We start from the raw sequence: 144,179 nt of genomic DNA on the forward strand, positions 1-144,179 counted from the left end.
TATCTTATTCTTCATTTTGCTGTCTGTAAATGATTAAAAAAAATGAAGAAAATTAGTGCTTTTTACTTCCTCGTTTGCTATCTGTGAAAATTATTCCGTGTGATTGGCTGCTCTGCCTGCTGGATGGCGTTGCTGTTGCTGGATGCTGGAGATTCCTATAGATGGCATCAGGACTGAAATAATATTTAGTCATTTGAAATTTATGCCAAAGAGTTTGATAGATTACTGTGGAACGTTCACTTTCAAGATCTACAGCTTTCGCTTCATTGCTGATCAAAAAAATGCAGGAAATAAATAACAATAACAGGAAAATGTTCGCAGTTTGTTTTTTTCCCCCTCTGTATCTAAGCATTTACTCAAAGATTAATTTCTCTTTCATTTTTGTTTAACAGGTAATTTAAAGTTATTCAATGACAGTGACGATTTTCAGTTGTATATTGTTTCCTTTTTTTTGACAAGAGATGTTTCGGGTAGTTAGTTAGGAAACAGCAATTTTTATTCTACTTTGTTCTTTTTCCCTAAATCATTAAAATACGAACCACTTCATAACCCATCTTGTCAAGTGTTGCGATGCCTCATTAAAACTGCATGTATACAAACAAATACAGAAAACCTGACCTTTTTGTCTTTTTAAATAGTCATCAACCCTCAAAAAAGCTGGTGAGGATAGGTCAACTGAAAATTTCAAAACTAGGATTGATACATCTTATAGACTACTCTTCTTCTTATGTTCCTTGGGCGCTATGGTATATATGGGTGGCATGGCGGCACAATGGTTAGTGCTGCTGCCTCACAGTGCTGGGTTCAATTCCTGGCTTGGGCCACTGCCTGTTTGCATGTTCTCCCTGTGTCTGTGTGGGGTTTCTCTGGGTGCTGCCAATTCCCTCCCACCGTCCAAAGGATGTGCCAGTTAGGTTGATTGGCCATAAATTGCCCCTTAGTTCGGGGGATTATCACGGGAATAGGACCTGAGTGGGATTGTTGTCAGTGCAGGCAGATGGGCCAAATGGCCTCCTTCTGCATTGTAGGCATTCTATGATTCTATACATACTTTCATCTGTGGCTTTAGAGCTGGCATTGTAGATTCAATGTGGGTTTTCTGCAAATGTCCAAAATGCAAACCAGACAGTGAAAATAATTTCCCCCACATTCTTCTTCATTTAATGGTTGGAACTATTACTTGCTGTAATAGTTTTTAAAAGTAAACATCAGAGTCATGCTCATATGGCACACAATCCATTACACTGCTCAATTCCTAATACATTGCAATAAATATGAGAGGGTTCAGTGGGTGCCAAATATCTGAAAATAGAAAGAAAATGCAGTTGTTGATTACTGTAAACTACAACGGTTCCTTGACAAATGGAAGCTTTATAAGTTACATTTACTTCATAATTATTCCACAGCACTACCACAGAAATACCTGAAATTCAGTTAATCAATCAATGCGAGTTAAATTTGTCTTGTGTGTTTCATTATTAAAAAATGACAAATAAACAATTTTTGCTTCACCATGCTCCTTACTATTGTATTGACTCAGTGTACTACTTCTATTTGATGATGAGTTCTCATGGCTCAATTAGAAATCATCACCCTCATATTCCTTCCTCGTGGCTGTAGACTGTAACGATTAATGTGGTACAGTCTCAAGGGGGTGATTGGGGTCTGTACTATAGCGCAAATGTAATGTTTTGTTTTCTTGCTTTCACCTGCTCTTTGTTTATCTCCTGATCTTCCCTTGAAACCCAAGTACAATGTGCAGTCGAAGAGTACGTTTGTTTTATGTGGCATAGTGCAGTGGCTAGTGATGAATTTGCAAAGGCATGTGGCTAGAGAAAAGATGAGCACATATTCTGCTGACTCAAACGGATATTATGACATGACGTTTAATGCAGTGTTACATTCAGTAATTTCTGATGGCAGAGGTCTGCCAGAATTATGTAAAATGTTTTAAAATTTGTAGACAGCTGATGGCCCTGCAACCTTTTGATGATGATGAAGAAATTGATGGGCACGTACCAAAGTACAGGGGTTGCATATATTTCTATTGAATTGTGTCAAGAAGCTTTCGAAGAAATTGTGATGAACAGCAGTAGTAGTTAACCTACTTGTATAAAAATCTTGCATGATATTGATGTGACCCAAGAGTTCTTACATACCTACTTTTCTTTTCAAATTGACCCTAAATATTAAGACTTTTCTTGAGATGGAGAAGAGGCAGAGGGGTGGCATGGTGGCACAGGGGGTGACATGGTGGCACAGTGGTTAGCACTGCTATCTCACAGCATGAGAGACCTGGGTTCAATTCCCAGCTTGGGTCACTGTGTGAAGTTTGCATGTTCTCCCCATGTCTGTGTGGGTTTCCTCCGGGTGCTCCAGTTTCCTCCCACAGTCCAAAGATGTGCAGGCTAGGTGAATTGGCCATGCCAAATTCTCCCTCAGTGTACCTAAACAGGCACAGGAGTGTGGCAACTAGAGGATTTTCACAGTAAATTCATTGCAGTGTGAATGTAAGACTAATTGTGACTAATAAATAAAGTTTACTCTTCACTTTTACGGTAAATGTGTTGTTGTTGCTTTAATTAACAGTAATTCTCACTTCTGAATGATACCAGCATCTCCAGCTGAAATTGTGGCCGGTATTCTTCTCGCCACAGGCAAGGAGGAGCTGAGGTTGGCCACTAAAATGCCAGAGAACTGCATCTGAATAATTCCACAACAAAGTGAGGGTGACGCAGTGGGGTGGCATGATGGCAGAGTAGTTAGCACTGCTGCCTCACAGCACCAGTGTCCCAGGTTCAATTCTTGGCATGGGTTACTGTCTGGGCAGAGTCTGCATGTTCTCGCCATGTTTGCGTGGGTTTCCTCAGGATGCTCTGGTTTCCTCCCACAGTTGAAAGCATGCTGGTTAGGTGCATTGGCCATGCAAAATTGCCCCTTGGTGTACCCAAATAGGTGCCAGAGTGTCGCGACTCGGGGATTTTCACAGTAACTTATTGCAGTGTGAATGTAAGCCTACTTGTGACAATAAATAAACTTTAACTTCAATTAAAGGCCTAATTAAGGGCCATTTATGCCAGGGCCACTAGAATTCTGCTTGTGGCAGAACTCCCCCTGCCTTGTGAGGAAGTTGCTAGATGCAGGAAGTAAGCCTCCCAGCTGCTTCCCCAGGAAGGTGGTGGTGGGGGGTCGGGGCGGGGTGGGGTGGTGGTGGGGGGGGGGGGGGGGGGGCGGTGAGGTGGTGGAATTTGGGCAGGGGTTGCAGCGTTGGAGCGTGAGGTTCCATGTTCTGAAATGTGAGGTGTGGCAGAAAGAGGCTACACCTCTTTCACCAAAGATGCATCTGAAAGGATCTCATTCCAATCAATAGGGTGTACCATTCTTGTTCATTTAGTGTTTTAGAACACAAATTACCTTCTCGAGGGTGCCCCCTTGTTGCTGTGCCCTCCTATTCTCTGACCTGTCTCAATATTGTCCATCTCTCCTCATGGCACTCCAAATTATATGGTTATCTTACTTGGGGCTGGTAGCCTCAGCTGCGCATTTGCTATCCGAATTGCCTGGAGGGGCTGGCGGTGGCCATTTAAGAAGTTGCCTCCACAAAAATTGCCAATGCAATCCCGTTGCCTGCCCTTGTAGCCCAGTGACGTGCATATGGTCCTGATGTTGGCATGTCCCCTCTTTCAATGAAATTCCTCCCTGTGTACCTGCAAGAACATCAAATCAATTCAGAATTTGGCTCAGCCTGTGGGGCCCTACAGTAGAATGACTCACTGGCAGTTATTTATCCCCTGAAGACCTCATTGACAAGGTGCCAGAGGGTTACTCAAATTCAGAAATCTAGCAAGGCATCACTGCCTTCAGGGTAGAAGAGAACAGGAGAAATAGTGGCATAGAAAATTGTAAAGTAGTGAAAAAATAGAGGTGGAAGGTTATTGTTCTATCTGTCAGAATAAAAATTAAGTAGTGCATAACATGGAGTGTTACAAGCCTCTAATCCAATCAAATGGTTCAGATCTGACATCGAGAGAGATATTTGGGTTGCCTGTGAAGGTTGGAACCTAAGAATAGTTAACCTCACGGAAAAAATTGCATTCCAGGTTATTTGTCTTCTTTCAATTTGTGTATTGTTGGGTTTGTCAAAGTTCTCAAATTTAATCAAAACCTTATCACAGGAAGCGGTACATATGTTCTGGTCAATAATCAGCAGCCTTTCTCTTTTAAATATGTTGTTGTTTTCCGAATCATGAACAAAAATCTGCTTCTCTTTCACAGTGATGCTGATAAATTGTTTAACAAAGCTGATGGTTGTTTTTCCAGCGCTATAGTTTTGAGGTACCATAATTTTTGCTCCTTGTGGATTTCTATGGTGAACTGACAGCTGAGAGCAATGAAGAATGAAGTTCACAGAAGGGTATTAAAGACACTTGGGACATCATTACTGCAGGTTTACACAGAAATAATCTGCAGATGATTACAGGAAATTGTATATCCATTATAAGGGCAGCACACAGAACCATGCAGTTATTGTTAGCTCGCATACGGCTGAAGAAAACATGATATTTGGAAATCATGAAATAAATATTTGCCTAACAGAGAATTGCAACTGGCAATGTCACTCCTCACTTATCTAATAATCTGTTATAGTCAAATTAAACAATTAAACAAGAATCAGTGCTCGATTTTAAGAGAATCGGCACCTCTCTGAGGTTATTTTTGGAACATTGTTTCACCACAAGTGATCCCCAAGGAGCATCTGGCTTAAAGAAATGCTTCCACGGGTTGGGGGTGCGTGACATACATCTGCATGAATGTGGCTTTTCTTCCCATTGGGCTAACAGTGGTGAGTGTGCCATTATCTTTCAGGCGGAGGGTGAGCCTCTCAGTTTTAGAGTATTTGGAGGTGGATTATCAATGTGACTTTTACAGGTTGCTGAATGTGATTTTACGTGGGGCTGCAGCAGTACTGGTCAAATGGCGGTGTTTGCATTTTCCCAGGGTTTCCTTGGCTCATCCAGGGAGCTCCACAGCAATTTCATCCTCATTATTCCTCCATTTTATGTCTATAAGCTTGCAGGGGGGCCTGCAAATCACAATGCATCAGTTATTACCCTCAACGTGCTTGGCTAAAAGGCAGCTCAATGCTCAATATGTTCATGTTCCTGAATTCTAGTAATTCGGACACACCAGAAAGCAAAATGTTTATACATGGGAGTTGGGTGGGGGATGGTGCTGAGGGAGAAGGGGTAGGCCATTAATATCACTTCCATGTCAGGGGTCACCTCTGCAAAACTTGTGGTCATTATGAAGACTTCTTCGTTCTTCTGGTTGTGTGTCCAAATTAATCCAAAGGCATGGGAAAGAAGACAAAATTAATTTTAAAGCAGGAAGCTGTATTTCCACAGCTCAAGATCTTGCTGTATTTTTCCTACACAAGCAGTGTTTTTGTAGGAAAGAATATGAAACATGACCCTGTGTTATCTGGTGGACTAGTGTTCTCTTGGGGAATAATGTGGTTTAAAAAAATACGCCTTTTTCTTTGAGGCTGACAAGTTGTGAATTTTGTAACTTGTGGACAAGTATCAAATCCCCTGGAGCAGTGTTAACAAGTTGCATTCACAACACTCCTGGTAGGTATATATGAACACCTTTTTTCAGATTTATTTCTTAGCTCAATTTAAGTTACACTCTGCTTTGCTGTGTGCACCATTTCCTAGTTCAGAATGTAAGCGAATGAGCATCCCTCTGCAACCTTTAAGCGAACTAGTTCAAGTGATTGGATCGACTGCTGTTCAATTTTCTTGCTGTACTGCTTAGTGCTCCAACAATCTTGTCAAGACATGGGACTCAGAGGCACAAACTACACTAGTACACACTAGTATCCATGAACATGTTGTATAATTGGGCTACAGTATAATAACATGAAAGAACGTATCATAGAATCACAGAATCTCACGGCACAGAAGGAGGCCATTCAGCCCATTGTGCCTGAGTCAACTCTTTGAACAAACTGTCCAATTAGCCCAACTCCCTTCTACTCATGTAGCCCTGCAAGTTTTTTTTTGTTGCTTTTCAAGTACATAACCAATTTTCTTTTGAAAGTTACTGGCGAATCTGCTTCCGCCAACTTTTCAGAAAACACATTCCAGATCATAACTCACTGCATAAAAAGGAATTCTCCTCATGTCCCTCTGGATTTTTTGAAAGGATCAACCCAATGGCACTGTAAAATACAATCATTTGACCTCCCTGAAAAATAGACTCGAGCATTGAAGAAAAACGTTAAAAGATAGATCCTAATTAACTGCAAAGGATTATACCATAACCCGAGGTAGATTCAGGGCGGATTTAAAACCAAACAGCATGCACACACAGATAAAACAAATTGCTCTTCTCGTGGTGCATCAATGGTTTGTGCTATGCTTTGTGGGAAAGACCATTTAATTCACTCATCGGCCTGCTGCAGATAAGTTATGTGTCTTTCAAACTAACAAAGATTCCTGCATACATTGTCACTGTTATAATATTCAATGACAAAACTTGACAAATCCTCATTTGATTTTGAATTAAATTTGTAGATGTAAAACCAGCAAGGGACGAAACATAGAGAAGTATGATTTGAGCCACTCTACCAGTGACAGTGAGGGTGTACTATATATTACTATCAACCGCAGTGGGGTCCAGCTGATTTTCTCTTCCTGATATCTCTATGGAAGGTTGATTTCCTTTTCTCTGATTTATGGAAAGTAACATTGTTAATTTTATTTCCCTTGTTTTGCAAGTGATGCCCTATTTCCAGAGGTGGTAACTCTTACTGGAATGTCTTTCCTTGCTTGCCCACTGCCTTACACAGTGTTTGAAGGCAGGCTCTTTGACTCTAAGGGGAATTGCTCCCAAATCCCATCTTTTTTTCAGCTGATGTTCCTAAATGGGGGATTTCCAGCTGAGGGCCTTCAAATAACCATAAAGAATTAAAAGTGTTCCTTCATTATTTGTTTCAACGTGGATGCCGCTAGAACTTGACGAATAGGGGCCATGATCAAGAAGTTTGCAGATGACACAAAAATTGGCCATGCAGTTTGTAATGAAGAGGGTAGCCGTAGACTGCAGGAAGATATAGGTAGACTGGCTTGGTGGGCTATTAAGTGGCAAATTCGACCCAAAGAGTGATGCATTTGGGAAGATCAAATTAAGCAAAGGAATGTGCGTTAGATGTGAGAATACTAAGAGATGTAGAGCGAGTGAGGAAATGCATGAGCACAGATCTCTGAAGGCAGAGAGACAAGTCAATAATAATGTATAACGCTTGAACCTATCAGAGCTGTGTGTGTGTGTGCGCGCTTTGCTCATAGCAACACTGAAAATAAGACTGGATCACATGACACATTTCCCTTTTGGTGCTGTCATGCTGATGTCACTTAACGGCATTTTACAACAATAATTACTTCTGGAATCACTTAAGCAAGTTTCAGTGAGGTAAATAATTACATAAACACAAGTATTATTTCGAATTATTCACATTTATGAGAGGAATCAGAAGACTAGAAAGACTCATTTGAACCTCTCCTCTGCTGACAAGAAAAATTGAAATGTCATGAACAACGAAGAACAGTATAGCACAGGAACAGGCCCTTCGGCCCTCTAAGCCTGCGCTGCTCAATCACCCAACTAGACCATTCATTTGTATCCCTCTATTCCCAGACTGTTCATGTGGCTATCTAGTTGAACTCAGTTTGCAATCTACTCACCCTTTCCTCCCTTTTCATGGGAGCTAAGTTTCTGATATTAATTGTTATGCTGCCTTTAATTTATAAATTCAAATTGTATTTTTTTAAACTGCAGTCACATCGATAGTTGTCAGAGCCTTTGACTGGCCTACCCAGATTGCTGCATTCCAACAATATTTCCCTGGAGATGTGCCATTACCAACAATTCAAACTGTAAAAAATTATAATGATTGTATAATCATATCAAGATAACATGTGTCTTCTAAGTAGAATCCTAAGATCACAACAGTTGGTTACATCTAGTAACTCAGCTCTTGGTGTCTCTCTGTGAGTCATCATTTCTCCCTGTACAATGCTTTCGTTTCCATGGTTGTTCTCGTACTAAATAATGTAGGGTGGGTGCTGTAACGATGAAACTGTGAATCTGTCTCAGTTATAAAAAATAACAACGTGTGGCGGTTGTTAGTGAATGCAAAGTGGTCAATAGTTGCCATGGAAGATACTTTAATGTAATTTGTCTATAGGGAGGCTGAAATAAACTAATGACTGACATGTACAATGCTTTGCTGGGAGATAAAGGTAAAACTTAATTTATCACAGTAAAGCAAAAATGCAAATGGTTACATTTCCTGGCTGCAGCAGTGGCAGGAATTATTTGATGGAGCCTGATTTCTCCTTATCCTTTGACCATGTCACCGACCTTAGCTCATGTCCTACGATTGGGAACACTTACCATGTTTTGGGCAGGTGCATGTGTCCACATCAATTGTGATGGAGAAAAACCATCATGGCACTTTGCCATAGAGTAAGTGCTGTAAGAATTTTGGCATGACCAGTATATGATAGTACCAGAAGCACCAATGCAATTTAACATTCCATCTTGCACAATATGGTCAATTACACTGGTGAAACTCCTTTTAAAATCCAATTTTGACCCCCATCCTAAGACCGTGAACAACACTGGATGTTGGGACATCTATGACTTGTCCTCAGTGTTTCCCTTGCACGAAGATCTGGTGTGTGACATTTTCTCATCATTTGCCTCTCTTTGTAATATGCTGATTCATATTCAGATGAACACATTATTTAATTATCTTTGTGGGTGAGATTTGCTACTGTGGTTAGGGAGCTAGCAGAACACCTCCCCCTCATCTCACTTCTCCCTTATGTTACACAGCTTAACAGTTGAGGAAATTTGATCTAAATATCTTGTTGTCGTGCTCATAGAGAGTAAGTCTGAGAAGAATATTTGCTGTGAAATAATTTATAACTGATTATCAATGAAATAGCAGTTTGTATGAAAGGCCCGTAACAATGTTTTCAGGTGGAAGTCTGGTGTCCGTATGAAATACCTCAGCTTTGACGTTGTGTCGATTTCCTACAAGCAACAAGTTTTGACATGTTCTGGGATTGGCTGGGCCTACTGTAGATCAGAAACATTTTTGAAAGTTATTAGCTCAGGCATGTGACTGGTCTGCTGTCTTGTTGGTTCCTTCAGCAATTGACATGAAGGCAGAGCTTAGGGCTTTTCATATCAAAAATCTAACAGGCACTTCAAACACAAAGTTACATTTGACAAATAATTTTGCAGTAAATTTTCTATTCTTGCTTATATAACAAGAATGATTACGCTTTTAAAAAAACTCTAAAGCTCTTTGGGATGTTTTGGGGAGCTGAAAGGTACTATAAACTTAATAGCTCTTTGTAAATATTCTACTTTGGCTAGAAACTGAGGCGGTATTTGAAGGGTTTTTGAAATATATTTGGTAAAATTATATTAACTTGTCTCCTTGCTTGCACTGATATATTTTGCAGATCGTTCATGGTTGATTTGTTGCTTTTATGTATCTTCAGTACTTCTTTATTGTTATTATTGTCTTTGCTTCGCATGCTCCTTATCAGTTCTGATTTGTTTCCGATTCATGAAGACAAATACTGAGCCAGGCTGCTGGAAGAGATTTGCATATAATCAGGCAAGATGCCAGAAGTGTGGTGCATTAAATGTGACATGACAGACTAAATAGGCACTAGAGGCAATGTGTTTATATACATTAAGAGATCTCCTGTGGTGTTGCTCATGGTGAGTTCAATGCTGCTCTGTGTTTGGAATTTGAAAGTCAGGGGTGTGGCAGCACATTTCTGGTGATAAAATTCCAAAAAGGTTTCCCACTGCAATAAACACCACAGTAAGTATTGGACTTGAGAGACTGAAATTGAGGGTCATGTCAAGGGATTAATTAGATGACAGAGTAAAATGTTCCACAGCAAAACAAGGAGCCCTGGAGCTCAGCAGAGTCAAGTGCTTTGGGAACGGGATAGGCTGACATGACTGCAAATTTCTTGCATCCTCCTTTGATGATGCTGTGCCTTTAAGAAATATATTAATATCATGTCTTTTGTAAGGGCTTGTTTAAAATTCAGCTCTGTTTTGCAAGGTGTCGATTTGTCCTTTAAATTGGTAGCTGGGAGCACAAGGTAAGAACTCATTTTAGACCCGGAGTGTTTGTTTTATGATGAAGGAACAGCGTTCCGAAAGCTTGTGGCGTTTACTATCAAATAAACCTGTTGGACTTTAACCTGGTGTTGTGAGACTTCTGACTGTGTTTGTTTTAAGCAAGGTTAATGCATTTACTGAGGCTTGTCCTGGGGGGGTTTCAGTTCAGAGATTGGTTAGGTTGATTGACAGGGGCAGAGTCATGTGCTTAATGGGAAGAGCTAAGCTTGCAGGAAAGAAATACGGTTTTCAGTTTCATTTTAAAATACAAGAGGTTGCTGCTTCGGGTACCTGAAAAAGACAGTGTCTTCTGTTTCTCTCTCCAAATGCTTTCTGAAAGAACCAAAGCTTGGTAACCTAAGTTATAGCAACTTTATTTCCTTTTCCCTGGATCTTTGCCATCTCCCAACAGCATGTCTCCCTGAAATGCATGACTACCATCGAAACCGCAAACTGCCGGCTCCAAGTGGAGAGGATCTCCAAGAAGGAGTCAAACACCGGCACCTCCACATCATCCCTGAAATGCAACAGAGCACAGTGATGTGTAACACTCTATCCAGGTCAAATTGCAAGGATCAGGCATCTAAACCTATGCTGGAGCATCGCTAGAATGTGCTCAATGAGGACCTTGGTTATGTCCTGCCGTCAATGAGTTCTGTGCTGCACTGTGGTTATTTGTTATGGCTCAGAAGTAACACACCTCACTCTGAGTTGCAGATTCAGGTTTCAATCAGGAGATTTGGCATTGACCCAAAATGCAAAGTTTGATTCGCCCTCCATAGATGCTGCCAAAACTGATAAGTATTTTCAACATGTCCTGTTTTATTTCATTTTCCCAGCATCCAAAGTATTTTGCTTTTGTATTTGACACAAATCTAGATCTGGCTTCCAGAACAGCACTTTGACCTTTTAGTAGGGATCCTGCTTGCCTGTGACAGCTGTCTAACCCATATCCAAAAGTTAAAGAGGTGAAATGGAGCGATAGGAGTGGTATAGGAAAGATACTCCTCGATGTGGTTTTTAACCTCCTGCTATACCTCTGCCTATCCAGCAGTGAATAAACTAGTTTGAATACCTGCTGAACACAGGAAATGTATGCAGATCCGTTGGCTTTGTATACACGAGCCTCTACAGTAAAAATTTAAGGTAGAAATTTGAATATAGAGCCCGATTAACCATATCTACTCAGTTATTTGGTTTATCTCCACAGGTTTAAGTGAGACTTAAACTTACAGGGTAATGCAAGACTCTAGCTGGCAAACTGAAGGAAATGTAGTTAAAGAGAAATATACATCCATACAGGGTTATAGTATCGAATTAGTTATGCCCATATAATATAAAACGTATGCATCCACACAACGACACCCTCTAAGTTTGATACACAGAGTATGTGCCTGTAATTAAAATCTTTCACTACCCTCTTTCTGGACTAAGCTGATTTCTAAGTAAAAATTGATGGAGTTCAAAAACAGCAAGGTTATGTTGCAGTTGTATAAGGTGCTGGTGAGGCCACACCTGGAGTACTGTGTACAATTTTGGTCTCCTTTGGACTAAGTTGAGGAGAAACTTCTTCAACCAAAGGATTGTGAATCTGTGGAGTTCTCTGCCCAGTGAAGCAGTTGAGGCTACCTCATCGAATGTTTTTAAGGCAAGGATAGATTAATTTTTGAACAATAAAGGAATTAAGGGCTCTGGTGAGCAGATGGGTAAGTGGAGCTGAGTTCATGAAAAGGTCAGCCAAAATCTTACTGAATGGTGGAGGGCGCTTGAGGGGCCAGATGGCCTACTCCTGCTCCTAGTTCTTATGTTCTTATGTAATCTGACATATGATGTGTACTTAACAATCCAACAGACATTACAACTTCCAGTAGGTGATCAGTCCCCAAAAGCGCAATCCTTTTTTTATTCTTCAAAAAAGTATTCTTCCATTAGAACATGGATAGCAAAGAGCTTACATAAAACCTTATAAGTGTAAGTTCAGGGTCCACATGACTTCAAATCATTCATTAGCTCAGGCTATTTACTTATTCTTTCATGGGATTTGGATGTTGCTGGCCAGGACATCATTTGTTGTGCATTCTTAATTCCTCTTTGAACTGAGTAGCTTGTTGAGCCATTTCAGAGGGCAGTTAAGAGTCAACCACATTGCAGGCCAGACCAGGTAAGGGTGGCAGGGTTCCTTCCCTAAAGAACATTAGCGAACCAGATGGTTTTTTTCAACAATCGATGATAATTTCATGGTCACCATCGCTGAGACCAACTTTCAATTCTGGATTTATTAGGTGCATTTAGATTCCATCAGCTGACATGGTGGGAATTGAACCCATATCCCCAAAACATAAACCTAGGCCTTTGAACTACTAGTCCAGTAACATTGCCACTATGCTACCATTGCCCCCAAATTGGGCACTAATTGCATGAATTAAAAATAACACAATGGTCCAAGGAGACAACCAGCTAGGAGACAATGGTTTCTTATTCACCAATGTTTGATTAGATTATAAATTTATTCTCAAGGTAGAATTTTGGTATCCTGAATGTTTCCAATACTGATCAATTTTCATCTTAGCTGCAGCATTTCATGTATCAACATATCCTTCCATAGTTGCCTTAGGCTGTTAAATGTTAACTTAAAGTAAACATTCCAATCAATATATAATAATAATGTTAATTTATCTTACAAGTCAACCAAGTTGCATTATGTAAAGACCATTTGTTTCTTTTGATCTGAGATTTGTGCTGGAGGTTTGGTATTAGCTTTTGTTCAAGATATTCTTTCATATGACTGTTCAAGGCCACAGAAAGCTTGGTTACCGTCTGATGTCATTATCTTATTTGGTCATCTTTTAATCATTTATAGTGTCAGTTATTTCAAAACATGTGAAAGAATCGTCAACTTTCTTTTTTATAGAATATAATTGAGCCTTTTGAAATATCTACTGACTATTCACACGCTCTAATCAACTGAGGCTTATACTTGTAAATCATCTGTTGCTGGCTGGCCTAACTTATTCTCAATATAACAATGTATGGGATGGTTGCTATCTGGAAATAGAATGTTATATTTAGGTTGGCTTCATAGAATCCGTACAGTGCAGAAGAGGTCATTCGGCCCTACGGGTCGGCATCGACTCTCTGACGGCATGTCTTACCCATGTCCTCTCCCCCACCCCATACATTTCCTATGGCTAATCCATCTAATCTGCACATCCTGGTACACTAAGGGAAATTTAGTGTGGCCAATCCACCCAACTTGTACATTTTTGGACTGTGGGAGGAAACTGAAGCACCTGGAGGAAACCCATGCAGACACGGTCAGAGTCCTTTATCTCTGTTAGATTATTCGGTAAATTTAGTCTGGGGGTGGTCAAGCTTTTCCTGAAAATCACCATTGAAGCTTAATTATGCAAAGTAATTGTGTGATATGATCGTAACCGCAGACATTTTCTATGTAATTGCACGGTCTTGTGATAGTATCTTGCTTAATTGGTCAGTAAGCAAAAATCAAACTATAGAATATATATTTGATTATTCCAATGGATGTGTGGCTGCCGCAGAGGCACCTATAGATTTTTTTGAATATGTATTTTGAAATATGTGCGAGTGAGTGCCATTTTACAATCTACTGAGATCTCTTCATTGTGAAATGGAACTAATAGTGTACATTCAAAGGTGATCAAAAAGCAACTCGTATTTTCAGCAAAATACCTTGCTATGGTAACATTTTGAATCACACTGTTAGATCATGCTCTGTCACTTATTTATATGCAATTATGTTCAACCAAAATAGAGCCAAAGCATAGTTAAAAGCTAAAATCTGTGCAAGAGAATTTATACATCTCACTATGAAATTTAACAGTCGTGACAACATTTTTAAAATCTTTTCTTTGCTTTTCAACTTTCTTAGATCTTGTTTTATTTATAAAATACATTAAGCAGTTCCTGTGATATTAGGGATGCATTTTTTTGCTTTCACTGTGCGTTCATTTAATCAGTATTCTTACCAAGAAGCCACTGCCTGAGTATATCAGAGATTAGCAGGCTAATCTTTCCCCTTAAATAATTGTGCCTGGCTATGTGGGCGACAATGGAGAATATGAAACAGGAAATCAGCAGCCTTAGATTGGTTTTCTCTGATAGTTCAGTGTCTAATTGCATCAGATGGGTGGGAGAATTTTCAAGGCTGATCTGGGAGACTCCTGACCTCGTCCAACCTCTGATGCATGTTGGGTTAACCCCTTTGGCAGAATCTTCCAAATTTCCTCCTGCAGTCCAAAGATGTGCGGGTGGTATGATTGGCCATGCTATATTGCCCTTATCTAAGGTCAGTGGGGACTAGCTAGGTGCAAAGCTTGGGGTTGAGTATAGGTGGAATTGTGGTCGGTGCAGACTCAATGGGTTGAATGGCCTCCTGGTGCACTGTACGATTCTGTGAAATCTTAGAGTTAATTTTTGGAACCTCCCAAATCCACAACCGCTACCACCTAGAAGGACAAGGGCATCAAATACATGGGAACACCATCACCTGGAAGTTTCCCTTCAGGTCACTCGCCACCCTGACTTCAAAATATATCATCGTTCCTTTCCAGCACTGGGTCAAAATCCTGGAACTCCCTCTCTACCTCCACCACATGGACTGCAACGGTTCAAGGCAAGGCTAACTACCACCTTCTCGAGGATAACTAGGGATTGGCAATAAATGCTGATTGAGCGAGCAATGCCCATATCCCATAAATGAATTGTAAATAAGATCTTAGTTGAGATGGCAATGGGGATTTGAGCCTCAGTGTCATCATGCTAAGCTGGAGTAAAATCAGCTTGGCCATCATTTACTGACCCCTGTGGAAGGGTCTGCATGTGCATATTGCAGCAGAGAATGGGATTAATCATATTGCCTCAGTTCCTCTCACTACTGTGACTTGGTACTTGAAAGCTCAGCACTTCAGGTGATGCTGATGCATGTGGACTCATGCCAGCTGTGGGCCATGTCTTCCAGATGCATAAATTGAGTGCTAGACATGAAGCTGTTTGTGTAACAAGAAGCTACGCCATATAAATGTCTCCCTCACAGGTAAAACCTGGCTGGATTGCAGTGTTTTTTGGTGAAAGAGGATATTCCACAAGACATAGCAACTTCTGTCCGTATTTCTGCAAGTTACACCTTTACTGCTCAATGTGAAATGCACCAGTCTGCTTAGGTTAGAAAGATGTGGCTCATTTAAATAATTTCAGTGGTGGGGGGAGGGGGCATGGAATGAAATGGGATGTGTTAGTGCTAAGCAAGGTATAGGATGGTGAATAGATACATTTCCCTCCAATCGCAGCTGGGAGTTCTGAAAGTTTAGCTGCCTTTGCTGTGCCAGGGTTAAAGATGTCTCCTCTGATCTCGAGTCAAAGGTGCACCAAGATTCAGTGGTCCATATAAAATTAATGACATTGATAAAACTAGGAACATTGATATGGAAGGATAAGGAACAACCCAGAGTTAGGGAAACCAACTTTAATGGGGTAAGAAAGGTACTGGGCTGAATATATTAGAGTCAAAGGTTGGCAGAAGAAAAAGTAACTAACAGTGGGCTACCTTTAAAGAAGAAATAGTTTGGGCACAATCAAGTATACGCTCATGAAGGTAGGGCAAGCATATCCAGAACGCGTTGGATGACCAAAGAGATAGAGATTATGGTGAAACAGAAAAAGTGTTCTTATAACAGATAATACAACTGAGAACCAGCCTGAATATAAAGGATTTGAGGGAAAGTGAAAAAAACAAATGCCAGAAGAAAAGAAAGCATGAGAAGAAACTGGCAGCTAACATACAAGCGAACCTATAAGTCTTCTCTTGGCGCATAAAGTAAAGAACAGCAAGAGGAGGAATAGGCCTGGTTAGGAACCAGAAAGACGGTTTATGCATGGAGTTGAGAGGCATGATTGAGGAAGTAGATTAATGCTTTACATTTGTCCTTGCAAAGGAAGAAGATACTATCCACATCATAGTGAACTAAGAGGTCATTCAGATATTTGAAGGATTTAAAATTAATTTAAAGTTTATTAGCATCACAAGTAGGCTTATATTAACACTGCAATTAAATTACTATGAAAATCCCCTAGTTGCCACACTCTGGCGCCAGTTCAGTTGCACTGAAGGAGAATTTAGCATGGCCAATGCACCTAACCAGCACATGTTTCAGACTGTGGGAAGAAACTAGAGCACCTGGAGGAAACCCATGTAATCATGAGGAGAACATGCAGACACCATACAGACAGTGACCCAAACCGGGAATCAAACCTGGCTCCCTGGTGCTGTCAGGCAGTATTGCTAACAACTGTGTTACCATGCAACCTGTTTAAGGAGGAGGTGATGGATAGCCTGTCTGTACTTAAAGTTAATAAGGTACCAGGACCAGTTGTGATGCATCCAAGGATACTGAGGGAAGGAAGAGTGGAAATTACAGAGTCACTGGCCCTAATTTTCCAGTCTACCTTAGATTCAGTAGCAGTGTCAGAGGACTGGAGAATTGCAAGTTTTACAGCCTTGTTCGAAAAGGGTGTAAAGATGAATCAAGCAACTACATGTGTCAGCCTAATTTCAGTGGACGGGAAACTTCAGGAAACAATAATTCAGGACAAATTTAATAGTAACTTGGGCAAATGTGGATTGTTTATGGAAAATAGCATATATTTCTTAAGGGCAAATCATATTGAACTAACTTGTATGAGTTTTCTGAGTTGGCAGCAGAGAAGGTTGATGATGATAATGCTGTTGATGTGGTGTATGTGAATTTCCAAAAAGCAATCAAAACAGTGCCACACAACAGACTTGTGAGCAAAGTTAAAGCTCAGGGAATGAAAGAGGAAGTAGTAGCATAGATAGGTAATGGATGGTTTTGGGCAGGAGGCTAGTTTGTAGTGGGATTCCCTGGGGACTAGTGTTGGGACCCTTGCTCTTCCTGATTTATATGTTAGTGACCTATTCCTTGGCAGACAGTGAGCAATTTCAAAGTTTACAGATGATACAAAACTTGGAAGCATTGTGAACTATGTGGAGCATAGTGTAGAACTTCAAAAGATTTGGTGGAAAAGGGTAGAAATGTGGCTGATGAAGTTCAACGGAAAGCAGTGTGAGGTGATACGTTTTTGTCAGAAGAACACAAAGACAACATAAAGTATCAGTTATAAATCTACAGGGAGTTTGGGAGCAGGGAGACCTGGATGTATATGTACATAAATCATTGAAGGTGGCAGGATAGGTTGAGAGTGTGGTTAATAAAGCATAAGATACCATAAGATTTATCAATAAGGCATAGAGGACACGAGCAAGGAAGTTACATTAAACTTGTACAAAACATTGGTCAGGCCTCAGCTGGAGTATTGCATCCAGTTCTGAGTTTTTTGGGAAAGATATGAAGGCATTGGAAAGAATGCAGGTAAAATATATGAGAATGGTTCCAGTGATGAGGGAGTTAGATAAATAGACTGGAGAAGCTGGGACTCTTTCTCTTGGAGGAGAGATGTTTGAGAAGAGATTTGTCAGAGATATTCAAAATAATGAGATGTCTGGACAGGGTAAAAAGGGAACAATTGTTCCCACTGGCAGAAGGATCAGGAATGAGAGTGAACAGATTTAAAGTAATTCACAAAGGAAGTAATGGAAATATGAGGAGATACTTTTGCACACAGTGAGCAGTTAACATATGGAATGTATTGGAAGTAGTTTCACTTGAGATATTCAAGATTATTATTTGAAAAGGAAAAATGGGCAGATTTACAGTGAGAAGGAAGGGGAAATAGTATTAGGTGATTGTTCAGAGAGCCATCACAGACATGATAGGCTGAATGGCTTCCTTTGGTGCTGTAATCACTCACTAATGTCAACGCCAAGGGTAAATATCTGAAATTATGAAACAGTCACAGTAAATTAGATGAATTAATAACACAGATAGAAATTAATAGTTTTGATCTAAATGCCATTATGAAAACATATGGTGACTAAATATTTAGAGATTCTTAATCTTTAGAAAATATGAAAAAAAGGGACATGGAGCAAGCTAGTCCTCATAATAAATGATGGAATAATGTCATTAAATCGAAAATTTCTTTGCTCGGATGAAATGGAATTAGCTTGGGTAAAGCTAAGAAACTGTAAGGAACAGAAAACATTGGTGGGAGTTTCTTAAATACTTCTAACAGCAGTTGTAATATAGGCAAGAAAATAGATGCGAAAATTAGAGACATGTGTCTTTAGCATAATACAATTATCATGAGGGTCTTAAATTCTGATATAGACTGGGCAAACCAAATTTGCAGTGCTAGTTAGAGGATAAGTTATTGACATTAATACAAGAATCCACATCATTTGCTGATGAACCAACTAGGGACTAGATTATTTTGGGCTTGGTATTGTGCAATGAGAAAAAGGTTAATAACAACCTTGCAGTAAAGGGGCCTCTGGGGAAGAGAGGCAATAATACTTTAGAATTTTATATTCTGTCTGAAAGTGATTTAGTTAAATCCAAAACTTAGATCTTAAATCTATGCAAAGCAAAGTGTGCAAGTATGAAGGGTGAATTGGGTAAGGTAGATTGGGAAAGTACATTAAAAGTTTTCACAGAAGCTCAGCAATGGAAAGCACTTGAAGCAGGCATTAATTTGCAATAATTTGGGGTGGCACGGTGGCACAGTGGCACCATTGTCTCACAGCGCCAGGGACTCAAGTTCGATTCCTGGCTTGGATCACTGTCTGTGCGGAGTTTGCACATTCTCCCTGTGTGCGCGTGGGTTTCCTTCAGGTGCTCCAGTTTCCTCTCTCAATCCAAAGACGTGTGCTTAGGTGGATTGGCGATGCTAAATTTCCCCCTTCATGTCGGGGGGATTAGTATGGGGCTATGGAGATAGGCCCTGAGTGGGATTGTGATCATTGCAGACTCAATGGTCTGAATGGCAACCTTCTGCACTGTAGGATTCTACAACAAACATACATTTTATTAATGCACAAACACCCACAAACAAAGACATCTAACTATGGCAAGTAAGAGGAAATTAAGATAGCATTAGATCAAAGGAAAAGGCTTATGAAGTTGCCAAAAAGAGTAGTATGCTTGCCAATTGGGAAAGTTATAGAATTCCTCAAAGAAGGATTAAGAAATTGTTAAGCATAGGAAAAACAGAATATGAGAGGCATAAAAAGCAATTATACACTTCTATAGGCATGCAAACAGGAAGGAAATAGTGAAAGCAAATGTGAGATGCAGAGGCTGGCTGATTATAATGAGGGGGATTGAATATAAAAGTAGGGAGGTCTTGCTGCAGCTGTATAGGGCATTGGTGAGGCCGCAGCTGGAGTACTGTGTGCAGTTTTGGGCGCCGCACCTGCGCAAGGATATTTTGGCCCTGGAGGGAGTGCAGAGGAGGTTTACTAGGCTGATACCGGAGTTGAGGGGATTGAGCTATGAGGAGAGGCTGAATAAACTAGGCTTGTACTCGTTAGAGTTTAGAAGAATGAGGGGAGATCTCATTGAGACGTATAAGATGATGAATGGGATGGATAGGATAGAGGTGGAGAGACTCTTCCCGCTCAAAAAAGACAGTAGGACTAGGGGGCACAGCCTCAAGATAAAGGGGAGGCGGTTTAGAACGGAGTTGAGGAGGAACTTCTTCACTCAAAGGGTGGTGAATCTCTGGAATTCTCTGCCCGTTGAAGTGGTGGAGGCTGCCTCGCTAAATATTTTTAAGAAGCGGGTTGATGGGTTCTTGATAAGAGAGGGGATTAAGGGTTATGGGGAGAGGGCGGGAAAGTGGAACTGAGCCACGACAGATCAGCCATGATCTTATTGAATGGCGGGGCAGGCTCGAAGGGCTAGATGGCCTACTCCTGCTCCTATTTCTTATGTTCTTATGTTCTTAGAACAACAAAATGGCAGAGACTAAGGGACAATCTTACCTTCTCGCCCCACTGGTCCATGAGCAATAGCAAGGGGGATGCTAGCAACTGCAGGGAGAGACCAATGAAAGTGGGGGATGGGGAGGCCAGCGATAGTGGGGTTGGGTGACTGACAGATCTTGTTGCGCAGAATAGAGAGAGATTTGTGCATATGCAATGGTGCCCTCCGGTGTAATCAGCTGGCTTTCTGGCAAGTTTAAGCTCTGCCTCTCCGCCTACTGGTGGGAAACAAATTGAGCAAATTTTTTTTTTGCAAAAGTGGCATCAGATTGAATTTTTAAACTCACCCAAAAAATTGATCTGAAATTTTCCCATTTTCCTGCTCGCTTAGCACTATTTTTGGTAGGATCCTCATTTTTGTATTTGCCTTAATGGTGGAAGACACAAAAAACACTCCAGAAATAATGGGGGACCAAAAGTCTAACAAAAATAAAGAATTTAGAGAAACCAGTACAAGTGAAGTAATAGTAATGGTGAAATTAATGAATTTAAGTGCTGACAATCTCCCGGGGCCTAACAAACATTGTGGGCCTGATTTTACCATTGTGCCGCGCTTGTTTTCGGGTGCAAAAACATGGTAAAGTTGGGTGTGAGGCCGCTAATGCGATCTGCGCCTGCACCCATGTCCACACAGATTGCCACTTTACCGAAACCCGGGAATGGCGGGTGATCCGCTTCGCGCCCAAAACAGACACAACAGCGATTTAAATGTATTTGCATGCATTTAAATTGAATTAATGAACTGCCCGCTCAACTTTATCAACATTTTCCCCTTTACCACCGCATTTGCCAATCCAGAAGTGTGCCGTAATGGACTGCTGAACAAAAGTCTGAATCGGGTGCTCCAGCTGCTAAAAAGGTGAGTTCAGCACTTTTAAAGCTCTTTGACTCAGATTAGTGGTGGGGAATGGGAGGAGGGAGGCGGGTCAGATCATTCTTTGGTTGGGGGGGAGGGGAGTGAGGCCAGATCATTGTCTGGTGGGGGGGGGGTAGGAGGGAAGCGGGTAAGATGTACCTCTGGTAGGGTGGGAGGGGAGGCCTGATCGCTCATGGGTAGCGAGGGGTGGGGGGGAGTGATGTGTATGGGTAGTGAGGTAGATAAGGGGGACAGTGATGTGTGTGGGTAGGGGGGGTGGATAAGGGGGACAGTGATGTGTATGGGTAGTAAGGGGGGTGGATAAGGGGGACAGTGATGTGTATGGGTAGTGCAATGGGTGGATAAGGGAGACAGTGATGTGTATGGGTAGTGAGGGGTAGATAAGGGGGACAGTGATGTGTGTGGGTAGTGAGGGGTAGATAAGGGGGACAGTGATGTGTATGGATAGTGGGGGGTTGGATAAGGGAGACAGTGATGTGTATGGATAGTGGGGGGTTGGATAAGGGGAACAGTGATGTGTATGGATAGTGGGGGGTTGGATAAGGGAGACAGTGATGTGTATGGGCAGTGAGGGGTAGATAAGGGAGACAGTGATGTGTATGGGTAGTGAGGGGTAGATAAGGGGGACAGTGATGTGTATGGGTAGTGAGGGGTAGATAAGGGGGACAGTGATGTGTATGGATAGTGGGGGGTTGGATAAGGGAGACAGTGATGTGTATGGATAGTGGGGGGTTGGATAAGGGAGACAGTGATGTGTATGGGCAGTGAGGGGTAGATAAGGGAGACAGTGATGTGTATGAGTAGTGAGGGGTGGATAAGGGGAACAGTGATGTGTATGGGCAGTGAGGGGTGGATAAGGGGAACAGTGATGTGTGTGGGTAGTGAGGGGTGGATAAGGGGAACAGTGATGTGTGTGGGTAGTGAGGGGTGGATAAGGGGAACAGTGATGTGTATGGGTAGTGAGGGGTGGATAAGGGGAACAGTGATGTGTATGGGCAGTGAGGGGTGGATAAGGGGAACAGTGATGTGTGTGGGTAGTGAGGGGTGGATAAGGGGAACAGTGATGTGTGTGGGTAGTGAGGGGTGGATAAGGGGAACAGTGATGTGTGTGGGTAGTGAGGGGTGGATAAGGGGGACAGTGATGTGTATGGATAGTGGGGGGTTGGATAAGGGAGACAGTGATGTGTATGGATAGTGGGGGGTTGGATAAGGGAGACAGTGATGTGTATGGGCAGTGAGGGGTAGATAAGGGAGACAGTGATGTGTATGAGTAGTGAGGGGTGGATAAGGGGAACAGTGATGTGTATGGGCAGTGAGGGGTGGATAAGGGGAACAGTGATGTGTGTGGGTAGTGAGGGGTGGATAAGGGGAACAGTGATGTGTGTGGGTAGTGAGGGGTGGATAAGGGGAACAGTGATGTGTGTGGGTAGTGAGGGGTGGATAAGGGGAACAGTGATGTGTATGGGCAGTGAGGGGTGGATAAGGGGAACAGTGATGTGTGTGGGTAGTGAGGGGTGGATAAGGGGAACAGTGATGTGTATGGGTAGTGAGGGGTAGATAAGGGAGACAGTGATGTGTATGAGTAGTGAGGGGTGGATAAGGGAGACAGTGATGTGCAGGAGTAGTGGGGTGGGTGGATAAAGGGGACAGTGATGTGTGTGGGTAGTGGGGGTGGATAAGGGGAACAGTGATGTGTAGGGGTAGTGGGGGTGGATAAGGGGGACAGTGATGTGTAGGGGTAGTGGGGGTGGATAAGGGAGACAGTGATGTGTAGGGGTAGTAGGGGTGGATAAGGGTGACAGTGATGTCTGTGGGGGCCATCGCTGCCGCTTGTGGCTCCGAGGCTGCTTTCTCTGCTCTCTGCAGCCCGGGAGCGATATGACATGGGTGCGCTTTTTCAATTGCATGCGCAGTTCAGAGCTCTGATTGTTTTGGGTGTGCTAAGCCCCGCCCACAATGCAAATGGGACTGGCGATTTTTTTTCCAGGCTGAGTGTGGATGGGGGCGCCTGAAAGCAGATTCCTAAGTCGGATCTGCATTACGCCCAGATTCAGCACTTCGAATGAAAATGTTAAAATCGGGCCCAATAGGTTTTGAAAAGTGGTAGCTATAGAGATAGTGAATGCTATGTTTTTCGTCTTCCAGTATTCCTTGGATTCATGGTGATTGTGCGAGGGAGGGGTGACCCAAGGTTAGAAGCTAGCAATATAACTCTGCTATTTAAGAAAGGAGAAAGAGAAAATGGACAACTATAGACCAGTTACTCTAATATGAGAAGGCAACACGTTAGAATCTATTATTAGAAACATGGTAATAGGTCATTCAGAAAGTCATAATATGATTAAACAAATTGAACATGGATTAATGAAATGGAACCCATGTTTCACAAATTTTTTTGAATCTTTTGGGGATGTTGAGAAGGTTAAATAAGAGTGAAGCAATGGACTTAATGCATTTTGTGATGACCGGGTGAGGAGTGAGTTATCTCTCCTTATACTCAACTCTGCCAGTTGTTCGCAACCAAGGTTTTCAAATTTATTTTCCCCATAAATGCCGATTCCAACCCAAAATATATTTATTTGTTAATAATGAGCCAATCAAACCAGGTTTATCTGGAGTCAAGGAAAGAGAAAGTTTATTCATTACCAAACCTGAGAAAAATAAGCTTGTGATAACACACTACAGATATCAAAAGTAAGCAAGTTAGGGGGCAGTTTTGAACCTGCACACTCTGTCTGCAGAATAGTGGTACATGCTAAAAATCTGGAAAGCGTGATTCGTGCTGGCCTGGGTGGGAGCTGGAGTGAGAGGAGCATAGCAGATACTGGGGAACATGGTGATTGGCAAATGCCAAAGTGGCTGAGTGAGAGAAAGGGTTGAGGGTGTGAGGGGTAAGTGAGAGGGTCCATTGGGAGACGAAGGCTGATTCACTTACTCTGGTTGAGCAAGTTCGAGTTTGTTTAATCTTGTAGCCTTTTATCTTCAGAGAGAAAGAGAGGTATCTTTGCTGCTCTCTCCCAGCAGTGTTTTCAGGTGACTGTGATACTTATTTTCCCTCCTTCTTATAATTCTGCTTTATGTAACTAGTTTTTAAAATTCCTGTCTATATATTCCCAGAAAGGCACTCAATTAGCATATCTTGCAGTCATTGTTGCAGACCAAATAATCCCATTGTTTGCTCTTTTCATCTTCAAAACCTTTGACACATTTCAAGATAGAAATGAACAGGGATGGGGTTATTTTATTCTCCACAGAGGGTTTTTGACTGTCTGATAAATACGTGCTGGTGTGTAGTTCCCATTGTCTCGATTGGAGTCCGGTTGATCAAAGTCCAGCATTTCAATGTCTTCCTTTCAGGAGAGTACCTGATGAAATGGATCTTGTGAAATTCCATGTAACATTTCTGCAGTGTCATTCAGATAGAAACTTTCCAGTGAAGTGGTTAACTTACAGTGTCAAACATCAGGTGATCAGCAGTAGCCATTTTTGATCATCTTGTACATAAGATAAACAGGTTTTCTTTAAACAGTTCAGTATTTCTGTGCTTAGAGCAAAGAAGAACAAAGAACAAAAAAATTACAGCACAAGAACAGGTCCTTCAGCCCCCCAGTCACGCTGCCCGACTGAACTAAAACCCCCTACCCTTCCGGGGTCCATATCCCCCTATTCACACCTTTTCAGGTATTTGTCCAGATGCCCCTTAAAAGTCACTGTTGTATCTGCTTCCATTACCTCCCCCGGCAGCGAGTTCCAGGCACCCACCACCCTCTATGTGAAAAACTTGCCTCGTATATCTCTTTTAAACCTTGCACCTTAAACCTGTGACCGCTAATAATTAACTCTTCCACCCTAGGGAAAAAACTTTTAACTCTCCACTCTGCTCATGCCCCTCATAATCTTGTAGCCTTCTATCAGGTCGCCCCTCAACCTCCATTGTTCCAGTGAGAACAAACCAAGTTTCTCCAATCTTTCCTCATAGCTAATGCCCTCCATACCAGTCAACATCCTGGTAAATCTTTTCTGCATCCTCTCCAAAGCCTCCATATCCTTCTGGTGGTGTGGCAGTCAGAATTAAGCATTATATGCCAAATGCAACCCAACTAAGTTCTATAAAGCTGCGACATGACTTGCCAATTTTTAAACTCAGTGTTGCAGTCGATGAAGGCAAGCATGCCTTCATGACTACCTTTTCCACTTGTGTGTTGCCACTTTCAGTTGCCTGTGTACCTGTACACCCAGATCCCTCTGTCTAGCAACACTCTTAAGTGGTCTGCCAATTACTGTCTATCTCCTATCTGTATTAGATGTTCCAAAATGCATTACCTCACATTTGTCCAGATTAAACTCCATCTGCCATTTCTCCACCCAAGTTTCTAACTGATCTAACTCCTGCTGTATCACCTGATGGTCCTCATCGCTATCTGCAAATCCACCAACCTTTCTGTCGATCGCAAACTTACTAATCCAACCAGTTACATTTTCCTCCAATCATTTATATATATTACAAACAGCAAAGGTCCCAGCACTGATCCCTGAGGAACGCCACTTGTCACAACCTTCCATTCAGAAATGCATCCTTCCACTGCCAGCCTCTGTCTTCTATGACTGAGCTAGTTCTGTATTCACCTTGCTAGCTCACTTCTGATCCTGTGCAACTTCACCTTCTGCACCACTTTGTCATGAAGGACCTTGTCAAAGACCTTACAGAAGTCCATGAGCACAACATCCACTGCCTGACCCTCATCAATCATCTTGGGCACTTCTTCGAAAAACACGATCAAGTTCGTGAGACACAACATCCCCTTCACAAAACCATGTTGCCTCTCACTAATACGTCCACTTATTCCCAAGTAGGAATGAATCCTGGATCAAAGGATCCTCTCCAATAATTTCCCTACCTCTGATGTATGGCTCACTGTCCTGTAATTACCTGGATTTTCCTTACTACCTTTCTTAAACAAAGGAACAACACTGGCTATTCTCCAATCCTCTGGACTTCCCCTGTAGCCTTTGAGGATACAAAGATTTCTCTCAAGGCCCCAGCAATTTCCTCCCTTGCCTTCCCCAGTATTCTCGGGTATATTGCATCAGGCCCTGGGGACTTGTCTACATTAATGTTTCACAAGAACCCCAATATCTCCTCCCTTTTGATCTCAACATAATTTAAACTATCTACACACCCTTCCCCAGACTCATCATACACCAAGTCCTTCTCTTTGGTGAATACTGAAGCAAAGTACCATTTAATACCTTGCCCATTTCCTCTAGCTCCACACATAGGTTTCCTCCCCTGTCCTTGAGTGGGCCAACCCTCTCACTGGCAACCACCTTGCTCTTTATATATAGAAAAAAAGCCTTGGGATTTTCCTTAATCCTGCTGGCCAATGATTTTTCGTGACTCCTTACGGCCCTCCTTGCTTAAGTTTTTCTCTACTTTCCTGGTATTCCACACTTGCTTCATGTGTTCCCAGCCTCCTAACCTTAACAAATGCTTCCTTTTCCTCTTTGTCTAGGCTCACAATATCTCTCATTATCCATGGTTCGCAAAACTTGTCATGCTTATAAGAACATAAGAACATAAGAAATAGGAGCAGGCAGTTTTTCGCCACGTAAGTAATAGTCCTTCCTACCATTCTTCCCACCAAAGTGGACCACCTCACACTTGCCAACATTAAATTCCATTTGCCATTTCCTGGCCCATTTGCCCAGCCTATCTAGATCCTTCTGCAGACTCTCAACACCCTCCGCACAATTTGCCGTTCCCCCAATCTTGGTGTCATCAGCAAATTTCGACACTCTACACTCGGTTCCCCCCTCCAGATCATCTATATAAATGGTAAAAAGCTGAGGCCCCAGCACCGACCCCTGGGGCACTCCACTAGTCATCATCCGCCAATCCGAATAGCACCCGTTGACCCCCACTCTCTGCCTCCTATTTGACAACCAATCCTCTATCCACGCTAACACCCTACCCCCAACTCCATGTCCCTCGACCTTCTGCAATAACCTCTTGTGAGGCACTTTGTCAAACGCCTTCTGAAAATCTAGAAAGACCACATCCACCGGCTCTCCTCTATCGACCGCCCTAGACACATCCTCATAGAACTCCAGTAAATTTGTCAGACACGACTTCCCTTTAATGAAACCGTGCTGCGTCTGCTCTATCAAGCAATTCCCTTCAAGATGTCTCGCAATTTCCTCCTTAATGACAGATTCTAACATTTTACCTACCACAGACGTTAAACTAACCGGCCTATAATTCCCCGCCTTTTGCCTGGCACCCTTCTTAAACAACGGCGTAACATTAGCCGTTTTCCAATCATCCGGCACTTCCCCGGAATCCAGCGACGTTTGGAAAATAACCACCAAGGCATCCACTATCACCTTCATCCTTATAGGAATGTGCCAGTCCTGAATTCCTATCAACTTACCTCCCACATATCAGATGTTGATTTTCTGTCAAACATCAGCCCCCATTCTACATTCTTCAGTTCCTGCCTAATATTGTTGTAATTAGCCTTCCCCCAAGTTAGCACCTTCATTTGAGGACTACACTTATCTTTATCCATCGTTACCTTAAACCTTGCTGAATTGTGGTCACTGTTCCCAAACTGCTCCCCCAATTGAAACATCGACCACCTGGCTAGGCTCATTCCCCAATACCAGGTCCGGTACAGCTCCTTTCCTAGTTGGACTATCTATATATTGTTTCAAGAACTCCTCCTGGATGCTCCTTACAAACTGCCCCATCCACGCCCCGAGCACTAAGTAAGTCCCAGTCAATATAGGGGAAGTTAAAATCTCCCCCCCACAACAATCTTGATACTTTTACACCTTGCCAAAATCTGCCTACTTACCTGTTTCTTTATCTCCTGCTGGCAGTTGGGTGGCCTATAGTAAACCCCCAACATTGTGACTTCATCCTTCCTATTCCTGAGCTCTACCCATATTGCCTTGCTGTATGAGCCCTCCAAGGTGTCCTCCTGAGTACACATGTGATATTCTCCTTAACCAGTCGTGCAACTCCCCACCCCTTTTACATCCCCCCCATCCCACCTGAAACACCTGAATCCTAGAATGTTAAGCTGCCAATCCTGTCCTTCCCTTAAACAAGTCTCTGTAATGGCATCAACATCATAGTTCCAAGTACTAATCCAAGCTCTAAATTAACCTGCCTCACCTGTTACATTTCTTGCATTGAAACAAATGTATTTCAGTCCATCAGATCCTCTTAGATTAGCAACCACACCCTGTCTGTTCTTTCTCTGAGTCTTACTGGCCCTACTCTCTGGTTCCGCTTCAGTAATTCACTTTTGCTTTGGTTCCTACCCCCTTGCCAAACTAATTTAAATCCTCCCGAATGACACTTGAAAACCTCCCAGCCAGAATATTTATGCCCTTCCAGTTTAGATGCAAGTTTTCTTGTATAGGTCCCATCTGCCCCAAAAGAGATCCCAATGGTCCAGATATTTGAAACCCTCCCTCCTATACCAGCTGTTTAGCCACATGTTAAGCTGTACTATCTTCCTATTTCTAGCCTCACTGGCACATGGCATAGGGAGTAATCCTGATATTACAGCCATAGAAATCCTGCTTTTTAACTTGCTACCTAACTCCCTAAACTGCTGCTGCAGGACCTCATCACTCTTCCTACCTATGTCGTTAATATCAATACTGTGAACACTGGCTGTTCACCCTCTCCCTTCAGAGTGCTCTCTGCTCGTTCAGAGACATCCTGAACCTTGCCACCAAGGGGGCACCATGCCATCCTGGAGTCTCTTTCACGTCCACAGAAGCGCCTATCTGGATCCCTACCTATACTGTCCCTTATAACTATTGCTCTAGTCCTCTTTGTCTCTCTCTGCTTAATAACAGAGCCAGCCATCGTGCCACATGGCTGCTCCTGCTGTTATCCCCTGGTAGGCCAAGTCTCCCAACTGTATCCAAAACGGCATACTTGTTAGAGAGGGGGATGACCACAGGGAATTACTGAAATGACTGCCTGCCCCTTCAAGTGGTCACTCATCTATCTGCTGGCATCTTGGGTGTGACCACGTCTCTAAAGCTCCTATCTGTTATGCTTTCCAGCACCTTCATGCTCCTAAGTGCATCCAACTGCTGCTCCAACCTGTCCGTGCGGTCTGTAAGGAGCTCCAAATGCGTGCACTTCCTGCAGATGTAGTCATCTGAGATCCTGTGGGGTGACCTTAATGGGGATTCTCAATGACAGCAGTGGGACCAGAAAATCCTGCTGCTAACAAACAGTGCCTCACTTCCTGATGGCAGGAAACATGCAGCTTGGAGGTCACAGAATCTTGCTCTCAGAGTGAAGGAATCCTAGTTACAATTGTTGGTGAGACCACAGCTGGAGTAGTGTTCAGTTTTAGTGTTTTTTTTAAACATTGCAGCGCAGTACTTCAGCCCTCAATGATGTGCCAACCAGTGGAACCAATCTAATGACCCTCTAACCTAAACTATTCCAATATTATCCAAATGTCTATCCAATCACCATTTGAATGCCCTTAATGTTGTCACCGTTTGAATGCCCTTAAAGTTGACACCATTTGAATGCCCTTAAAGTTGGCCTAAAGTTGTTCTTACCTAAGGAGGGATATGTTGCGATAATAGGACTGCAACAAATGTTCACTATGCTGGTTCTAGGAATGAAGGAATTGTCCTCTGAAGAAAGATTAAATAGGCCAGGCCAATATACCCTGCAGTGTGAAAGGTGATTGACACATACAAAATTCTTCAGAGAGTTGACAGAGCAGACGTTGAGCAAATCTTTCCAGATCTGAGGGAATCAGAAGCGACAATTCAGGTTTGAGGTGAAGAGAAATTTCTTCACTGAAAAGATTTTGAATCTTTGAAATTCTCTAACTCAGAGATCTGTGGTTGTTCAATCATTGCGTACATACAGCGCAGAGGATGATAGATTTTGAGATACTAGGAGAATTAAGGCACATGAGGATAGTACTGGAAGGTTGAGATAGAAGGTCAACCCTAATCTTGTTGAATGTTGGAGTGCTCAAAGGGCTGAATGGCTTACTCCATCCTATCTTGGAATTCTATTTCCCTCTGATTCTCTGTAAGATCCCCCCTAAATCCAGTCTGATCATGGCTTTATTCACATCCCTAATCGTAACCTTGAAATCCTTCAACCGTTCTCCCACTCCCCCTCCCTCACCCTCTTCCCACAAACTCTTCCTCTCCTTCCCACAAACCCTTCCTCAATGAACTGGCAGGAATCATCTTCCCCATTAATATCAGGTAATTATTTGGATATCAGATATTTTGTTTGCATTTGTGCACAATAAGCCCTCACTTCCCTGTGCTATTTGCTCCCAGGCAATTTATGTCCTCAAGAATTGATTAATTTGGAACTGAAGTGTCCGAGCTCTTGTTGTCATGAGTGACATGGGACCATGTCTCAGAGTGTTGAGGGTTGTGTCCAAGCATTCATTGATATCTCCAATTGCAGGCGCTAACACTTTATGCACATATTTCAAATTGAGCCATCAATATGATAACTAGAAACAGTTATTTTCCAAACTTCCACCATCACACTAACAAACAGGATAAATCAGCAAATAGAGTGCAATAGATCCGGATTCTCATGGATAATTCATCGCTGAGACATGAAGCCATGTGCTTTTAACTAGAACTGCAAGATTGGACAACACCTTCGGGTGGCCATCTGTCCTGTTTAGTACCAGCCAGACAAGTTTATAGCCAGTTTTTATGTACAAAAGTCTTTGTATTTTGTGCCTTAGTAGCAGCGCAGATTAAACCTCTGTAAGGGCCTGTGCTCATTCCTTCCTCTGTCTGCAGCAGGGTGAAACTGACTGGGACACAGAAAACAGAACCACCACCACGCACCCCCCCACCCCTGCCACCAACCCCCCCAACCATATTTATCACAATTGGTTTGGTGTCCAATATTCTTGGCTTGCAATCGAGGTCACATTATGTCTATGCCCCTCATTATTTTATAGACCTCTATAAGGTCATCCCTCAGCCTCCTGCGCTCCAAAGAAAACGGTCCCAGTCTATCCAGACTCTCCTTATAACTCAATCCATCAAGTCCCAGTAGCATCCTAGTAAATCTTTTCTGCGCTCTTTCTAGTTTAATAATATCTTTTCCATAATAGAGTGACCAGAATTGTACACAATATTCCAAGAGTGGCTTTACCAATGTCTTGTACAACTTTAACAAGACATCCCAACTCCTGTATTCAATGTTCTGACCGATGAAACCAAGCATGCCGATGTCTTCTTCACCATTCTGTCCATCTATGACTCCACTTTCAAGGAGCTATGAACGTGTACCCCTTGATCTCTTTGTTCTGTAGCTGTCCCCAATGCCCTACCATTGACTGAGTAAGTCCTGCCCTGATTCAATCTACCAAAATGCATCACCTCGCATTTGTCTAAATTAAACTCCATTTGCCAGTCGTTAGCCCACTGGCCCAATTGATCAAGATCCCGTTGCAATTGGAGATAACCTTCTTCACTGCCCACTATGTCACCAATCTTGGTGTCATCTGCAAACTTACTATCCATGTCCCCTATTTTCTCATCCAAATCATTAATATAAATGACAAGTAATAGTGGGCCCAGCACTGATCCCTGAGGCACACCGCTGGTCACAGGCCTCCAGTTTGAAAAACAACCCTCTACAACCACCCTCTGGCTTCCAAGAAGCCAAGAAGCCAATTTTGTATCCTATGTATAAATGATCTTGTCAGCTGTATAATTCAGCTGAATCTTACTCTCCTGCTCAAGTTACTGTCATTTGACTTGAGCTACATGCAAATAAAAGAGCGAAATTTAATCATGTTAAGACAAAGCTCAGGATGAATGCAAATATGTACATATTTTAACTCTGCCCAGAAATAAAGAATTTGCATTTAAATAGTACATTTTATATGCTCAAGACATCTCCAACTGCTTTATAGCTGAAGAATTACATTTGAAGTGTGGTTTGAGGTAGTGATGTAGGCAGGCATGGCACCCAGTTTGTGTGTGAAAGGCCTCATAAAACAGAAGTGAGATAAATGGGGCAAATCTTACATTGGGATGTATAAACATGAAGTATTAGGGCGGCAAGTTGGCACAGTGGTTAGCACTGCTGCCTCACAGCATCAGGGACCCGGGTTTGATTCCCAGCATGGGTCACTGTCTGTGTAGAATCTGCATGTTCTCCTTGTGTCTGCGTGGGTTTCCGCTATGTGCTTTGGTTTCCTCCCACAGTCTGAAATTCATGTTGGTTCGCTGCATTGACCATGCTAAATTCTTCATCAGAGTACCTGAACAGGCACCAGAGTGTGGTGATTAGGGGATTTTCACAGTAGCTTCATTGCAGAGTTTGTGTAAGCCTACTTGTGACACTAATAAATAATAAATATTAGACATAGGATGCCAGAACTGGACTCTTTTGTAGCATTTGTGGAATATTGGTAACATGGTTAAACCGAGAATCAGAAATGAAATAACTTTATTTGTGTTTGGAAAAGATAAAGTGAATAGAAAAAGAGGTGATGTCGACCTATATGTCCAGAGATAACCTTTTTTCATTCACTTTTTGAATTGTGGATGCCACTGGCTAGATTCTTGAGAAGATGGTGGTGTGTTGCCTTCTTGAACCACTGCAGTTCTTGAGGTGGAGACAAACTCACAGTGCTGTCCAGGAGGGAGTTCCACTGTTCTGATCAAGCAACAGCGAATGAACAGTGATATATTTCCAAGTCAGGATGGTGAATGACTTGAAAAGAAACTTCCAGATCATGGTGCTCCCAGACTACTCTTGTCCTTCATTGATTTGATTTGTTATTGACGCATACATTAGTACACAGTGAAAAGTATTGCTTCTTGCACGCTATACAGACAAAGCATACTGTTCATAGAGAAGGAAACAAGAGAGTGCAGAATATACTGTTACAGTCATAGCTAGGGTGTAGAGAAAGATCAACTTAATGTAAGGTAGATTTAGGTCTAGGTCTACTTGTTCTAGTTTTTCCAACTAGTGGAAACATCCTCCTCATGTCCACTCTGTCCAGGCCTCGCAATATCCCATAAGTTTCAATAATACGCCCCATTATTCTTCTAAACTCCACCAAGTACAAACCCAGAGTCCTCAACTGTTCCTCATACGATGACTCTTCATTCCAGGGATCATTCTTGTCGACCTCCCCTGGACCCTTTCCGAGGCCAGCTCATACTTTCTTAGATACAGGCCCAAACTGCTCACAATATTCCAAATGGGATCTTAAACAGCCTCAGAAGTACATCCCTGCACTTGTATTGTAGCTGTCTCATCATGAATGCTAACACTGGGATTCAAAAATATGCAACACTCAGCGTTGGATTCATAAGTTTAAAGAGGGAAGATTTAATGAAATTTTGGAACAAGTTAAACCAATAAATTAGAAAGGTTTGTTATCACTTCTTTTGAAGACAAGTTCAACAACTTTTGGTCTATTTAGTTTATTTTCATTAGTGTCACGAGTGGGTTTACATTAACAATGCAATCAAGTTACTGTGAAAATCTCCTAGTTGCCACACTCCAACGCCTGTTTGGGTACACCGAAGGAGAATTTAGCACGGTCAATGCGCCTAACCAGCATGTCTTTCGGACTGTGCGAGGAAAAGGGAGTACTCAGAAGAAACCCATACAGAGACGGGGGAATGTGCAGTGGAGATACATTTTCTCCTTCAGACTTTTTTTTTCGATAGTTGCTCTGCCACAGACATGAGACTCATTCGTCAGTAGTTTTGGCTTATCTCTGCAATCCTTCTTAAATATCAGAGCCAGGTTAGCTGTTCTCCAGTCCTCTAGCACCTCCCCTGTGGCCAGAGAAGAATTAATAATTTGAGTTAGAGCCTCTGCAATCTCCTCCCTTGCCTCCCATATCATCTTGGGACACAATTCATCTGGACTGAGAGATTTGCCCATTTTTAAGTCTGCCTACACCTCCAATACCTTGTGCTGGCTAACTTTAACTGCTGCTCACCTCGTACAAAGTTGGGGCTTTTTGCTGAGGTGTGCAGCCATGTTTCATGTGATAATCATTTAAATGAGCTAGCAGGACAAAGTTTGCTTACTGCCCGTCTTGGGAGAAATTGGATCAAAGTATTCAGTTTTGTCTCATTAGAATTCTGAGCCTAAATATGTGATACTTGAGAGATGACCTTACCGAGTAATGTTAGATTGTCTATTTGCTCAAGAACCTCACAGTCTCTCTCCCTGAATTAAATACCTTCATCTTCATTCTTTGAGGTGAGGACAGATGTGAAGTATTTGTTCCACACTCTATCAGTGTCCCCTGGCTCCGGCCATAGATTATCCTCTTGGTCCCCATTGGGTCCTACTCTTTTCATGGTTATCCTCTTCCCATTGATATACTTATAGAGAATATCTTGAGATTTTCCCAACTTTTACCAGCCAAAGCTTTCTCATATCCCATCTTTGCTTTCCTAATTACTTTCTTAACCTCCATCCTGTACGTTTTGTATTCCATTAATGTCTCCGCTGATTTTCTCCCCATGTATCTGCTAAAAGCTGATCTTTTCCTTCTCGTAATATCCGGAACATCTCTGGTCATCCCTGGTTCTCTGGGCTTTTTACTCCTTCCTATCACCCTAGAGGGAACATGTTGAGCCTCTACCCTCCCCATTTTCTTTGTGAAACCCCCCCCACTCACCCTGCCACTGCTCCTCTGCAGATTTTCCTGCAAATAGTTGCTGGCAGTCCACCTTGGTCAAATCCTGCCTTATTTTACAAATATCTGTTCTCCCCCAATCTAAAACTTTTTTTTGTAACTTGTCTATTTCCTTGTCGAGAACAAACTTAAATTGTACCATGCTGTGATCGCTGTCACTAAAATAGTCCACCACCATACCTTACCCACCAGTCCAGCTTCATTCTCCAGAATTTGGTCCAGCACTGCGCCGTCCCTTGATGGACCCGCCTACATGTTGACCGAAAGTGTTATCTTAATGCAGCCATCGGGCACCTCCCCTTTAAAGGTAGAGGTTGTGGTTAAATTGTGCTGGCTAGTTTTTAACTGCTGCTACCCTCATACAAAGTTGGGGCTTTTTGCTGAGATGTGCAGCCATATTTCATGCAATAATCATTTAAATGAGCTCACAGGATAAAGTTTGCTAACTGCCTGCATGAGCAGAAATGGGCGCAAGATATTCAATTTTGCCTTGTTAGGCTCTTCAGATGAGAAAGGAGGTATTTGAGAGATGATCTTACCCAGCAATGTAAGATTGTTGAGGGTATGGCATAAGTTAACCTGGAATATGACTTTAAAGTGCAGCAGAACTTATAGGTTACAGGTTCAAACCAGCAACAGCTAATCGTAAAACTGATTTCAGGAGACTGTTGTGGACATATAGAACAAACTTTAAGATTCAGTAGCTGAGGGAAAACTCTGGAATAATTTTAGAAATAATTGCATGTAACAGGGAGTTGTGAAGATGTTTGCTCACTGTTTGGCTTGGGAGTGACTGAATGGCCTTCCTCATTTGTAATAACCTGATAATCTACCTTTATAGTTGCTTAGACAGAAATGTTAAGTCAGAACATTGAGAAAGTTCCCCTGTTCCTTTAATTCTTTTTCAAATAGTAACATTGATTTTTTTTAAACGTTCACTTGACCAATTTAGTGTTGCATCCAAAGGATAACTCTACCACCAAAAAAGATGCACCGTCATGATGCTGTACTAAAGTTTCAGCCTAGATAATGTGCTCAAGCTATAAAGGTCAAGCATTGAGTTAACTGAATCCTGCTCTCATCCACTTTTTCGGGCCTGGGACAGGCGCTATGAACTTACAAATGTAACAAAAAGTGTCAGACTTTTGAAAGGTAGGAGTTCAGGCTACAAAAGAAACATAACCTTTGATTTAGATTGGTATTCACAAAAACACAATTGTGGCATATTTCCAAATCTTTCACAAGCACCACAGCATCGGACCTCTTGCCATTTTTCAGTTGGTTTCAAAGACAAAGTCTGCATCATCACCTCAGTTGCTCTATATGTGTGAGGAGAAGATTTTCTTTTGTCTTTACCTTTGGTACAACTCAAAGGCAAGGGCTTTTGGGCCACTGTACCGAACTTTGTAAGGTGAACTTTGAGTGTATTTTCCCTTTAATTCTCTCCTTTGTATCATCTTCTCTATCAGCCTAATTAGAAATGTTGCCCAAAAGCTCAAATAGAGGCTCTTAGATCTATGTGTGGACTTCTGAAACTATCTCTATGCAGATAAATAAGTGGATAGGATGCACAACATGATTGGGGGTGTTTAAATAAATTACTTAAAAAATATAGAATGGCAGAAACATATTCAAAATTATTTCCGCCTTTGTCTGTTAGAGCTCCTTCTGCATCTTTTAGCTGACCTAATTGGCTTGTAATTGGGCCTTTCCTCAGCCACTTGTTTATAGTGCTCCAGTGGAGCTTGTTTTCTACTTTGTTGAACTTGGCTCTTTCTTTTTTCAGTTCCTTCTCCTACTTTTGAAACCTCTGACTCTTCATGGTTCCATTGTTCTGGCCACTTTCCAACATCTCAACCTGTTGGCTTGGCATTTGACGACTGAGCCAGGATAGTGGATGCCAGCAGGTTTTACATCATGAAAGTCATTACAACCCAGCCTGATCTTGTCTTCACTCCATGGGGCAGCCATTGACTTTGTGTGATAGTGTAAAATGGATGTCAGCCAATTGGCTGTACATTTTGCTTTCCCTTCTGATTGTTATTTTCATTGAAGTCAAGGTGTAACCCCATGTTGACATGTATCCACAATGCAGCATGTGTGAGTCAAGAGCAGAAAGTCTGTGCAATCTATTTGTTTGCCCCTTCTGCAGCTCAGGAGCACCGGGGTAACTTGCCTCACCTTCACTTCTGCCCAACTGAGATCAGTCAAGTCTGCACAGACTGCGAAATGAAGCTGGAACTTTCAAATCTGTACGGCAAAGTCCAACATTGACAGTCCATTTTTCTCCACTGAACCCTTATTTATTGTATTATACAATACATATAAGGTAGTGTAATTCTTACACTTATATTATGCACTAACAGAAATTGCAATGATATAAACCCTATGTTTTAATCTAAAAAAGAATTTAGCAAATTTGAAATTACAAAAAAAACTAGTATGATAGATGCCGAATACATGCCATCGCAACGTAGAGTGTAAATATTTATTTATATATTAAACAGCACAAGCCTCTGTAATCATTTAATTACATTGGTTATGCATGTTTACATTTTCATGTCTATTTGAATGAAATAACTCGCCCCCTGGTATTGTGAGACATCTCATCAGATCTTCAGGGAAAGATGCACGACTCCTTTTAGGGTGCGCCTGTGACAGTTGCCAACTAAATATGACAATCAAAATCCTGTCCTTACTCATCATTAATCAAAATTACAACCACTTAAGCTCCTTGAGATTTTCTATGAAAAATGGGGTTACAAAACCATTCTAATCAATCATTTTTAGAATTTGGACTTCCTTACTATTTATAACCCACTGTTCTATTTCTCAGATATTTATCACAAACTTTTTAAGCTTTGTTATACATTTATTTCTCGTGATTTTTTTTACACAGTTCTTCCTGCAAAAGATTGTTTATTCATTATGGATAGAGAGGGATAACCCACTAAATCTTTAATGTATCCATCACATTGCAGGGATTGCACTGTGTGTGAAATAATGGCAAATTATAATAATCTTAAAAAAAGGGAAGAAGTTGCTGTTTTTCAGGTAATCGGATGAGGTTGTTGAGCTAATGAGGAGAAGAGCAAAGCAGCCGTTAACCTAGATAATCATTCAAAAATGATAAATAACTCACAAACTTGAACTAAAAAACCCCAGAAAATGTTAGAAAAACTCAGCTGGGCAGCGTCCTTGGAGAGTGAAACAGAGATCATGGGCAGGATTTTCCAGCCATGCTTGCTCCAAAAGAGGAAAATCCCTCCCCCTTCTCCCCCCCATCCCCAGCCGAGGTGAATGGACCTTTGCATGATCCATACCCTGCCCTCTATGATTACTGTGTCAGGCAGGATGGAAATGTTCCACCCAATGTTTTGAATCCACCTTATCAAAAATAGGGGGAGAGTCGGCAGTGCAAAAGGGAAGGTCAGCAATAAGTTAGAGGGTGAGAGAGATTAAAGAACAAAGATTTCAGGGAACAAAAGGCAAAGAGAGTGGTAAAGATCAAATACTGCGGATGCCGGAATCTGAAACAAAAGCAGAAAGTTAAAAGGGGCAAAGTGGTTAGCACTGCTGCCTCACAGCGCCAGTGCCAGGGACCCAGTTTTGATACCCAGCTTGGGTTACTGTCTGTATGGAGTTTGCATGTTCTTCTCGTGTCTACGTGAGTTTCCTTTGGGTGCTGCAGTTTCCTAACACAGTCCGAAAGACGTGCTGGTTAGATGCATCGGTTTCACTAAATTTTCCCCGATTTTCACAGTAACTTCATTGCCTACTTGTGACATGGATAAATTAACTTTAAATTTGAAATGCTGGAAAATCTTAGCAGGTCTGACAGCATCTGGGAGGGAAGATAGAGCTGGCGTTTCAAGTCAGGTTGATTCTTTGTCAGAGCTGAAGGCAAGGAAAATAGGACAAACTTTATTCCATAAGGATGGCAGAGATGGGGTGGGGATGGGAGCGGGGTGCAGCTGTAATTAGTAAGGATGGCAGAAACAAGAAGATAAAAGGAATGTAAATGATGATATGGTTGTGGTAAATGTAAGTGTCAATGGCAGAATAATAGACAAATCTGTCTGAAGTCAGAAACGTGAAAGCAATATGCAGACTGGCACTTGGCAAAAAAAACTAATCAAAATGAGGTCTAAAGTTGTTGAACTCCCAGTGAGTTGAAAAAGCTGTAAAGTGCCTAATCAGAAGATGAAGTGCTGTTCTTCAAACTTGTATTGAGATTCACTGGAACATTGTAGCAAATTTGAGCTTTGCCTCAGGTATCCTTGGGTACAGTGTTGGCAATTACCCCATAAATGATCTGCATATTTTAATCTTAGGAGTATCATTGGACTGCTTAATACCCAATGGTGCCCAATCATTTTTTGTTTGTTAGAAAAATGGGCTGAAAAATGACAGGTGGAGCTTAATGCAGACAAGTGTGAGGTATGGCGGTTTGGAAGGACAAACCAAGGTAGAACATGCAAGGTAAATGGTAGGACACTGAAGAGTGCAATAGAACAGAGGGATCTTGGGATACAGAACAAAGAACAAAGAACAACCCAGCACGGGAAACAGGCCCTTCGGCCCAACGAGCCCGCGCCGCCGCATCACCCTACACCTATTCTACCCTGCATGTCTACGAATGGAACCCCTAACTTAGCCAGATTCAGGGGAGAATAGTGTCAATTTGGTAAAACCAATCAGCCTAAGAGCACATCTTTGGGGTGTGGGAGGAAACCGGAGCGCCCGGAGGAAACCCACGCAACCACAGAGAGAATGCGCAAACTCCCACAGACACAGGCCCAAATCCATGTATCTGCACAGCTAGCAGTGCTAGTCACCGAGCTGTTGCGGCGCCCGTCTACCGGTCCAGGATCAAGCACACACACCGACACGAAGTACTAGGCCACTCCCGGAAACTCCGAGAGCAGCCCACGCACGACCCACCGTGTGCATGCCCCTCGTTTGACAACGAGGTGGACCTCCACCTGCGGAATAAAAAGACAAAAACGTTAATCTTACAAGCCTGCTTTTCCGGTGTCTCCCGAGGTTCTAACCTTATTTAATAGCCCCTACCATAACCCTCCATCCTCGTTTCACTCATGTATCTATCTAACTGAACCTTAAACGAGTCCAACGTTCCTGCCTCCACCACCCTACTCGGTAGCGCATTCCATACCCCCACAACCCTCTGCGTAAAGAACCTTCCTCTCACTTCCAAATTATACCTCTCCCCCCTCACCCTTAAATCATGACCTCATGTACAGATACATAATTCTCTAAAAGGGAATATTAGCAGGGGCTTCTTCACACAGAGAGTGGTGAGAGTGTGGAATAAGCTGCCAGATGAAGTGGTGAAAGTGGGCTCACTTTTAACATTTAAGAAAAACTTGGACAGGGGTCCCTCACAGGAGGCCCCTTCCTGGCACTGTCCCCTGTCATTACCCATTGGTGATGCCCTGGCGGGGGAAATGGCAGGGCGACTTGTGCCCAGGCAGTGCTGGGGTACTGCCTGGGCATGATCCCCCCCAACCGCTCCCCCGTGCCCCCCTCCCTCTACTATACTTACCAGTGTCCCTCTGGTGGGTTCTTATCACTGGGTTTATCGTCCAAGACCTGTTGTGATTCACATAAGTTTGCCCTCTCGGTGACCTTCATGGATAGTATAACATAGGGCACTATTGGGCGCAAAATCCTGATATTCATTGTTAAATAGGTGAAATGGGGTTCCTGACTTTTAAAGTGGGGATTCCCATTACATCATTCGTGGAAGGGGGGGGGAGGGTGTGGTGGTAAGGACAATTGACTGGGGTAATCCCATTGGTGTAAAAACCGTTTTGGGACTGCTGCTTGATTGTCTGAGACTTTGGTGTTCCTGCTTCCTGGAAACAGAGTTGGAAAATCCACACCCTCTACAACCCTATTCTGTTTAGTTGGGTTTGTTTGTGTACTTTTTAAAGAAATGTCTGAGACCTGCACTATGTTTCTGAAGTGTTTGAGCGCATTTTTATGGCATCATAATGTGCCACCAATGGAAAAGAAAACCTTCCACTCTTATACTTTCCTAAACCTACTGTGCTCAATGCGCATCAATGCTTGATGGCTCCAGATTTTAACTTGCGTGTCATCAACGTGATAAAGAGAGACTTCAAGAAGAAAGATGGCAGATGTTTCGTGCTTTCTCGAGCCCTGATTGTATCTGCTGAGCTCTGTGAGTCTTATGTCAGTTTGTGCATAAATTCAGGTGCACAAAGATGAGATTCTCCTGAAATGTTGGTGCAAGTTGCAGTTGGCAAGGTCAGCTGAGAGCCTGACATAAATTTTGATGTGATTTCCAGGTAAATCTGACAGAGGAGATTCCAAGCCATGGCCCCCTGCTGCTCATTATTTAATTCAATCCCTAGAATAGCTGAATGGGATCTTTTTTGCCATAGCAAGCAGGCTCGAGGCTAATTGTGAAAAAGTAGATGCTAGAAATAAAAAAGGAGATAATGATTCATAGGGCAGTAAATGGGATTCCTGATTGCATCAACTACCTCACAATTCATGTCGAAAGCTGAAATCAATCTGAACCCAAAGGTTAGATAACAACACTCAAATTTTTTTTTCGCTTTTATCATGACTATCATGCATGACAACAAGCTGGCAAACTTTTATTTTTATCTATTAGATTTTTGTCACGTCTGTAATTTACATTCAAAGCCATGTTTTGTCATTTGTGATTCATTCATGCGAAAGGGAAAAAAAACAAGGAAATGTTGTTTGACTCATCAAGCTGGAGATCCACCCTACTTATTTAAGCAAATATTTTGAAGTGTGACTCAAAGAAAGCTTCAGGTCTATTTTACGCCTCCATTATGTAAAGCTAGAAAACTCCATTCTGTGCATTTCAATGTGCTAGCTACACAGAGATCAACATGTATCAAAGGACCCCCAGCATAGGAAGAAGCCATTGAACTGATTTTGATCATGCTTGCTTCACTTCTAATCCCATTTTCCTGATCTTTGCCCCAGCCTGTTCGTATTTTCATTTTCAAATGTTTGTCTTGCTTCGATAATGTGATTGGTTTGGCTTCAACAGTTATTTCTCATTTCATCACACCCCCGTGGATTTAAAAAAATGCTATCTGTATCCTTAAGCTTCTAGACTGATCCTCAATTTATATGCTATTGTTACTGACCAGTAGAAAGAACTTTCTGTCATCTGTTTTGTCAGTCATTTTAATAATTTTGAAAACTTTTAATAACGCCCATGTATTTACATTTCTCTGTGCAGTGAATACAGTACAATGTTATCCAGGTCTCTTATCACATCAGTAACCTGGTCATCTGGCCTGTCTTATCTTGCATAACTTGAATTATCTCAGGTGAATAATTCATGCTGCTTTATTAATATGATATACAAGATAGGTTACAGTTCAAGTATCTCTTTCTTGAGTACAGACTGTTCTTTCTGCTCTACAGTGTCTAGTGTACTATTAACCCTTTATACTACCTAACTAATCCTGAAGATTTACATTTAATGACCTCCATATCCTTTTTATAACTGACTGCTCAAAATGGTACATACTATTTCACTTTTATCTAATGAATATCTTCTACAGATTCAAACTGACTCTGCTTCATACTGACAGCTCCTACTTATAAAATGCAAAATTGTATTTGTCCTTTAACTACATTATTAACTGGCTTTTTCCACCACCGATCTTGCTTTAAGAAGTTTGTACATCTGCAGTTCTGGGTCGCGGTGTTATTCCATTGTGAACTGTATTTAACGCATATCAGCTACTCCACTGACATGTCTCTGTGATACTACAGCCCATCCTGTTCTACGCCATAGTTTGTTCTCTGACTTGGTGCAGTTCATCATTTTGATGCTATTCCCCATATGTGTATGTTCAAATCACTTATGTACTTATCGAACAGAGATCCCAATTCAAGTCCTCAGGGCCACCCCTAAATACATCTTGTCAAGTTCAAAAACATCAATTTATTCTTTGTTTCCTATACTTCAGCTGTCCCTCTATCCATGCTCTATTTTTTTGTGCACTACCATAGGGATTCATGCTTGTAACAATTCTCTTATGTGGCACCTTGTCATATATTTTTGAAAGCACCAACACATCACACCTTTTCTCTGTACTTAACATACTCCTCAAAGAATTTGATTAAGTTGGACAAGCATGACCTGCCTTTTACAAACTTGATTGACTGGTTCTGAGTGTTGATGTTAATAACTATTGTTCTTTAATGTTGTAAGTGAAATGAGGTCCAGTGGTCTGTAATTGTTTGGTTGATGCCTTTCTACATCCTCGAATACAACATGATACAACATTTATGAGCTGATAATCTTTGGTATTGTCATATTTTGAAAAAACTTTGGAAATGTTTGATTGCTGCCCTTTCTTACTTTGATATCAGCTTCTTTGTCCAATGGAATATTTCACCATCATTTGATATTTATACTCCCATGATCATCCTCAATGGAGTATTTAACCAATTCTATTTATTTTTGTTGGGAGTCAGATTTGCATCCTTACTGTGTGTGTGTGTGTGTGTGTCTGTGTGTGTGTGTGTGTGTGTGTGTGTGCGCGCACATGTGTATGAAAAAATATTATCTCATTCTTTACATTTGTTCATTCCATGCTCACATCATCCACTTCTATAGTCTATTCTGGAAAAATAATGACAAGTTCAAAGCACTCTACATTATTAGCGCTAGCAATTTATGACTAAGAAGAGATAGTCCATGAGCTGTGAAATGCTCCAAAATGTTGAACAATTTGCATTACTGTTAACCTTGCAGAAATTAGATCGCTCTGTCGAAGGGCTAGTATTTCAGGTCAAGTTAATTATGTGCGCTGTGATCCCAATGTGATATGTGGACTTGGAAGCCCAGAAAGGGAACAATTTAAACCATGAGACTGCCATTCCTGCAGATTGGAACATTTTGTTGTGACTTTTTTTTCTCTCTTCTCTCAATCCTAACTTTTCTTTCCTTTTTATTTATCTTTCCGTATCTAATTTGACTCTAATTCACTCTTTGCTGCTGTTCACTCTGTCTCTCACTCTATTGTTAAAAACTAATTTGTTAAGTATATTGACTGTTGGTTCCAGCATCCCCGGGGTTCCAGATGTCTTGTTATTAATTTTCACTTCCAGCAACTTGCAGTGTGAAATAATTGGAGCGGAAAGTTGAGGAGAAAATTCAAATTCATGGTGCACACCATAAGGTGCATCCCTCCAGTAAATTCTGCTTTGGATGTTTTACACTGTTATTTGTGTCCTTCATTACTCTTAGAATCTTTGCTATGAAATGTCTCAATTATTCTCCCAGTTAGTTCTGTTACTTTGGCAAAGGAATGACAGAATAGATGCATGAATGGGTTTCCTGTGATTCACCAGTGAAGATACAGTAGCAAATCGGGGGAAGAGTCTTTTACTACCCTGTCCACTAGTCCTTCAGGAGATTCTGAGTCCAGGGATCTGGTGGATTTTATGACAAAAAATTCTCTAACATTGACCCTATTCCTGCAATCTTTAAGCCATTTGTTGTGGACACGTTTTAAGGTGTTATCTTTCATTGCTCATCATCAAATGTATGTGTATTTTCTGAAGGGTTGAATTAATTTAAATAACTTAGCAGCAAGTTTTTATATTTAAAAATAAAGAAGGTTGGTTTACTTCTCACATACTTGCCCTGAAAGTTAATGAAAATGTGAGGGGGAGGGGGGCTGCAATCTTATCGACTCGTTATGCCAGTTGATGGGTGGGGTGAGCTCGTAAGTTCGCACGAGAGGCGAAAAATTGGGTTCGCACCTGGTTTCTTGCCTTTCACAATCTTACCATGCCCAGATTAATGGCTGATTATATAATTTAAATCTACTTAAATAGTGATTTAAATATTACAAGTGAGCCCAGCATGCTATCTTCCGGGTTCACTTGCCTGAGTGGCCTTGCTGGTGAGGACCCTCACCAGTAAGCGTCATATATGGTTCCCATCGACAGGAACTTTACGTGATGGCCTCACCAGTAAGACTGGAGGCCCTAGGAGATTGGGAGCAGGGTGGTAGTGTTTCTTGGGCACTGTCTACCTGGCACTGCTCACCAGGCACCCTGGCAGTGCCCATTGGGCACAAGGCAATTCCATTGAGATGGGGCCTCATGAGAGGGGTGGGGCCAGAGTGGGGCTGGGTTGAAGAGGAAGAGAGTGGGGGGAGCTGTGCACCCCACAATGGGGGATCAGTTGGCAGGGGTAGCTGCACACTTTGCAATGAGAATCAGTTTGAGGGGGAGCTGAGCAGTCTGCAACTGGTGATTGGCTGGTGCAGCAGTAAGCGATTGAGGTGGGGGCGGGGCTGTTATTGGCTTGTTAGGGGGGGTGTCCAATTGGCCTGGGGTGGGTGGAGGGGGGCAATATCCAGAGGTGGGGGGGAGCTGATCAGATGGGGAGGCCAGCAATCGTGGGAGAGGGAGGGGAAAGGTGACTGACAGATCTTTCTGTTCTATTGCACAGAGCAGAGAGTTCTCTGCGTGTGCAATTGCACCTTCTACTATGAGCAGCCAGCTTTCCGGCGAGCTTACACTCCCATCCCCTCTGTCTACTGGCGGGTGATTGGTGATGGTAGGAGGGTCCTGCTGTCACTCTGCATTGGCATTGATCAGGGCTGGAGGGAGGCCAGCGATGAGGTGTGCTGGAGGAGATGGTCTGCTGGGGGAGGGGGAGGGGGGGGGTGGTGTCTGCCTCTCTTGGGGAGGGGGTCTGCTGGGTGGTGGGGCTACCTGCCGTGGGATGGTGTCTGGCTCCTATGCGGGGGCAGGGAGGGGGGTGGGGGTGGGGGGGGGCGTGTGGTGAGATTTGTTGGGGGAAAATCAACACTGCTGGGGAGAGGGGACTGGAGGTCAGAGTGCTGCTGGACAGAATGGAGTTGGGACTGGGGCGGGAATTCATGTAGGCCATGTGGGGAATTGCAGGGGGCAGCACTGTGGGGTGGCCAGGGCTGGCCAGCGATCGAGCTGCTCAGCAAAGTGCAGGCTGACAGTTTGGGGCCATTGTGAACGTGCAGAGTTCCAGAACCATCAGACTCTGGTGTGAATAGGCACCCCCCACCCCCCCCCCCGAGCTTTTAATGATATTCATGATTGTGATCTCGGCATTGCACAGAGTGGGGAGATTTGACTCTGGAGTTGGACTAAAAAAAATTCATAACTTACAGCAGTTTTCCTGCGGGTTCAGCACTCAGAATTTTTTTTGGGAGAATCGCCTCCAGTGATTATAGAAATGGAACTGAACTTGGTCTGTATTGCAATCCAGGCCTGTGTTTCATAGTTGGGTTGTTACTTTAGCTGAAGTGAAGGTCTCAGAGATTTCTTAATAGTTGTGATGGTTCCCAGAGTTGATCAGCTGGAAGTGGTATTCACAAGTGGGCTTGAAGATGAAACTGGTTGGAGGAGAGAGAGAGGCTTATTTTCTCTCTCAGGCTACAGTAGGAGTTACTTTGCCACTTGACTGGCTACAGCAGTTAATGACTTTGCTTGTCAAAATCTCTCTCCTTTCTGATAGAAATTTGGCTAGGTCTTTGAAGATGTCTCTGAAAAGCAGTTTAAATTTTCTGCTATAACTTAGCAGGGAGCCAAGATGGCTGCTGTAACATATGCCTTCACATCAGTGTCAAGTCAAAGTCTGAAATAAGGGATTATGGTAATTTAATTAACAGTTTGAAGATGTCTTCTCCCACCTGTAGCTTTTTTAGAAGATGGCCAAAACATTTAGATTTGACAAGGCAGATTTACATTTTACAATGAAGGTGTAGATGGGATGTCATATATCTCCTGGCCAACACCACAGTGAGTCAATATCAGAAAATGTATCTTTGTCTTCTTGAAATATAGACAGGTTTAGTCCACAAAACTGTTGGGTCGCTCAGGGGAATCATTCAAATTTCAGTCTGATTTATTTTTAAAAAGTAATCTCTAAAAATGTATTTAAAACTTTATAATACCATCTTACAGGTACTGACATACCTCCCTCCCACAGAGAAAACATAATCATGTTCCTTTTTTTTACATGGTTTTCCCGTGAAGCAAAAGATGAAATGCACTCATTCACTCTCCATACTCACTTTAACTTTCATGCACTTGCTTATTTGGATAAACTACAGTTTCCTGTTGCATTTCTTCCCTTTTCAAATTCCAGTTACATTTTATCGGGCAGATGTTTATTAATGTTAGTACACAAAATTTTGAGATTGGTGACTTCATTAGGCTGAGATGGTTCATTGCAGTTAATGTTTGAATACAGTTCCAGGTGTACACTGACTGTTAAAGAATTTCACCAGGTTATTTTCCGTGTAATAATCTTTAGCATGCAGCTTCAACTGACCAACTGGGAAATGTTCTTAACTCTTCCATGACCAATCCAGAAACTTGTCATTTTAGTTCACTCATGTTTCAGATTTCTAGGAAATGATTTGATTTGATTTGATTTATTATTGTATACATTGAAAACGCATGCTATACAGACAAAGCATCCCCTTCATAGGGAAGGGAAGGAGAGGGTGCAGAATGTAGTGTTACAGTCATAGCTAGGGCGTTGAGAAAAATCAACTTAATATGAGGTATGTCCATTCAAAAGTCTGATGGCAGCGGGGAAGAAAGCTGTTCTTGGGTCGTTTGGTGTGTGACCTCAGACTTTTGTGTCTTTTTCCCAACAGAGGGAGGTGGAAGAGAGTACAACTGGGGTGCATGGGGTCCTTGATTAGTTGTAGGGATCCATCTTCTGTACCTCAACTTCCATGGCCTTGCCCATTAAACTGATGGTTTTGCTGTCCCCCTAGACTGACCGGAACTCTCTGGGTTTACTACCTTTCAACTAGTCAAGCCATTTTCAAATACAAGGTCTACCCCACGTGCAGGCAAGCTTAGGATCAGATCCACCATTACTAGCCCTATAATGTGCTTGCTCTAAAAATGTATTTTCACTGGTGGCACATCTACACACTCTGCTTTGACTAGCACACCACCATTCATCCTGCTCTTGGGCAGAAACCCCCTAATCCCTGCCACTAGTAGAGTCCACAATAACCCCGTACTTTGTGCACGATTCCATTTTTTCTCAGTCAAGGGGCTGATGAGCAAATTTCAGAAAGATGAACCACGAGTCCAGATGCGCAGGAATGGCAGTGTGGGCCCAAAATCTGGAGAGTTTAAAAAAAAGTCTGAATCTGGCCAGTGAGATTGCATTTTCCACTTTATGACCAACCTCCCTGTCTGAGTGAAGTGCAACATGTCACGGAAGGCAGGAAGCCTCACTTGACCGCACCAGCATTTCAATAGTGAGTGCTGACACTTGACGTTTAGCCCACTCCCAAAATTTATTACACAAAATAAATTTCTGATATTTATTTAACTTTAATGACAATAAACATCAAAAATTGTGGTGTGAACTTGCTGAACAAGAATAAAGCAATGTCAAAGCAATAAATGAATGATTTAAATAGAGTAATTAATAAAGATATTGATGAAAAGAATTGTCTGAAAGGGTCAGTATATGTGTGCCCCAAATCAGTTTTGGGGGGGTGTGGCGCGGGGGGGAGTGAGTATGTGGGGTTGTGTGGGAGTCGGAGTGAGTGAGAATCCTGACACTGGGAGTGAACGAGACACATTCTCTCACATTGCCTCTCTCTCTTACGACTTCTGTCACACATTCACCAGCAGCGACTGTCTTCAACCCCTTCTCACCCCATCCCACCCCATAACCTATGCTGGAATGAGCAACCTCTTACTATAACCTTTTGTGAACCACGCACAACTCAGAGTTCTGCAATCTCTCAACATTTAGATAATAACTTCACTTTTATTCTTTCTGCCAAAATGGACAATTTCCACATTATACTCCATTTGCCAAATTTTTGCCTACTCATTGAACCTGTTTATGTCCTTTCGTAGCCTCCTTATATCCACTCCATAATTTACTTTCCTATCTATTTTTGTATTGTCGGCAAAATTAGCAGTCCCTTCGGCCAATTATTTATATAAATTGTTAAAAATTGAGGCCCAGCACTGATCCTTGTGGCAGACTATTCATCACTACTGCCAGCCAGAAAAAGACACATTTTGTCCACTCTCTATTTCCTGTTAGCTAACCAATCTTCAATCCATGCCAATATGTTACTCTCTACGCCATGAGCTTTTATTTTCTGCAATAACCTTAGATTTCCGGAAAGCATTTGGTAGGGTGCCACCCCAAAGCACAGTGCATCCACCCGTTTCCCTTTATCCACAGCACACTTGACACCTTCAAAGAACCCCAATAAATTGGTTAAACATGGTTTCCCTTTCATAAAACCATGTTGACTCTGCCTGATGGCCTTGAATTTTTCCAAGTACTAGCCGATGGACACTGAGAATAGAAGCCTTTGCCTGTTTGTAACAGAGAAATATTTCAGCGGACTGTGTAAAGTAAATCTCACGAGCTTTCCCTGCCAGCTGACCCTGTATTAGAAGTGTGCAAAGATTTTGGTGGCCAATGCAATTGAGTTGCCAGTTTCCCAAAGGTTGGAAAAAAGTCTCCACTTCTTCCTCTTGAAATGATGGGACAAACTGATAAATCTTCAGGACATCAGAATGAATCTCTGGGCTAAGTAAACTTAAACTAGTAAATTTATATTCTCCCTACCTGCTACAATCTGTCTCACTTTCTATATTTCTGGGTCTATATCTCCATCTCAAGCCATTGTAGTTGGAAAGCTCTCCCTTTCTCTCTGGTTTCTTTCCCTCCCCCTCTCTTATCTCTTTCTCTCCCTTTCTCCTCCCTTTCTCTCTTTCTGTTGAAGTGCTAGCCCCCATTCCTCCAGATAAACTTTGGCTTGGCCAACCTGGACTATTTCAGATTCTACTCCTTATACCTGTTTCGACTCCGGAGTAAGCCCCAATTGCTTGTGCCATATCTTTAGCACCTCAGACCTTCTTGCTTATGCTTCACCTACCTAGCTTTTGGCTATTCTTTGCTTAGGGATATTAATTAGAGCATAGAACACTACAGCACAAACAGGCCCTTCGGCCCACAAGTTGCGCCGATCACATCTATACCTACCAATCCATAGACCTATCTATAACCCCCAATCCCATTAAATCCCATATACTCATCCTCTTGGATGAGTATATACTCATATACTCATACTCTTTTAAAAGACCCCAGCGAGTTCGCCTCCACCACCACTGACGGCAGCCGATTCCATTCACTCACCACCCTCTGAGTGAAAAACTTACCCCTAACATCACCTCTGTACTTGCTTCCCTGCACCTTAAATCTGTGCACCCTCGTAGCGACCATTTCAACCCGGGGAAATAGCCTCTGAGAATCCACCCTATCTATTCCCCTCAACATTTTATAAACCTCTATCAGGTCGCCTCTCAACCTACGCCTCTCCAGGGAGAAGAGTCCCAGTTCCCTCAACCTATTTTCATAAGGCATGCCTCCCAATCCAGGCAACATCCTTGTAAATCTTCTCTGCACCCTTTCAATAGCTTCCACGTCCTTCCTATAGTGAGTTTAGAAGAATGAGGGGAGATCTCATTGAGACGTATAAGATGATGAATGGGATGGATAGGATAGAGGTGGAGAGACTCTTCCCGCTCAAAAAAGACAGTAGGACTAGGGGGCACAGCCTCAAGATAAAGGGGAGGCGGTTTAGAACGGAGTTGAGGAGGAACTTCTTCACTCAAAGGGTGGTGAATCTCTGGAATTCTCTGCCCGTTGAAGTGGTGGAGGCTGCCTCGCTAAATATTTTTAAGAAGCGGGTTGATGGGTTCTTGATAAGAGAGGGGAGTAAGGGTTATGGGGAGAGGGCGGGAAAGTGGAACTGAGCCACGACAGATCAGCCATGATCTTATTGAATGGCGGGGCAGGCTCGAAGGGCTAGATGGCCTACTCCTGCTCCTATTTCTTATGTTCTTATGTTCTTATGAGGCGACCAGAACTGCGCACAGTACTCCAAGTGGGGCCTGACAAGGGACTAATAAAGTTGCAGCATTACCTCCCGACTCCTAAACTCAATCCCTCGATTAATGAAGGCCAGTACACCATACGCCTTCTTGACCACATCCTCCACCTGCGAGGCCGACTTAAGAGTCCTGTGGACCTGGACCCCAAGATCCTTCTGCTCTTCAACACTGCTAAGACTCCTGCCCTTGATAGTGTACTCGTTCATCCCATTGGTCCTGCCAAAATGGACCACTACACATTTATCCACGTTGAATTCTTGCCAAGTTAAGACCTCCTCTTGCAGAAATGTGTTTGCATCAAAAGTAACCATCTTACTTAATACTAACTGTTAACATTTTGTATTTTATTTTCAATAGTTTTGGTTTCATGTGCTTTTCCCCTGACTTCCAATTCCTTTAAAGTTCAGATTTGGCTTGGTTGCAATATATATTATCCTGGGTGATAGCCCCCAATTGTCGCAGACAATTTTATGGCCTTACCTTTTATTGCCTGTGGTCAGATATATTTGTACTTGGATCTATGTATTTTGCTACCCACTGAGTGATTGAGTCAATTTCAATAACCCAGCAGTGAGCTTCTGTGTTTTAAGACGAAGAAGGTTAGTTTGTTTCACACACATGCCCTGGAGGTTAACAAAAATGTGACTCACCCACACTACCGCATGCACAAAAACTAGATACAGTTGAAGGTTAAAACAGTGATTATGAAAGTTGAATTTAACTTGGTCTCTATTTTGGTGCAGGCCTGATATTTCATAATCAAGTTGTTACTTTAGCTGAAGTGAAGGTCTCGGAAATGCAGAGATTTCTCAGTAGTTCTGATTATTTTTCTAGAATTGATATTCTCAGAGGTTGTTTACACGGTTAGGCTTGAAGATGAAACAGGTTAGAGAGAAAATGGGTTCGCTTCTCTTTCAAGATGTAGTAGGTAGTTACTTTGCTGCTTAAATGACTGCAGTTGTCGATGGCCTTGTCTGCCAGACCCTTTCCCTCCCTTGACGGAATTCTTTCTGTGTCTCTGAAAAGTGGTGTGTATTTTCTGCTATATCTGTGGCAGGGAGCCAGATGCCCGCTGTATCATGTAACCTCACATCGGTATTGTGTTGTGTTCACAAATTAGGGATCTGAAGTCCTCTGCCACGTGTGTGTTTTTAAAATGGTCAAAGCATTGAGATTTGACAAGGAAAATTTGCACTTTTACAATGAAGGTGTTTCTTTTATCTCTTGGCCAAAACCACAGTGAGTCAATATCAGAAAAGATATGTTTGTCCTCATTGTCCTCTTCAGAGACAAGATGGTTTAGCACACAGAGAGAAATGTCTGGTAACTCTGGGGAGCCATCTGAAGTTCCAGTTCTATTTAATCTTTGAAAACATATTTTTAAAGGTTTATAACATCATCATACAGGTACTGTGGCATGACGCATGTCATGTAATCATCAGGAGTGTCACCTCACAAATGTTTTGGGCAATATGGCTTTATGGAGCTTTAATAATATTTGATTGTAGATGAATTTCATAAGTAATAGGTCACATTCACATAAAATAAGATCAACTATTGAAACAATTGCTTCATATGAACCTAGTGTTTCGTTTTGGTATTGATGAGATATAAAATCAAAAATACTGACATGTGTTCCAATATTTAGCAACCACAAGAGCATCTGATGATTGCAGGATTATTATTGCACATAAATCAGTGCATCTCTGTATCGATAGATTACTTGATATTTAATGGAGGTAAAATCAACATTATTATTTCAGAGAAAAGGAGAATTAGACAAACAGTAGTATATATATATCAAAACTGACAATTAAACCATGATTAGGAGTTCAGAGAAATAATGCATCTTTATTAATTTCTTATCTTATTTTTAAAAACTACCAAAAGAGTAGAACTGCCATGGTGCCACAAGCTAGAAGAGTAACAATAGCTAGCAAAACCCATTGATGCAGCTGAAAAACCCAAAAATAGCCCTGAAAACAAGTACTTAGACTGAAAATCCTTGTCACTTCTGCTTTGGGTATACATAAAATCCTTTCACTCATTTAGAAATTTGGAGTAAAATCCCGCAAGGACCCAAAAGACTAAAGGACAATGCAAGCGTTGAAACGACAGGATTTATCATGTAGAGTAGAAGAGTGCTACATGTAGTTCAGCACTAAAGCAAGGATACTCACTAAGCAGTGCTTTGGAGTATTACAGATAATCCTATTGCATGGTTCACTGGGGAAGTGCATGATAGAACTCCCAAGGAAAGGTACTAGTGAACAGAAGGTTTTCTGCTGCCAATCAAGCATGCTATCTGCATTGTAATCTAAGAACCATCCTTTCCTGCAATGTTTATTTACTTTTGCATTTCCAAAAATCAGCTCCCTACTTAACTGTAGTGCATGTTCTAAGTTAATGATTTATACCAAGTGGCAAACAATGTGCCAAGAGTATCATTATCGGCAGTACAAAGGGACCACCTTTAAAAATGAACCAATTATGTAGATAATGTTGCTGTTGCAACTTTTTAGAATGATATGTACAACTGAAATATGATTCTGCAATTCAGACCAACATTTCACAAATAAGAAACAAGCCAAAAGTGAACAGTGATGAGCCCATTTCTTTGGAGCTGCAATAATTTCATCAGGAGTACAGAGGAAACCATGGCTATGTGGTTAAGTTCGGACTTCCAGCAAAGTTGTGCTGATGAAGCAGAAACAACTCAGAGAAATCCCCGGCCAATGTTTCTGAAGAAGCTACATCTGATTGGAGAACAACCCATTAAAGCCAAGATGTTACTGCCTGGTAAACAAGCCAGGCATGGTGGCACAGTGGGTAGCACTGCTGCTTCACAGCGCCAGGGACCCAGGTTTGATTCCTGACTTGGATCAATGTCTGCGTAGAGTTTGCACGTTCTCCCTTTGTCTATGCGGATTTCCTCTGGTTTCCCCCCACAATCTGAAAGACGTGCTATTTAGGCGCGTTGATCCAAACTGGCTATGCTAGTCTGAATTGCAGAATTATATTTCAGTTGTATGTATCATTCTAAAAAGTTGCAACAGCAACATGATTATGTCTTGTTCTACATAATTGGTTAGTTTTTGAAGGTGCTCCCTTTGTACTGCCAATAATGATACACTTGGCACATTGTTTGCCACTTGGTATAAATCATTAATTTAGAACATGCACTGCAGTTAAGTAGGGAGCCGTTCTTGGAAATGCAAAAATAAATAAGCATTGTAGGAAAGGATGGTTCTTAGGCTACAATGCAGATAGCATGCTTGATTGCCGGAGTCTGGCGACAAGAGAATTTCACAGTAACTTCATTGTGATGTTAATGTAAGGCTTACTCATGACTAATAAATAAACTTTAAACTTTAGGTGAATTCCACCAATACCTTGAAACATCGAAAGAATGCAATGCATCCACATACTATGTGAGATTCCTTTGTCAATACTGACGTTTTGCAGCTGCCTTTGGTAGGCAATGAAAATCATAATACAGATATAGACAAAGATAGATAACAACAATAACCATATCTTAACAGAGGAAATTTTCATAAAGGTAAGATATTCCTTCTCATTCTTCTTGACTTCCCTGCAATCTTTGAGACAATTGCCTGCACCATCCTCCTCCAACACTTGACCTCTGTAATTGAGCTGGCTGGGAACTTACCTATCGAATCACAGATAGAGAATCAGCTACAATGACTTCTCTTCTCATCCCTGCACCTCTGGTACTCTCCACAAAACATCCACCTTTGCCCAGATCCTTTTCTTCATCTACAGTTTAAAGTTTAAGTTTATTTATTAGCGCCACAAGTAGTCTTACATTAACGCTACAATGAAGTCACTGTGAAAATCCCCTAGTCACACTCTCCGGCACCTCTTCGGGTGCACTGAGGAAGAACTTAGCATGGCCAATGCACTTAACCTACAGTCTTTTGGACTGTAGAGGAACCTGGAACACCCGGAGGAAACACACGCAGACATGGGGCGGGCCTACAGATTCTGCATTGACAGTGACCCAAACCAGGAATCGAATCCTGGGTCCCTGGTGCTGTGTGACAGCAGTGCTAACCACTGTGCCACCATGCCGTCCCATGCTGTCTCTTGGTGATAATTTAATTGGTTTGATTGTGTGTGGATCAACAGAAAGTGCTGAAAATCTGAACAAACAAGAAAGTATTATTGCACAGGACTCATTTCCAGCTTGATTAAAGATTCCAGAGCAAACAAAATGGTGGGGTTGGATTGAGGCCGCAGAATATCCTGTGCCAAATGTGAAGAAATTCCGTGTGAGACATGCAAATGTTTGCCAACAAAAAAAAATTAGAACTTTCAACAGCAAGTCCACTTTATCAATAAGGCTTTTATTGAATTGAAGTAGCTTCGGTCATTAATTTGCACAACAATATCTTGCAAAATAGAAGAGAACGCTGGCAAAAATGAGCTAAAAATGCGAGCAGAAGAAATTCTGGGCATCCTAGGCACATAAAATTCCTGATTGGATATTGGGTGAAACTAATACTTCAAAGAGAAAAAAAAACAAAAATGCAAACACAGCACGCACCGCTGTGTAACAAGCAATGCTGCTGGTAACTCTTAATGATTCGATCAAATTATCAAAAAGAAGCTCTTTGATAGTCATCTGGCTACACTTCAAACAGTGTTCACATGTGAAAGTAGGAGGATTTGGAAAATTGTAAACTTATTGGGCGGAAAGAAACATGAAACAGCCAAATTAAGTAACATCACAGTAACAAGACTACCATCTTAAACAATTGCCAAGATTGACAAACGGAATTCTTATTTCTCAAAATAACTGAATGCTTTTCTAATCCCAACTCAGCCTTTAACTCCCTATCAACCATGCTCTTAAGAACATAAGAACATAAGAACATAAGAAATAGGAGCAGGAGTAGGCCATCTAGCCCTTCGAGCCTGCCCCGTCATTCAATAAGATCATGGCTGATCTGTCGCTGCTCAGTTCCACTTTCCCGCCCTCTCCCCATAACCCTTAATCCCCTCTCTTATCAAAAACCCATCAACCCGCGTCTTAAAAATATTTAGCGAGGCAGCCTCCACCACTTCAACGGGCAGAGAATTCCAGAGATTCACCACCCTTTGAGTGAAGAAGTTCCTCCTCAACTCCGTTCTAAGCCGCCCCCCTTTTATCTTGAGGCTGTGCCCCCTAGTCCTACTGTCTTTTTTGAGCGGGAAGAGTTTGGTTGGAATTTTCCGATATTTTGGTAAAAGGACCAAGTCAGGTTGGAAAGCTGGCGTGTTGCCCACCGGTGATGGCAGGGTTGGTTTTTCCCACCGTATCTTTAGCCATTTAGATAGAACCATTTTTTTCCTGGGTTTCACACTATGTCAGGAGAAGATGCAATGATTGGCCCGGCCCATCTTCAGGCTGAGTGTTTCAGTTGCTGGGGGCGCGCCACCTGAACACTGCCTCAGCATCAGTCCCAAGTTCAAAGCAGAGGAAGGCTGTGCCAAAGCTTTAGACCCAACCAGAATGCTGGACACTTGAGTGGACGCTTGAGTGCCAATCCTTTACCCTTGGGTGGGGTGGTGTTCCTCCAGCAATGTCACCATCCCAGTGTGAGGGGTGGTGGTGACAGCACTGGGAAGCACCAGATAAAATTTTATTGCGCATTCCTATTTTCCCTTGAGACGTTGGGTGCAGGCTAATGCTTTGAGCATGGTGCTCGTTTTGGAATAGAAACTATGGAATAGATTTTCTCATAAACATATCTCAAGATTGTGAATGACATGAAATAGACTGCAGGCCCCCCTGAGTTCAGCACCGTTATTCATGTTCCAATTTTAATTTTTGAGTTCAATTATATATTCAGGGCAAGCTCCCAATGTTTGATCCTTCAGTTATCGGGAGCTTACATTTAACTGGTGCAGGGAAAGGACAGCAACAGGCAAGGTGGAAGTCCCACAATCACTGATACAAACTTGGAGCTGCTGCTCCAGGATGTAAGTAGAGTTGCCTTACTTTGCACTTCAAAGCACTGTCCCCATCAGAGAGCAGTCTGAAATGTTGGGCATGAGCTGGTGTAATGGATAAGTGCAGCTTCAAACTCAGAGATTACCAAATTAGAAGGATGTTTTCAGGCTTGAAGAAGCCAGCCATGAGAAGCCAATCCACCAAATAGACGGACAAAGTGTGCTTGTCACAGAGTATTTCCTTGCGCCCTGTTAAACAATGTCTGCTATCCTATGCAAGAGTACTCAGAAAACCCACAGCCATTTGAATACTTCCCGTGCAGTAGAGAACAATTTCTACCTGTGGTTTATAACTAAGTCTGTTGATACACTGGCTTTGAAAAGGAATTCACACTGTGTCCTGAAGAAGAATCAGATTCGACTCAAAATCACACACGTTTTCAAATTTGTGGAGATTCTCCACACTTTGTGTTTTAATTTCTTATTCTAAGGTTATGCCCCTTTGCACTCTGCTCACCCACTAGAGCAAATCATTTCTCTCAACTTATTCAAACAACTTCTTCAACTATATTAAACACCGTAATTAAACCACCTTGGATTAACCTTAAATATTCCATAGCCAAGAGGATGGCAGCCTAACCTAAGCAACTCAACTTATAGAACCAAAAATCTTTAAGCACAGCTGGCAGCAGCTCTTTGAAAGAGCTATCGAATTTAGTTCCCACACATCCAACTTTATCTCCTTAACTCTGCAACATGTTCCTCGTCAAGGACATACCCAACTGTCTCTTGAAAGTTCCCAGGGAATCTGATTCTACCACCCTTTCAGGGAGTGCATTCCATTTTGCAATACAATAACCATCCATGCAAAGAAATTTCTCCTCTTGCTCTTTTGTCAATTATTTTAAATCTGCTACTTCTGGTCACCAACCCACTTGTCAAAGAAAACAGTTTCTTCCTCCTTGCTCCATCAAGACACCTCTATTAAATCTTCCTTACGAGCATACAAATTAGGAGCAGGAGTAGGCCATTTGGTCCCTTGAGTCTGCTCCATCAGTAAAACAATCATGGCTGACCTGATTGTTGCCTCCTTGTCACGTCCTGCCTACCTCAATAACATTTGATTTTGTCATTAGTCAAGAATGTATCTAACTCTGCTTTAAATATATTCAACGACCCTGCCACGAGGAAAGAGAGTTTCACAGACACAAAACCCCCCTGACAGAAAAGTATTTTCCTCAACAATGGGCCCAATTTTACCATTGCGTTACGCCGTTTTTGGGCACAAAAACTTGGTAAAGTCAGGCATGAGGCAAATAGCACGATCCGTTCCCCACTCCACTTCACCAAGACCTGAAAATGGTCATGATTGGCACAGCCCCCAAAATGGGCATGACATCATTGACTTAATGACCTAGCCACCCAAATTTACCGGCATTTCTCCTTTACCATCACGTTCACCCATCCAGATTCAGCGCAAAACAGGCAAAAGTTTGTTTCAGGCACTCCAGCTTTTGAAGAAGTAAGTTCAGAGCTTCCGGTGGCTCTCTAACTCACATTGGTGGTGGGGGAAGGGAGTGAGAGGTGGGATGAGGGGGGGGAGGAGGGAGGGGGGGGGGTGGTCAGGTCATTTTCTGGTGGGGGTGGGGGAGGAAGAGGGCCAGATGTATCTCTAGTGGTGGGGGATGGGGAGGGCCAGATCATTCTCTGATGGTGGAGGGGAGGAAGAGAGAGGCCAGATTGTTCTGTGGTCAGGGTGGGGGCTGGGGGGAGGAGGGAGGCCAAATCATTCTCTGATGGGAGGGGCAGGGGGTCAGCTGCCACTCTGCAGGCAATCAGTGGGGAGGAAGTGGGGGAGGGAGTCATGATTGGTCTGGGTAGCTGGGGTGTGGATAAGGGAGATAATTATGTTGTGGGGGTGGGGCAATGTCTGTGGGGCCTTCGCTCCCAGGCCGCTTTATCCGCTTTTTCTCTGTTCATGCACAATTCAAAGCTCCAATCGAAGCAGCAGCTTTTCGTGCACAATAAGCGCTGCCCACAATGTGATTCAGATTTGTGATTTTTTTTTCAGGCTGAGTGCATACGGGGGTGCCTGAGAACAGGTTTACAAGTTGGAGCTGAGTTATGCCCAGTTTCAGCACTTAGAGTCATAATGATAAAATCACCCCCTATGTCTGAAATGGGAGTCCCATTATTTTTAAACAGTGTTCCCTGGTTCTGGTCTCTCCCACAAGGGGAAACATTCTTTCAGCATCCAATCTGTAGAGTCCCTTCAGGATCTTATATCTTTCTATTAGATCAAGTTTCATTCTGCTAAATTCAATGGATATAGTCCTAACCTGATCAACCTTTCTTCTTCAGATAACTCCCTCATCCCAGGAATCAGCCAGCTGAGGCTCTGTGATTGAGGGAGGACACTTTCAGTTTCTTAAATCTCTTGACAGAACTGAAGTCCCTCTTCCCTGATATTATTCTGGCAAAACCTCCTCTCTACTATCTGTTAAATATGGATATTTTTCCTGAAATATGTTGCCTCAGAATTGAATGCTTTGCTGTGTTTGCCCATATGATTACTTCTTGCTCTGGGTCTGGAGTTACATGTAGTCCAGACCAGAGAAGGGCTGCAAACTTCCTCCCTAAAGAGCATTTGTGAACCAGCTACATTTTTACAACAATCGAATCATGCACCATTATTAGCTTAATATTCCAGATGTATTCTCATAGCTGCCATGGTGAGACCTGAACCCATGTCCCCAGGCCTCAGTCCCTGGATTACTAGTCCAACGATATTGCTACGATGTCACCATCTCTCTGTTATAATGATGTTGTAACATCACATGATCGAGTAACAGAGATCTGACATGGCAAAACACTAAAATTATAAATAATTAACAGAAGTAGAAAATGCTGCAACTATGCATCAGGTCAGGCAGCATGTGAGAAGGGAGAAACAAAAGCTTTCGGGTCAATAACTTGTCATCAGCGCAACTTTTGTACTGAACAGAATCCCTACAGTGCAGAAGGAGGCCATTCGGCCCATCTAGCCTGCACTGACCACAATCCCACTGGTCCTGTAACCCCACATATTTACCCTACTAATCTTTCCAACACTAGGGTCAATTTAGCATGGCTAATCCACCTAACCTGCACATCTTTGGACTGTGGGAGGAAACAGGAGCACCTGGAGGAAATAGTTATGTTGTGGGGAAAACGTGCAAACTCCACACAGACAGTGACCCGATTCCAGAATCGAACGCTGATCCCTGGTGCTGGGAGGCAGCATTGGTAACCACTGTACCACCCATGTTATTTCTTGCAAATTTCATCACTTCATACCTATCCATATTGATCTACCATGTGTCTGTCAGTTTCACCAGTCCATGCCTTCCTATTGTCTGCTCACTTTTTTTGCAACAGTGAATCAAGCCATCATTGACACTACAATTAAGGGCAATCTATTTAATATTCAAAAAATAAAATCTCGATATAATTGGCCCCTTTGGACAATCTTAACTACAAGTGGTGGTGGAGAGGTTGTGTGGGTTTGTGGTGGTCATTTGGGGGGAATAATCCCACACAGTCTGCAGCTCGGCAACAGAGCCATGTTGGAAGTTGCCCATTGGGCAGGAGAGTACATGGGTATGCTTCAAAGATGTTTTTTCTCAGAGCGCCTTTGTGGCTGAGGAAGAGCAGGATTTCAGTGACAGGCTCTGGATCATTGTTAGAACCCTCTTTCTACCTTAGCTTGTTTTGGCCCTTTTCCTTCATGATTGCATCTCATTTGCTTGCAATTCACCCAGCCTGTGGAATACAGATAAAGCCTTGTCAGATTTGATGAGGTTATTCTGATTGGAAACCTGAGTCATCTGGGCAGAAATTTTGGGACTTCCGGAAAGTTGAATGTTAGATTCCGAGTAATTCTGCCATCTACGACAATGTTCTATGTTGAAAGGCCATCTGGAAAATACTCCAATTGTTGAATTCAGCAGGTGTCTGAGAAACTGAAATGTGAGACATTTTTTGGATCCTGTATGCCTATACTACATGATTGGGATAGCCATGATGTGGAGATGCCTGTGTTGAACTGGGGTGAGCACAATAAGAAGTCATACAGCACCAGTTTATAATCCAACAGGTTTATCTGGAATCATGAGCTTTTGGAGCACTGTTCCTTCATCAGATGAGTGGATGGGAATCTCCTGATGAAGGAGCAGCAATCCAAAAGCTCTTGATTCCAAATAAACCTGTTGGACTTTAACTTGGCATTGTGAGACTTCTTACTACGATTGGAATAGCCCCAATATCTTCAGGCACATTGAAACATCTAGGCAGTGGAAGCAGACCATCATTTTTACAGCTCCTGAAGAAGTATCATATAGTAATGAACTTCAGTGATGCCCACAATGTTTTGTCAGTGTGAAAGTCTGCAAAAGGACTCCCTCAACAGAAGATTTATTATCGTTAAACTTTAAAGGAACAAGTAGGAAGAAAGTGTTTTGACCAAGTTCACACCTATGCAGACTAACAAAATGGGTTACTAAGCAACAACTCTCCTTACATATCCTGATTTCAGTTTGTGGCTGGCTATGATTCAGGTGGCATAAATTCTGTTTTCTCTTAGGAGATTTTGTAATGCTTCCTGGAAAGTAGCTGGGGGCAATTGAAGCACTGTCTGACCTCTTTTCACAGCTGTTAGTTCGTAGGAAATAATTTCTTGGTCCTCACATGAGACAGTCATCACTAGAAATGCATTGGCAAAAAAAAATTCTGAGAATTTAAATTTCCTGAGTTTCGTGAGCTTATTGATCATGGTGACCCTCTGGACTCTCAAACTTTGCAATCCGCTAATATAACTTCAAATCCAGGCAGCCAGGCGAATGAGGTAGTGGGAATTATCTCAGATTGCATCTCCATTATTAAAGGAGTATTAAAGCAAAATACTGCAGATGCTGGAAATCGGAAATAAAGTCAGAAGATCCAGGAGCCAAAAAAATGTTTAAACAAATGCAGCTCCATGGAAAAGCAGAATGAGGCAGAGCAGAGGTGGAAGATTTGTGATAAACTGGAGGAAGGGGAGCTATTTCATGCTAGAAGGAATGGTGATGCAGGGCAAAAATAGGGTGGGAATGGGACGAAAAAATCAACAAAACTAATGCAAAGCAAAGTTTATTTATTAGTCTCAAGTAGACTTACATTCGCATTGTAATGAAGTTACTGTGAAAATCCAGTAGTCGCCACACTCTGGCACGTGTTTGGGTACACTGAGGGAAAATTTAGCATTGCCAAAGCACCTAACCTGCACATTTTTGGCCTGTGGAAGGAAACTGGTGCACCTGGAGGAAACCCTCGCAGACACGGGGAGAATGTGCAAACTCTGCACAAACAGTGACCCAAGCCAGGAATCGAATCTGGGTCCCTGGTGCTGTTAGGCAGCAGTGCTGACCACTGTGCCGCTCCAATGGGGGAGTAATTGCTTCCTTAAGTTGAGGGTAATGCATGGTAACTGTAAAGATCCAACACATCGAACGACCTTGAATAAACTTACAATACTTAGTGTTCATAGAGTTGTCTCACTTCAACTACACCTTATTTCTGTTACTTATAGATTAGAATTAGGCTACAGTTCTAACTCCCAGTTAATATATCGCAGGGAAGTTAGAACTGGGGTGCATCGAGTTCTGACTTTTATTCTGATTCTCATGGTAAAATTATTCTTACAATGAGCTTTCAACAGATGAAACTCTTTTACATCCTTTTTCTCTCCTTCGTTTCTCCACAACCTTCAAAAGTTTCAAAGCTTTGCTGCTTGTAATCTATTCTCACTTTGATTCATCCATCACCTTTGCCACACTGACCAACCCCAAAAGGTTCAGGTTTCAAGTTAATAGGGATGATTCTCCCAGCCCGCAGTGAGGCTTAAGTGGAGGCTGTGTAGTGGGCTTCCCGCTGGGCATCATGGCCTTCGCATATCTCTGACCTCTGGATTTCCCGCATTGTCAGCTCAGTGCCAGAAGTTGGCACAGAGCTGAATAAATTGTTCTAATCCTCATTTGAATCTGATTAGTGGGTCTAGGATTGAAGTCTCTGGGCCCGCTAGCCTCTCTCCCTGCCCTCCCCCCAACAGGAGTGTTTCATTCCAATGGGGTTTACAACAGCTCCCCACTTGTGGAGAGCTGGCGGCCCGACCTCGCCAGAGTGAAGGGAAACCATGGAGGCCCCTGAGAGAGTTGGCAGTAAAGGAGGGTGCCCCCTGAGTATTCCAACCTGGCAGTCCCAAACTGGCCCCCTAGCACTGCCCAAGTGACAAAGTGGTAATGCACGGGGGCTCATTGGCACTGCGTTACTGGGCACCAGGCAGTGCCAAGGAGGCAGGGCCAGAGGGGATGGAGCCTAGTAGGGGAAGAGCCTATGGGGGGAAGATTGGTGGGGGTGAAGAGTCCCACTGGCACTCTGCACCCAGTGATGACAGAAGGAGAGAAGTCTGCAATTGATGCTTGCCATCAGGACAGGGCGGGGCGGGGGGGGGCGGTGCTGGTGGGTATGGTGGTGGTGGTAGTGGCGGTGGCGGGAGGACAGTGGAGGAGTGTTGGGACTGTGGGACTGTGCTGAGGGTGGGCCAGGTCTGGTGTTGAGGGACGGGGAAAATTGGGAGATGCCGTGGGTTTGGGAGTGGAGCTAGTGATTGTTGGGTGGGGGGGTTCACATAGCCAGCGATGCGGGTCACGGGGTTGTCCAGTGATCAGGCTGGCCAGCCATCGGGAGGCTAAAAGTACAGGGCCACTGTGCATGTGCCAATCTTGGCCCCTGACAGTTCGACACATATGCAGTGGCCCACTCATTGCTATGCTGCCGGCCTCTCCAGCGGGAATAGGCTCCGGCCCTGGATTTTCAGCCAGTCTGTAGTGCACAAGAGTGTAGGGGATTAATTTTTGAAGTCCTAGTGAAAACGAAAGCCGGATTTACTCCAGTTTTCATGCACATTTGACACTTAGTATTTTGTTGGGAGAATCCCACCCAATATCTTTTGGTTAAACACCTTTATGCCTCAACACTCTCAATTTTTGTAACCCCCTCCAATATCCTCCTGCCTTTTATACACCTCCTTGGAGGCTGTACCTTATGACAGATGGCTCTCGTTCTCTTGAAAACACTCATTAAATGTTTCATAGATTCAGGGCAATTTACAGAACAAAAGGAGGCCCTTCAGACCATTGTGTTCACACTGGTTAACAAAGATTTGACTACACTAATCTCATTTTCCAGTGCTTGGCTCATAATTCGGAGATTATGGCAGCACAAGTGATGGGAAAAGTGATTTTCTATTCACCCTATCAATGCCCCTCATAATCTTATACACCTCTATCAATTCCCCTCTGAACCTCCACTGCTCCAAGGAAAACAGCCCCCTATCTAATCTCTCCTTGTAGCTCAGATCCTCCAGCCCAGGAGCATCTTGCTAAATCTCCTACGCACTCTCTCCAGTGCAATCACATTCTTCCTATAATGTGGTGATGAAAACTGTATTCAGTACTCCAGCTGTGACTGAGCCAGCATTTTATACAGTTTCAGTACGACCTCCCTCCTCTTGTAGTTTATACTTCAGCTAATAAAGGCAAATAACACTGATGCCTTGATATCCTTCTGTGCTTTATGGCTACCCTCCTCACTACTTACCACTTTAACAATTTTCATGTCATCTGCAAATTTCATCCTTTACGTTTAAGTCCAAATCTCCAGCCTTTATATTTAAGCCCAAATCTCCAGCAGAAGTCCAGCCTTCAACACCATTATTCCCACAAGTTCATCTCCAAACTCCATGGCCTGGGCCTCGGTTCCTCCCTCTTCGACTGGTTCCTGAAAACTTCCTAACTCACGAACCATAGTCAATAAGGAGAGTCAATAACACATCCTTCATGATCATCCTCAAAACCAGTGCCCCACAAGGCTGTGTTCTCAGCCCCCTACTATACTCCTTATACACCTATGACTGCGTGGCCAAATTCTCCTCCAATTCGATTTTCAAGTTTGTTGACGACACCAATGTAGTGGATTAGATCTCAAACAATGATGAGACAAAGTAGAGGAATGAGATAGAGAATCTGGTGAACTGGTGCGGTGACAATAATCTCTTCCTCAATCTCAACAAAATGAAGGAGATTGTCATTGACTTCAAGAAGCGTAAAGGAAAATGTGCCCCTGTCGACATCAATGGGAACGAGGTAGAAAGGATTGAGAGCTTCAGTAACCTGTCCTGGTTCCCCCATGCCAACACTATAGTTAAGAAAGACCACGAACACCTCAACTTTCTCAGAAACTAAGGAAATTTGACATGTCAGCTATGACTCTCACCAACCTTTACAGATGCACCATAGAAAGCATTCTTTCTGGTTGTCTCATGGCTTGGTATGTTTCCTGCTCTATCAAAGACCGCAAGAAACTACAAAAAATCGTGAATGTAGCCCAATCTATCACACAAACCAGCCTCCTATCCATTGACTCTGTCTACACTTCTCGTTGCCTCGGCAAAGCAGCCAGCATAATCAAGGACCCTACATACCCCAGATATTCTCTCTTCCACCTTCTTCTGTCAGGAAAAAGATACAAATGTCTGAGGTTACCTACCAACTAACTCAAGAACAGCTTCTTCCCTGCTGCTGTCAAACTTTTGAATGGACCTATCTTGCATTAAGTTGATCTTTCTCTACACCCTAGCTATGACTGTAACACTACATTCTGCACTCTCTTGTTTCCTTCTCTATGAACGGTATGCTTTATCTGTATAGTGTGTGAGAAACAAAACTTTTCACTGTATGCAAATACATGGGACAATAATAAATCAAATCATATCATTAATAAAATCAAAAGTCCAGCACCAAGCCCTGTGGAAACCCACTGGAAACAGACTTGCAGTCTCAGAAACATCCCCCTACCATCACCCTCTGTTTCCTACCTGTCAGCCAATTTTGGATCTAATGTGGCACTTTGCTTTGGTCTGCCATGAGGTACCTTACCAAAAGCCTTGCTAAATTCCATATCGATCACATCAGATACATTACCCTCATTAGCACTCCGAGTCACCTCCTCAAAAAATTTGATTAAATTTGTCAAACATGATCTTCCCTTAACTAATCTGTCTCTATCCAAGTCCAGATATATTCTGTCCCTCAGAACTCTTTCTAGTAACCTCCCCACCAGCGAGGTTAGATGACTGCCCTGTAATTTCCTGGTCAATCCCTACGTTACTTTTTTGTAATGACACAATCTTAGGAGTCCTCCAGTCCTTCATGGCACCTCACCTGTGGACAGGGACAATTTGAGATCACTGCCAGTGCCCCTAATATCTTCTCCCTTGCCTTGCTCAACAGACTGAGCTACATCTCATCCGGGCTCTTAAGGCCGCTTTTCAATAACCTCAATAAAATGCACCCCTTTAACTGAGTGCCTTCCTTAAAATCTCCTTCTTCAGATCACATTTTCTGTTGAAGTACCTTAACACATTTTTCTGTGTTAAACATACAATGGAGTACTTTATTCCAAATTAATATATGGCTTTTAGTTGTAGAAGATCTGCCACCTTAACACCTTTCCTACATAAATCTGATCAAGTGAATTGATTTTTGTAGAACTTTCTAATTGAAGTTTATTTATTGGTCACAAGTAAAGCTTACATTAATACTGCAATGAAGTTACTGTGAAATTCCCCTAGCTACCACGCTTGGGCACCTGTTCAGGTCAATGCACCCAACCAGTATGTCTTTCAGATAATGGGAGGAAACTGGAGCACTCAGAGGAAACTCACGCAGTCAAGGGCAGAATGTGCAAACTCCTTGCAGAGTGACCCAAACCGACTTGAGAGAACCAACTATTTTATGTTCCTGTGATAATAAACACAAAATGAGATGCAGATATTTAGGATGCTGTTCTTTTACTATTGGGACTTGGTTTCAAATGCAGCCCAAAATGATGGGATGAAAGCATCATTTGAATATTAAAAATCCAGATAGCTATCCTATGAGTAACATTACCTTTGTCAATGATATTGCTTTCTTGGAAAATAGCCTGCATAAAACATAGTAATAGCTTATAAAACTCTCTTATTGCTTCCAATAGATTGGTATGGCAGTAAATGTAGAATGTTCATGATAGCCAGCCATCCATTAAAGACAAGGCACTTAGTAATGGGAGCATGAAAGAAAGTTGATGACTTTGCATCTTTTGGGCTCATAAACTTAGCCACCAATGACATAGCAAGTACAAGGCTCTTGCTCGAAGCTTATAGTTATTACTTTTGCTCACTAGCTCTCAAACTCTTCAAGCCACCAGACTTCACTGTCTCATTCTATAGTTGAGCAAGCTTTGAATTTGGGATGATTACCTTTGCTGCTGGTGCTATCAGAGCTTTTGTTGGAATTGATCATCATATCACATAACTGGTCAGACTGTGAAGCAATGCTATTTGCTGGAACCATCCAGCAGCACCAGTTCTATGAGGTTGTGATACATAAAAGTCTAAAAGAGCTAATATGACCCGTGGGAAGCCACATGAAGAAAGGTCGAATGTAAAAGCGAATTACTGTGGATCTGCAATAAAAAAAATACAGAAAAGAAACTCAGCAGGTCCGACAGTATCTGTCAAGAGAGAAACAGAGTTAATGTTTCACCTCCAGTTCAGAACTGGGCTTTTCCAGCATTTTTGTTCTTTTTTTCATTAAAGGTCAAAAGTTCTGAGGCAGAATTTGCCCGTCATGGGAATCACAGAGGGCAGCACACAGACCATGCAAAGGTTAACCTCAGGTGGGTTTTTGAGTCTTGGAGCATGTGTAACCAAAAATCCCACCCCTGTATCCCATGCCAAGCTGATATTGAATTTGACATTCAAAGTACTTCCCGTAACAAGCACAAAAAATTGCTGCCAATATCCTGTTGTCCAGCTGACTGACAGATGATGATTTAGCAGCGATTGGAGAAGCTGTAACATTTGATTGAATTTTGACCCTTTTTCAATGGCAATAGTATTAACAGAAGTCCCATTGATTCCTACATAATCCCTCAATATAATATATGAATCAGAAATTCTTGAAGCACGGGGTCAAATTTGCTTCAGTATTTCTGGTACAATTTTGATGTGCAATCACCCATGTCTTGTTTCTTTCGACTAAACAATGTTTTATTATTCTTTTCATCTCTTCCAAACTGATTGAAGAGTTACGGAAAAATATCATTCTTTTCTTTTGCACTGCAATATTGTTGGATGTAAGCCAGTCCTTGCAAAATCTTATTGATTTTCATTGTATCAGTGGGACCTACAGTGCTCATCCCTTTATGAAATGAAAACAGAACATAGTGTAAAAATCTCAGCAGCTCCAGCAGCATCTATAGAGAGAGAAGCAGAGTTAACGTTTCAAGTCTCATATGACTCTTCATTGGAGTCACAACCTGAAGATAACAGGAAGCATTTTAAATGACCAGAGAAAAAAGATTGACTCTGGCAGACCCAAATGTGCCCATAAATTCGTAGGTTTATAACTGAGTGTGGCCAACATTTTCACCTGGTGGTAGAAGAATGTAATATACACATTTCTGGCATTATTCTTTGGCATGCATCCATTTGCCTCATGTTTAAAAGAGTACTTCGAAAGAACAAGATTGTTTCTTGGATCTTGGGCAGTATCTAAGGATTTACAAACACCCAGTAATCCACAGAGAAATTTCCTACTGTACAAAATATATCCTCTAATTGATCTCAGGCTTGGCATAAGAGCAAGTAAACTGTTAATAATTTGAAGTGGCTAAATAGCAAGTAGGTTCTATAGACTGAAAAGGACACAGAGTGGGAAGTATTTAATGGAGATGATGGGATTCTTGTCCACCGACTGGAGAGCCAAGTGAGAATCTAACCATTGTCCCTTGACATTCAATGGCATTAACATCATTGTATCCCCTATTATCAACATCCTGGGGGCTTCCCATTGACCAGAAACTAAACTGGACTAGCCGCATAAATATTGTTGCTGCAAGAGCAGATCAGAGGCTAGGAATCCTGTGATGAGTAACTCACCTTCCCACTTCCCAAAGCCTGTCCACCATCTACAAGGCACAATTCAAGAGTACTAACCACCTGCCTGGATGAGTGCAGCTTCTGCAATACTCAAGAAGCTCAACATCATTTAGGACAAAGCTTCATTGACACACCATCCACAAACATTCTCTCCCTCCACCATTGATACACACTGGCAGTCATGTGTACCTTCTGCAAGGAGCACTGCAGGAACATAGCATGGCTCCTTAGATGGTACCTTCTAAACCCATGATGGCTATGATCTAAAAGGACAAGGGTGACAATCACTTGGGAACACATCATCTGAAAATTCCCCTCCAAGTCATTCACCATCCCAACTTGGAAATATGCCACCATTCCTTCACTGAGTAAAAATCCTGGAACTCCCTACCTCACAACACAGAGGGTGTACTACACACATGGACTGCAAGAGGTTCAAGAAGGCAATTCAACACTACCTTCTCAAGGACAATTAAGGATGGGCAGATGGCCTAGCCAGCGGCGTCCACATCAAGTTTATCAATAAAGAATAACTGCACACTCCCTTTAAAAGGGGCAGGCATTGTCTAACAAATTCAGGCTGACTAGAACATGTGCCAACTACAGACACGCACACATACACATACCCTGCTGAGCACACAGCCAGTCAACTTCATTTCATGCTGGGCTGAATTCTACGATCATGCTAATGAACAGGCTGTATGAACATTGCATTCTGCCTGCTTCTATCCAACCTGGCACAGGGTAATCGTTACATCATGATCCCCATGTCTGCTAGTAAACCAAATTGAATTTTTAACCCCAGGAACACACTGGGAGGAAAATTAAACAGAAAAGAAAGAATTTCGGAAAACAAAATCCCTTCATGTATTCATTGGGGGGTCGGAGGGTGAACGATATGATGAGGGGAGAAGGGCACAAATAACCAAAGAGATATAGCAACATCTGCAAAAAACAATAATAAAATATAGATTGATTGTGCAGGCTGGGAACACAAGTCTGTTTTTATTCCCTCCACCTGATTGGAGCAGAGTTAAGATGGGTCTGGTAGATTTAACATTCTGTTCCCCCCTCTATCATTTACCCCGAGTCCTTCCGCTGGGGAGCCAAGGCCCCTCCACCATCTGGTTCCAAACTCAATAATCGTAACAACTTGGTGACCTATGATGTACATAAGATACTGGTGTAAAAAGCTTCTGGTCAAATGGTGGAGTTAGGGGTGGTCCACGATGTAAAACAAAGGAGGAAGTGCAAAAAGATGAGTATTTAGATTTGTTTAGTTGTGGTAGGAATGTCGCTTTAGACTCCATCAGAAGAACCGTTGCTGCCCTGGTACTTCTCAATACCTCACTTGGCAATGAGATCAGCCTAGAAGCCACAGCAGACTGCTGTGCATCTTAAGTGTCATCTTAAGCATTGAAGAGTTTAAGATTTTAGCCTGACCAACTGAGCAGTCATTCCATGAAGTCAAAAGGTATAAGGTGTAACTCTCCCAAGACATTTTGAAGTTTTGAAAACTGGTGTGATTTCTGCTGCATGGATCAGCACAATCCAAATCACAGTCCTTCTATACTTAATCGTTTTTTTGGAGCTTAAGGTGATTCCTGTCGGTAAAGAAATGTTGAAGTTTACTTAATAGTCACAAGTGAGGCTTACATTAACACTACAACAAAGTTACTGTGAAATTCCCGTGGTTGCCATACTCTCGCGTTCGGGTCAATGCACCTAATCAGCATTCCTTTCAAACTGTGGGAGGAAACCAGAGCACCTGGAGGAAACGCATACACAGACGTAAGGAGAATGTGCAAACTTCACACAGACAGTGACCCAAGTTGGGAATTGAACCTGAGTCCCTGGTGCTGTGAAGCAGCAATGCTAACCACTGTGCCACCATGCTGCCCCATGTGCAAGACCTAAAGGCACCAGCATGGCCACCATGTCTGGTTTCCATTTGCAGAGACTAGTAGTGATTCTCACCGGCTTCCCATTGCGCCAGTGGGTCGGTGTATGCTGGGAGCTGGATGAATCCAGCTAAAACCAGAAATTCATATTTAAATATACTGATCTGTCTCAAACCATCGATGAGTGTGAACCAGATTACTTTATCATTGAGGACAGAAGAACTTCAAAATGGGTTCTCCCTGGTGCAAATTGTGTAATAGCCCTTTACGTGAGATTTCCCAGCCATAACATGATTTATGCCTGGGCATATGGGACCAAGGATCGGACTCATAATTTTTTTAGAAAACCATGAAAAACAAAAACCTTCAAACTGAAACCACAGGCATCTGAGAAATAAGTTGAGCTTCAAAAGGGAAATGCTTTCAAACGTACAAACAGCACAGATAAGTTTCTGTTGCCAATAATTACAATTCTTTCTGAGTTTATGATGTTTGAAATCTTGGAGTTAATTTTCAGACATGGGTTCAGACTGAGCATGATATCTCCATATAGAGGACTGGCTAACTAATGGGAAATAGAGGTTGAAATTTTCAAGCTCCCAGCAGCAGGTTCCTTTGTGGTAGGATTGGTGAGCCATTGCAATCTCTGTTCACAAAAGATCCCAAGGCGTGATGGGCTGGAAAATTGCAGCCAGAGAGACAGGATGAATAAGTCATTTTCAGGATAACAAATGCTAATTATTGGGGTGATCAGGGATCAGAGCTGGGGCTTCATCTATTTAGGATCTCTCTCAGTGACTTGACTGAAGGGACGAATTGTACTGCAGCCAGATTTACTGAGAGAACAAAAAGATGTGGGATGGCAAGCTGTGAGAGGGATACAAAGATCTGAATTTTACATTCCCTGGGAGGGTTTTGAGGCAGGTAGAAGGATTGTGAAATTTCTTGGATGGGATTCCCTCTGGGATACTGCTCACCACAACCCGGACGTGATTCTATGGTGGGGTGGGTGGGACAAGAAGCCTGCGCTTACCCTGAAGGACCATTTAACAGCCTTTTCCCATCCAGCCTCAATTTTCAGGCTGGTGGGCACTAGATAACTTAAGATGGGAAAGAGGAAATGTTAATATTCTCATTCTCGGGTGGGAAGGTGGGGGTGGTGCTGGTGGCGGTGGGGTGCGGAGGGGGTGGGATGGGGAAGGGACACAAATGCTTCTGACTGGGGTCCATGCTCTGCTCATGCACCAAATACCTCCACACTTTCTTCCCCACACCATCCTCCCCTGTCCTCTACCCCACCACCCCTCTGGCTGTAGCCCGACAACCCAATCACCTCACTACTGCCCAGAGCATTAGATAGTTAGAAGCTCTTTCCCAGGGTGGAAGAGTTAATTAGTAGGGGGCATAATTTTAAGGTGCGAGGGGCAAGATTTAAAGGAGATGTACGAGGCAAGTTTTTTTACACAGAGGGTGGTGGGTGTCTGGAACTCGCTGCTGGGGGAGGTAGTGGAAGCGGATACGATAGTGACTTTTAAAGGGCATCTTGATAAATACATGAATAGGATGTGAATAGAAGGATTTGGTCCCTGGAAGTCTAGGGGCCTTTAGTTCAGTTGGGCTGCATGGTCAGTGTAGGCCTGGAGGGCCAAAGAGCCTGTTCCTGTGCTGTAATTTTCTTTGTTCTTTGTTCTTGTTCATTCTATGCCCTCCCATCTTCAGAACACCTGCCTTCACATCAGCTCCCTGCATTTAATCCAGATAGAGTGCTATATTGCCTCTTCAGGCCACTCCAGCACTGTGGTTAGATGGGCTGGAGAGCTATCAGCCAAAGTGATTGGCTGACAACTCTCCAAGGTGAAACTTTTTTCCAGGTGAGGATGAAGGTTTCTGTTGTCAATCAATGCTCAATTGAGTATAAAATGACACCGGGTCTGCCAGAGTCAGTCTTTTTATTACAGCACTAGCTGCAGTAAGCCAGAGAAGTTAAAGATCCAGCCAAGTTTAAATGGTCCCTTGCAGGCCAGGATTAATGTTGGTGAGTAGGAATTTGGGCATGTGGGATTTGGTGGTGCTGGGGGTGGGGTGTGGTTTTCTTCAGACAACCTTGGAGGGAGGGGGTTATTTGGACCTGGGGGTGGTGTTGCATTGGGTCCAGCTTCTAGGGGAAGATTTGGTTCAGTTCAGGCCTCAAAGTGGAGGTGGGGTTGGGTTGGGCCAAGCATTGTGGGGAGGGGGGTTGGGTCATGTTGAGCCTTGAAGGGATATATCAGTCAGGCCATGGCAAGTCCATCATTGTGGGTCTGTGCAATAGTTATCTAGAAATTAGGAGAAGTTTTAATTCTTTTAACTTTCCCTGGAAACTACTGAAGCACATCTCTTTAACCTATGCTTAATGCTACATCCACTCACATTATCTGCACCTTTAAGACTTGATTAAAGACTTGCATTCTAATCAGTATTCTGTAAACTGTGTGTGCCTTTATGTGTTCTGTTTGTGATCAGAACTCCCCACTCACCTGACGAAGGGGCAAAGCCCTGAAAGCTAGTGGCATTTGCTACCAAATAAACCTGTTGGACTTTAATCTGGTGTTGTGAGACTTCTTACTGTGTTCACCCCAGTCCAACGCTGGCATCTCCACATCAAAAGCACTGATGTAACAGAATTGGAACCTTCCGAAGTTTGTGATTTAAATCATATTTTCAGATGGTTCCCAGCATCTGGCAATTGCAATTCTGGGCAATCAAACCACAACCAAACCCAAACTTGTACCTCCCACTACACCCACCTTCCCCACAGCCCTGGAATTTGGGAGTTGCAGCCCAATATAAAGAGTAAAACAAGTTTCTTGTAAACATGGTTAAAATACCTTGCCTTGTGATCGCTACATTTTATTTTAAATGCAAGTTATTTATAATGGTTATTTAACTTGCCTTGCTTGTAGTATAATCTTTCTTAATGACCTACTACTGCCAGCACATTAATAGAGTAGATTCATACTGACTAGACACAGTGAACTTATCCACCTTTTTGTTGTTGAGTATTCAGGTATCTTAAGGGAAGACCGCTTAAGATCTCTACGGCAGCTTTATTAGCTGCATGTTTAAGTTTTAAAAATCCGAGGTTTATGAATTATTCAGTACATGTATTCACAAAGTTTCAGGAGAACAGTCTCTGGAGCTTCTTCCTTAAAGTTATCTCGACCATTCTGTGAGTTATGAACTAATCTAGTACTCCCCTGACAGCTACTTTAAGAAAAGGCAGGTATAATGAGTTCTCTTGCACTCACACCTCACAGCGATGGCGTTTTAGAATTTAAAATGTGAATGTTGCCTCCTAGTTCCCTTGAGTAGCTATGGAACAGAATAAGTTTTCTTTATGTGTTGCCAATAGTAAGTTTCTTTCTCTCCTGTACTGCAGCAACTATGGAATTCTTAACTTTAAATCAATGCTGTGTGAATATTAATGTTTCTGGGGTGTCTCTTGTGGATTGTTTTCGTTGGTGACCCACCTGACTTCTCTGGTTTATTTTTCAGATGCCTAGCCCAGAAAATCAAGCAGTTTAAAGAAACCCAATTAACTTGCCGTGTTGTAAACTTTGTGGAAGATCAAGAGTGTTATTTCTCTTAGACATGCCTTTGAACAAAATTTGAGGACAAATTCACCCTGTATTTTTGTCCTTGAATTATGGATTAACAGTGGGCAGGTAACCTGATTCCAAGCCTCTGCCAATGCCCTGTGCGCTGGTCACTAGAAAAGGCACGTGAGATGCTCAGATGTCAATCTCCTATCAATTTTCCATTCCTCTTTGTGGAAGTTCTCAGTCCCCACTTGTCTGCACCCTGTGGATGTGCAACTTAAATCAGGAAGTCTGCATTGTGAGAAATCAAAACAATGTCCATCTTCATTGTTGACCAGGGCCAATGCGCAGTACCACCGCTGATGTCCCATTTCTAAGATCTATTTAATTCAATTTCTCTTTTGATTCTTTAACTTTGTCATATTCAGTTTCTTGTTTCCCCCTTCTGCTCATTGTTTATTCATCTATACTTTTTCAATCTATGTGATTTTTTTTGGTTGTCTGCAAACCCATCTATAGAGAGTTACGAACAATCACAGTTCTTAGCTGCCAGTTCCTTCAAGAATCAGCTTTGGATTAAACTTGCAGATAAAGCTTGACGTATTGTTTTGATTCAGCTTGTTAGAGAATGATCGGGTCCCTGGATGCAAACTAAAAATTAATAGTGAGGGAGAAGTTCGAGTGATGGAGAACCATACATTGAAGGGACATACATTTTCCCTTTGTGCTCTCCTTGTCATTCTAGTTAGCTTATGCAGACTTGAGAATTCCATGGAAGTGTTTTCATCATTCCCCAACTGTGGTTACCTGTAGGCCTTGTGGCACTTCTAACAAGAAAAGATAGGCCCAATATAGAGAAAATTATTTTGCAATTTGTTCAGTTATAAATTACCCCATGCAACTAGACTGTAGTGCTCAGAGTAAAGATTAAATTGTGATCTTAATAGTCAGTAAAAGTTCAATGTATGGTTCTCCATCACTCGAACTTCTCCCTCACTATTAATTTTTAGTTTGCATCCAGGGACCCGATCATTCTCTAACAAGCTGAATCAAAACAATACGTCAAGCTTTATCTGCAAGTTTAATCCGAAGCTGATTCTTGAAGGAACTGGCAGCTACGAACTGTGATTGTTCGTAACTCTCTATAGATGGGTTTGCGGACAACCCATAACCACGTTGACTGTTACAGATAATGGAAGAAATATTTGTGCATCTGTGCACGCAAGTACAGTGTCTGACTCAAGCAAAGGAAAAAAAAATGTCAGCTGCTGTAGCTCATGGTTTCCAAAAAGGTCATGTACTTCAAAACATTTCAGAGCACTTACAGGCCTTTAAAAAGTCCTTTTAATCAGAATGCTCTTTACTCTGAAAGTCTGTATCAAAGATTTCAACAGCTATCAAAATATGTTCGTGTGGGTGGTGTCCAACTACTGGGGGATCTGTAATTACCTCTCATTGTAGAGTCTTTCCAGATCTAACTGATAAAATAAAGAACAAAAGAAAACCAACTGTTCATTAATAGTTCTTTCCTGATTGGTGCCCTCCCCTTCTTTCTCGGTTACCCTGTCCTTCTCTACTGCTTACCGCTCTCTTGTTGCCTCCCCGCCAATTGCTGATCTGCCATCCCTCCCACGTATTGCATCCTTCTTGATTGATTATCTCCCTCTCTTATATCCATCATTCATGATTGATTGCTTATGTGGCAGTGCCTCTTCCAGCAGGCGGTGATAGTGAGGGAGAGTGTTGAGCGGAGGAACTGGTCGACTCCTTTGGGACCCTCCATTCAGGGAGCAGTGTCTTTGGCAGGTAAGGGGTGTGGGTGGGGGAGTTGGCAAAGTCATTGGCCACAAAGAGAGGGTGAGGTCTGCTGCAAAGAGCAGGAGTCCAGGACTGGTGAATTGCAGTAGAGTGGAGCCAAGGCCATGTATAGGGCAGCTTGAAGCCTTTTGACAGTGGCGAGAGAACCAGGAAGGGGAATCGGGACAGGCATATAGTGCTGGAGATCGAGGTGGATTGACATGGCTGCCCGCTCAGCTCATGCCCCCATGGATCCCGATAATGTGGGTACCCCATCCCTCCATCCTTTGAACATGCTGATCTCACTGCTGTCCTGCAGAGATCTTGCATTGTGCAGACACGCTCAACCCCAGCTTGCGAACATTCCCTCTCTTGAATGGGAGCTTGAGCATTGCATCCCACCCTGGACACAGCAGCCTTTTGAATGGCAGCCAATCAGCACCCCTAGGATGTATGACACTGAACTGAATGCAGCCTTCAAAATTTCTCACACGTATTTGTTGCCAACGGGCCCCTGACTGGCCATACTCACGGCATCTGAACTCCCAAATAAGCCAAACTGTCTAAAAACTGCAGGAATGGACACACAGCCAGTCACGCCACAGAAATGTCTGTGCACAAACCTGCACCCAGATTCACAGAGGCTGATCAGGAGCATCTGCTTGATGCCATGGAGAGAGGCGTGAGTGGATCTTCCCTGGCCAGGGCCCTCACCCAAGGGGTGCATCCGCCATGGCATTGTGGGAGGAGGTGGCAGAAGCAGTGAATCCAGGAGCCTGACACCACGCTGCGGACAGCAGTGTCAGAAGAAAATGTACAACCTTCAGCAAGCAGCAAGGGTGAGTGAGCATCCCACTTGGAACCCCGTACATGCTTGGCATGGATCTCAAATCCTGCTTAGACACCTGAAGGGAATGCAACAAGTGACCTTTTCCCCCAGGAACAGAAACTAACCCCTTCCCCTCACTCCTCACCGAGCCGCCTTCAGTGATAACCCTTTTCCCTGAAACTGCCAGCACAACGCCCGAGACACAGGCACGCATTGCGCTCCATCCACTACTATATAATAATGCTTGCTATCCTCCTTTTGTTCCCACAGGAGAAAAACATTCACAACTTATGTGAGACTGGCGGTGGTGTGCCTGACCTGTGGCAGCTGACCAGCATGGAGGAGCGTGCCATGGAGCTGGCAGGAGGTGATGGACCTTCCCCATTGGTCACTGACAGCCAGGTTGGCGTCCAGCAAGCAAGTGAGCAGGAGCTCTCAACCTAGGTCCTCCTCGAAGTAAGTGTGATGCTGCACAGAATGTTTTACCTCCCTCCCCTGAATGTGTTCTTTATTGCTCCTCTGGACCCGGGTGTTGATGCCGCCCCTGCTGCTCAGGAGCAAACTGCCCACGACCCCCCTGGATGATACCTCGGAGGGAGGCACTGAGGAATCCTCTGAGGGCAGCACCACTAAAGTGTCGCCAGCACGTGCCACACAACCCATCAACACAGAGACGATCACCATGGTGGATATCTTTAGTGTTGAGGCTTCTGGGTCACGAACTGGTGAGCAGATCACAGACACTGATGCACATCGGGGGGGGAGGTGGGCACATCCAAGGGCTTGAGCACACGGAGATCTGTTGGAGGTCAGGATTCAGCTTTCCCCAAGACAGATACTGGGCCTCGGGTGCGTTCCTCCCAAGGCTGGTGGAGATTCATCAGCAAATCCAGGGAGTTGTGGAAGGGCTGTCAGAACCATGCTGCAACTTCAAGGCTGATTAAGGGAGTCCAACAGAGCGCTGTTGCAGGAGGTGGTGCCGACACAGTGTGTGATCCAGGCCAACACTGCAAGGATGGCAACTGCAGTGGAAAGTCTGGCTCAGGGGCCTGGCCTCATGGGTGATAGTGTCCAGACCATCCTGGAGTCACAATGGGCCTCAGGTAAGTCTGTTTCCAGCATCCAGGAGGCAGAGCGTTCAATGGCCATGGGTATCAGGGATGTGTGGGAGACACTGCTGGCCATGGCCGGGACTCTCGGTGACATTCTGGAGACTCAGCAGGCTGTGGCTGTGAGCCTCAACAATCTAGCTCAGGTTCAGAGAGCTACTGCTGAGGGCCTCCAGAGCCTGGTTCACACACACAATGCTGTAGTGGAAGGGCTCCAGTGCTTGGCCCAGTCTCAGAGGGCCAGGGCTGGGGGATCATATATCATGGAGCAGATGCCATTTGATGCCGGAGCTCCTAGAGCTCAGTCCAACTACCCTGATATTCCATGGAGTCTCTCAGGGGCCTCCGGGTACCCCAAGAGAGGAGAAAGGGCTTCCACCCAGGAGATCCCGGACATCTCAAAACCCGCTGACTTCTCCCCCCGACCCCCACCCTCACACCGGAACGTCTCAGGGCCAGTGAGGTGAACGGGGTAGCAGCAAAGCAGTGCCATCTGCAAGTCAGACGGGGCCCTGTGGCACAGAATTAGAAAGTTGGAGTTCACTAAGAGGGCATGGGTGAAGGTCACCAGTAGACAGGGTTTATTCATCAATAACATTAAGAACACAAACTTTTAACTGCACCTCACAGCTGTGACTAATGTGTCTCTAATTCCCCCTCCGCTTTCCTACCCCACCCCCAACCTCACCCACCATCTCCACAGAGCTGAGTGGTACCGATTCCCAAGCATAGTTGTCTGTTGAATCTTGGAGACAGAGCCACATGTTTCAGAGTGCCTGTCCTGCCTTCCCCAACACCCACCAGATCCTTGGTGCAAGTGCCCTCCGCCCCCCCACCATAGCCAAAAAACATGTGTCCCCAACCCTTACAACTCTGTGGGTCAGGGTGGCAGCGTGCATTCAGAGTACAGGTAGGAGTCAGAGTTGGGTGATATCAGGAGCAGGATCCCAGTGTTAACAACAGTGGGTTATCATCATCCTTCAGTCTTCAACCAAGACTGGCAGCCATCGCCAGCCTAGACGCATTAACAATTTGGGTGTTTCTGGGGGATAGGGTGGTGGGACGACAGAAGCTGGGGAAGGTGATGTGGTGGTTTGAGGGGGAATAGCGGCTGTACTTGCTCCAGATGTGTGGTGGTTGCAGCCCCCTCACTGCACTGCACCAGCTGGGTGAAGCAGGCTGCAATTGAGGTGCCCCTCGCTGCCCTTCCCTGCTGGACACCTGCTTTCCTCCGACTCTTCATATGGCAGCACTGTCTACTTAAAGCCAACTTTAAGGGTGTTCAAATGGTCAGTGGATAGGCATATGGATAACATTGGAATAGTTTAGGTTAGAGGGTCATTAGATTGGCTCCACTGGTCGGCGCAACATCGAGGGCCGAAGGGCCTGTACTGCGCTGTAATGTTCTATGTTCTATGTCTACTTCGCCCCCTCGCTGCTCCTCCTCTTCCTCTTCTTCCTCCTGCTCCAGCTGATCTCCCCGCTGCTGGGCAATGTTATGAAGAGCACAGCAAACGATGATGATGCATGAAGCACGCACAGGGTCAGACTGGAGATCCCCCCCACCCCCAGAGCGGTCCGAGCAGCAGAACCGCATCTTCAGCAGGCAGACGCATCGCTCTATGATGGGCTGGGTTGCTGCATGGGTCTCGTTATAGTGGGTCTTGTATTCAGTCTGGGGTCTCTGCACAGGCGTCATCAGCCATGACTTTAGCCGGCAACCCTTGTCACCCAGTAACCATCCTGGGAATCTGGGCTGGTCTTCAAAGACCCAAGGGATGTCCGACTGCCTGAGCACAAAGCTGTCATGGACATTCCCAGGATGGCGTTCATTAACCTGAATGATCCTTATTAGATGGTCGCAGACAATTTGGACATTCAGGGAGTGGAACCCCTTCCTGTTCACAAATTGTTCCAGCTCTGCATGTAGAGCCCGCAAGGAGATGTGCGTGCCATCCACTGCTCCCTGGACATTGGGAATCCCAGCAATGGAAGCGAAGCCAAGAGCCCAGCCTCCTGCAATGCACGACCCACTTTGAAATTTATGTACTTCCCTGCCCGGGAAAACAGGGCACCTGTTACCTGCCGAACAATCTGTGCATGGAGGCCTGGGAGATCCCAACTACGTCGCCACTGGCTGCCTGAAATGAACCGGAGGTGCAAAAATTCAGGGCAGCCGTAACCTTCATGCCAACAGGGAGCAAGCGGGTGGTCACCCCTCCCCTGAGGTACCAGGTGTGTGAACACCTCACAAAGGTGTCACACCGTGGTCTTGGAGATCTGCGGCTGGTGATGGCACATCTCCTCCGAGAGGGCCTCAAATGAATTATGGGGCCTGTACCTCCTTGGCCTTGGCACCCTCCGCCGTCTGTGCACCCTCTTGGGAGCCTGCTCACCCACCTCCTGCCCCTCAGCGGCAGCCCCCTGCCCTCCTCCCTGAGGGTCGAGTGGTGGCTGCTTTGTGGTGGTCGCCACCTCCTAAACCACTACCTCCTCCTCTTCCCCCTCCTCTGCCGCCACCATAATGGCCAGCTCCAAATCCATCAGTCTGAGACCCACCTGCACAGTGGGATTTGGAAAGAGCTAGAATGGTGGATCATTATCATTGGCTGCATAGACCCAGCACCACCCCAATCCCTCACTTGGGCAGTACCCAAACCTGTGGGTGCTGGCGACACCACACAATCCATAGTGCCATGTATGACCCGATTAAAGTTGTGTGAGATTCTCATCATGACAAATGCTGGCACAGATTATGCAGGTTGGTGTGCAGCGTGGGTAATGTTCACCCTTGAGCTATTGCTGTGTGTACAACTGCAGCATCTGTTACAGGCATGTGTAGCTGGTCTGTGTCACAGGGCAGGGACAGACTGCAGATCAGTACCAGATGTGTGCCCAGTGACAGCAGATTCCATGCAGTCCGTGTCTGAACCTCTGCACCCCGGCCTGGAGCAGCAGCTGCTTCATCTGGTTAGGCCTCAGTCAGCACATAGTGCACTCCTCTCCCAACCTAGAACACCAGCACTCAGCCAAATCCCTAACCACGCTCCGCAACAAGATAATGCCACTGCAAAGTGCTCTGGAGGGAAAGGCTGAACAGGATTCCTTGAGGGCACCCCCCACACTGAGCTACAGGCTGCCCTCAAGCTAAAGGCTGAGCAGGACTCCTTCATGGAACCTCACCCAGAGAGCTCTGAGAAAATAGAAGCCCCCCACCCCCACCCCAGATATCACTTTTTAAAAAATATTTTATTCTAATTCAACCCAATCAAATCAAATCCAATTCAGAGTTCCAACAGGTTGGGACATTCCCGACCTAAGCTGACAAGACAGGGCTCTCACCTCCTGTCTTGGGCTTGATCTACATGATCCAAACTGATTGGAGTAGGTATAGCTCTTCTTCCAAGGCTTGATCTCATTTGCATCTTAGCCAAAAGGCTCAGATGCCGCTTTAAAAAATTGCTTCAACTGAAGCTAAAATGCAACCTAATGACTTCAATCAAGTACAGCATGTCGATACTACACTTGATCTTAGCCACCCCAGATATCACTTGGTCCACGGGCTAGCACCTGAAGACAGCAGGAGGAAGTCCACCAGGCACCTCCAGGGCCTGCCTGCAACATACTTCACACTCTGCTAGTAGCACTTACCTCCTCATACCAGTTCAAGGCTGCCATGCCAGGTTGAGACTTTTATACCCCTACTCTCATTTGCGCCAAAGAAGTGGGAGATACAAACGTGGGTGGAAATTGCTGCGTCAATCCTGATAATAGCATGCTCGACTATGGTAATTAATGCAAATCAGTGATTCGCTGGTTTTAGCATGGTCCCGGTGGCGCCACTTTTTTCCACGTGGGAAATGTGCGTGGATCCTCAACACTCAAAGGGAACCCGCAAAATGGCCGACATGTGTATCTCCCAACCTGACCCACCAGAAAATTTGTGGGTTGCGATGGGAGAATCGCCCCCATAGTTACTGTTGCTATGCAGCCAATTTGACAACAACAATTTTCCACAAATGGCAATGAGATAAATTATCCATTAATCTCTTTAGGATGTCAAGAAACCACTCTTTCTTTTCTTTCAATAATTCTGTGCGATCTCTTACAGACAGATGGGACCTTGGTTTAACACCTCATCAGAAAACTGACACCTGTGACAATGCAGCACTCCCTCAGTACTATACAGAAATGTCAACCTAGATTATGTACTCAAGTCTGATTTTGTGGCTTAAATCCACAAGCTACTGCCCTGAAAAAAGCTGACATTTAAAAATGAACGTGTAGATGAACAAAGTGCTTCACATGGGGAATTACTTTTGGAGTGTTGGTAACGAGGTAAATAGCACCTGGAAGACATTAATTTGAATCATAAATAAATCTCATTAAACAACTTGGGGAACCTGTAAAGAGGTGACTTCAAAGTAATTGGAACTTTGTACCATACATCAACCCATCTGGATGGTGAAGAGGTTAAGTCTGTTGTGATATTGCTTAAAATCTTATGCCTTTCACCTTCAGAGTACACTTGAAATTATTGTTTTGATGTTTTGAATAGAATAAATGGCTTAAAGTGCTGTTATTAAAGCTCCTGTCTCTTAGGATGTGATGCCCCACTTTATAGTGAAATATGGGCCTTTTATTTAACAGGGCAAAGTACAAGAACAGGAGGAGGAATGAAATAGCATTAATGATGTAAGTATATCCACGCTTTCATTAATAATTGCCTTTCCACAATTAAATGATGTCTTCATTATAAAGGTATAACACTAATAAATTGTGCCAATTTGACCTTATTTGGATGTGCAAATTGGACCAAGCATTATGCTGAAAAAATACCACAGTGATCATAATTAAACTTTAATTGCATATACAAATTAGGTTAATTAAGAAACAGACATTCTTCTATAAATCATACAAACTATAAATCCAAATCGTTCTGAAACTTTGAAGGTGTATTAAGCAGGAAAATATATTAACAAATGATATTAATTGAACCTAAAATATGAATGCAAAATAATTCCCATGCTGATTGTTTCAAAATATTTTCCATCTTCTCTGGGCATTAATCCATCTTTTTGTGGCCTTAAATAGTGAGTGGTGGCAAACTATTTAAATACTCAGGAGTTTTATTCCATCCTCAATAACCTTTCACATAAACAGAGGGACAAGGTCATTGGATTGTAATCATGACTAAAATTCTGTCTAGTTTTCTTCTTCCTTATCCAAGGACACAAAGCCCTTTTGTATTGACAGGGCTGTGGCCCCAGCTGATACCAGCCATCGTTCTTCTGTCAGTCAGATATCTGGAATACCCATTTTGCAGCCAATGAGTGGCCTTATTTTTATTTCGCCTGAAACCATTCTTTAATTGAATGTCTACAGCTTTTTTTTGCACACCAACTCATTCAAAACACAGTTCAATGAGTAGCACATGCAGTTCACACAGACTGGAACTCCACACACTAAAGGCACCAGCCATTGTTTTTTCTGTCAATGCTATACATTTTCATGCAATGGTTCTGTCACATTTTGCCTGTCTCGACTTGCACACACAGACAAACAAACATTTTGTAATATGCATCATATATATATTTTAAGATAGAATGCAACTTTTTTTAAAGAATTGTGTCACATGTTATTTGGCAAATGGATGGTAGCAAGTGATCCTTTGATTTCACCCACTGCTCAATGTTCTTTTCCATATCTTAGAATAGAAGGCCTCTTGCTATCTGTTTCCCACATGACCAGTACTGTTAAAATTGACTCTTATGTTCGTCTTCTGCAGTGTGTAGGATTGGGCCTTTCAGTTCTGAGTACTGTTTTCAAATGCAGTTCCTTTCTACCATCTGTTGTATGTTGTATGTTCAGCTGATGTCACAAAGAGGTCTGAGTCCTGTATGGTTGAACATTAACTGTTTATTGATAGCACATAACTATGTACATTTATGCATGGTACGTTTATACCCAAGCTCTGAACTAACTCCATGCTTGCTTCGTCCTAGGTCTCAATCCAGTCCACACAGACCCATGTCACAAGTCATGTTTTTCTTCTTATCACGTTGTGGGCAGTACTATTTCCTCGTCCCACATTAATCTTTGCTATCCCCAATCGCCTCATCCTACAGCCACACCCCAAGTCTTTACTTAACATTTTTACATTTCAGTCATGCTACCTTCTCACCCACTACCTAAACATTTAAAAATTCTTTAGTCTGATAGCTTGATGATTCTTCCACATCTCATTCTCGTCACTTTTGGAGGAGTGGTCAGCTCTGGTTGGGCAACTTGTGTTAATTCAGAGGTTGAACATTAATCTGTGTTTCTGGTACTTGGTTGTGTACTTCTACAATGCGCAAGTGTACATAGCAGGAAGTTCGGCTTGAGGGATGAGGAGAAGATACTCCTCCTATTCCTCCTGATTGTAACTTCCAGTGCATGGATGAGGTATGACCTTGGCTGGTCATCATTTCTCCAGAATATTACTCCCTCTCTTTCGAGGTCCCTCACCCACACCCTATCCCCTCTGTGTAATGATTTCTAGTGCAGTACCTTCTATTGTTGGTGGAAACTGGCTACTGCTGTTGTACTGTTCTTAGTCCCTAACGTGGGACTGCTAACCCTGGGATTAGTTTCTTTGGAAGCACTGGGAGTTTTCTACCCATCAGAAGCTCTGATGTGGTAAATTAATATTACAGCAGGGTAGATCTATAAGTTAAAAGTGCTGTATGGTCATCTTCATTCTTTCTCAGAGCAGCACTAATGGTGCAGACATGCCTTCCTGCCTCACCTTTGATTGTTGTCACCTTAATGAGCCAGTGTTGAAAATTATAACAAATGGTAAATTGAATGAAGTGTTAATTTGTAAATTGTGGGCTGTTATTGGACACCACTTGGTCCAAGTTGCCATGGTTCACAAACATTTCCTTCAAGGATCTCTTGACTGTCTCGGTAGATGCTTCATCTTGAACGCCTGGGAAAAGTAGTCAACCATGATGAGGAAGGACTTACCACTAAAGTGAAAAAATCAATTCCTAACCATTCCCATGGCCCAGTCGGGAACTGTGTTGGGATGAGGGCCTCTGTCTGGTCCAGCTTGTGTTGTGCATATACCTGACAGGTTGTGATCATTTCTTCAAAAGCCTTGATATGCCTGACCACCATACTGCAGATTGGGAATGTGCTGTGCACTTTGTAATGGCCAGGTAAGCTTCATAACTTTTCTGAGAATGACCGGGGTATGTGGGGTCCTTAATTATGCTGGCTGCTTTGCTGAGACAGTGGGAAATGTAGACAGAATCAATGGATGGGAGGCTGGTTTGCGTGATGGATTGGACTACATTCACAATCTTTTGTAGTTTCTTGCAGTCTAGGGCAGAGCAAGAACCATACCAGGCTGTGATACAACCAGAAAGAATGCTTTCTATGGTGCATCTGTAAGAGTTGGTGAGAGTTGCAGCCGACATGCCAAATTTCCTTAGTCTTCTGAACGATAGTGTCGGCATGAGGGTGGACCAGGACAGATTGTTGGTGATCTGGACCCCTAAAACCTGAAGCTCTCAACCCTTTCTACATTATGACAATGTCGCTTTGATGGGTGCCAGGAAATTAGTTGGGTGCTATGTTGTGATGCTGCCCAGCACATTTGGGCTACTGGGTAGATGGTCAGTTGAAGTGATTAGAGCACCAATTAGGGGCATATTTCATACTAGCCAGTGTTGGAGCAGCACTATCTGATTGTCAGTGAAGGCCACTAGCTTAAATGGAGTCTGCCTTCCTGTGACAGTCTGGAGCATGCCATTGGAAAATGAGTTTGGCCACTAGCAGTAAAGTCAGTCCCTCTGGACCCAATTGCAGTTGCTGAAGGGTTTCTCCTCCAGTTCAAGGAGCCCTCCTGGTTGAACCTTCTAAAATACATAATTATTTGTATGCCTGAGGGGGCCTTCATTTTGAAACACCCTCTATTTATTCTTTTTGCCTCATCCCTAGCGCCTATCTCTCCCAGCAGAGCTGCTGAGACGCCAGACTTTTGGGAACTCTGATTGCGATTGTAGCCCATCCAATGTCACTAATTGGATGGCAAACTCAGAGGCAATGGGAAAATCTCTGCACCGATCTCTCTCCTGGCACGTATGGACTTGAGACACACACTTAGGTTCAATGCTGGGATCCGAAACCGATGGGAAAATTCTAATTGCTACAAGAAAGCTGGTACAAAAAAGATCTTTGAGTGAAGTGGTGAACACTTTCTGTATTGGAGGCTGGGACCCAAGAATGGAGACTCAGGTTACACCCAAATGCTGTACCTGACCTAAACTGACAGCAATGACAATGAGCTCCTGAAATTGTTCCTTTCTTGCCAGCAGAAGCACACTTCACCTTGATGCACGTAAACATAATGTTTTGAAAATGAATTCAAGCTTTTTTTGAATTTTTGAAAAATATCCCAGAATCTTCCCCACTGACCTGACCTATCTAAGAAGGGAGAGTGCTATTTCTGGTGGATTAGAATCCAATTAGAGCAGGCTGTAGCCAGTCAGGACGTTGACAACCATTTTCCTTCATCAGCCACTGGACCTATCAGCAGATAAAAACAGAAAATCAATTGGAAACTTCAAACAGGAAAAATTGAACATTGAAATCTGACAATGCAGGGATCTAACCCAAAACTAAAGAGATTTGACTTTGCAACACTTGTAGTTTGTGTATTTGTCACAAAACATGACATTTGCCAACATCTTGTCAGCAAAAATATCGAACAAATATTGGTTTTAAAATGCTTCATTCAGGTGTTTTTCTTAGAAGACAGGGTGATCCTTCAAGAATTCTAGCTTTTAAGCTAATGTGCTAGCTTTGTACATTGGTTGGTTAAAAATAAGATTGTTTACTTCATCATTAGCTACTTCCAGCAACCTTCCCATCAGAATAGATCCTTTCCTCATTAATGCTGTTTGGCTGTATGATCTCATCTGTAATAATGTGGTTGATCTCCGTGTAACTAATTAAACCCAAGAGGTCAATGGCGTACTGGAAACCTGCTCTTTACAGTAATTCCTGATTGCTAAGGTGACATGGAGTTCAGATCTATGAAAACAACATTTTTTCAGCTACAGAATGAAAGACTCCTCCACTTACAGAGTTAAAGTATTTCCACTCGCAGATTTTTATACTTGCACAAATTCCGTGCAATTTCATTGTCTTTCAGGCCTCCCAGAGACTTCTGTTTTGTGTGGTAGTGAGCAGGATTTTTTAATTGAGTTCTGTTGTACGTGACCAGGTGTACCAGCCAGATTACATTGCAGTGATGGATTTGGAGGCCTAATGTGTCATTTTGATTGATTAGTAAAGCACACACCTACAAATTGAAGTAATGTCTAAATATATAAAGCCTCGGGTTCAATTCACCTTCCCACTACCCATTTACAAATAATCTTTCACTTAAGATGTATGGAGTGATTTTAAACCCACCTACCTGGTTAAAACCCATGGGATGGTTGGTTAATATCTGACTTGGCAGTGGCCTGTTCCTTGTCCACAGTCTTCTTTTTTAATCTGCTCTTTTCAGCATGCAGTAAGGGTATGCCGCACAAACTGGTGCCATACTTCTTTTAATTACACAGATGAGCCTCCAGTAAGGAGGTCCAGCTGCCATTTTAACCCAGGGTCTGAGTAGGGGAACAGTTGTGGCAGGATAGAAGAGTCGGGAGCAGAGAAGCTCGAACATGTGCCCCAGTGGAGAACCCAAGAAAGGTTTAGGCTTCCATACTCAGCAACCAAACCCCCACCCCCAATTCACAATCTAAAGTGTTGCAGGCTATTCCCTGGTACTTCTGTTCCCTGACCCAGTGGTGTTTTAACTGAGCGGGGTTGGTTGGGGGGGGCATGCAATGTTAGCAAGACCTCGAAACTGCCTTGGTTCTGGGGAAGGGTTCAATATCAGAAAGCTTTCACCCATCCAGCTTTTGAATTCCAAACAAAAAAAAGGTCTGTTTCGAAAAGGCTTTTCCAATCTGTTGTTTTAAATGTGAGAAAATAAGTGGCAATCACAAGGCCTGAGGGTAAATCTGCACTGTTGTTGTTCTTTCTCTACACCCACTTCCTGTTCTTTAAAAGTGGATGCACAAAAAAAAGATGTGGGGAGGGGCCATTTTCCCCCCAAAATTCTAAGTGTCGAATTTGCATAAAAGCTGGAGTAAATCACGCTGATATTTTCAAAATGAATCTCCCACACTCTGTGCACTGCAGAGGGCAGTAGTGTGAATCACACAAAAAAAATCCAGGGGCAGGGCCTATTCCCTCTGAAGAGGCTGAAATCAGTGCACTGAGCGGGTCCCCGCGCAGTGCACCAATCTCTGGGAGAGTGTTAAACAAGTCCTCCCAGCATTGATACTGGTGGGGATGTTCACTTTGACCTCCGTGAGTGTCCATAGTTACGTAGCAACAGGAAAGTGCGTTCCGCCAAAATGGGAACCAGCACCCGGATTAAGTGGACAAATAAGATATCATTATGCCGGATGGTAAAATGCGATTGGCTGAGTTATTTGTCAGGAATTATTTTTGTTGCGTGTTTACTAAATGATTTTAAACTAATATGAGGTGGGAATGATCAATAAGAAAGTCTATAATTGTTCTTTATATTGTACACATTAGATTCATTTAATTGAGAGCTACCGAGACCCTTTAGTGATCTCTGAGAAGCTGCTTGTAGTGTTTTTGTTTTTAAAAAATGTTATCTTTATAAGAGATATCTGCCCCGTGAGTTTTGTACTGTTTGAAGTTAAAGACAGTACCAGCCGTCTCAATTCACCTCACAACAGTTCCAGAACTTGGCCCAGTCACAGTGCTGAGGGATCACAGACCATAGGATAGATGTTTCGGAGCCTCCAGGGCTGGCTGAGCTTCTGGAGCTCAGAACAGTTAACCTGGCATCCCATGGAGTATCCCTGGTGCCTATAGGCACCCCAACAGAGAAGGAAGGGCTAGAACCCATGCTGAGGCCTCCCATGCACTGGCAATGGGTCGGGGAGTTCAACCGGAGGCCGGGGGGAGGGAGACAATGTTTGATTAAGAGTCCAGAGGATGTGGGGGAAGTAGGGCAGGTGGTTGTATTCCTCACCCTGACTGTTAGGTGCACTCAGGTGCCAATGTGAACTCGGAGAACAGGTAGAAGTCAGGTTTGAGTGTCATCAGGGCAGGATCTCAATGTGCCTTACAGCAAGTTGTCATCATCCTCCAACCTTCACCAAAGATTCGCTACCACAGCCAGCCCAGCCGCATTAACTTGGTGGGATGTTTCTCAAAGAGGAGGGGAAGAAGTGGGCTGAGAGAAGGTGGGGGGAGGAGTGAGAGGAAGTGTGGAGGAGAAGGGCCATGTGTGTTGAGAGGGCAGCTTTGGGCTGTGGGGCCGGGGTGGTGGTGGTGGTGGTTGGTGGTGGTGGTGGTTGGGGAGGGGGGGGGGATGTTGTTGCTGATGTTGGGTGGCAGCTGCAGTGGCTCCTGGGTGTGGTGGAAATGCACCAACTTGGAGAAGCAGGCTGCTATTAGGGTCTCCCTTGCAGGCCTGCCCTGCCGCACCCCTGCCTTTGCCGCCTGTCCTCCACTCTCCACTCCTTGTGTGGCAAGTCGACAACTTCTGTCTGATGTTGCTCCTCCTCCTCCTTATCTTCCCCCTCCTCACCCTCGTCCTCCTCCTCCCCCATTCTCGTCCTCCTCGTCATCTCCTCATTGCTACACGATGTTGTGCAGGATACAGCACACTATTACGATGCGTGAGGGCCCACACAGGGTCATACTGTAGGGCATCCAGGCAGCGGAACCACATCTTCAGTAGGTCTATGCAACGCTCCACTATGGACTGGGTGGCAGCGTGGGCCTCATTGTAATGGGGCCGTCGCCTCGGTCTTGGGGCTTCCACATTGATGTCATCTGCAATGACATCAGCAGGTAGCTCTTTTGCCCCATGAACCATAGCCCTTTTGCCCCACGGGCCACACCAGTAGCTTGGGCTTGTCTTCAAATAGCCCAGGGATATCCGATCACCTCAGCACAAGCTGCCATGGACACTCCCTGGGTGGCATGCACAACCCTGCACGATGATCATCCATTGGTCACGGGTGATCTGGATATTCAGGGAGTGGAACCCCTTTTGGTTAATGAATGGTTGCTCCTTACCTTGAGGGGACTGCTGGGTGTTGTGTGTCCCATCTACTGCCCCCTGGACATAGGGCATCTGGGCAGTGGCTGCTAAGCCTGCAGCCCCAGCCTTCTGCTGACCCTGTCCAACATCAAAATGGATCTATTGGCTGCCCTGGTGTAGAAGGCATCTGTGGCCTGGCGAACACATCTGTGGACTGAAGCCTGTAAGAGCTCACCTAGGTTACCACTAGGTGGCTGCAATTACCCTGTTGTGTAGAAGTTAAGTGTTGCCATCACCTTAACTTCTAGTGGTTGGCCACCCCGCCCCCGTGTATCCAGGTTGCGAGCACCTCACACAAATGCCGCACTGATTCTCTGGGTAGGTGGAGGTGGTGAGAGCACATGGCATCTGGTAGGCCCTCAAATGACCTCCTGGTCTGGCATTGCCTTGGCCTCTGCAACTTCCTTCTCCTGGACCACCCTTTCCATCTCATAGCCTTCAGCAGCAGCTCCCTGCCCTTCTTCCTGAGGACCTGCCACTGGCTGCTCCTGGAGTGGCCTGGCTACTCCCTCCGCCTACCAAGCTGCCTCCTCCTCAGCTGCCACCATGATAGCAGGCTCTAGATCAATTGGTCCCAGGTCCATTCTGTACAGTGGGGGTTAGAGAGAGAGAGCGAGAGAGATTGATAGATGCATGTCATCGCTTGCAACTACCCCAGCACCATTTCCTTCCACCCTAACCTCCCCAAATCCCTCCCCAACCCTCACTGGGACCAGTGCACACACTTGTGGATACTAGCTTCACAACCCAATCTGTGGTGCCAGCCGTTACCTGGTTAGGCTGCCTGAGATTGGCATCATCAACACAGCTGGCAGGGAGAACATACTGGTTGGTGTGTGGGTGTGTCCATTGAAATCCCTTGAGCCATTGCTATCAGTGCAACTACAGAATTCTCTTCCAGGCAGGTGTTGCGGACAGGAACACGGGTCAGGGACAGACTCCTAATTATCATAAGATTGGTTCCCATTCTCTATAAAGTACATGCAGCATGGGTAAATGTGTTAACATGAGCGCCCCTGCTTGGAGCACCAGCTGCCTGATTGGTGAGCCCTCAAATAGCACATGGTGAACTCCCCTCCCCCCTCCCCAAAACCCCAGCACTCAGTCCAATCCCTCACCACACCCAACACCCAGGACAATGTAACAGCCCAGTGGCTGCAGACAGCAGCCTGACCAGCGCACAGTAAAGGACCCCACCTCATCCCTTGGAGACTACACGGAACATCCCTGAGTCTGCCGACAGCACTTCCAGCTCTCTAGGAACTTCCCCACACCAAGCAGAATTTTTTCTGGCCCTGCCTCCAACCTCCCCTGCAATCCAGGGGCCGCAGCCCCATAAAACTTACCTCCTTACTCCTGTTCAGTGCTACCGTGCCAACTGCTGACTTTTATACAGCGGTTGTCAACACTGCCAGTGTGACTTCATGCCGCGTGGGGGTGGGGGATGTGGGGAGTGGGCAGGGAGAGTCGGGGGGGTGGGGGAGTGTGGGGGTGGTGGGGTGGGTGGGGGGAGTGGTGGGGTGGGGGAGTGTGGGGGTGGTGGGGTGGGCGGGGGGAGTGGTGGGGTGGGTGTGGGGGGCATGGGGGGTGGGCGGGGGAGCGTGGGAGGCGGGTGGGGGGATGTGGGGGGTGGGCGGGGCGGGGGAGACACTAGCGGGGGTGTAAGATTCTAGTTACAGACCCACTAGTGGGATGCTAAGGTATGTTAATGAATGCAAATCACAATTATGCTAATTTTCGGCGTGGATCCGTCAACGCGAAAATACTTTGGCTGGGAGATGCGTAGTGGCCCACACGCCCAGCGCAAATCCCGTGAATCGGCCACTGCTGAAGCCTCCCGGCCCACTGCGGAATAAAAGCAATGCAGCAGGATGGGAGAATCACCCCCATGGTGAACAAAAGACATTCCCTGCTCGCCAAGATTCGATTTGCGGCAAAATGTTTCACTTGGGGCCCATCATATCAACCTTTGAGCTGACAGATCAATTCCAAACACTACAAGTGCTGCTCATTTTCTTTTGAGTTGGAAGGTACATTTTGCAACGGAAATAAATCACATTTATGATGCTGGGTGATGTTTGTGTCAGCAAAGAAGCTGCCTTTGAGAACAACTAGCTTTGATTTTTCATTTGATTTGATTTATTATTGTCACATATATTAGCATACAGTGACAAGCATTCTTTCTTACTTGCTATACAGACAAAGCCTACCATTCATAGAGAAGGAAAGGAGAGAGTGCAGAATGTAGTGTTACAGAGAAAGATCAACTTAATGCGAGGTAGGTCCATCAAAAGTCTGCCGGCAGCAGGGAAGAAGCTGTTCTTGTTGGTACCTGACCTCAGACATTTGTATCTTTTTCCAAGAGGGGAGAAGATGGAAGAGCGAATGTCCGGGGTGCGTTAATTATGCTGGTTGCTTTTCCAAGGCAGCGGGAAGTATAGACAGAGTCAATGGATGCGAGGCTGGTTCTGATTCATGGACTGGTGGTTTCAGCCCTCCTCTGGCTTCAAACGATTGTCTTGCAGATTTAAGGTCCCTGAAGTTGTCCCTTGTTTGTGCAGGAGGCCTGGGTTAGCTACAAAAATGGGAAAATATCCCCCATCTGGCATGCATGGTCCCATTAAGTGAAGCCCTGTGCAAACGTACACATTTATATATCTCAGGCATAGCTGCCCCCTTTAGATGAAATTAACAGCGGCAATTGATTTCTTTTAAGATGCTCAGCTGTTCTGAGGAAAGTCATTTCAAGTCAATAATCCTGACAGCACTTGGTGTTGTTTGGCTGCTCCATTTTGTGTGCTTCGGAGCTGCCCGCAGTGCTGAATTACAGGAGCTGCTTTTTCGTGGGCATTGACTGAAAATGTATATAGCATTGATAGAATCTTGTATTAGAAAGTGCCGTAATTGTGCGAATGAAGAGCTGACTTTGCCTGTGTTGAGAATTAATTGCATAGTCTGTGTTTTTTTTCCCCAGGATTGGGAAGCTCCACGTCAGCTCCTGTGGCCAGTCTGACGTTCCAACTTCATCAAAATGAATAGAGCTGCATTAAGGCACCGTCTCTCTCAGTGACATCGCCAGAATTGCCTAAAAGGGGGGGGGAAAAACCCAAAATGCTGATGATTTTTTATATGAATTATGACTGCGTTTTATTTCAGATTTATATTGAAAAGTCATTTGCGAGAAGACAGTGCTTCCCCTGGGCATCAATACCACAGTACGTTAAAATTGAAGTGATAAGAATACAAAGGCGTGCTTTTCCGATTAAACTGCACTGTTGAATGCTCGAATATCTTGCCAAACATTTTGTGTTGAAATTCTGTAAAACATTGTCAGATCTTTCGAGTAGGTGTGTGTGTAAATCATTTAATGGGAGGTAATATCACTTTGAGCACAACTTCTGCTATAATTCTGCAGGGTTTGTCGAAAACCGATACCCTCATGGTTTTAAAGGATTACTTCATAGCCTTTCGTGCATTTATAATCTCCACAGTGCCCCGTCTGCTCCTCTCTGGCCATGGAAAGCAAAATCAAATATCAATTAGGGAGAACAATGGAGGTGATTTTAGCGAGAAATAAAAATGGAAAATAAATGTAACAGCCACAGGAGTCAGGTCTCTACTCAGAAGTAATAGTTAAATGGCAGAAAGCAGGGAAGCTGCTGGCACAAATGATGCACTAAAAAGCTGGAGTTGCCATCATTTCAAACCTAATCAAAACTTAGCTGTAGTATAAGATGACTAACAGAGTGTAAACATCACTGTTTGTGCTGTGATTTGAAACTTCAATTTGAGTCAAAACTAGTGCTCTAAAGATTGATACAGGTTGTCGTTATAAGCTACATTGTATAAAACATTTCTTTTTGTCTTTGCCGCTTTGAATTTAAAATAATGCAGGTTTTATTAATACGCTAACCCCGTCAGATGTCTTGCTGCGCTCTGAAGTTACAAATGTGGAAAGACCCATTTACGTCGGGTACAACAGCAATTCAGAGGGAAGAAAATAACTTGCACGAGACAATAGCCTGGACATTGTCCCGCTTCTAAGCTGGTTTTAAGGTATTTGGGATCTCTCTAAGAAAGCTTATAGAGGCCCCTCTCTCCAAACACTGCATGCATGTCATTCCGCTGTGTGCAGATTATTCCTGAAATAAATGTGGAGAAAAGACCAAAATCGAATGACACAATTGAGCTATTATTTTTATGCTACAGTGTTGAGGCAGGCTCATTATCTATTCATTTCCCCATGAATGTATGGAGTTTCATCAAATTAATTCCATACTTCAAAGACAATAATTCTTTCACAATGTAGTTGTATCAGCATTTGGACATGTTCCAAGGAAATTGGATAGACCTTGCAAAGCGAGTTGGGTATATTTTAGGATCTCGGGACAACTTTCAGCTGCAATTTTCACAGCCTCCCTCCCCCACACTGCATGTGAAAAAGCACCCAGTGAGAAAATGATCGGATCTGGATGCAAAGTTGTGCTAATGCTTTCACTTCTATCATTGTTCCTTTTTTTCTCCCAGTCTCTGGTAAAGGCCAGGCTGTAACAGTAGGATTTACAAGCCCCATAGTGCTGCTGAGTGCTGAGAATCACTTGCTTATCCAACCATAGGATTATGTCATCTATATGATAGTCATGTCACAGAGCCAGCCTCTTTGCCTCTTTCTTTGTTGGATTGTACTTCTGTATATCAAATGCAATTGCTTTTTTGTTTTGCAAGCTATTGTTTCCTTAATGGTGATGTCCAAATAAATGTGCTTTATCCAAAAAAATGCATAGATGATAATACATTATTTACAAACTGCTAAAATTCAGGGTATTACTTTTATTTTGGACAACAGTTTCCTGCTTACATTTTCTTTTTAAGATTTTTCTAGAATTACGCAATGGAATACAATACTCTAAATGTTTTGTTTTTCAAGAAGGTGGTAATTCAAATGTGTTATGTCTTCTGTACTATTTTATTAACTAAGATTCACAAATTTTGTTCAGAGCAAATAAATGCAGGAGAAAAGGTCCAAATAGCATTATGATATATGCAATGGTGTATGGCTTATCTGATAGGCCCAGTGGGATATCATTGGAAGTAGGATCCCAGGGAGCAAAGGGCTAAACAGCAGAACTTGGCTCTTTTTCTCACTGATTTTAATGTTCATTCAGTTGTCACTCTCCTAATCTTATGCTATGCTCACTCTAGATTTTGCTTGAACTCCACTATCACTATTCACGACCAACCCACCCCCACCGGCTTGATGTTTGCCTTTCATTGTGAAGTAAAAATTAGTTGATGGAGCAATTAAATTGTTTAAAACATGCAATAATTCTCCCAATTTGATGATGCATGATTCATTTTTAACTGCCTTAAATAAAGGTAATTACATTGTGCAGTAATAGTATGGACAGTTAATATCTTCAGGCTATATACCTTCAGGAGAGATTGTACTTTGATGTTGATTAATATTTCTAACAACAATATAAGCACTTACAAAGGGACCCAAGAACACAGACTAATTTATTTATCTTTCTAACCCAAGTTGCTGAGGTCATAAGAACATAAGAAATAGGAGCAGGAGTAGGCCATCTAGCCCTTCAATAAGATCATGGCTGATCTGAAGTGGATCAGTTCCACTTTCCCGCTTTCTTCCCATAACCCTTAATTCTCCTGTCTATCAAAAACCTATCTACCCGTGACTTAATTATATTTAGTGAGGTAGCCTCCACCACAGGCAGAGAATTCCAGAGATTCACCACCCTTTGAATGAAGAAGTTCCTCCTCAACTCTGATCTAAACTGCACCCCCCCCCCCCATTATCTTGAGGCTGTGTCCTCTAGTCCTGCTATCCTTTCTAAGTGGGAAGAATCTCTCTACCTCTACCCAATCCATCCCCTTCATTATCTTATATGTCTCTATAAGATCCCCCCTCATTCTTCTAGTCTATTTAGCCTCTCTTCATAGTCCAACCCCCTCATCTCTGGTATCAGCCTAGTCAACCTCCTCTGCACTTCCTCCAAGGCCAATATATCCTTCCGCAAGTGCAGCGACCAAAACTGCACATAGTACTCCAGCTGCGGCCTCACCAGTACCCTGTACAATTGCAGCAAGACCTCCCTACTTTTATATTTTATCCCCCTCGCTATAAAGGCCAACATTCCATTCGCCTTCTTGATCACCTGCTGCACCTGCAGACTGGGTTTTTGCGACTCATGCACAAGGACCCCCAGGTCCCTCTGCACCGTAGCATGCTGCAGCTTTTCGCCTTTTAAATAATAATCCCTCCTACTATTATTTCTGCCAAAGTGGATAACCTCACACTTGCTAACATTATACTCCATCTGCCAGGTCCTCGCCCACTCGCTCAGCCTATCCAGATCCCTCTGCAGACTTTCCACACCCTCCACGCAATTTGCTTTTCCACTCATCTTCGCATCATCAGCAAATTTCGTCACCCTACACTCAGCCCCCTCCTCCAGATCATCTATATAAATGGTAAACAGTTGAGGCCGCAGCACTGATCCCTGCTATTCAAAGTATTGATGAATTGATAAAAAAGATAAATTAACCGAGGTCAATTTTATCATTCCTACCAACAAGCAGGCTGAGATCAACCTGGAATCAACAGGGTTTCTTTTGCACACCACATGGTTCAACTACTCAATGTATAGCTTATTTAAACATTAGTGATGCCATCTATATGTATTTTAAATGGGTGTTTGATAGAATTACATACAACGTGCTTTCCGGTAGCAAGCCACTTAGTCCATGGTATTTTGCTGGTGCTTAAGCACCTGTAGGGTTTCTTCTACATATCCTTTCTCATCTAACATGGTTGACATAATCCTGTATCCCCTTCTCCTTTACGTGCTGATCCACCCTTCCCTGAAATATACCAATGCTATTTGTCTCAACTACATCCTGTGGCATGAATACCTCATTTTCATCATTCTCTGTGTAAAGATATTTCTTCTAAATTCCTTTCTTAATTTCTCAATGACTAACTTATAGTGATGGCTTCCAGATTTGCCCTTCCACACACGTGGAATTCCTTTTTTTTAGTCCATTCTATCAATATCTTTTATAATTTTGAAGACTTCTGTTAGGTTTCTCCTCAGCTTTCACATCTCAAGAGAAAAGAGACCCAGCCTATTCATCAGTGTTGTCATGGTATCAGAGTTTCTTTTGGTAAGCTCTGATATTGGAAGATTCTGCTTTCTTTGAATAGCATGATGCTAGCTATTACATACCTCACACGACAATAGAAAATTCTTTTGCAGCAACATATTCCATTTAGTACTTTATGAATTTCCCGTCTTATTACTGTATTTTGCCCAATACTGTCAGCAGAGATTAATTCTGACTGTAGCTTGGTAACTTAAATTACGTGATATGGGACTGCTCAGGAGATGTTTTCTTATGTCCTCTGTGGAGATGAACAAACACTGTTACCACTGGCAACACTGGTCGCTGTGAGTCACCATGAGGGTTTAAAATGGATAACCGTGGAAAATGGTCATTAAATTCATGCTGTCTGCTGTTTTAATTGATTGCTACGTGCAACCAGTGCTACCTGTGTTGTTTATTGGCTGCCTGCATCAGCAGGGGGTCTAAAAGTGCATATGCTTTGTGCCGCTCCTTCCTTATAATGGTAACGTTCTGCAGCATACTACCACTAGTCTTGATAACCATTGAACTGAGCATTGCAGTGCCCTTGCAGAGCAGCCATAGAATCATAGAATCCCTACAGTGCAGAAAAAGGCCTTTCAGCCCATTGAGCCTGCACTGACCACAATCCCATCTGGGCCCTATCCCCATAACCCCATGTATGGAGGGTGGGGCTCTTTTGTGCCATTTAATGTTATGTTCGGGTTAAAATAGGTCATTACTTTGAAGTGCACAGTTGGAAAATCACAACATGATGTCAAATCGATGTTGAACACCGAATAGCATCATGATCCACCCACTTTATATGCTGCCAGTAGCCATTTGGTGCCCACAAAACATTACTCTTTACAAAGATGGTGCCCTGCTTCCCATCAAAGTAATGCACGTGTATCTCAGAGCCCACGTATGAGTTTTAGGTGGCTGGGTCACATGTAAAAAAACTTGTATTGCTGTTGGTAGCTTGGAATATTTGGATAACCTATCACATTGGGAAGACTCCATGCTGAAAGTTGAATCTGCATCCTTGTTACATGCTGCCAACAGCGCAATGAAATTTGTGCTCCAAATAAGGCGAGGGCATTAAGTTGTTACTTCTATCATGGTATTGTGATAGTTAACTGGATGGGGTGGCTTTTGCCGTTGGTTGCCATTCACGATTGTGTAAGTGGAAATGCGTGCCACTCCTGCTCTCTTGCTTTCTGACATTTCCCATGTGAGCACTATTAAAATTTAAAGTGCTGGTGGTATGCGAGGAGAAACATGTGTGCTCGTGGAGGGGGGATTCTTTTCAGTGGTGAAGAACATCACCAGCTGACAGTTCAGCAATTACTGGTGGACTGAAAAACAGCCTCTTGGCAAACAGCGACACATCACATCATGGCCAAAACCTTTTCAAAAATTTAATTTAATTTGTAAGCATCTCACATTATATTGGTTTCACTTTATTCATCTGAGCACCACTATTATTTGTAGAGACTAGCTTCGTCAGAGTGCTAAATGTACTGGCATGCCTCAAGGTTGGCACACATTGGTTGTGACAGGGAAGTTAGGAACATTTTCTTTATTGTGGATAAGCAATGTTGCCTGGAATTTTCACGTTGGCGCAACTCTCTGATCCTGCTGCAGTGAAAGGAGATGTAGCTGAGCGCTAAATTCTCCGTCCTCACTTGCAGCATTGGCAGGATGTGGATGGCCAGAAAATTCCACTGGTTGTGTTTTTTGTTCAGTCTTTATTGAATGTTTATGTGTCCACATTGTGGGACATGGCTGTGCTTGCATTCTCAGCTGGCCCTCCCCTCTAAACATTGTAAAGGACAATGTCTGAGGTCACTCTCGATAATTGAAATGTAGGTGAACTCAAAGCCCTGGTAAGGACTCTGCCAGCCAGCACCCTGACATGGATCCACATTGGAACAGTACTGATCCTGCCATTTAAAACACTCCATTTCCTTACCTTGACTGACTGTTCCCACCGCTCCGCCCACCACCACATCCATGAAGTCAAACCCTTCCCATTTCACTCCTCCATGACCCCAACCAAACTCCACAACCATCAAAAAGCCTCCCCCCCAACAACCAATGATTCACTCTTGCTAATCCTGAGCCCCCATGTGAGCTGTCATCCTCCTGTTCCCCACCCTCATGCCACTGAGTAAACAAGAAAAAACAACCACCCATAAGTGAACCTGCACAAAACTGACAAGCACGAATCAGGTGTCATGAGACATTATTTGATGCTAGGGCATAATTGAAAAAGGTTATACATTAGACTATTCATGGCATGCACACAGGCCAGCATGTGGCTTGACACATTGAGAACATGCCACTGACCTTCACTTTGCATCTTAACCTGCTGTCTGGAAATCAAAATGTTGCATCAAATGGAAATCAAATGCCTAATTAAATCACCATGCACGCCACATTTCCTGTTCTTGTGGGCTCCATAAAATGCCCCTGTAACAACACTCCCCTCTTCCCCTAGCATGTCACGGTATTGGCAACTATGTCATTCACCACCAATGAAGTTGGAGATCAAGTAACAGCATTGTTTAAAACAATGTCAGTCTAATTCAACTTGGTATTGTTCCACAGTTGATATTTTCCAGGCTTTCTGGTTCTTTATGCTAAATAAAGTTTATTTATTAGTCATAGGTAAGGCTCACATTAACACTGCAATGAAGTCACTGTGAAATTCCCCTAGTTGCCACACTCCAGCACCTGTGCGGGTACAGAGAATTTGGTATGGCCAATCCACCTAACCAGCGTGTCTTTGGGGGAAAACCACAACAGCTGGAGGAAACCCTTACAGACATGGGAAGAACGTGCAGACTCTGGACAGACAATGACCCAAACCGGGAATCGAACCTGGGTCCCTGGTGCTATGAGATAGCAGTGCTAACCACTGTACCACCGTGCTGTCAGGTATGGTTTTAAATTTCCAAATGCAAAGCCAAAACTAGCAATTGAGTCTCTTCAAGACGTCAGGATCGTGTCTCCATCAAAACTCAGTGAGCCGAGGATCTGCTTAAGAAAAGACCACATGCTGAGTGGAGCTAATACTACACATCATCTAGGGAAACCCATTCTTGTTTTAGTCTGCTGTGCTAAATTTAAGCATCAGTATTGGTAAAGCTTGTAATAGCTGTTGAATAAATTTGTCTCCAATATTCCACAAAAGGGGATTTTAATCTCATTTCAAAATAACCATCTATAATTACCAGTGCGACAGCTTTCTTACTCACAATCCTCCCTGAATGAGAATGCCAATTGAGTCCCATTAAGGAGTGTATACTAAATGATGTACCACCCAGTAGCCATGTGACACTCTTAAGTGTAGCTGTACTGTGCTCTGCAGAAATTTCTACAATATGACTTTAGCCTGACTCAGATTGCTGCAGAGAAACTAGTGAAATTAGTCTTTACTTTTCCAAATGCAGAGCAATGGACCATGTCTTGAATGTATCCTTCCATTGTCCACAAATGTTTAACTCATCAGGTCTTCAAATCATTTAATTCAGGGGTGGCTGGCACTGCTGCCTCATAGCTCCAGGGATCTGAGTTTGATTCCCAGCTTGGTCATTGTCTGTGTGGAATTTGCACATTCTCTTTGTGTCTGCGTTGGTTTTCTCCAGTTGCTCTGGTTTCCTCCCACTGTCCAAAGATAAGCAGATTAGATTGAGTGGCCATGCTAAATTGCCACATAGTGTCAGGGGGACGAACAGGGTAAATACGTGGGCTTACAGAGATTGGGATTGTGGTTGGTGCAGATGTTATGGGCTGAATGGCCTCCTTGTGCACTGTAGGGATTCTATGATTCAAATAATCATTTTAAGTTCAAGTTCTTGCCTGGTTGTTTCCATATTTTAGTGCAACCCTCTCTTCCCATCCCTCACTATGATATTGGTATAACTGCTACAAAAGATTATAGAATTTGAAGTGCAAATTGAGCTCCAGGCGGGATTCCATGATCTTTTGCATTGCTTTAAAAACATTATGCTGGAAGAATAAAGAGTAAATTAATCATGCTGGGGTTTCTACTAATTGTGCATTTCTTCTAGTCTTCAGGGAGGTTTTAAAATTATTGTTGTTGCTTTGGGTGTCAGGACAATATAAGTTAAGTTGTAAAATGATTTGAATATAATCTTTGTTTTAAATTATCAAGAAATTGACTAATGTATATACATTTTTTGGAGAATTCTTTCGTATAAAAGCCTCAATTAACATTGCCTTCACCATACTTTGAAAGCCTCAATTAACCCTGCCTTCACCACACTTTCAGGCCATGTATTCCAGACTCTAACTGCTCACTGACTGAAAAAAAGCTTTTCCTCATGTCGACATTACTTCTTTTGCCAATGACCTTAAAACTGTGTCCCCTTATCCTCAATCCTTCCACTAATGGAAACAGTTTTCCCCTATCTACTCTGTTCAGGCTCTTCATGATTTTGCACACCTCTATCAAATCTCCTCTCAACCTTCTCTTCTCTAAGGAGAACACTCTCAACTTCTCAAATTGAAGTTCTTCACCCCTGGAGTCATTCTTGTGAATCTTTTCAGCACCCTCCCTCTCAGATGGCTTCACATCTTTCATAAAGTGTGGTACCCAGAACTGGATGCGCTATTTCAGTTGAGATTGAACCAATGTTTTTAAAAGCATAACCTACCTTTCTTGTTTTTGTACTCTATGTCTCTGTTGATAAAGCCTGGGATGCCTTGCACTTTATTAACCCTCCTTTCAACTTGTCCTGTCACCTTCTATAATTTACGCAAACACCAGGATTCCCTTTAGAATTATACACTTGATTTTATGATGAGCAGGATATCCCCTCCACCCTCCCCTGCCCGTCACTCCCTCCCCCTCCCACAATGGTGTGTTTTGTAGTGGCAGAAGCAGCCTGCCATTGCCAAATGGTGGGATCTTCCAGTTTTGATTCTGTCAACAGGATTTCCTGTTGTTTGCAGCTTCCATGGCTGTTGCCATGGCTCCATCCTCAATAATGGGACTTTGTTTAGAAAATGGAGAGCAGCTCCCACCGGCAAAACTGGAGCCCAGCAGAAAAGAAAATCTTCAAAGGGGCATAGAGAAATGAGAAGGGAAGGGATGACAGGATGTGCACAAGGTGCTTATTATTTGTTTCAAATTAATTTTGTACTTAAATCCTTAATTCCTGGTACCTTTTGGACTGAAGACAAAATCGACTTATATTTAAACTGCATCTTTAGTGTAAAGCAAGTTCCCAAGACACTTTAAAAGGGCATGAAAAAACAAAATATGGCGCAAAGATACACAAGGAAACATTAGATCAGATGACCAAAATCATGATCAAAGAAGAATGTTTTAAGGGGTATCTTAAAAGGAGGAAAATTAGGTCACGGGATGGAAGAAGTGGAGAAGTAGAAAAAGCATATTCCAGAAGTTAGGACTTAGACAACTGATGACACAGCCATCAATGGTGGAGCAATTAAAATAGAGGATACCCAAAATGCCAGAATGAGATGAGCACAGGATGTTGTGAGGCTGGAGGAGATTACAGACATGGCCTGGAGAACAAGACCACAGGGGAATTGGTAAACAAGGATGAGAATTTTAAGATCAAGAAGTTAAGGTGTTTCTTAACTAGGAGCCAATGTTGCTTAGCAGCACAAGGTTGATAGGTGAACAGCGCTTTGTCCTCGTTGTGGACAAGAGTAGCAGAATTTTAGATGATCTCAAATTCATGCGCATAAGAATGTGGGAGTGAGGAATGTGCTAGAATAGTCAAGTCTTGAGGTAATGAAAGCATGGATGATAGTTTCATAGTAACGGAGGTGAAGTTGAGTGCTGTTGTGGAGATCAAAATATACAGACTTAAAAAAGTGAAATATGAAGTCAGAACTCATCTTGGGGTGAAATGTGACACCAAGGCTGCAGACATACTGATTTAATCTCAGAAGGAGATGAAGACAGTCAATAACTAGGAAAAGAAGCTTGGAGTAGGGACCAAAAATGATGGCTTCTGTCTTCCCGATAATTAATTGGAAGAAATTCCTGGTCATCCATGATGGGATGTTGAATGAGAGTCTGATAATTTAGCAGCACTGGAGGGGGATGGTGGTGAAGTGGAGCTGGATGTTGTCAGCGTCCATGGTATTAAACTAATACTATGTTGCTCTTCGATGATGTCACTGAGGGCCAATATGTAGATGAGAAATTGGACAGTTCAAGGATACTCCTTGGGGGATGCCCAATGTAATGTTTCAGGAGCAGGAAGTAAAGCCATTGCAAATAAGACTCTGACTATGATTAGAGATATAAAAAATTTCAGGGACACGATTCACTCTGGTTTCCCACCCTCCTCGACTACACAGTCGTTTTAAGCTGGAATCTGCAAGGCCTCGGATGGGAAACCCACCATTGCTGCACTTGAGGGCCTTTGGTGGCCAAATAATGGCCATCTAAGGGCTTTTTTCCCACTCAGCTACAATCTGTGGACTGGTGGCAACATTGAACCTCTGTGGGAGAAAGGTAGAAAGAATCAAAGTTTGATCTCAGGCAGGAAAGGTGGGGTGACGTGGCGGATGGGGCTGCCCTAATCAGAGCCTTATTCTGACTCCAGGGACGGGATTTTCCAGCGAAGCTTGCTCCAAAACCGGAGAACCCTGCCCGAGGTCAATGAATATCTGCATGGTCTACGCCACCGCCCACGATGATGCATGTGGCGGGTGGGACAGGAAAATTCCTGTCCAGATCGCTCTTCCCCATGGCTTCTCCCCCCAGACCTTGATCACTGCCCTTGCAATTAGCCAAACCTTCGCTAGAACCATAGAAAATTTATAGCACAGAAGGAGGAGGTCATTCAGCCCATCTTGCCCTTGCCAGCCCGAGGACACACGGGTGTCTTTTCTAAACCCATATTCCTCTACCTGACCCTCAGCCCTCTAGTTTACAGCACTTAAGGTGCAGATCCAGTACTTTTTAAAATAGTTTAGAGTCTCTGCCTCCATCACCAATTCAGGCAAAAATTGTTTTCAGTCAACCCAAGATTTTAAAATTTGCAGGTAAAAATACTGGAGTACAATCCAAGCCATATTGGGATTGACATTCAGATGAGATTTTAAACCTGGAACAAAACTGATCTCCAAAAGTATTAATTTTTGTCATGCATAATTATGGAAATATTAATTGATAATGTTGTCAGATTTAATGATTCCAATTTCCACAACATGAAGGAGAACATGTTCAGATACATAGCACAGTGGTTAGCACTGCTGCCTCACAGTGCCAGGGACCAGCTTGGGTCACTGTCTGTGTGGAGTTTGCATGTTCTCCCTGTATCTGCATGGGTTTCCTCTGGGTGCTCCAGTTTCCTCCCACAGTCCAACGATGTATCAGTTAGGTGCATTGGCCATGCTAAATTGACCTTTAGTGTCCCAGGATGTGTAGACTAGAGGGATTAGTAGAGTAAATATGTGGGGTTACAGGGATGGGGTTTGGGGTGGGATTGTTGTCGGTGCAGTCTCAGTGGGGTGAATGGCCTCCTTCTGCACTGTAGGGATTCTATGACTTCTATGACACAGTGGTTAGCTCACAGCTCCAGGGACCCGTGTTCGATTCCCGGCTTGGGTCCCTGTCTGTGTGGAGTTTGCACGTTCCCTCCGTGTCTGTGTGGGTTTCCTCCAGGTACTCTGTATTCCTCCCACAGTCTGAAAGATGTGCTTGTTAGCTGCATTGACTCAAACAGGCACCGGAGTGTGGCGACTAGGGGAATTTCGCAGTAACTTCACTGCAGTGTTAATGTCAACCTAATACTAATAAATAAACTTTAAGTTGAACACCTTCAGCTTCTTAGTCAGGGAGATACAGTAAGTTGTAGCATGTTTGTTTTGTTTCATACAGCATCTTTGCAACTGCAAAATGAGTCAACATTGTGAACGGTGATTGAATTTGTTGCTTGGTCCAGTTGCAGATCCTTTTGCTATTAAATATTTATAAGCTTGATCACTCATGCATTCCTTCTTAATGAGTTGATTCTGATTACCATGGGTTTTCTTCATGGCAGCTTGTGAGGGAGTTGCGATCTAACAATGGCTAACATCTGCACTTTTATTTATCTGTCAGTAAATTGGGCGCATCTTGCTTTAGAAATAAAATTGTGCTTTTGTGATAAAAATTTGCAAATAAATAACACCAGGCAACCTTGGAGCAAACATTATGATTGAAGCATAATTTGGAATGAAGCTTTTTTAATGTATTTTCAAAACAAACCATTCCTGAATTTTCTGTTCAGGACACATAAACTTTAAAGCTGCAATTTAAAATCTTTGTTTTCCAACACAAGTTATGGCAAGTTTCTTTTCCCTTCATGGTGCAGTTTATAAAGATATTTAACACACTGTACAGCTCTGAATAATTCTTCCATTATTTTGGGGCACTATGTTTGTGTTGCTGGTTTTCTGTTACTTTTAATGAGTTTTTGTGGTTTCTTTGACATTTTCAGAAATTATTTGAGTCAAGACAAAGTGAAAATGTAAGCTTAATATGAATTTAGTGTACCGCTGGTTTATTATTGAAAAATTAACTTATATTGATTTAATTTGAAGTGGTGTGCATTTGCTTAAATGGCTTCTTGGATTCTAATTTCAAAAAAGGTACATTTTAATGAGAAACTATGCTAATTGGATTGAATGGTCCCATAACAGTTAGTTATTTAGTGTTATTAATTTGTTTAATTCTTATTGCTGAACAATGACATGGTAATCGAGCATTTCATCCAAATGTGGAAATCTGTAGTCCGCACACATAAATAGCAGATTAATGGCCTTTCACTTTTCAAAATGCTAATCGGTTATTCATCAAAACAGGCCAATTTAATTCCTCATTATTCACCAACTACAAGATTTTAGAATTGCGTAACTAAACTGTTCAACCCTTTCCCACCCAAATGGCCCCAAGTGGTGTTGACTTGCTATTCAGAATAATGGAAATCTCCTAAATATCTGTGAGAAAGAGAGGGTCCTAAATGGTGCTACTGTTGCAAATGTAAATAGCACTTTCTCGACAAATTACCTTTTGTACCATAGCATGCTTTGCTGTTAGTTCAATAGCACTAATAAATCTGCACAAAATGTAGACAAGAAATTGTGCATTTAAAAAGGAATGCATACTCTCCCACCACTGAAAAGAAAGACTTCTGTGCTCGTCTGATATTTTTGGAGCTTATTTTTGTGGCATTCCCTTTTACTAAATACCGAGTAGCATTTTTCACGAATCTGTACCCAATTGCAAAGCAGCACAGATTCAAGGTGAGAGGGGGAAAGTTTAAGGGAGATGTGCGGGGCAAGTTTTTCACACAGAGGGTGGTGGGTGCCTAGAATGAGCTGCCAGAGGAGGTGGTGGAAGCAGGCACATTAGCAACATTTAAGAGATATCTGGATGGGTACATGAATAGGGAGGAAAGAGGGATATGGACCGAGTAAGGGCGGAAGAATTTTCAAATTTTAGTTAGGGCATGATAATTGACACAGGCTTGGAGGGCCAAAGGGCTTGTTCCTGTGCTGTACTTTCCTTTGCTCTTCGTTCTTTAGAATGAGGTGATTCTCCAAGTGCATTGTTACAATCAAAGTTACAAACTGCAATGCTCACAATATAATTTGTTGCCAAGCAACAAATTGCAGTTATATAGTACCCTTAACAAAAGCATTTCAGAGAAGAATTATCAAACAAAATTTGATGCAGTGACACACAAAGAGATAGTGGGACAAATCACCAAAGGTTTGGTCAAAGAGATGGATTGTAAGAAACATCCTAAAGGAGGGGAGAGAAAAAGGTTCAGTGTTTTGGGGAGGAAATTCAAGCTCTTATGGTGTACACAGCTGAAAGCATCGCTGTAAATGATGCTGCAATAGAAATTAGGGATATACTGCAGCCAAAGATGGAAGAGTGTTGAGATTTCAGATGGTTAAAGGGCTGTGGGAGGAGGGGTGAAGCCATGATGAGATTTGAACAAAAGAACTAACATTTTAAAATGGAGGTGATGTTGGTCTGAGAGACAACGTGGATCAGCACAGACAGGAATGATAGGTGAGCAGGACTTAGGATAAGCTTACTGGCAATAGGGTTTTAGGTGAGCTGAAGGGTGAAAGGTGGGAGGTTGGTGTGAAGAAAATTGGAAGTCAAGTCTAGAGGTCACAGCAGCATGATTGAGAGTTTCAGCTGTAAATGGGCTGAGAAGGGAATGCTGCAGGGGTATAAGTATGTAGTCTTGGTGATGGAGACAATATAGGGTCAAATAGAACACCAAGATTGTGAACAGTTTGGTTCAGCCTCAGACCTTGGCCAGGTAGGGCGATGGATTGCATGGAAAAGGAATGGAGTTTGTACTGGGGACTGAAGATGATGGATCATGATGCTGTGACAGGACAGCTAACAATACCTCCCAATAACTAAACATGTTCTTGCACATTTAGGTTTTATAATTATTTTGGACACAAATTGCATGTTGATAACTTCATAACCAAGCATTTGGATTAATACCTGAGATAGCAGAATGAGCAATTGTATAGCCCTTTAAGAATTAGATTGAAGAAATGTGAAAAGTAGATGTAAATTGGAGTGAATAAATTCAATGTCAAATCATGTACATAAAGTTCAGGATTTTACAGCCCCTCCTACCTGGTGGGATGTTAAATTCCTGCCGAAAGGAACAGGAATTTAAATGGTCCACCACATTGGTTGGTGGGAGACACTTTGAGGCAGGGCTGTAAAATCTGATGAAGGAAAGAAAACACTTAAATGAAAAGTTATTTTTCATTCCTTCAGAACTTGTCATATCTGAAGGAATGAGGCTCCACCCTTGAATTGTTCATTTTCAGTGTCAGAGAGATTCATTGGTAATAATTAAAATTTATCTTGTCATTAAAGGGGTACTTTTACATTTGAAGTGGGCAAAGCAAAACTTTCTGTGACAAGTTTTGTTCTTGCCTACTGTTCAAGTACAGAAATTCCACATCATTCAATGTATTCCACTGGTGAAGCAATCATTGAGACGTTTTTGTAAAACTAACAGTGAAATGACTCAACTCGGAATGCAAGTTTTGCATTTATGAATTTAGCTGTGTAGTTGTGTACTGAAATCTTGTTGTTTACGTGGCGGGATCTTATGGTTCTGTTGATGGTGTACCCTTGCTGCGGTTTTCCCAGCAGCGAGGAGTGCGTTCAACAGGAAACCCCATTGGCATCAGCAGGACCATAAGATCCCACTGCCAGCGGACAACATTCTGTCTCCTGCTGCTGTGAAACATGCCACAGAGGGGGAGGAAAATCCTGTCTGCTGTACCATTTGTCCATGAATTTCAGTGTATGCCATGAAACTCGTTGCTATTTTGACAGAGACATTTGGCCCTCACAATTACTTCAGTCTTCCCAATATTTACTCAGAGGAAATCTTTGTCCATCCAGACCTTGATGTCAACCAAGGAGTGTGACATATCAAAGGGAGTGGAAGATTTGAGAGAGATGGCAGTAAATTGGAGCTGGGTGTACAGCATGCAACCTGTGTACAACCTGCTTACTCAACTCCCACAGCTTGGTCCTGCTACATGTTATATTGCCCTGGTATGAAGGTAAAATGCAGCTGTCGTAAGCCAGAGCTGATATTCTGAAGAAGAGGCATATTAAACTTGAAACATTAACTCTGTTTCTTTCTCCATAGATGTTGCCAGGCCTGGAAGAGCTTTTCCAGTTTCTTGTTTTCATTTCAAATCTCCAGCATCCACTGTATTCTGTTTTAATTATCCTGAGTACGCCTCACTTTCTAACCAGTGTTGTGATGAGGGTAATGCTAATTTCCTCTGGGGTCTGCAGCTAGAGTCAAGTTCAAGGCACCATGGGTCACTCAGCTGTGAAGGAGCAGGGAGGAAGGTACATTCCTGATTTTGAAATGCTGAGTAAGGGGAGTTGCTGTTCCACAGGGATAATAATATCAGCAGGAAGACTTTTCCCATTTCCTAGGTATTATCTTTTGTCGAGGTTTCTTTTCCCTACTGAAGTTGCTTGGCACTAAAGAGACACAAAGTAAGCCATTCTTCACTTGCGAACACAGTAAGCAGATGCCAGAACATGGGTTAATCAACATCTGGAAAGGGCCTCCTCAATTTGTTGCTTTGGACCAACGTCATTGGTTCAAATTTGATTGATTTTTGTTTTGCTGATATTACCAGGACTCGATAAGGACAATAATATCAACAGAATGCTCTCCAAACTCAATTTGTGTGATTCAGCATGAGTATGGCACAACCTTTCTCCTCTTTGTCCTCAATAAAATGTTTTAGCTTGGACCTCATGACATCATTCCCTATTAACCTTGACTTGCAATGAAAATCATTAACAACTTAATGGCTACTCAACACATTACTGATGGAAATTGGTACTAGGTTCAAGGGCAGCTTCACTGGTGTTGTGGAATCATGACCTCAATGAACCGTATGAAGTCATTTTATCCATAATTCATCATGGAGAGAATATCCATGCCTTGGAATTCAGCTTAAGCTCATTCCTTTGCATTACCCATGATGTTGGTGACATGGTGAATTAGTACATGTCACTTATATTCAAAACCCTGAAAATAAAAATATTTTGGGGTGAAATATCTGCTTGTCCATCATATCACATACTTCATGATACATGCTGTTGGATATTCCTTTACATATTATAACTGACAAAAGAGAGTTTGATTTCACATCTTATTTGAAGGCAAGCACTTCCTTATCACTGCCCTATGAATTTGATAAGTTTCCAGATGGGTTTTGGACACACTATCCTCAAGTCAGTAATGTGTACTTTTGCAACTGGCCAAACTTGCATTTGGAATTAAAACTAGAAATTGCAGGAAAGACAGCATCTGTGGAAGGAAAAGTTAAGTTACTATGTGTCAGGCATGTATTCCTCTATTTGCATTTAAAACGTATTTGTGGTACAAGGTTTGTGTTCAACTACATTATTAAGCAAATTCCCTCCTGCACTGTTCTCTCAGATAAAGTACAGTGATGACCTTATTTCTTGTTTCATTTAATTGTTTCCCATGAACAACACAAGTGACTGATTCTGACCACATTCTGCCTCATAGTATTTTAATTTGATGTTCTTCCACTGGAAGAATCCATGTTGTGTGGAGTTGGTATAGGAAAAAAAAAGCTAAAAGCAAGTTCACTAGGGAACTTAAGTGATGCAGCTGGCTAAAATGCTAAACTAATTCATTCCCTTACCTCCAGAGACCCAAGGTTTGAAATCAGTTCAGAGGACAGAGATGAAGGCGGTCCTCTGTGAATAGTAGCTCTGAGGTCACTAGTGAGTAGAGTGCAAAGAGTCTCGGCCTGAGTCCCCAATGAGACTGAAGCCACAGCATGAATTGCTTCTAAATTCAGAGACTAATTTTCATCATGTTAAGAGGATTGAGAAACAGAATTGAATCATCATCTTGTCATTGCAGTGAGGGATACTGCCTTTTCGAAGCTAGAGTTGTAGAATTTTGTAATCCCTCAGGCATCTTTTGACAAGACATTTGGAATTGTTGGTATAGTGGTACGTTGTCAGTGAAGTAATACAAGTGAAGAGGTCTCAAGTGTCAAACAGCAACTAAAGGATGTGACATGCAGCTCTACAGATATTAAGCAAACCATTTTGTGAAGAAGTAAAACATTAACCTTTGAAGTTTGTTTAACATTTCTTGTCTTCCAACAGTTTCACATTTGTGCAGATTTTTAGTGAATGTGTGCATTAATATCTATGTAGCTAAATGTATTATGATGAATTACCCATTTGCAGGGTGCGTGTTTGAAATCCTAAACCTGTGGGATCAGGAAAGTATCCTAGCAACATCCCTAGAACAGAAAGACTTTGATGCTTTGTTTGTGTGATCAAAAATCTATATCAACAGGGGCGTGTGAATGGGAACTGCATATGAAACTCTGACTATCATTTTATGCTATAATCATCAGTCTGTGTATGGCCCCAAGACCAATGATACAAGATCCATCCTCTCAGCAAATGGCAATTAATTCCTAATGCACAGGCATGAGCTTCTCTCTCACTGGTAGAACACCTTAATAATCTCTTGACCCAAAGATCTACAGTGTGCAAAGATGTCATTAAATCAGTTCCTTTGCATTTGTACTCTGAACAAGCTTGTCCTCAAACTAACTCAAACCAAAGTCATCAACACTATATAACAGACAGGAATATAGAAACAGAAGTAGACCATTTGGCTCCTTGAGCCTTTTTAGCCATTTAACTAGATGATGCCTGATCTTCGACCTCAATACCTGCAATATCCCCATAACTGTCGATATAAACATACTGACCTCATCTTTGAGCATACTCAATGACTGACTCTTCTAGTTAGAGAATTCCAAATATTCACCATCCTCTGACTGAAGAAATTTCTTCTTATCTCAATTTTAAATGCCCTACTTCTTAGCATTGAGAGTATGTCCCTTGATTCTAGATTTCCATCCAATAAGGAGAAACATCCTTCCTCCATACATCATGTTGAGCCCTGTAAGAACTTTTGTATACTTCAATGAGATCACCTCTCATTCTTCTAAACTCTAGTGAAAGAAGGCCCAGTCACCTTAACCTTCCTCATGGGATGATCCTAGGTGTTAATCTGGGGAACCTTTGTTGCTCTCCCACTATAGCCAACATATCCCCTGTCTGTTTTGCTGACTGTCTGTGGGGGTAGGCCTCCAGAAGCCAATGGTATTTCACCTCAAGTATTCAAGTGCAGAGGCACTCAAATGGTTTGGAAACTCACCAGCTTCTTCTGTTTAATCTGGAACCAGGGTATTCTGTCCCAAAGTTATGGTAGTGAGCCCCTTTAAGCGGCAAATTTCAGAGGGTCATGTGACCCATTTGGGCTGAAGCACATAAATCCAGAGGCTAAGCGTGGGTTCTCCCAGGCTGTCTGGAGCCTCGAATCAAAGTAATTGGTGGCATCTTTCTCACTGCCTGCGTATAGTTATTCCTGCTAATAAATAGTCTTTAGTTATTCCACTCTTTCCAAGATATTTTATTTGGCAATGAGGATCAATAGAGTGCTTTTCATTTGCTATTGAGAATGGCAGAGTAGACCTCGTACACAAGTCATTGGAAGTACATCTGTTCAACAGTCAGTGAATCATCATAATGTCTTGATTCAGAAAGCTTGAGCCATTCAACCTTAATTTGGAGGATTGGGTTCAACACTTCGAACACCTGGGATACTTCTTCAAAAAAAACAAAGTGGGTATGAGGGGGCGGTTGGTAGGAGAAGCAGAGGATAATTATGTTAACAGTCTGCAGTACCCAACCTATAAGCTGATAAGGGGCTTGGCTTTGCCGAATGTCTTGACATTAGACCCTTCAAATCATTCACAGAAATAGTGAAGGGGCATTAACACCCAAGGTCCTCAAAACCGATGCTGAGATATGGGTTTAATTCAATGGCAAGAGCCCCCAGGAAGGCCATGGCAGCTTTCATAGTGAGGTTGAGGCAACTGGCTGAACGTTGTGAATTTGGGTTTGTACTTAATGAGATTTTGAGAGGCTGGTTAGTTTGTGGGGCAGATAATACTGTTGTACAGAAAATAACTGTTGGCAGAAGCAGAAATAATCGAAAGAGGGCTTTAGAAAATGCTCTTGCTAGGGAAAGTGTGGAAAAAGTCACGATGGAGCTGCAAATCGTGCAAGCTGCTGAGGTCCACTAGTTTAGAAGGAAGCTGCTAACGGCAGTAACGCCAGGGTCATGGGCTCACAGTTTAGCAAAGAAATACAGAACCAGAGAGAGTGCAGAAGTATATAAGGTTCGGTGTACCAACCAAGAACTGTGAAGAATGCTATTGTTGTGGAAGAGCCTATCCCTACAGGAAGTATAAGTTTAGAGAAGCTATGTTTGTACTTGCAGCAGAGAGGGGCAAATAAGAAGGAAGTGCAAGGATAATTGGGACATAAGGTAAAACCAAAATACTGCAGATGCTGGAATCTGAAACAAAAACAGGAAATGCTGGAAAATCTCAGCAGGTTTGACAGCATCTTTGAGGAAAGAATAGAGCTGATGTTTTGAGTCGAGATGACCCTAGACTTAAGGGATCATCTAGACTGAAATGTTGACTCTATTCTTTCTCCACAGATGCTGTCAGACCTGCTAAGATTTTCCTGTCTTTGTTTTTAAACAGGACCTGTTCGGTGATAGAGTGGCGCTGGCTCCAGTGCATAGTGTGGACAAGAATTATGAAAAAGGGATCAGCTGTATACAGGTTGGTTAATATTCAGGTGAGCAAAGTGGCTACCATCACAATTGTACTGGTGGTTAATGGTCATCCAATCAAAATGGAGGGTGACACAGGAGCCTCATCCATAGTAGTGGGATAATCAACTTATCAATATCTACAGGGACGGATCCAGCTCCTGAGATTAAAAAATACTGCAACCAGGCTGGTGTCATATGTTGGGAGGCCATATGGATTTTGAGAACAACAACAGCACCTGTAAGTTACAGCAATATGCCCAACTACCCTTAATTATAGTTGAGGGCCAAGGGCCAAGCCTGGTGGGATGAGATTGACTTCAGGAAATAAAACTGAATTGGCTAGAAATTTTCAAATTTAATGAAGGAAGCTTACCTACATGACAACGTCGGGCGATACCAGAAGATATTTCAAGAAAAACTGGGCAAAATGCAAGGTTTGAAAACCAATATTTATGTGCATCCAGAGGTAACATCAAAATTGTACGCAGCACAATCCATGATCTATTCACTACACGAGAAAGTGGAGACTGAACTTAGCCTGTTAGAAGATTTGGGCATTATCAAGCCCATGCAATTTGCAGAGTGGCAGCTCCCATTATGCCAATACTTAAGCCAGATAAGATAAGGCAAGAAATGTGGGGATCATAAATAAATAGTGAATCAGGTGGCAAAATTGGACAGGTATCCCATACCTAAAGTAGAGGATCTGTACACCAATCTAGCTGGAGGTCTAACTTACACAAAGTTAGGCATGAGTCATGCATACCAGCAGCTGGAATTGGATGATGAATCTACAGTTTGTCACTATTAAAATGTATAAGAGCCTATGGGAGAAATTTTCTTGTTCCGCCCACCACGGGAATTGTAATGGGAGGGGGGAGCTATGCAAAGGTCTATTGAGCTCATGTGGGGTTTTCCCGTTTTGGGGTGAGTGCAGCTGGAAAATCCTGCCCTATATCACTACACCAGTCTACCATGTGAAGTCTCATCAGCTTGTGCAATCTTTCAATGCATAATGGAGAGTGTATTACAAGATTTCTTGAACGGAGGGGTGGCACATGGCACAGTAGTTAGCACTGCACCAGGGACCCAGGTTCAATTCTTGGCTTGACTCACTGTCTGTGTGGAGTCTGATTTCTCTGTGACTGCGTGAGTTTCCTCCGGTTGCTCTGGATTCCTCTCACAGTCTGAAAGATGTGCTGGTTGGATGCTTTGGCCATGCTAAATTCTCCCTCAGTATACCTGAACAGGTGACAGAGTGTGGCAAGTAGGGGATTTTCACAGTACCTTCATTGCCGTGTTAATGTAAGCCTACTTGTGACTAATAAATAAACTTTTGGTAAATGATGTTTACCAAAATGGTTGATGTGCTGCTAATCACAGGAGCAACAGAAGCAGAGCACCGAACCAACGGCAAAGTGAAGCCTTCAGGCATGTGAAACAAGCCCTGCAGTTGTCCTGCCTTTTAGTTCTGACCTTCAGAAGAAATCATTCTCAATTGTGATGCCTCTTCTTATGAATTGGAGCTGTTTTGTCATATAAAATGAAAGCCGGGTTAGAAAGGCCTATTGGCTACGCTTAAGGGATTATAACCGATACAGGAAAGGCATACTCCAGATTGAAAAGGACGGGTTGGTCATTAACTTTGGTGTAAATAAATTCCACTAGTATATTTACGGACAGCAGTTCAGTGTAATTACTGATCATAAACCCCTGCTAGGCTTATTTAGAGAAGTTAAAGCCATTCCTCCAATAGTATCTGCAAGGATACAGCATTGGGCTTTATTAATGGCCAGTTATGAATGTATCTTCCAACACAGACCCTGGACATATATGTCAAATGCAGCTGCCATGAGGCATCTCCCACTATAGGAAAGAACGTCACTCTCACCAGTGCCACAAGAAATTATTCTTGTCTTGAATTTCCTCAACGCATTGTCCATGTCATCACAACAGATCAAATATTGGACTCAGAAGGATCCAATAATGTCCAGAGTTAAGCATATGGTTCTTCGTGGCTGACATTATGATAGAATGTCTGAACAACTAAACTCTTATCAAACAAGGAAGGATGAATTGCACCGCAAAGATGGTGTCCTTCTGTGAGGAGTGAGGATGTTTGTCTCCATGCCTGGCAGGAAGTTATTATTGGAGGAATTGCATGGTCCCCACCCAGGGATGTCTGAGATGTAAATGTAAGCTCTCAGTTTTGTGTGGTGGCCCGGGTTAAATGCTGACGTAAAAAGCACTTTGATTTGATTTGATTTGATTTATTATTGTCACATACAGTGAAAAGTATTGTTTCTTGCGCACTATACAGACAAAGCATACTGTACATAGAGAAGGAAAGAAAAATGTAGTGTTACAGTCATAGATAGGGTGCAGAGAAAGATCAACTTAATGCGAGGTAAGTCCATTCAAAAGTCTGATGGCAGTAGGGAAGAAACTGTTCTTGAGTCGGTTGCTATGTGACCTCAGACTGTGTATTCTTTTTCCGACGGAAGAAGTGGAAGGGAGAATGACCGGGATGCATAGAACATAGAACATAGAACAATATAGCGCAGAACAGGCCCTTCGGCCCATGATGTTGCGCCGACCAGTTAAAAAACAATGACCCTCTAACCTAAACCAAACCCTTTCCATCCATAAACCTATCCACGGATCTCTTAAACGCCCCCAAACTAGGCGCATTTACAACTGCAGCAGGCAGGGCATTCCAATCCCTCACCACCCTTTGGGTAAAGAGGGTCCTTAATTATGGGGCATAGGGCCCTTAATTATGCTTGCTGCTTTTCCAAGGTAGCAGGAAGTATAGACAGAGTCAATGGATGGGATGCTGGTTTGCGTGTTGGACTGGGCTTCGTCCACAACCCTTTGTAATTTCTTGTGGTGTTCAAAGCATCAACATGGTTGGCATGGTTAAACAGTGTCAGCTAGAACAAAAATTACTGCCAGCAGCCCCAGTGGGAGCTGGGAGTAGCCAGGTGGACAGTGAATGAGACTCATGTTCATTTTGTAGGCCTATTTTTGGGCACGATATTCGTACTTATAGTGGACACATACTCAAAATGGCTGGATATCCATGAAATAAAGTCCATATTTTGCAACTGTGGAAAAATTAAGGCAAATCTTCACACACCATGGTTTGCTGGAGGTGTTGTTTTTGGACAATGGGGTAGCATTTATCAGCAAGCTGTTCCAATATTTCACGTACTGCACCTTACCATCCCTCCTCAAATGGACAGGAGAGAGCTGTGCAGACTTTTAAAGTAGCCATGATAAAAACAAACACCAGTATCCTTGCAGACCAAATTAGCACACTTTCTTATTATCTATAGAACAACATGACCATTGGAGTAATTTCTGCTGAGTTGCTGATGGTTAGACATATGCAAATCAGGTGTGACGCGGTGTTTCCAAATTTGATGGGGAGGCTGAAGACAAAACAGAGTGCACAAAAGCAACATCCTAATTCAACAAAACCTTAGGGAACATTTGAAGTGAATGATCTAGTATATGCTAAGTTTTTTGGGACTGGTCAGAGCTGGGTCCCCGATGTTGTGGCCAGGACAGGCTTAGTGTTGTATGAGGTTGAAGTTCAAGGTAAAATACTGAAGAAGCATCTTGATCATTTGAGAAGAAGGGAATTGCATCGTGAACTCATGGAGCAGTCTGCTATGAGTATGCTCTCCCATGATGTCTTTGTTGTTGAAAGCAGTATGGAAATAGATCAGCTTGAAGAAGGGTTGAGTAGTGTTCCAGTGGAAACTGGAGAATTGATCTGCACTAATGCACCTTTACAAGTTGGAAGTCCGATTTCTGAAACTGAAAAGAAATCTACCCTTGCTAATGAGGAACCTTTGTTGAGCTGCATCGTTCCTAATGGGCGAGGAAATCCCCTGACAGACTGAGTTATAATGGACTGTAATAAGTAATTCATTTATGGGGTTATATTGTAAATCGTTTAACCTTTGTTGGTACATGTTAATAAGGTAGCTAAAAGGGAGGGATGCATTAGCAAACCGCTTTAAGGGCTAAGGTTTAAAGGGTCATGTGACCCATTTGGCCAATGGAACTGAATTGTGCAAACCCTGGGGTGGGGTGTGGGGTCTCCCAGGCAGCCTAGAGGCTGGAGTCAAAGTAATCAGTAGCATCTTTCTCACTCTTTGTATATGGTTATTCCTGTTCATAAATAATTCTTTCATTTCTCCACTTGGCGGTCGCCTCTCTTTGCGATATATTACAAAGGTATAAAAAGGTGTCATGGAAGAAGAGGTCCCTGAAGAATGCTTTCCAGGATTTTGACTGCAGTAGGGGCCATTCTTTGGGAGAAAGCGTAAAGGGAGCGAGACTTGACCTTGGCCTGGGCTTGGTTTAGACTAACAGGATTCCAGGAAATGGAAAAGCATTTGAATTCCCAGCACTGACATCCCTCACCATGCTAAGTGTGAAAATTCACTGCACATATTTAAAATTTGATATTACTGCCAGAACCAAGCAGTTTTTGCTGAAGGCAATGTAAGCTGTGTAATATAATGTTGGTTGTGGTAGATGCAGATCTGTGATTTTTAACCCCTCCCCCACCCACCAAACAACTTTCGATTAAAAGTATGTGTGAAAAAGAAAAATGTACCACAGAACTGTTTCTTTACACTTGGAGTGCAAATTGTGATGTAGTCTGACAGAATGAACACTAACTGCTACTTTTCTGTAGAGGAGAGAATGTTGACATCTTTCCTGTCTTCCACACAGTGTTGACTGAATTGTGAACTCGTTCTGAATTTCCTCAGTTAATTGACATTAATCGTTGATCCCACTGCCCGGCAGACCGGGTGTTTTTGTCACTTGGCAATGTTTTTAAGTTAATATCCTACTTTTCCCTGAGTGCCATGTATGGCATATTTGTTAAATAAGGCTCAAAGGAGAAACAGAAAAGACATGTTTCTTTGAAAACAGAACATAAGACCAACAATATAAGCTACTATAAAACATACAGATAGGAAATACTTCAACTAAGTTGCTGTTCTTCCTCCTGATGATGCAGTTCTTGACAATATTATACTCAATATTATACTCTTGATCTAAATAACCATAAAATGTTTAATTCAATGCAAATACCTTTTTCGATTTTAAAAGAAAAGAATCCTACAGGGAGTAGTTGATTAAGATGATGCTACTTATCGCTGTTAAATCCAGTTATCTGCTTTGGCTAAGTGAGTTGCGAGCTATATCAATTATTGTGAATTTAATAGGAATCCAGCTATAGGAGAAGATGCCTTAGGCTTTGCCTGTATCAAAGCACTTTGTACTGTGTGCTATTTAAATTGCTTTTTTTTTGCCCAAATGTATTAGAAAGACAAAACTGTGGACAATGTACACACCGTGTGCAAAACCAATGCTCTGAGCATAAATGATAACCAATAAAACATTTTGTTTTGAGAAACAGTTCTATAAACGAGCCTATCTGTGGATTCTAGAGATCCAACTGGGACCTGAGCAGGAGGCACGTGGGGGTTTTAATTCTCCAAATACTCTAATGCAAACATTTGACTAAATTTCATATTTTCCATTCATTCACACAAGCTTAGAGCGTCAGAAAAATCCTGATTTGTTTATTAGAGCGAGTTTCCATCAGGGGATGAGTAAGGGATTGTGCTTAATGCCGCTGTGTTGGTGTTACGATGTGATTTCAGACAGAGTCATCCAGTGATCGCTTAGCTGCATGGAGCAATTGCAGTGTAATTGGGTTACTGTGGCTTACAGGCATCAGTACAAAAATGAGCCTGCATGTATGGATGATCTGGCCAATGGGTGGCATGCAGATGAGCAACAGGAGTGTGGCCAACAAATTGACAGGAAAGAATATCAAGGTGTTTCCATATATTAGAAATAATCACAATGCAGATTCAAAATGCTGGTGTTTTATTGAGTGTTTTTCATGCTGTTCTCTGTGTGGCTAGTTGCCTGATAGACATTCATTAGGTGAAATTTTTCTCTGTATTTGGCAGAGTGTGACAGCAGGTAGGAAAAATGGCTTTTAGCTCACTAGCAGGGGTCGTGGGATTTTGTGCCGTCTTTTTAGGGACTTGGGAAAGTAAGATTTCTGCACAGGTTCCACGCTGCTTCTGTGGTGGCACACTAATCCAACATGGGGAGCGGTTGGTTAGCGTCATCATCCTTCAGAGGGGGATGGGCATCCAGTGCCACAAGAGCATGAATAACCTTCTCCATTTTGCCAGGTTAAGTCACTCATCACTCTCATCTCACACACATACCCATTGCACTTCCAGAGGGATCTTACTGCTAGTTCAAGGGACACCATCACTTACTCTGTCCCATATGTACTCAACCGCTTCTGTACCAACGATGAGGTAGGTAGTGACAAAGTGAAGATCCAGGACACCATCATTAATCACACAAAATTGATGTGAATTTTGTCACCCATATCTGAAGGTCCCCACCATGCATTGATGACATTGCCCTTCTCGTGTAGCCACATAGAAACCCTACAGTGCAGAAGGAGGCTATTCAACCTATCAAGTCCGCACTGACAACAATCCCACCCAGGCCCCATCCCCATAACTTCACATATTTACCCCAATAACCCCTCCAACCTACATAGCCCAGGACACTGAGGGGTAATCTAGCATGACCAATCAACCTAACCTGCACATCATCGGACTGTGGAAGGAAACTGGAGCATCTGGAAGAAAACCACGAAGACACGGGGAGAACATGCAAGCTCCACACAATCAGTGGCCCAAGCTGGGAATCGAACCCTGGTCCCTGGAGCTGTGAGGCAGCAATGCTAACAGTGTGCTATCATGCTGCCTTCAGGGGAGAGGGCTAGGCATTTCAACAGACAGGTCCAAGAAAGCTTGGAGACTAACCCTGAAGATTTGTTTTATGTAGAGATCAAAGATTCATCACAGTGCTGGCTCACATCCCCCACCAGTGCACACACACCTTAGTTGGACTTAGTTCTAGGGCGGCCTCGTGGTCACAATCTGATGAGCACCTTACTCTGTTTGACCCATAGCAGGCAGTAGCATGGGCATCCCAGGGTGTTGGCACTTGGAGGATTGCTGGAGGCCAGAGATCTGCTGAGTTCAAGTCAGATGATGTGTTTATAGTCTCAGTGATGCCTCAGTTGCTGGAGCTCTGAAGGAAAAGTTGGAAATGTCAGGAAGGCTATGTCAAGTACATTGCTTGGATTGAAAGACAGAGTGGAGAATCCCAAATGCCTTCTGCCAGGTCAGCACTGTAAAGGTTGTAGTTGCAATGGAAACCTTGATGAACTGCTGCAGGACATACATTCGAAGGTGCAAGACATGCACTCTATGGTGCAGGATCTGCACTCCATGGTGCAGACATTTGTGGACATCTGTAAGTGCCAACGTCAGAGAATATTAGGGTTTCTCATGCTCATCAAGTTGTCCCTCTACCCCTGGGAGAAAGCCAAGGGCTATCATGCACCCAGAGAGAGGAGGATCAGCTGATGTACAGCCTGGGGCCATCCACCCAGGTGATTTCAGGAGTATAAATCCCATCCAAATCCCTTCTTCCTGTTACTGCTTCAGCTCCACAGGCAGAGGAAGAAAGCACTGCATCGCAGCACCAGCGCTAATGCAGGCCAAGACCCTCAAACCGTCATCTCCCCTGACCTCCAAGGTCATCACTGACAACAGAGCATGGCAGACAGCAGGCTGCCTCCTCCACCCCCGCTGTGAATCCTGGGGTTACACCAAGATGTAGCAGCAGGGTTAGAAAGGTTAAGGAGATCTAGTTGCACAGCGTGGAGTCTTGTGTTAGACATTCGTAGGTAGTGTTCACCTCTGTAAATAAACTCTCACTTATTGCTCCCTCTCTTTGATGTAATGAGATGTCTTCCTGAAGTGCCATTCACACAACTGGATTCTAGTTCCACAGCAAGGCACACTTATATTCACACTGTAATGACATCACTGAAAATCCCTTGGTTGCCACATTCTGGCACCTGTTCGGGTATATTGAGGAAGAATTTGGCATGGCCAATGCACCTAACCAACACATCCTTTGGACTTGACTTGGGATCTTATAGAGACGTGTAAGATAATGAAAGGGATGGATAGGGTAGAGGTAGAGAGATTCTTCCCGCTCAGGAAGGACAGCAGAACTAGAGAACACAGCCTCAAGATAAGCGGGGGGGGGTGGGGGGGGGGGTGGGGCGGGGGGGGGGGGGGGCGCAGTTTAGAACGGAGTTGAGGAGGAACTTCTTCACTCAAAGGGTGGTGAATCTCTGGAATTCTCTGCCCGTTGAAGTGGTGGAGGCTGCCTCTCTAAAGATACTTAAGTCACGGGTAGATAGGTTTTTGACAGACAAGGGAATTAAGGGTTATGGGGAGAAAGCGGGAAAGTGGAACTGATCCACTTCAGATCAGCCATGATCTTATTGAATGGCGGGGCAGGCTTGAAGGGCTAGATGACCTACTCCTGCTCCTAGTTCTTATGTTCTTATGACTGTGGGAGGAAACCCACGCAGGGGAAAACTTGCGGACTCCACACAGACAGTGACCCAAGCTAGGAATCAAACCCATGGGGCACTGTGAGGCAGGAGTGCTAACCACTGTGCCACCATGCTGCCGCTGCCACCTCCCCCCGCGCCCCCGCAAATCGGCTAGAAGCAAAGTTGTAAGATTGGCTAGTCCACCAGAAAGAAGCCCTCCGTTCTACCTGCTTCATCAAGTGTCAGAATGAACATGGATGAGATTAACAGCAGCAGTAACAACAGAATCCAACCCTTGAAACGGAATAGATGACTGAGTGAATCCTTTCTCACAGTCAGGGCAGATGAATGGTCTCTCCCCAGTGTGAAATCACTGGTGTCTCCCCAGGCTGGACGAATCTCCAAACCTCTTCCCACAATCAGAGCAGGTAAATGGTCTCTCCCCAGTGTGAACCTGCTGGTTTTTTTGCAGGGTGGATGAATCTCTGAATCTCTTCCTGCACACTGTGCAGATGATTGGCCTCTCCTTCGTCTGAATTCGCTGGTATGTCAGCAGATGGGCTGAAATTTTGAATCCCCACAGTCAGAGCAGATGAATGCCCTCTCCCCAGTGTGAACCTGCTGGTGTCTCAGCAGGTTGGATAACTATCTGAAATGTTTTGCACTGCAATAGCAGCTGAATTGTTTCTGCTCAGTGTGAACTGGCTGGTGTGTCGACAGGTTGGATGACTGAGTGAATCTCTTACTACACACAGAGCAGGTAAACGGCCTCTCCCCAGTGTGAGCTCGCTGGTGCGTCAGCAAATTGGATAACTGGGTGAATTTCTTCCCACGCTCAGAGCAGGTGAATGGCCTCTGTCCAGTGCGAATGCATCAATGAGTTTCCAATTTTGAGGGGTCAGGAACCTCTTATTACAGTCCTCACATTCCCATGGCTTCTCCATGGTGCATGTGTCCTTGTGTCTCTCCATTTAAACAATCATATAAGGTTCCCACATATGGGGCATGTGTAGGGCCTTCCCTGGCTCCAGGGGGGATTGTTCTTTCAAGCAGTGTAACTGGTTAAAAGTAGATAAAACCCTGATGATACTGGTCACTGTGAGTAAGCACACTACCTTCAGCTTGACATGAGTCAGATATTTGCAGCAGTTCTGTGAGGACCATTGCATTGTCCCCACTGCAAGTTGTCATAAACCTCCTGCAATGTGGACCAACCACTCCCTCCCCATTACATGAGTTACGTCAATGGGGGTGTGCACTCCCTGCAGTCAGATGGGAGGGTCATGCTCATAGAAGGGATGTGAAAATGATGGGATGTGTCCGCATGATCGCCATGCATCGATTGGGTGGCTATGAGTGCATCCCCAGCAAAGTTGTAAGACTGGCTCGTCCAGCAGAAAGAAACCCTCTAATCTTCCCACTTCATCAACTGTCAGAATGAACATGGTTCAGTCCTGGGTGAGATTAACAGCAGCAATAACAACAGAATCCAACCCTTGAAATCACTTATGAACTCGCTGATGTCTCAGCGGAATAGACGACTGAGTGAATCCTTTCCCACAGTCAGGGCAGGTGAATGGTCTCTCCACTGCCTCATGGTTGGCCATCTCCTCCTCGAGGACCACCACCTCCTCAAATAAGGTAACATGCTGCCACTCCATCTTCTTGTCAGTCAGTTCCTCCTTCTGTTGAAGCATTATGTTGTGAAGGGCACAGCAGACAATCACAATGGACAGCACCTTTTGCGGACTGTACTGCAGGGCAGACCAGTCCAGTCCAGACACTGGAGCCTCAGTTCCAGCATCCCGATTGTCTGCTCCACCAAAGTGTGATTAGCAGTGTGAACTTCGCTGTACCTGGTTGCTGCTGTACTCTGTGGTCTCCACACAGGTGTCAGCAACCACCTCCTCAATGGGTAGCCCCTGTTCACGAGGAGCCAACCCTGTCGCCACTGTGGACCTTCAGAAATGGTGGGATTGTGAGAGTAGCTCAGGCTGTGTAAGTAATGTTCATTCCTGAGAACCATCACACACCTCGAGGATATGCTTTGTGTGGTTGCAGACTAGCTGTTCATTTAGGGAGTGGACGGTCCTATGGTTGAATGAACTGCGCTCTGTGTCGCCATGGGGATAGAAGAACAAGGTGACTGTGGTCCAAGGCACTGTGCACCGTGGAGGGTCTGGAACTTGGGCCAATCCCATAGCTCTTGCATTCTGGCTAGCCTGGTCCTGGTTGAAAGCGACAGAGCTATGGATCCTTGTGAAGAGTGTGCCCATCACCTCCTTGATGTATTGATGCATGGAGATTTGCAAGATGCCACAAAGTTATCCATGGAACCCTGAAAGGAGCCAGTCATGTAAATGTTGAAAGCAATTGAAGCCATAGGCAGTGGATGTCCTTAAGTCCCCAAGGTGCCAACTCCTGAAGAAGGATGCATTAGTGACCCACCAGATCAAGTGACAGGTGAAATCATTGCCAACATTGGTTCTTATTTATCTGCAGGAAGATCGTTGTCACCCTGGATCGTGGAAAGTGCCTTTGAGAGACTGCTGCTAGGGTACCTGCCTCCTGTGGGCCATCCCTTCCTCCTCTGGGCTCTACTACTGCCTCTGGGGAGTCAGACACCTCCACTGATGTGGTCTTTCCTCTTGATGTGCTCAAAGAATGATAATCAGTTCTACAGGTGCCATCTCTCCCTGGTGCTAATCACTGCAAAAGTAAACAGGGAGAGTTAATGGTCAGCTTTTGCCTCCAACGGTTCACCCTTTACCCATTCGTGCTCGGCCACTCCGCCTCGACAACCAGTGACTCATGTGCTGGCCACCACATTGATGACCAGTCCTTCATCATCCCCACAATACCTTTGCCCGATGCAGCTTGACTGAGTGTAGCTACAGCAGTGGCTTCTCTACTGCATTCATGTAAGATGCAGGTATTGTGCCAAGCTTTATTCCAAGGCTGTGCATACAACCTAGTCAATGGAGGCACCTGTCAAAATGCATATCCGCGTACATCTGTTGGGTCGGAGCACTCTCCTCAGTCAGTGTGCTCTTGCTCGCTGTCAAAGGGGAGGTATTGTCTTTGCCAATCGGCCACTGCAATCAGCATGCCAAGTGGAAATAACTGAGTGGCAATCAGTGGCATTCACACACATTCATGGTGATTTAGTAGATAATTGGGTGAACATGGCAGGAATTTCATTATGTCACTGGCAGCGGGAGGGGACGATTGCAGGTAATTTTGCAACAAATTTAAATGTGATTTGGGCCTCTTGTGAGATTTTCCACTCCTGTTGCCAATCCCACCCGATAAGAATGGGGCAGATAATCCTGGCCATTGTTTCTCAGCCAAATGACTGCAATGTGATAGTGAATGTCAAACTCAGAATATATATTCACCTGACACTTAGTTCCAAACTCTTCACAAATAATACAATATAGCATCATTCTTTTTAACATATTTTATATTTATATATATTTATGTACGTATATGTATAATGCCTCTACATCAATATATCTGTTCCAATCATCAACTTTTCTTTTCAGCTATAGGAGACTAAAATCGACTTTTATAAATATCCCAAAGTGTCTTTCTAAGCTTGTCTTCCTTCGTCAGAATATTATCGCTTAGTTGGTAGCATGTTGTGCCTCTATTTTGTAGATTTGGCATTCACTGCTCTCAGTGATGAGTTGGCACGCAGCACAAGACATGTTGTCCATATTGCTCATATTGTTGGAGTCGAGGTTGATGCAGCTAATGTTGTGTCACTTGCTGATGATGTTGTTGATGTTGCTCTGCCTAATGATGATGCTGCTGATGTTGTTTGTCTCACTTGTTAGAAATGTTGTTGGTTTTGTTGATCTTTTCTGCTTTTCCAACTCAGGTGTCAGTAGAATATGGATTCTGTTCCTTCTCATTTGTTTACTGGTATCAGTCCCATTGATATATGTGCTTGGAGACTCAGCTTCAACAACGCATTTTTCTGGGTTCCAGGTTTTCATAATTGGATCCTGTATATGTGCAGTTTGTCCTTTCAACAGCTCAGGCAGGGATTTCGCATGTTTGTTGAAGTGTTGGTTTTCTCCTACCTGTGCCTCAGTGAATGGTTGTGTTACTTCCTCCTGGTCACTTTGAGGGAACATCTTGCTTGGCAGAACTGTTTTATACTTACCTCCATTCAACTGCTCTGAAGAGAATTTACTGTCAGCCTTGAGAGGTGGAGATTGGAGTGACAATAAGGCAAGGTTTGGGTCTTCCTTTGTCTCTCTCTCTTTGGAGGGGTTCTCTTGATTATCTAGATGTGTCTTTACATAAACGTTGTCCCCTATGACACTATGATAATGAAATGATATTGTTCAACTGTTCAGTGAACCCTATAAATTTTATTTTTGTATTGTCTGCCTTCATTTTTCTTCCCTCTCTTTTCCCCTGCTTTTTCCCTTTTTCTCCTCCTTTGCTTCTCCTTTTTTAAATTTTATCTCTGTCCCATTCATTCTCCTCCCCCCCCCCACACCCCCCCAACACACACACACACACACACACACACACACACACACACACACACACACACACACACACACACACACCTTCATTTTAGCTTCTCTGCCCTTTGATCATTCACACACTTAATTCTCTCTTGTGGACAGCTATTGGTTTCCCTGGTTTCTGTGACTATGACTCATCTTTCACTCCCTGCAGGATAAATATCTCCCACTTTCTATGCCTTTTGGCTTTGACAAAGGGTCGTCTGGACTCAAAATGTCAGCTTTTTTCTCTCCTTGCAGATGCTGCCAGAGCTGCTGAGATTTTCCAGTATTTTCTCTTTTAGTTTCAGATTCCAGCATCCGCAGCAACTTACTTTCATCCTACAAATTTTCTAGATGTAAACTAGGTGTCATTGTCACATATTATTCTTTTCCGAATCTCTTACTCAATGGACAGAACTCATGCTGCTGTTGTGATTGTTGTAGCTCTCAAATTTTTCATCTTTTGGATAAAGGGGATCTTTGAATTGTACTGTAGTTTGCAACTGAGTGTGTGTGATGTAAGATGCCTGAGTAAGATTATCCTTTGGAGAGTTGGTGCAGACCTGATGGGTTGGATGACCTTTTTTTGCACTGTAGGGATTCTGTGCTTCCATGGTGTGTCACGGTCTGGGTGAATCGTCAGTAGCAATCTTCTCTTCTTTCTGCAGTGTGTTTCTATACTTCTGGTATACATGAGAGATATGTATGGAATTTCCCACATCCACATATGGCTGTCAAAAGCACTCTTTTAATGTTGGCATGTCGGCTCTCAGCTGGTGTTAGAATATGGGCGACTCCTGGGGCGCAGTGGTTAATTCCGGCCTCGTGTCACTGTCTGTGTGGAATTTGCACACTCCCTTCATGCCTATATGGGTTTCTTCGGGGTGCTTCGGTTTCCTCCCACAGTCCAATCAACCTAACCTAATCAACTCATTGTGTGGGTTAGGTTGATTGGCCATGCCAAATTGACCCTAGTGTCAGGAGGATTAGCAGGGTAAATGTGTGAGGTTAGGAGAATAGAGGCTGGATGAGATTGTGGTTGGTACAGACTTGGTGAGCAAAATGGCCTCCTTCTGTGCTGTAAGGATTCTATGATTCTAATAATTTAGACATGAGTATTATTATTTTTCCCTCTTCTGTCCTTTTGTTGAAGCATCTACTTTAGGAGTGAAAGGTATCTTCATTCTGTTGTAGTATGACAGAGTTGTCTCCTTGCATTAATCTTTTTGAATTTGTTGAAACTCTCTTTGTGTGAGTCAGATTATGTGTACTCAATATAATGGCTTAGCTATGCTGACTGCTCCTTTACATTCTAGGTACGTGGAGATCTTCTCTCTGTTGGAACACATCCTGATTCACTTTAAGGCCAAAAGTAGACACAGGAATTTGTTCTCGCCAAAGGTTTTGTTGAATGTTGTTGAAAGTGAAGATTCCTCATCAAGCTTCACATTTCAGCAGTCATTTTTGGCATCAAACTAACTGAAAACTTTTGCCCCTGCCAGTGCTGGCAAGATCTCTTTCAGTGTTGGAATAATGATTCTTCTTTATTCCTTGATTAAGATCTTTGGGATCCAGGCAAATTCCTAGTTATCTTTTTGACATCTCTTTCACCATGATGGAATTTACCAAATCTGTAGCTTCTGTGACTCCGGCAATCACCTTCTTTTCTTCCATCTCTTGGAGCTCTGTTTCAAGCCTTCCTTTTAGTTCTGTTGGTCCTTTATATGGAAGGTGAGTCACTGGTTTAATCATTGGGTGAATAGCAGTATAGTATTCAAACTTTTCAGAGCATCCAACCATCTCAGCAAAGTATTCGATTGCCAATAATACCAGATTCTTCTTGCCTCTAACTGGAGGATGCTTTTCAATGGGTGAGCCCTCAGTGATGTCTCCTTCACTTCATTGTTTATTGAGATAAGCTGTTGTTCTTTGTAGCTGCTTAGCAGAAGAATTAGCAGGATCATCTGTTTCAGTGATATAATTAAAATATTTGCTGTTGTCTGTGTGATGATACTGCGCCTTTTTGAAAGGTATTTTAATCATGCTTCACTGCAGTATGTTTCTAGCAGTCCTTAGCATTTTTTGGAGCTGTTTTTGTCTGTAGCCAGTAGTAAAGCAGTATAATTGAATGAAACAGCATAATTGACAACATGTTTGTTTTAATCTGAATTAATGCAGTGTTCTGTAATATTAATGTTTCCTGCGATTGTAGATTAGAGCTTGATTGGAATTGACAGTCAGGTCATATGACTGGGAACAGCTAGGCTTTCATAGAGAACTTGATCTTGATCTTGGGATTGGACACAGCTTGGCACAACATTGAGGGCCGAAGGGCCTGTACTGTGCTGTAATGTTCTATGTGTCTATGACTCCAGCTTAGCTGTTTCAGATGCTGTTGGTAGTTGAGAGAGATATCCTTTCCTGTTTCTGAAGTCTGAAGACTGGAAGCTACTTGAGAATAGGTTTATTTCTCTGTTTTGCTGACTTGAGGGTATATCCTTCTTTGAAAACTGCTGTTTGGATTTCTGTCCGTAGATTTTAAAAGCTGGAAATCTATTATCACATGAGCATATTTGTTGCAGTGCTAACCAATTCTAAAGAAGGCTGAACATCTATGGGGTATTACTTTTAAATTGGAACAACAGAGATAGCTAGCTGTTAAAAATTATACTGTGTTGTGTTTAAAGTCTTTTAATTGGTACAAGTTATGCTAATTATTTGTTATATCATGACTATGTTCTTAAATAAACTTTGATAGAAGCTTCCTAGTGTGTCACTTTAATGAAACGCCATATGCTCACCAATGCTAAAATCAAATGTAAAACATAGGGTCTAGGCTAACTTCATAAAACACCTCGTAGTTCCTGGCCTGGCCTTAATATTTGTCCCTCTGATTTAGGTTGTTCCTAGCTGTTGGAATCTCAGTTCCATTGTGTACCAATAGTACAACATTGCCCAGATTCAGAGAACCTTTCCTTGGACACCCATTTCTTCAAATTTTCAGGAAACATCACAGTGTAGTTTGAACAGGATGATGTTACTCTGGTACCAAGCTTCAGCTTCAGGTTTCTGGCTGTGGTTTATGATTTTCACTCAGTTCCTGAACTGAATTAATGCCTTTTCTGTGGGAACTGTCAGCTCCAGCTGTTTCATGCATTTGAATGGTACCTATGCCTATCGTGTCCTCAAACCTATAGTCACCTTCCTGGGTATAGATGTTTTGCTTTCTTTTACTTTTCATTCAGCCTTTGCTCTGCCTCTGATAGCTTATTTGATGTCGCCTTTCTTTGTTCTGCACATCTTCTTCCCAGTGATTTTGCATTCCACAAACCCTGCAGTTTGATCAATATGTGAGACATATCCTTCTGTCTGTAAATATGTGATCAGCTATGCAATTTTTTGCTGCTGTTTCACTGCCTGCCTCTTGACTTAACAGATAGCTAGCCCGTTTCGATAGTCAGCATTTGGAGATATATAGTGATTGTTGTTTAATTATCTGGGTTTCGGCTGTCATTTTCACTCAGTTCCCAGTTATTAAACACATTTAACCCTTTCTCTCCTGCCCAAAAAAGGCTGTCACTGTCTCATTCCCCTGCCCTGACCCTTGAGGAAAGCTACTGAGTATCAGTCTGCACTTTTGTTTAAGCTTCTCCAATCATCATCACCGCAACGTCACCGGCCTCTCAATTCACTGTGGGTCGCTACTGTAAGTTCATTGCTGTGGCGGTGGCCATTTCATTTTCACACAATCCACTCACTATTTCCCTCTCCCTGGAATTAATCTGTGTGGATTTTGCATTCCAATTCAGCATTAAATTTGTTTAAAATATTTGGATTTTCACTCACACACAACAAATCTGCCATTGTGTTATCTCTTCTGGTTCCCATAAATTAGCAAAAAAAATCACACTTTCAACTCAAAATGATGGAACTTCATCGAGTGCATTTCTTGTTGTTCTCCATGTGGCTGGTAGACTGTTAGATTTGTACAGTGTTATGGATACATGACTATAGTATTACTCTGAATGTGGCACACTGGGATGTACATTCACATGATATTTAGTTCCTAACTTTTGGGAAATAATATAAAATGTAACAACATAGCTATATCACCATTCCTTCACTGTCAAAAGTCAAAATCCTGAAACTCCCTCCCTAACAGCACTGTGGGTGTACCTACATCACATGGACTACAGCGGTTCAAGAAGGCAGTTCATTACCTCTACCTTCTCACAAGCAATTAGACTTTTTAATCATAGATCATAGAATCCTACAGTGCAGAAGGAGGCCATTCGGCCCATCAAGTCTACACTGACTGCAATCCCACCGAGGGCCTATCCCCATAACCCCATGCATTTACCCTACCTAGTCCCCCTGACACTAAGGAGCAATTTAGCATGACCAATCCACCTAACCCGCACACATCTTTGGACTGTGGGAGAAAACTGGAGCACACGGAGGAAATCCACGCAAACATGAGAAGAATGTGCAAATTCCACGCAGACAATGACCCGAGCTGGGAATTGAACCCAGGACCCTGGCATTGTGAGGCAGCAGTGCTACCTCATCACTGTGCCATTGTGCCACTGTGCTGCCCTTAGGCATGAGCAATTAATTGCTGGCCTGGCCAGCAACACCCACATCCAGTGAACAGGGAAAAAAAAAATACAGGCTGGCAACCCTGAAGCTGCAGATTTTGCACATGTATGTTCGTATTAAATGGCTCCTCTCTGTCAGTGCTGATTTCCTGTTACAGCAATCCACAATCAATCCCACTTCCCCACTCTTACTTGAGAGCCCTATAACCTCAGTCATACTCAATTATAAATAATTCAATTCCTTAACAATCCTCTGTGCAAAACATACTCTCGTACCAGTTCTACTCACTTTTAGTGGCAATTTAAACTGATGCCCCACTCCCGGCCATCATGGGTTGCTGATCAGACTGAAGGTTTCTCTTATTAATCTCACCAAAACCTTTCATAATTAAAAATATGTTGATTCAATCTCCTCTTTCTCTGTTTCAGTGGAAATAAGGCCAATATTTCAAGTTAAAGAGAATTATGTCAGACTCTTATTTATTGACTACAGCTCAGCCCTCACCATTATTCCTACGGAATTCATCTCCAAATTCCGTGGCCTGGGCCTCAGCTCCTCCTTCTGCGACTGGATCCTGAACTTCTTAACCCACAGACCACAATCAGTAAGGATAGGCAACAACACCTGTTCCATGATCATCCTCAACACCGGTGCCCCACAAGGCTGTGTTCTCGGCCCCCTACTATACTTCTTATACATCAATGACTGTGTAGCCAAATTCCCCTCCAACTTGATTTTCAAGCTTGCTGATATCACCATCGTAATCGGTTGGATCTCAAACAATGATGAGACAAAGTATAGGGATGAGACAGAGAATGTGGTGAACTGGTGTGGTGACAATAATCTCTCCCTCAATGTCAACAAAACAAAGGAGATTGTCATCAAATTCAGGAAGCGTAGAGGAGAAAATGCCCCTGTCTGTATCAATGAGGACGAAGTAGAAAGGGTGAAGAGCTTCAGTTTTTAGGTGACCAGATCACCAACAACCTTTCCTGGTCTCCCATGCCAACACTATAATTAAGAAAGCACACCAATGCCTCTACTTTCTCAAAAGATTAAGGAATTTTGGCATATCAGCAACGACTTGCACCAGTTTTTACTGATACACCATAGACAGCATTTTTTCTGGCTGCATCACAAGTTGGTATGGCTCCTGCTCTGCCCAAGACCACAAGAAGCTATGAAAGGTCATGAATGTAGCCCAACCCATCATTCAAACCAACCTCTCATCCATTGACTCTGTCTACACTTCCCGCTGCCTTGGCAAAGTAGCCAGCATAATTAGGGACACCCCGGACACTCTCTCTTCCCCTTCTTCCGTCAGGAAAAGGATACAAAAATTTGAGGTCACGTACCAACTGCCTCAAGGGCAGCTTTTCCCTGCTGACATCAGACTTTTGAGTGGACCTACTTTGCTTTAAGTTGATCTTTCTCTACACCCTAGCTATGACTGTAACACTACATTCTGCATTCCCTTGTTTTCCTTCTCTTTGAACAGTATGCTTTGTCTATGTAGCACAAGAAACCATACTTTTCACTGTATGCTAATACATATGACAATAATAAATCAAATCAAATTAATTTTTTAAATTTTTACTTCCAATTTACAGTTTATGGAGAGATTACTCTCTTTCCAAACTTTTTCAACTCTTTTCCCCATTGTAACAATGTTACCTTTGGTTCACTGATGTAAAACTCAGATATATATCTATATTTCATAGATATGTCTCTGCCACATTTGGAAGGAATGTATCGGAAGAAGTGAAGGCAGGCAATTATTTTCAATATGCTGAAAAACAGCAATACCTGTTGAATTTCAATATTGAGGATATCCCAAAGAGTAGCTAGCCTCTAACTGATCTCAGTGCATTACAATAATGAGACCTGAAGACCTTAAGAGGACCACTGCCCTTGCGGATACTTCTCCCAAACTTAACAAGCATCTTGCTTCTTAGCCTTGAGCAAAGCCGTGGGCATCCTTCTCAATATAAATAAATCAAGTGTTTTCTGGTGCTGTCTTCTGGGGCCTGAACTACATCTGATGAATCCCCAAAACAGAAAAGGGAATCCAGAGTTTAATTTCATGGACAACTTCACTGTCACACACTGACAGTCACTGACCTTTTCATAGAACTATTAAATTGCACACCCAAAAACTAATATGACCCAAGCTGGTCAAAATCTGAATGGTGCTGATTTAGAATTGATTTGAAATGTTTTGGCTGCAAACATAAGTTCCATCGTACCCATTGTTGCAGCATTACAGTACACTCCTAGTGTGGGATGTGCCAAATTCATTTATGCGGGGACAAAGTAGAAAGGGTCAACAGCTTCAAGTTCTTAGGTATCCAGATCACCAACAACCTGTACTGGATGCCCCAGCGCTGATGCTATAGTTAAGAAAGCCCATCAGCACACCAACACCTCTACTTTCTCAAAAGACAAAGGAAATTTGGCATGCCAGCTACAACATTCACCAACTTTTATAAATGTACCTCTAAAGCATTTTTTTCTGGTTGTATCACAGCTTGGTATGACTCCTGCTCTGTCCAAGACCACAAGGAATTCAAAAAGTCATGAATGTAGCCCAGTCCATCACGCAAACCAGCCTCCAATTCATTAACTCTGTCTATACTTCCTGCTGCCTGGGCAAAGCAGCTAGCATAATTAAGGACCCCACGCACCCTGGACATTCTCTCTTCCACCTTCTTCCTTCAGGAAAAAGATACAACAGTCTGAGGTCACACACCAACCAACTCAAGAACAGCTTCTTCCCTGCTGCTGTCAGACTTTTGAATGGACCTACCCTGCATTAAGTTGATCTTTCTCTGCATCATAGCTATGATTGTAACATTACATTCTGCACTCTCTTGTTTTCTTCTCCAAGGGTGGTACGCTTTGTCTGTATAGCGCGCAAGAAACAATACTTTTCACTGTATGCTAATACATGTGACAATAATAAAACAAATCAAATCAAATTAAATCATTGACACGGAGGTTCAAGAAATTTGGGGCAGTATATGGAGTCAGGAGATCATGATGCCAGACAACATGCAACACTGTCCGGACTGTACTGCTGTCATCTGTAACTTCAATACCCTCTGCTGATCTCACACAACTGAACACTTACAGCTCCACTACCCTTGCCGCCCCAAACAGCACTATTTAAAGGGGCCACCAACTTATTTCAAGTTAGTGGTCGTTTGATTCCTATTTCCTCTTTCTAAAATTATGAAAGTGTTTGGTGGTTTGTACCATGATCTAAAATTGCTGAAGCCTGCAGGGAGTTATGTGCCAACCCTGCCGTTCTGAGGGCATAGCACTTGCCACCAGAAATACAATGGGAGGAGGAGGATGGAAGGAAAGAGGCATACAAGGCATCCTTATTCTGGCTGGACCGTCTGTGATTGGGTCAACCAGCTGCAGGGCAACAAGGAACACATTCCCAATTTCCTCTTCCAGAAAATATTCCCCCACATTACCATGTCTGTGTTATTGACCATCATCGTGTCCTGGTGGCCACATAGCTGAAATAAAAGCCACCACGGGATAAGCATTCCAAACAAACTTTATCAAATAAGTACCCAATATTCCATACAAATGCCAGTGAAATGCTTTTGTGCATTTCCTTAGTGCCTGTCTTGTGGGTTATTATGCCTGCCTTACTGCACTAATGCAGTGCCACCTCAGTGGCTGCAGTCTGGCTGCTGAAATGTTACTGACGTTCAGTTTGGGAGACAGCAGTTGTCCGAGGAGGATGGCACCAAGTGGCTCTGAGCTCAGAAGGCCAGATTCAGCTTCACCATTTGGGCATGGGTGGCAATAGTTTGTGCTGGCTGACGGGAAGCAGCAAGGATACTGTTGGAGAAGTGGCAGTGGTAGTGGCAAAATGCTCTCATCCAGAGGGAGGACAGCAGGTATGTGCTCTATGGAACTTCTGATACTCACCTGTGGCTGCACCTCTGCCATCTTAGTAACCTGTTTGAACAGACATTGCTGGACTCCAATGAGACTCTGCAAGTGACTTTGAAGATGTGGTCTTCTATCCACTTTAAGTGTATTGTGTGCTGCTTGCATCAGTGCAAGCGAGTACAGGTTAACAGAGCATTTCAATATTTGTGTCCAGTTGCAGCCTTAACCAATTTTTCTCAGTACTTTTAAAAGACATGCATCTATTATGACCATGATGTTTTGTACTATATGGAGATCTAGCATTCTGCACATCCCAATTTTCTTTCATTCCACCATTAATGACTGTATCTTTAGCTGCCTCAGTCTTGAAATCTGCAATTTCTGCCCTAAACCTTTTGATCTCTCCACTTTTTAAAATTCACCCTCCTGACCAAGTTTTACATCGCTTACCCTAACATTGTCAATGTGGCTCGGTATCACATTTTGTCTTATAATGCTCCTATAAAGTACCATGGCTATCTTTACTCCATTTATGGGCTTCATTAATGCAAGGTATTGATGTTGATGGAGGTCTGACTCCTCCCATCCTGGGGTGGGCAGTAGCAAATCAGGCATGTAAATCAGAAGGACCTTGTAAGGCTTTGCCGAGAGTGAAAAAGGGAGGGTGAAGAGAAAGTGCCGATGCGGTTACTAACTTTGGTTCACTTCCATTAGCCATTATTAAAGTCACTCAGGTCTATATCAAAAATAATGGCTGATGTCTTAAAATTTTACAGCGCGGAGGAGACAATTTGAGTCGTTGTATCCTTGAAAGAACCACCACTTAGTTTCATATCTCAGTCTGCTGCCTGAAAGAAATTGATCTTAGGCATAAAAACAAAATACAACTCCCCCCAACATTGGGATTCACTCTCTGTCGTTCAGTTAGCAGACAATGTTTTAAGCTTCCTTTATTCTATTTTGTTTTAAATGCCTATGACAGTATTTGTGGTTGATATGAATTTTTAGTGTAATTATTTTGGTAATTAATGGACAAGTGGGTAACATTGAAAGGCTGCTATGCAGGAAGCTTCCTACTGCATTCAGTTTCTGCAGTATCTCAGCTGGCTACTGAATAGGTTAATCTATCTTCGTGGTACTATTCAAATGAAAAACAAAAGATGTTTCACCTTGTGATAGATGAATTCTGACAAGTTCTATTCACTGATAATTTAACTCCCTCATTTGTCACTTACTGATAAGTAAGTAATTTAAGTTTCCTATTTGTTATAGGTTGTACTTTCCAATTAAAACACATTCATTTTCAATCACACGAGAGGTGTTCATCAAAGTTTCTCAACATTGGTAACAAGTTTAATTATATGTAATTATGGAAAGTCAGCGCAAGCAATGAATTTTAAGCAGTCAGTTCTCAATACCTGTAGAATGGCTTCTATTATTTGAGAGAGATCATTAATAAATCTCTTCAACCCACAGTAATAACCATGCTGTATTCCCACTGGGACCATATGTTTCATATGAGGAGAACTTCAGGCCATTAACACTACAGCCCCCAGGAAAGATTCTTCAGATGCCTACTGAGCAATAACACTTCCTCATCCTTGTTTCTTCTTCCTACACATAACATAGAGCTGTGAGATAACAGGCATTAAAACATGCACACACACACACACACACACACACACATATCAGTTGTAACTGTTTCGTAACGGCAGGATTATGAGCCTTCGATTGCTGAATTCAAAGACAATGAATTCAGCTACCATGCATTGCCACAAAGGTTTCTTAGACTGGCCACCCCACCACTGAAGTCTCAGGGGCTCCCTTCCCCATCCCTGATTGGAGTCATCATTCACTCTGACCCACCCACCTCCCCGCATTTATCAGCATCCCCCCCCCCCCGCCCAGTCGCTGCAATCATCAGCCCCTTCTCTCCTGCCCATGTGACCAATGGCCCCTTTGCTTCCACCTGCCCCCATCCCAGTGATCATCGGCCCCTTCTCTCCTGCTATGCCACTGCAATTATCAGTCCCTTCTCCCCTCCCCTGCGATCATTAGCCCCTTCTCTTCCGCCCATGCGATCATTGGCCCCTTTTCTCTTCCCACCCTGCTGCAATCATCAGCCCCTTCTCCCCCACCCATGTGATCATTGGCCTGTAGTCTCCCACCACCCTCCACCCGCAGTGATCATCAGCCCCTTCTCTCCCCACCCCCACACCCACAAGCATGTAGAATCGATGCACCCCTCCCTGATGAGCTGAACACATTATATGACTGTTTTGAGAAGAGGTCAACAAGAGTTCACATTCCATCCTGGAAGACTCGGCTGAACCATCAGAGACGTCAGATAAGCCTTCTTGAAAGTCAACCCATGGAAAGTGATTGGCCTGGATGGGGTATCCGGACGAGCACTCAGATTCTCCATGGACCAGCTGACGGCAGTGCCAATCCAATCTCTGTCATGGGACAGTGCTGGGGGCATTGCCAGGGCACTACCTGGCTATGTCCCTTATCACCCAGAGGCTATAGTTACCTTTTTATCCCCGGGGACACCCGCGCAACAGGTTCCCAACTGTCTGAACTTGTAAACCTCACTGACATGACGTCACGATGGCATGGTTTGAAGATATGGTGTGGGGGCAAGATAAGGTAGGGGGGTGGTGGAGGGTTGGTTTAATCATATCAAAATATATGCAAATGTAAGTCAGTCAGATTCACACCTGTTATGTGTGTGAACCTGATGATGTCACAGCTAGGGGCAGGCAAGATCCGAGATTGCAATCTCACCGGTGAGAATTACTACTTCCGGATCTTGAACCCCCTCTGGCGCTCATGTGGATGGCAAAAACGGACTAAAATTTATCCCCCATAAATCTATCACCCATCGACCTAATTATTCCTTAGCTGCCTTGCAACGATTATTCTCTCCTTCCCCAGATGAAAATTGCACTATAACCTTGCCTCATACATAACAAATGCACGACTCTCTTCTTTTCTTTTCCCAATGGCATTAGGAAATGAATGTAATTCTTACTCCTGGCTGTTCCATTTTTTTTAAATCTAACTCTTTGAGAAGAGAATGTCTCGACAGAACAGAACAATTCTGGACACATCATAACACAAGGTTGGGGGCAATATTCTAATGAGACACTTGGAGCTGATTTGCTATCATGAGTCCCTTCCTCTGTGTTTTTGTATCTCTGGCATGTGCAGTTTTCATTTGTTTGAGAAATTTACTTTTTTTTGTGAGAAATTTGGATTTTGGTGCTGGGCAGGGTGAGGGATGTCAATACTGGGGAACTCAGTAGTTATTTTGTATTGTTTAAAACACTTGGGGCTAATACCAAACACTTCCTGATTGGTTTCACATAGCACAGATATCAGTGGGAGGTGGGGGGACTGGGGTTGGGGGAGCAAGTAACAGACCCCTTGGTGTTCTCTGTATACTTTTATCAAACAGTGAGAGACCAAGGTGCGTGCGCAATAGCGCAGCTCACAGTCAGCATCCTGCTTCCTGGTGAGAAAAGTCTCTGTTCACTCCCACTACTTCTGTGAATCACACTTAGCCTTTTTTTTGCACTAAGTGCCATATGGGGCGGCACGATAGCACTGCAGTTAGCACTGCTGCTTCACATCTCCAGGAACCTGGGTTTGATTCCTAGCTTGGGTCACTGTGTGTGTGGAGTTTGCACATTCTCATTGTGCCTGCATGGGTTTACTCCAGGTGCTCCGGTTTCCTCCCACAGTCCAAAGATGTTCAGGTTAGGTTGATTGGCCATGCTAAAAATTGCCTCTCAGAGTCCTGAGATGCGTAGGTTAGAGGGATTAGTGGGTAAATATGTAGGGATATGGGCCCAGGGCCTAGGTGGGACTGTGGTTGGTGCAGACTCAATGGGCCAAATGACTTCTTTCTGCACTGTAGGGTTTCTATGATTCTATGAATGCATTTCAGAGCTTGACCAGTAAATGGATGAGATTCTCTTCCATTTTCACACTCATTCGGTACTTAGAAATAATTTTTCTTTTTCCGTGGTGTTCTTGCTGGACATTGAGGTTTCACAAAGGGAACATTCATTTCTACTCATTTCACAACATCACCCAAATGTGAATGTGCCTTTTAATTCTCAAGACATTGTGCAAGCTTACGAATCTTTTCAGTTAGCTCAATATTTTTCAGCATATCTCAGGCATCCAGTGCTTTTAAATCTGCCAGTTTCTTATACTTCAGTACATTGTCCAATCTCATTTCTGTCTTTTCTTTCTTTGTCTGCACAAAATTTGTCCTTCATTTTGGATTTGCCATAGACTGGAAGGGGTGGGCGGGGGGGTGTGATTTGCAGCACTTGTTTGCCGTCAGAGAGAATGGCGATGTAGATGGAAAATACAGAGAATATTGGAAGATTGCAATTCCCTATTTCCCCCTGACCTCCACCCCCCCCACCCCCACTACGTGATTGCCATCACTGAATTTTCCAAGTTGCAGAGGCAGGGTTTATGACATTTTGAAATGCAAAATTCAGTTGAGGGGATGCCCCGAGGGATCACTTATCCCAAAGGTAATTGTAGCTCCTGGGAGGGAGGGGCATGCCCGAGCAGTGAGCTGGCATTGCCCCTTTCAAGGGTCGACACAGTCAGATTGACACAGTGTCAACCTGGAAAGCCAACCTGTGACATGGATCCATGCCCAGTGTAGGCCCCTCTGGGCAGTTCCATGGGAACGGGTCCCCTTACATGTGTTGAGAGGGCTGATACCTGTGAGCGGAGGAAGACTGCAATGGCAGGGCCATTGGGCTGGAGAGAGGCTGGTGCCTCATTACCTACAAAGGTGGAAGTGAAGAGAGGGGGTTGCCTGATGCCTGGAAAAGGGTTGGGGGGAGGGATGCCTCACTGTTGACAACGTGGGATGTAGCCCTGGATGCTTGTGAGGGGATCTTAACATTTGCATGCTGGGGAGCAGTGGACGGGTGACCTCTTTGGAGACGGCTTTGCTGATTTTATCAGGCTCTACCAGAGTGATGGTGTAAACTTCGCCCATTCAAATCTGGCTAATGCAACTGGTGAGCTGATTTTCAGTGGGAGCCAAACACTTTGAAAAAGTATTGGAAAATTCCACTCTAGGCCTGTCTCTAGCGAAATTGTGTTTCAGTTTTGTTATTGTGCTACGGATGGTTTATTATCCGGTCACAGCTTGGAACGTTCTACGGCTTTACCTTTCCAGTGTCTCTTTGTTTTCATTTATCGGTTTCTTCAGCTCTTCAGTCTATTTCTTGTCTGTTTCTATTCTATTTCTGCCTCCTCCTGGAATATGGAACCTTGCTGAGTCTGCTCTGCCAACTGGTTCTTCAGTTTGTCCATAGTGACTGGAAATTCATTTTCCTTTCTTTGTAACTTTCCAGAAGAAAAACTTAGACCTAAGGGACTCTTACAGCGTGCAAAGATTTGTCAGCAAGCTTTTCCTTTTCTGTTCGAAGCACACTGGCTTCATCTTGAGTTTTCCTGTAATTTGGCAAGATTTCCCCTAGTTTCTTCTCCTGCGCTTCCAATTCAGACAATATTCATTTCTTCACATTGCTGAGTGATTGTGTATTATTTTTGCATTCAATCTTGAAGGACAATCAACTGTTCTTTCAACAATTTAATTTCTTGCTGACCTCTTGCCAACTCACTTTGGGTTTCAGTGCAAGATCTCGTTCACTCTATTTGAATCTTGCCCTTCAAGTCTTTAGTTCTGCTTCCGATAGACAGCCTCATTTACTTTTTGCACATTTTCCTTCCTTTGAATGCCTTCAAATAACTTTCATTCATTCACTGCCACCTGCACACTCTACATCCGGTGTTGCAGCTTGGGTACTGTGTTAGCATTTGCAGGAAACTCCATTTTTGAGCCTTTCTCTCCTTTTCAGCCATTTCTTTCCTTTGCACTAAATGCCTCTGTTTGGGCATTTCAATATGCTGGCATAGCCAGCCACCATCTCCTGCTTTATTGAATGTTATCTCCCTCACTCTGCGGTGTTTGGCTCTGGGGTCTCTTAGTGCCTTCTCTCTGCAGTCATTGTTTAGCTGGATGGCTGGTTCATGATGGGGGACTGGTGCCAATAGCGCGGGGTCAATTCCCATACCAGGTGAGATTATTCTTAAGGGCCCCTGCCTTCCATGTTGCACTTCATCTGTGGTGATCCTCAGGTTAAATCATCACTAGCTAGCTCTCTCTCACAACGGGAGAGCAGCCTTTACCTTGATTTCCTTTCTTTGTAAATCTTTTTTTCTTATAAGCCTGCAGGTCCTGTTTTTAAACATCCAATGCTTTGAGAGACTGAGCAGGCTTGAATTCCGATTGGGGCCCATTTTTTAAAAAGTACTTAAAGCTACGACACAGCTTTCCGTTAGCTTTGTTTGCCGTAAATCGGAGTATTTTCTTATAGTTGGCAGGTTCTTTTTCACCCTGTGGTTTTTCTCTAATCAGCTTGTCAATTTGAATTTATTTTTTGTTACTTCAGTGGCCACCACTGATGTCAGCTACTGAGCCCTGGGATGACCGCCTATTTTATATTCTAAGTTTATAATTTTTGCTCACTGCTTTATGAACGAACTAGATTTTCTGACTTTAGGGGGGATACAGTGGCACGGTGGTTAATGTTGCTGCCTCACAGTGCCAGGGACCAAGGTTTGATTCTAAGCTTGGGTCACCGTCTGTGTGGAGTTTGCACATTTTCCCCGTGTCAGCATGGATTTCCTCTGGGTACTCCGGTTTCTTCCCACAATCCAAAGATGCGGGTCAGGTTGATTGACCATGCTAAATTGCCACTTAGTGTCAGGGGGACTAACATGATAAATACGGGGAGAGTGGCTGGGTGGGATTGTGGTTGATGCAGACCCAATGGGCCGAATGGCCTCCTTCTGCACTGTAAGGATTCTATGATCCTACATTACTCATGGTCTTGCAATCTTTGTGGTTTTGCTCACTATCTCATGAACTGCCCAGTATTCTTCACTGTGCCATTCAAAGTCTTGCAGTCTTTGTCTCTGTGCTCATCCACCTTTGCGATCCAGTCAGGTTCTTTCTTTTTCTCACTGCATCACTCAGGGATCTTGCAACTGGCTTCCACTCACTCTGGTGGATTCCTCAACTTTTAAGTCTGTAGCAAAACCTCTTTACTCGTTTCTTCAATTTTTTTTGTATGCACATCTCTCTGGAATCCAGCTTCAGATACTTTTCGTTTTTCACATTTTGGGATACAGTTTTGGGGTTTACTGTTTAAAATGCCACCTTTCATATCATTACTGATGTGGGGTATTTTAGAAGATTCTACTGCTGTCACCATGTTGTAATATGGATTCTTCAGATGTCACAATGAAGAGATCTTGATGCTTGCGTGTTGAAAGCTAAGCTGTTGATTGTTAGTCTCTAACCATTTACAGATCACAGATATTGTCTTGCATGGTGCTGTTTTTCTCCTACAATTTGCTTCCAGAGTGCTTTCTCTGACTCTATTACCATGTGACTATTCATTGTATCCTACCTCTGCTATTCTCCAGTTCCATGTTAACCCTACTCTGCTCAGCACCTTTACATTACAATGGCATGCAGGCAAGTACATTATCAAATAACACAGACCGTTCTCCTGTACTTTCCTGCACAATTCTTGAAGTACATACTGCCAGCCTTGGGTGTCTATTTGGAATTTGCACATCCTGTGTGGGTTTTCTTTGGGTGCTCCAGTTTCTTCTCACAGTCCAAAGATGTGCAGGTTAAGTGGATTGGCCATGCTAAATTGTCCTTTAGTGTCCAAAGATGTGCAGGTTAAGCGGTTTGGCTATGCTAAATTACTGTTTAGTGTCCAAAGATGTATAAGTTGGGTGAATTAGCCATGGTAAATGCATGGGGTTCTGGGGATAGGATGGGGGATGGGCCTGGGTAAGATACTCTATCAGAGAGTCAGTGCAGTCTTGATGGGCCGAATGGTCCCCTTCTGCACTGTCTATGATTTCCTATGGTACACAAATTATTGCCAAATTGTGCTAACTGCTTATTTATTATAATTGACAATAAATAAATACTTGGCATAATGTTCAAATCAAAAACATTGCATTTCATCATCTTTTATTTAGTGCACAGAAAATTGATTTGCACGGCACTGACTCTACGCTTTTAGCTTGTTTTGAATTTGTGACATCAAATCGACTACATCTTTGCAATGATTCTGATGTGGTCAGAGTAAGCCTCCTGGTCAGCTTTAGGGACTTTGCCAACTGCTGGACGTCTGATGTCCCCTTGGTCCCCTTGGGCAGTGCATTCTGATGACTCTCTGCTTCTAAATCAGTCACAGCTGAGACTGTGATGACTGACTGACTGGCTCTGGTCTGAATACTGTCATTTCCTTTCATGCCTAACGCTCTGGTGGACAGAAGTGGTGGTGGTGGGGGGGGGGGGGGGGGGGGGGGCGGTGGGGGGATGGTGGTTGTAATCTTTCCTCATACGATTCCTTCCAGTCACATCCTCTGCACCTGGGAAGTATTTACTTCTACGCACTTGGTGACACTCTAATCTGCAAGCAATTATTATTGTCTGTAATGGCTGTATTGACCTTCCCAGTGCTAGGTCAGCTATTTAATTGCTTTGTGATTACGGCTGACAGTCAGGATTATTGATTCAGCCCCTTCTGTTGACCAACTGTGCCGGCATTCAAATATATTTGTATGCACAAATACGGAAGTCATAAAATCATGCTGTAAGCAACATTCTTTGTTCCTTTTGCTATTGTAGAGTTACATTCATTTAATTCGGGGGTAGGGCGGTGTGTGCACACTAACAATGACTCCAGTGCAAGGTATTAAAAACTTACCTGTCCTGGTGTTTGGACTCAAAGTCACAATTTGTTGGGGTTAGGCAGTGTGAAATGTTGGTGCTCCTGACCCCTTGCCTTGTGCTACAGCAAGGTTGAGCTGGTACCTTGTTGCCGGCTGCCTCTGTGGTCACAGGGAACCAAGAGCATGTGGTTTAGCCAGGCTGCTTACCGTAAAGGAAGACAGTCTGAATAATGCTGCTGAAT

Source organism: Carcharhinus amblyrhynchos, chromosome 4 (assembly GCF_965287045.1).
Source record: "Carcharhinus amblyrhynchos chromosome 4, sCarAmb.v2.hapA, whole genome shotgun sequence".
NCBI lineage: Eukaryota > Metazoa > Chordata > Chondrichthyes > Carcharhiniformes > Carcharhinidae > Carcharhinus > Carcharhinus amblyrhynchos.